The sequence below is a fragment of the Pleurodeles waltl genome, chromosome 2_2 (assembly GCF_031143425.1).
Source record: "Pleurodeles waltl isolate 20211129_DDA chromosome 2_2, aPleWal1.hap1.20221129, whole genome shotgun sequence".
NCBI lineage: Eukaryota > Metazoa > Chordata > Amphibia > Caudata > Salamandridae > Pleurodeles > Pleurodeles waltl.
The window spans coordinates 1,182,926,290-1,183,070,468 of record NC_090439.1 but is presented as its reverse complement, the minus strand read 5'-3'; the positions used below and the strand labels follow the sequence as shown (position 1 = coordinate 1,183,070,468).

The 144,179-nt window shown below is 45.8% G+C and overlaps 1 protein-coding gene across 1 annotated transcript; it reads right to left on the bottom strand.

Moving 5' to 3' along the window:
- Positions 1-27,786: 27,786 nt before the first annotated feature.
- On the bottom strand, positions 27,787-93,212 carry LOC138279142 (vomeronasal type-2 receptor 26-like). Its single transcript, XM_069219375.1, has 5 exons — positions 92,805-93,212; positions 83,854-84,070; positions 69,082-69,095; positions 37,906-38,029; positions 27,787-28,691 (listed from the first exon to the last, which is right to left on the bottom strand). Exons 1-5 carry the CDS (start codon positions 93,210-93,212, stop codon positions 27,787-27,789), a joined length of 1,668 nt encoding a protein of 555 aa, XP_069075476.1.
- Between the last annotated feature and the right edge of the window lie 50,967 nt (positions 93,213-144,179).

Here is a 144,179-nt window from a genome sequence, read left to right as displayed (position 1 = left end):
CTGTTGACAGTGGCAGTAAAAACCTATAGCACCCAGTCTCTAAAACGTTCAGAAAATTTATTTATATTGCTTTCCAATTGTTAATTGTATGATGTATTGCTAACACTGGTGAGTCTCTGTAGCTGTGTATTGTTTTTGTCTGACTTAAGTGCAAGTTGGAGATTATTTGAATGGTTACTTTGTCTGGTCAGCACAACAAAAGATCAAGAACAATTGCCTTTCATACTGACCAGGGCCTTTGCTAGGAAATAGTCAGATAAACATAAAACATTGTCATGGTATACATACAATTGGACTCAATGAAAGTCAATGCAACATGAACACATTATAGAGCTTTGTTATTTAAAAACATATCTAATATGCGGGTTTCAGGATCTTCTCCTCAAGAAAGTGTGGGACAGCCTTGAAAATGAGATGTCATTCATACACTTCAGCATTTCCAAACTGTGTGCTGCGACCTATTAGTGGATAACGAAAGAGTAATAGAGATGCCTTTACATTTTGTATTTATCTTGTGACATTTGTCGTGATTTGAAGACAGAGGCCACATGTCAGGCTACGTTTAAGTCTTTTTTTACTTAATTAGTCTCCAGCACAATTTTTTTTCACAACAAGGGGGCATTACATGGGTGGCACACAGGTGTTCCCATCCAACCACCCATGCTTTTTGGTGCTAAGCCTCGTCTATTAACATTAGCAGACAGAGTTTTGCACCCAACATTAACAACACTGAAAAGCAGGCTTTAAGGGAGAAATGTTTCAATTTCTCCTTTCTTTCCCTACTTTGCATGCGTGCTGCACAGTGTAGAACACGTACAACAGAGGAAAGGTTTTAACTTGTATATATGCATATTGTTTTGTACTGTAGGGTACCCTTCACACACACACATTAGCAATATGACAATAAGGTGTGTGCATGGTGCTTGGCAGCTAAAATCAGCACCGGTGCTGGGGAGGGGAGAGCCATATTTCTGTAAATATGGCTCTCTCCTTCTCACACAGCACAGCACAGTTTTTTTGACTGCTGTGCTGGTTGGGAATCTGGTAAATCTGATCCTTAGTGACAGTCGTACTGGGGTACAGAGAGTGTGAAAGAAAAGACGTTAAGGTTTCATTTTTGGTAACAGAAAAAATCTAGACATCTGTAAATGAACTGTACATATATTTCAGAATCTAAGCAAAAAGGGGGGAAGGAGGAGGAATTGATCGGTCCAGTGTACATCCTCCCAGATCCGTAACTACAAAAATAATGCTCACCGTTCAGATGATACGGACTCCACTGCACCAATTGGGTGGGGAGTCACTAGGTCAATGCATATTCATTTTTTAGGAACAATTGCCCTCACTCACCCATAAGTGACATGCTTTGTCTTTGGGCATAGTTCCTTGTCAGGCCAGCACTGCAATGCCTGATGGGCCTTTACGAGGGGGCTCTTTTTACGGATGCCTGGACTACGGGTAGGTCTGAGAGACCGCTACTGCACAGAGATGAACAAATATGGCTCTGCGAGTAGTAGCATCCATGTGCTTCCAAAATGTCCATGCCTGTATCGAGGAAGGTCTTCACTTTGAGTGGGATAGTTTCCCTATCTACATGAGATAAGTACCATTAGGTTACGTATAAGAGGAACATACATATCGTCATAGTGAGGACTAGGTGTTTTTAGGTCCTGATGAATCGCCGCTTTATCTGTAGGGGCGGTTAGAGTGAGAAATGTTGACCACAGCACATGTAGTGTAGGTAATTAGTCACACACTACATTAGAAATTTCCTCCATCTTTATTTTGCAAGTAGAGGAAACCTTTTTATGGGGAAGTAGGCCATCATACCTGATATTTTCCCTCCTTCTGTTTTTAATCTTGACATAGGTCCCTATACACACAGTGATTAAAGATTTCCTTTTGGTACCTGTTAGACCCGGCGTCCTTGGCATGGTTTTCCCTGTCTTTTTGTCTCTGCTTCCTGTATTTTTCCTGTGTGCTGGACATCATTTTTGCTAGTTTTTGGTACTCTGGGCAGTTTACCACTGCTGACCATTGCTAAACTGCATGTGCTCCCTATGTAAATTGGGATTATGATTGGTAATCCCTGATTGGCGAATTTGATTTACTAGTGCGTCCCTAGAGGTGCCCAGAGCCTGCTACTAGTGGGCCTCAGACCTGACTATGCCCCCACCTGCAAGGCCCAAACCTTCATTTTTACTACATATAAGTCATCCCTATGGTAGGCCCTAGGTAGCCCTATGGGCAGCATGCAGTGTATTTGAAAGGAAGGACATGTACTGGTGTGTGTAACATGCCCTGATAGTGAAATACTTTCAAATGCAGTTTTTACTTTTGCAAGGCCTATCTCTCCCAAAGGTTAACATAGGGACTACTTTTAAATATTGTTTAAGTACAGTTTCCTATTGGGAGCAGATAGCGATTTGGAGTTTGGGGTCTCTGAACTCACAATTTAAAAATATGTATTTTGGTAAAGCTGGTTTTAGATTGTCTGTTTGAAAATGCTACTTTTAGAAAGTGGGCATTTACTTGTTTAAACATTCTGTGCTTCTGCCGGCCTGTGGAATCTACATTGGGCTGTTTCTGAATTCCTTCTAGACAGTGACACAAAGGGAGCTGGGATGTCGTCTGCATATCCTGATGAATCTCCTGGGCGACAGTGGGTAGGAAGGAGCAGACACTTACACCTGGAAGAGCTGTGTCTGTCCTCCCACAGTGCAGTCTCAATCCCCCTGGAGTGTGTCTGGAGCCAGGCCTGGGCAAGGCAGGATCTTGTGAACAAAGGAGACTTTCCTTTGACATTAGCCTACTTCAAAAGCAGAAATGACTATAAGTAGTGGACCCAAAACCCCAGACTTTTAGAACACTTCTTGATCAAGAGGAAGCTCTGCCAAGGAGAAGAGCTGAAGAGCTGAAGGAGCAGTACTGGCTCTTTACTGTGTCTGCTTTGCTGGGTTGGCCTGCAGTTGCAGTTTCAACCTAAGAGAAGACTTTGCTGTGTCCCGCTTATGAAGTTTCTCCAATGACTTGGCCTGAGCTTGCCTCCTGTTAAGAAGTCCCAGAGACATCAAAGAAGTCACCTACCAGCTTCTGGGCTTGTTTGTTGTGGACCCAAACTCTCCAGGCAGTGAATATTCCAGTTTCTGGGCCCTTGGGAGTGAAAGCTGGCCTACGAACAAGAAGAACCAGGTGCACCAACTCCCGACGACTCCAGGACTGACACAGCTGACCGACTTTGCGACCCCACCTGCACCTGAAGTCGTTGTCCCCGCTGGAGTGTGACGACCGTGACTGACACCACACACCCGATGCCATTGCAGACCCACTGACGTCCTGTAACTCAGTGAGTCCCAAATGCCGTGTCACTGATGTCCGTGACACCCGACTCCGCTGCAGCGACTGTAGCCCCGTTGCATGACCACGACACCCTGAATGGTGGACCCGCCGGATTCATCAACCCTGCCCGATCATCAGACACTGCAGCGCCTCCCATCCTCTGCAGTAAGGAACCACGACTCTGTGAACTAGCTTGTTTCCTCATTACCAACGGTACTGTATCTGGGGGTCCATACAACTCCATGATCGGTGCTGCCCTCCTCGCAAGTGGTGTTGGATTGTTGGGAATTACTCCATCAACGATGTTGTGATAGCCCCAATTGGAGCTATTGTGTTTCTAAGCGCTATATTGAAGTTTAAGCTTTGGAAATTTGTATCTTTGTTTGTGTATGTTGGATTTTTGTTGTTCTGGTCTTGCTTTACCCAGATAAATATTGGCTATTATTCTAAACTGGTGTTGAGTGCCTATGTGGTGTTTTCATTGTATTACTCTGTGTGTCTGAGATAAGCCTGACTGCTTGTGCCAAGTTACCAAGGGGGTGAGCATGGGCTATCTGAGCTGTGTATCTCCCTTACCGTGACTAGAGTGAGGGTCCCTGCTTAGACAGAGTGCAAAATAACTGCCAACCAGAGACCCCATTTCTAACAGTACCTATAGTCATATTTAATCTCAGATTATCCAGTCCTCTTTTTCACCTCATCCGGCAAAACTGATCAAAAGATCTCCAGCAAAGAGCCCCCTTGTGGGGCCTGTCAGGCATTGCAGTGCAGGCTTGAGGATGAGCAATGCCCGATGATGAAGCATGTCACCTATGGGTGAGTGTTAGAAATGGGGTCTTTGGTTGACAGTCAGGTTACCCCCTGTTCAAGCAAGAACACCTCACTCTAGTCAGGGTAAAAGAGAATCACCCTCATCTAACCCCTGCTTACCCCCTTGGTAGCTTGGCAGAGCAGTAGGCTTAACTTCTGAGTGCTAGGTGTAAAGTATTTGTACCAACACACACAGTAACTTAATGAAAACACTACAAAATGACACAACACCAGTTTAGACAAATAGGAAATATTTATCTAAACAAAAAAAGACCAAAACGACAAAAATCCAACCTACACAAGTCAAGTTATGAATTTTTAAAGATTAAACTCAAAAATAGCGCTTAGAAACAAAAATGCTTTGATGAGGTGTTAACACGGCGTCGTGACGGAGTCGTTCCCAACAAGCCGACACCAGAGGCGCCGGACACGGAGTCGCGTAGACCCCCAAGTACAGTACCTTTGGTGAAGAGTGAAAACAAGTCGATGCGCAAAGTCGGGGATCGCGGCTTCTGTGCGAAGCGTTGAATCCGCGAACTTCGAGCGGCATCGGTCACGACGTGGTGCGGTGACTTCCACGGAGACGCGGACTTCAGCGGGGCTGCAGCGGCGTCAGGCCTGCGAAGAGTGTCGGGTGCTGGCGGCGTCCCCGGATTCAGCAGCGGCGTCGGTCCGGAGTCGTCCGAAGTCGATTTCCTTTGATTTCCACCAGCTTTCCTTTCAAGGGCCCAGGGACTGGATAGGGCACCACTTGTCAGAGCAGGAGTGTCTCCAGAGACTCCAGGTGCTGGCAGAGGGAAGTCTTTGCTGTCCCTGAGACTTCAAACAACAGGAGGCAAGTTCTAAATCATGCCCTTGGAGATTTCTTCACAAGATGGAAGGCACACAAAGTCCAGTCTTTGCCCTCTTACTCTGGCAGAAGCAGCACTGCAGGAAAGCTCCACAAAACACAGTCACAGGCAGGGCAGCACTTCTTCCTCAGCTATTCAGCTCTTCTCCAGGCAGAGGTTCCTCTTGGTTCCAGAAGTGTTTCTCCAGTCTGTGGTTTTGGGTGCCCTTCTTATACCCAATTTCTCCTTTGAAGTAGGCCTACTTCAAAGTAAAGTCTCTTTTGAATGTGAAATCCTGCCTTGCCCAGGCCAGGCCCCAGACACTCACCAGGGGGTCGGAGACGGCATTGTGTGAGGGCAGGCACAGCCCTTTCAGGTGTAAGTGAGCACTCCTCCCCTCCCTCCTAGCACAGATGGCTCATCAGGAAATGCAGACTACACCCCAGCTCCTTTTGTGTCACTGTCTAGTGTGAGGTGCAACCAGCCCAACTGTCAAACTGACCCAGACAGGGAATCCACAAACAGGCAGAGTCACAGAAATGATATAAGCAAGAAAATGCTCACTTTCTAAAAGTGGCATTTTCAAACGCACAATCTTAAAATCAACTTTACTAAAAGATGTATTTTTAAATTGTGAGCTCAGAGACCCCAAACTCCACATGTCCATCCGCTCCCAAAGGGAATCTACATTTTAATCAGATTTAAAGGTAGCCCCCATGTTAACCTATGAGAGGGACAGGCCTTGCAACAGTGACAAACTAATTTAGCAATATTTCACTGTCAGGACATATAAAACACATTTCTATATGTCCTACCTTAACCTTACACTGCGCCCTGCCCTTGGGGCTACCTAGGGCCTACCTTAGGGGTGCCTTACATGTAAGAAAAGGGAAGGTTTAGGCCTGGCAAGTGGGTACACTTGCCAAGTCGAATTTACAGTGCACATTTACACACACAGACACTGCAGTGGCAGGTCTGAGACATGATTACAGGGTTACTTGTGTGGGTGGCACAACCAGTGCTGCAGGCCCACTAGTAACATTTGATTTACAGGCCCTGGGCACCACTAGTGCACTGTACTAGGGACTTAACAGTAAAATAAATATGCCAATCATGGAGAACCAATTACGTACACATGTTGTAAAGGAGCACTTGCACTTTAGCACTGGTTAGCAGTGGTAAAGTGCCCAGAGTAACAAAAACAGCAAAATCAGAGTCCAGCACACATCAACAACCTGGGGAACAGAGGCAAAAGGGAGACCACGCCAAGGATGAAAAGTCTAACAGTGAGTGAGGGCAATTCTTCTTAAAAAACTAATTTGTGTTGACCTAGTGACTCCCCACCTAACTGGAGTCTGTATCATAGGAAAGGTGAACTTTATTTTTGTAGTTACATATATTTCAGAAGCTGCTATGAAAGCAAAAATGAAGCACATTTCTTTTGCAGTTGTGAAGTGCGATTGATTTTTTTTTCAATGGGATCAAATCAAGACACTTTTAGTTGGTGATGTGCAAATGATAAATATTCTCTGAAATGTGATTTCCATACATTATCATAGTTCTAGCAGTAAAACTGTAAATATCTGAGCAAACATTGCAGCAACTTCTGTGCTGTCTGCAAATGGCAGAGTGCTACTGCCCAATGCTTTAGTAATATGCGAACACCTGGATACCCTCATGGGAGATAGTGCACTTTACAAATACACATAACATAACATAATAGTGTGTTTCAAAATGCACCACCAGCTACAAACTGCACTCTTGCTGAATACATTTGCCACACTTTGTGTGAAGCTCTGATTTTTCACAGTCTCTATGACTTCATTGATGTAACATTGATGCCGGTAGCCCCACTCCGATCACTGTTGCAGAACCACTGGTGCAAAGGTGCTGAACAATTCCAGTTTTAAAACCAGCCCTTGTAAGTGGTCCGTAGTAAGATTCTGGGTCAAATATGCAATAGTTTTGCTGCTGTTTTATACTTCACAAAGCCATTTTTAATGAGGAATGTGCTCACTATATATGACCATACACAATCAAGGGGCATTGCCAAGATTGTGCTGAGGACGATCGCTTCGCTGTGATGCTCCGAGCTATTCTGGGACCATCCATGAATATCCCATCTTCCACTGACCCATCGAGTCCCCAGCTAGCTCCTCCTACAACCAAGATAAACAAACACACTTTTTCAGTAAATGTGAATGATTTTAAGTGCAGCATGCTTCATTGTAATAATGATAAATAATTCACCTTAATTAATGATTAGTTTCCAATAAATTAAAAGTCTTTCACACAAGTTTGATATTTTTGTGATAAAAATACCATGGCCCGTATTTATACTTTTTTAGCGCCGCATTTGCGCCGCTTTTTGATGCAAAAACGGCGCAAACTTACAAAATGCCATTGTATTTTGTAAGTTTGCGCCGATTGTGCGTCAAAAAACGACGCAAATGCGGCGCTAAAAAAGTATAAATATGGGCCCATGTACATTATCTGTGTCAGTTACATTGCAGCTGTCAACTAAGTGATGTCACACACACACACACACTTGTAGAGCTAGTGCCAGAGGTGGCAGGTGCTGCCACACAAACATGTGGAGCCAGTGCCATATGTGGCTCTGCTGTCACCCACATGTAGAGCCAGTGTCAGAGGTGGCAGGTGCTGTCACATTCTGTAGAGCCAGTGTCAGAGGTGGCAGGTGCTGTCACCCACATGTAGAGCTAGTGTCAGAGGTGGCAGGTCCTGTCACACACATGTAGAGCCAGTGTCAGAGGTGGCAGGTGCTGTCACCCACATGTAGATCCAGAGGTCACATGTGCTGTTACACACACATATAGAGCCAGAGGTGTCAGGAGCTGTCTTACACACACACACACACACATGTAAATACAGTGCCAGAGGTGTCAGGTGCTGTCTCACACACACATGTAGAGCCAGTGCCAGATGTATCAGGTGCTATAACACACATGTAGATCCAGTGTCAGAGATGGGTGGTGATGTCACACATGTAGAGAATGCCAGGTGAGGTGTGCTTTGGGTGTGGGAGTGTCCTCCCTGTCTCCCCACCTTTGGCAGCAGGAGTGGATCGCTCTCATTGCTCCAGACAGCCCCTGTGTGTGCACTGCCTTAAGGAGCACCAGGTTGCACCAATAGTCCACACTCACCTGAGCCCAGCCCATTGAATGCTTTAGCTTAGATGGAGATTCTGTTGCAGATGGGACACCTGGGTGCAGGTTACAGTTCTATATATCAGGACGGCCATTAACTGATGTTGTGTTGTCCCAGTGGTTTTGTGGAGCACATAAGGCTCATGTTATGTGTTACATCAAGAGGTCTCCTGGAGTTTGATCTCTGGGTTGAATATTTTTTGGTCTGACTCTAAGTTTCTTGATTCCCCTTGAGACTTGACAATTATTTAACTTCAATCTATAATGCAAATTATGCTTCCTTTTCACTTTTCAACTCAAATACAAAGTGTAACAAAAATGTATGAAGCTGTGCTTTCTCGCTCCTACTTGGTACCAGTTGAACTCATTGGAGTCCTCAGGAGATTCCAGGCTTGAGCGCTCTCTCTGCAACAATAAACACAACATGATGTTTTGTGACATCGGAGCATGACTGATCTGTTGTATCAGTCTCACTTTAATGTCAGATCCCGAATGAGATTTGAGTTTAGCAACTTCAATCCTATCTCCAACATCAGCCTCTCCAGGTTTATAAATATGTAAAAACCAAGCAAAGCAGGCACAGGAGACAAAAGACACGGAGAGCGAGAGGTGGAACCTATAGGGACATATTGAAAACTCAAACAATACTAGGTTAATTCTGTGCACATATATGTGGGAATGACACTGGCAGAGAGAACCTTAAAGGCGTGTGCCTAAATAATATAAAAGAGAGATTTAATGGTGGTCTAATGAACATATAGTAGAAACAGTCTAAACACAACACAACTGTAAAAATACACTGGAGCAGGGAATGTAAGCTTCAAAGACATGTACAAAAGAAGGAAAACAGTGGTGAACAAAGACATATTTCTAATGCTTCTTGTTAGAAATGGGGTCTCTAGTTGGCAGAGGTACACCCTTGTCCAGTTAGGTACCACAATCACACTCAGGTAAGTCACAACACAATCCAAATTATCCATCTGAAATCTTAGCACTGAGCAGTCAGACCTAACTTAGAAGGCGTAAAAAATTTGTGCAATAAATCATACAATGGAAAAACAACAGTGGGGGGGCAGAAAAATGGGATATTCGGAGTATAACTCCTGGTCCCGTGTGTAAAGTTCCCACTAGACAGTCATTCAAATAAAGATTACACACGGTTCCATATAGAAATGTGGGTTTCTTTCAGATTGAGAGCATGGTCAGTAGATAAGAACCGGAGCTATTCGAAGCAAGAGCCCTCACTCACCATCTGGTGACATGCTTCATCATAGGGCCAGCTCCTCATCAGGCCGGCGCTGCAATGCCTGACGGGCCCCACAAGGGGGCTCTTTGCCGGAGATCTTTTATGGATCGAGTGAAGCCGGTCAAAAACAAGTAAGCGAAGGATTGGTAAATAAAGAGATAAAAAATGCCTAGAGGTAACTGCTAATAATTTTAAAACTCGTGCTTATACCTCTGACAAGATTAAAAACCAGAATGAGGGGAGTTAGTGGGATAATGACCACGAACCCCGTAAAAATACACATCGGTATAGTACAAATAATGTCTCTTAGAGAGCAATGGTATATAAGAGACGGAGCACACAGGGTCCCCTGTGTCACTCTATGTAATGGGTCAACATGTTTCTCGCTAATGTCTGGAAAATTAACTTATGCGATTCATCAGGACCTAGTAACGTACCTAATCCTATAGATAGTGGGAATTTCCACAAATATAAATCAAAAACCTAAAAAAATTGAAGGAGAAAGAAAGAAACCATAATCAATATAGCATAGTTCATATACAGAAAAAATTCACACTAAACTACATTGTGCAACCCCAGATTGAAGTGCAAAATCACTCAGGTGCCAAGTGGTATATGAACATATTATCCAAGCAAAAACGAGTGCGAGGCCAATTAGGCAACATCCACATTGCTTACCCTCCAAAAAATAATGGTAGGGCCACATCGGGGGAGTCCAGGCTAAAAAACCAACTCTGATCTGAATATATACACAAAAAGAGGGAACACAAAAGGAACTGTCATTAAGAAGTTTTGATATTCCACTAAACAGGTTAAATAACATATTAAAATAGTGGTAAGGGAGTATAGAAATCATTAATACACTCCTGTAACCCAACGTAAGGTTAGTGTTAATTCATCTAACATAAGCAGGAAGCAGAAGCAGTATGAAAAAAAAAATGTTGTTACTATCTGAAAAGCATGAAAAAGTGTTCCAAGCAAGGAGGCAAATAAATAAAGTCACATGGTGATAACTATGATAAGTATCGGAATATACGCGAGGCGTGTGTAGCTGCAAGTGCATGTACTCATGCTAAAATGCGGCAGTGGAAGTGCCCGAGCTAAAATGAAAGCGCGTGACTTCCAAATGCAGGGCGACGCTATTAAAGCGTATAGTATGCACACTGCAGGAATTTCTATATGGAACCGTTTGTAATCTTTATTTGAATAAATCATACAATAACACAGTGAAAAACCCACAAAATACACCACACAGGTATAGAAAAATCGATGATATTTATCTGAATAGAATAAGGTCAGAATGATGAAATTCCAATGTACACAAGTAAAGGTATGATTTTTTAAAAGATTAAATACCACTAAAGCGCTCAGAAGCTCAATAGCTCCAAAAGGGACTATAACGGCATAGTTGACCGAGTCATTCCCAATAATTCGACGCCCCTGATGCAGGTCACGGAGTCTCACAGACCCCAGGGATAGTACCTTTGAAAACCAAGAAACAAAGATGCCTCACTGAGTCGTGGGTATGATGTGTTTCTGGAACTGGTGCGGCCTGAGTGTCTTATGGTGTCTGGGGAGATGAAATGTCGGTGTTTGCACTGCAAGGTGGGGGGGTGAGGATTTGGGTCAGTCCGATTGCAGGGGGAGATGGTGTGGCATCGGTGGCAAAGCGTTGGTTCCTTGTGAGCCAGCAGGGTCAATGAATCCAGTCAGTCAAGACGTGAAGAGTCGACTTTGCAGTGTCGCAATCACACGGAGTGATGTCAGAGGCATTGCGGCAACATCGGACTTGCATTGCAGGCATGGCCGTTGTGTGCAGCGATGTCCATGGAATGGGAGCAGGCTGCAGCAAAGTCAGTGGCCAGCAGGGCAACAAGCAGGGCAGCAGTCCTTTTCAGCAAAGCAGTCAAGATGAGTCCTTTGGGCCGCTAGGCAGTTCCTCTGACAGAGTGCAGGTGTAAATCCAGAAGTGTCAGAATTAGTGGGGTCAGAGAACCAGTTTATATACTCCAAAATGCCTTTGAAGTAGGGGAAACTTCAAAGAGTGGGTTTGAAGTGCACAAGTTCCCCTTTCGGACCATCCTGTCTGCCAGGAAACCGGTGTGGGGTTGTCAGTCCTTTGAGTGAGGGCAGACCACTGGCCTTTGAAATGTAAGTGTGAGCCCTTCCACCCTTCCTGCCCAGGAAGAACCATTCAGTATACAGATGAATGCAGATGTGACTGAGTGCCCGGTGTTTATGGTTGTCTCTGTGGAATGCACAAGGGGAGCTGCCAACCAGCACAGACCAGACATGGATTGGAGACAGGCTGTAAGGCACAGGTAGTAGTAAGTACAGAGAAATGCCCCCTTTCTAAAAGTGGGATTTCCAAAATAATAATATTAAATCCAACTTTGCCAGTAAGCAGGAATTTCTATAAACATTCTGCAATACCAAACAAGACATGGCTACTCCTCCCAGATTAGAATCTACCACTTAAGAGTATATGGGAGCAGTTCTAATGTCATTCTATGAGAGGAGCAGGCCTCACAGTAGTGTAAAACCTTTTAGGAGTTTTTCACTACTAGGACATGCAAAATACAGAAGTATGGGCCAGATGTAGCAAGCATTTTGCATGGTGCAAACTGTGAAAATTGCAGTTTGCACCATGCAAAATGCCGTTTGCGATGCTCATTCACAATTTGAGAATCGGTACCGACTCGCAAATAGTGAATGCGACTCGCAAATAGGAAGGGGTGTTCCCTTCCTATTTGCGACTCGCATCGCTAAGCTAAATTGCTTTGTGACCACAAATGCGGTCGCAAAGCAATTCGCAGTTACCACCAGTGTCACACTGGTGGTAACCCATTTGCAAAAGGGAAGGGGTCCTCCTTCCCCTTTGTGAATGTTGCCAAAAAGGGTTTTTCAGAGCAGGCAGTGGTCCTATGGACCGCTGCCTACTCTGAAAAACCGAAACCAAAAGGTTTTGTTATTTTTTTTATTTTGCAACTCGTTTTCCTTTAAGGAAAACAGGCTGCAAAATAAATTTTAAAAAACTGCTTTATTTAAAAGGCAGTCACAGACATGGAGGTCTGCTGACTTCAGCAGGCCACCATCCCTGTGAGTGCAGGGAATCGCTATGGGGTCGCAAAATGCAACCCACCTCATTAATATTAATGAAGCGGGTCTTTGCGACCCCATAGCGACTCATAGAAGGTGTCTGGGACACCATTCTGCATATGGTTTTGCGACTCGGAAATTGCGAGTCGCTCCAAGTCGCAATTTCCGAGTCGCAAAACCTAGTTTTGCTACATCTGGCCCTATATGTCCTGCCTTTTACCTACATAGCACCCTCCGTTATGGGTTACCCAAGGCCCACCTTAGGGGTGACTTATATGTGGAAAAAGGCGAGTTTAAGGCTTGGCAAGTAGTTGTTAATGCCAAGTCAAAGTGGAAGTGAAACTTAACCCACAGGCCTTGCAATGGCAGACCTGAGACATGGTTAAGGGGCTACTTATGTGGGTGGCACAATCAGTGCTGCAGGCCCACTAGTAGCATTAATTTAGAGGCCCTGGGCATATGTAGTGCACTTTACTAGGGACTTACAGGTAAATTAAATATGCCAAATGGGTAGGAACTAATGTTACTATGTTTAGGGGAGAGAACATATGCACTTTTAGCAGTGGTAAAGAAAGGGCACAAAGTCCTAAAACCGGCAAGAACAGGGTCACAAAAAGGGAGGGAGGGAGGCAAAAAGTTGGAGGATGACAACCCAAAGGCTATCAGGTCTATTACGTCTTTGCATATAGGATTTACTTGACACAGTGGCGATTTAGAGAGATTGTAATGTATAGTACAGAGATTCTTGGGAGCGGACAGGGGGCATGGGAGATCCTTGAGTGGATAGAGAGATTGTAATACAGAATACAGAGATACAAGGGAGAGCACAGGTAAGAATGGGGGATCCAGGAGTGAACTGTTTGGAGAGATATAGGATAATAGGTAAAGGAAAGAGTGGAGAGAAACAGACTAGAAACACGGAGGAGGGAGTAGTCAGGGGAGAAGAAAAGCAGAGAGGTACAGGGGAGAGTGGACGGTGGACAAAAGGATGAAAGGCAATACTCATAGACGTGAGTGGACAGCAGCATGGATATATATTTGGAAGGATGTTGAGTCAGAAGGAGACAGAAAAGAGAGAAACAAGAAACATGAGAGACAGTGGGTGAAACTTCAAAGCAAAAAGTGACTACATACACAAGACACAGAGATGTAGGGGAGAATGAAGAAGGTAGAAGAGGGACAAAGGAGAATTAATAGAAGGCAAGGGCTAAACACAGTATAGATTGTGAACATCAGTGAAAAGTAGAGGGGCAAAGTGAACGTTTGGGGGTAATGAAAGGTGGTAAATGACGAGATAAAAAGGATGCAAGAGAACGGAAGTGTGGATGTATACAAGGAAAGATGTAGAACTATGGAATGAATGGGGAAGAATGTGGGAAAGTAAATATATGTGGGGCAGAGGAGGGTGAGTGGAAGAGACAAGAGAGTGAAGGTAGGCAGAGACATTGCTGGGAATGGAGACACAAAAGCTCTGCTGCTGTTTTTACTAGAATAATGCTATAGAAAAAAACACATACACACATGCATACATGCATGCATACATACATACATAGATACATGCATATATACATACATAGATACATGCATACATACACAAATACATACATACATACACACATACACACATCCATGCATACATACTTACATACATACATAGATACATGCATACATACATACATACACACATACATACATATGTACATACCAGGAGGATGGAGCAAGGGGAGTCGCGCTGGGAGTGGAAGTAGAGAACTAGACATGGAGTCGATAAGAGTTAAAGGTGGAAGGAAGCGAGATATCGAGGTAAAGCAAGAGCGGAAGGAGTCGAAGAAGTTCGGAGGATTCAGGGATATGGTCCAAGCTATCCTTAGTGCAACACGTGTGGTGACAGTAGGTTGTAATAGGCACATTGCATCCCAGTTATGGCAGTTTTACTACTTAGCTACTTAACCAGGGCAGCAGGGCTCCATTTTTATTACTTGAATTAGGGCCCATGCGTGTTTCTTACACCACTGCACAGCCCACTGAAAACACATGGTAATTCAATTTAAAAGACCTGAAGATGGCACCCACATTCACAAAGTAAAGCAGTGACAGCTCTTGGATGCTCAACAAAGGGATTGTTTACAGGCTTCATCAAAAGACAACGGGAACAAGCCAATGGCTGGTGGATGGTCCATCTCTAATGCTGTGGACACAAGCACAACCCTCTCGTGCCTTAAGGTTTAGATGTTGCTAGCACATCTTATAGGTCCCACAGAAGGTGAGACCTCGAGTAGTCCTTGGGACACTGGCAAGAAACAGTGGAATCTGCTCTTCATTTAGAATGTGTCTTGAGTCTCTTTTTCCAGGATGATTCATCTCTCCTACATTGACACACAAGGATCGATACCCCTTAGTGCATTGATTTTCACTTCACTATGTCCCAGACTGCCCTATTGATCAGCTTCACACATGAAAGTGTGTGCAGAATCACAGACTCAGTCAGGGCATCACACAACACAGAAACATGTTGATGGTTCCTACTGTCCGGTCGCACCCACATGTGCATCTTTACTACGGTTCATACTTACTTCTCGTGTTTGCCACTGTGCCTAAACAGTACATGGCTTATTTGTAAGCCTCTAGCACCACCTTGCACCACATTTGCGGCATTTATTTTGACACAAATGTGGCGTTAGGGTGGCATTTCCCATGCACCATATTTACAAAGTGGTGCAATGCTTGCATTGCACCACTTTCTAAATTCTTGCACCACACTATGAGGGTCATTCTGACCCTGGCGGCCGGTGGCCGCCAGGGCCACCGACCACGGGAGCACCGCCGACAGGCTGGCGGTGCTCCAATGAGCATTCTGACCGCGGCGGTTCAGCCGCGGTCAGAAGCGGAAAGTCAGCGGTCTCCCGCTGACTTTCCGCTGCTCATTGGAATCCTCCATGGCTGCGGAGCGCGCTCCGCAGCCATGAGGATTCTGACCCCCCCTACCGCCATCCAGTTCATGGCGGGAAAGCCGCCATGAACAGGATGGCAGTAGGGGGGGTCGCTGGGCCCCTGGGGGCCCCTGCCGTGCCCATGCCAATGGCATGGGCACGGCAGGGGCCCCCGTAAGAGGGCCCCAAAATGTATTTCACTGTCTGCCTTGCAGACAGTGAAATACGCGACGGGTGCAGTAGCACCCGTCGCACCTTCCCACTCCGCCGGCTCGATTACGAGCCGGCATCCTCGTGGGAAGGTCGTTTTCCCCTGGGCTGGCGGGCGGTTTAACTGGAACCGCCCGCCAGCCCAGGGGAAAACTCGTAATACCCGCCGCGGTCTTTTGACCGCGGCACGGTAATTTGGAGGGCGGGATCCTGGCGGGCGGCCTCCGCCGCCCGCCAGGGTCATAATGAGGCCCTATGTCTGTGCCAGGCATAATGTATGCAAGGGGGTGTTCCCCTGTTAGGGGAGCCTAAATATGGGGCAAGGAAATCCAGGCGATTTCGATGCACCATTTATTTCAGCACTTTTAACACCTGCTCAGAGCAGGCGTTAAAAGGGGACATACTATTATTTATAATGGGCACCTATGTACTCTGCAGAGTACATCAGTAGCATAAAGAAATGACGCTCTTGCCCCCTACCCCGCACCATGCTTTCCTTAGATCTCCCCCTCTTCATTTTTACCAGCCTTACAGTGAAAGTCAAATAACGAGGAGACAGCTGTAGAGCCTTCAGAAGCAAAGAGATCCAACCCAACGACTGCATCACCAAGAACAGATGAATCTGTGAAAAGAAGGCGATCCAGACCTCATCGTTAGAAGTGAACACTGATAGATTAGTGTAGTTCCAGATATCCAGGGTGAAACCCACATTTTGTCTTGTGGAATAAAAATGTAATCTACTTGCAGTATCAACATATATGATTTTACAATCTGTTATAAATGGACAAATAAACTTTCTCACATATTTTCTGTTTGTGCCTCAGAAGGTTGGTTGGAGAGTTTGGAGCAGCGTGTTCCTATTGGTTGTACTGTGTCAATCCTTGGTCCATACACATATGTGTTTTATAAGAAATCATCACAAATACGTTGCATTGATGAAGTGTGCAGGGAATGTAATTCCGGGGCCAGTTAGTATGACATACACATGACACAAGCATTAACAAATTCCTGCACAAAAATAATACAGGGATACCTACCGCCACAAAAACAATCCTAATAGGTTTTTTCCTCTCTCTGTGTGTGCTGTGGAATGCTGCATACATTGAAAGAAGAAAAAACCAAGGAGGAAAAAACATATTTATCCTTCTTACACCTTTCCTGGGGAGGCATATCTTTTTAGCACATTGCCAGATTTACAGGTTCTTGTAAATATAGAAATACATCAAAATCTATGGATGTTACGTGGAAACACCCACACAACAACCATGGAAATGCTTTCTTGGTGCACAGTAATGTAACGCAGTGATTTGCATTTATAATATTTGAGATTTATGAAGCCACGCAGGACCACACAAGGTGGCTTTGTAAGTCTCACTTAAGGTTTGCATTGCTTTTGCACCATGTTGCCAGCCAGGCCATAAATGTGGCCTCCAATTTCTAACAGTAACTGTCTGTGTTGTGTTTGATTTGAGACTAGATAGGATGTTATGTAACAGTTTCTTGATGGACATATTGTAGTGTGGTTGGTTTTACATCTTCTTTGCGCGTTAGCTTTAGGCTTTAGGCCTTTGTGCACTTTGCCCTGGATGTATTTTATTCATTTGCTAGCAGCTTAGAACCTCTGTGCACTTTGCTCTAAATGCTTTTTATTAGGCTTCGTACTGTTATTTTTCAAATAGCCAGTTCTACGGTGTTGTTTTTTATTCATATCACACTGTTTTGCCTACTTCAGCACTGGAGTGCTCCATAACATATTCACTCTGTGCTTCAGTCAAGGATACAGTCTGGTACATTGCTGATAGACGTGGTAGGAGTTTAGACTTGGCATTCCTGCGTAGGGACATTTTGTGATCACGCTGACATGTTAGTTATAAAATAACTTCCTTATCCCTATACACGGAAGAGGGAGATTCCGACCAGGGAACCACAACTAGATGCTGACTGCCTCGTTGCAGATGCTGAACCAAGATCACAGGCCTTTGCTCAGGTATGAGGGTTGATGTCTCCCCAGTGATACAGACAGGCAAGCTAGAAGCTTAACATGCTGTGCTCGAAATAGAACAAGCAGAGGGAGAGTAGAAACTATTATACACAATGATCGCTTTGTTCTTATGTTTTACTCTCCTGGTAACTATTTCAATCCTACTGTGTTGTATGGTTCTGGTTATTGCGGCTCATGCCTTATTATCTAAAATACAGTCGTTTTATTAAATCATTATATAAAACTTATACTGTCTTTGTCATTTGTATATGAGATCATATTGTAAATGAGAGAGTTGGTTTGGATCTGAGTGACCACGACTTCCCTGAGAAGTTCCAAAGATGTCATGCGCTCGGCTGCCCAATCATCTCTTCCCCGTGGGAGAAATGAGGCACTGCTAGTTAGCCGGAGCAAAAAAACGATTTAGGGTGACAGAGTTCCTTACAAGTGGGTCAGACTCAGTCCCCCACACCGTTATCGATCCTGCTGCCTAGAAATCCAGTAGTCTCATTTAGGATAATGAGAGCCCACGCGACAATATAGGGCAGGAGTTGTTTAGTAAAAGCTTTTCCCATGGTTTCATCCTGGATTTGTCGTACAGTAAGTAGCCTTAAATTCTGCTGGGATTCCAGATCAAGTGTAGATTTCTCGAATAGGGGGAAACCTTGGCAGGAACTGAGAGGAGAAGAAAATACTCCTTATTCCATGAAAGGTGTCTCCAAATTTGAGTGAAAGTAAATGTGCCATCCTTTCATGTTTAGACTAGAAAAGCTCGCAGAGGTCATGTATGTGAGTTGATGGATTAACTGATAATCATTAGGAGTGATTCTAAGGCCCTGATTTATACTTCTTAGGGCAAAACTGCACTAATGCAGTTTTGCACCTAAAGGTTTAGCACCGGCTTGCACCATTTCTGTGCACCAGCCGGGCACCATATTTATGGAAAGGGTAGGCTAGTGTCCAAACAAATGATGTTAGTCGGGGGTGCTGGCGGTATGGAAGAAGGGGGCTTTGCACCAAAAAATGACGTTAGGCAGGTTAGAGTAAAAAAATTACTCTAACATGCCTAGAGTAATATTCGGACACAAAACCCTCCATACCACATGACTCCTGTCTTACAAAAGGCAGGAGTCATGCAACCCACCCCATTGACCAGCACAGGGGACCATGGTCACCTGGGCATTGCCATTGCACCCTGTGCCATGTTAGGGGGCCCTGGGACCCCAAAGGCAATTTAAAAAATAAAATAAAATACTTACCTGGGATGGGGTCCCCCATCCTCTGCTGTCCCTCTGGTGTGGGTGTCACTGGTGCCTGGGAGGGTACCTGTGGGATTATTCCATGCTATTCCACCATGGAAATAGGCCCACAGGCCCCCTAACGCCTGCCCTGACCCAGGCATTAAAAAATGGGGCAAAGCAAGCTTTGCACCATTTTTTTACCCCTCCTCCCTCCCGTACAACATTTTTTCACTGGAGTATAAATATGGCGTTGAGGCCATAGAGTCATTTTTTGCATGGGAACGCCTATCTTGCATCTCATTAAGGCAAGGTAGGTTTCCAAAAAATTACTTTAACTCCATAAATTTGGCGCTAGATGGGTCTAGCGCCAAAGTATAAATATGGAGTTAGTTTTGCACAGAATTAGAGTTAAAAAAATAATGCTATTTCGGTGCAAGCAGAGTATAAATATGCTCCTAAGTTCAGTAGCTGTACAGTGGACCATTTGCTGACTGATCTACCCGTGACTTTATTTGAGAGAGTTCTAGTTCTTAGTTGATCTTTAACATTTTTACTAAGTAGAAGATGTTTTTAACCTTGGGCGACAAGCTGGTTACTAGTCTTTGGCTGTTGGACTTATAAACAATTGCTATGGTTTGGTAGCGTTTTCCAGGTGATTGAATGCTTCACTGACCTTGTTTTTTTAATAGTCAGTTTTGGATAAGTGGACAGTGTTTTTGTGGATTTTTCTTTAATTTATAAGCGTTTGAAGATTGTCTTCAAATTTTGGAAGATTGTCTTCAAATTTTCAGAAGTTTGTTTCTGAAATAGTATGTGGTAGCATACTATTTTTGTAATACTGATCAGTAGAGGCCTTTTTGCCTGTGTCTCTAGAGTGAAACCTACCAGCCTACTTATATGAAGCATAGGTCCTTGGGAAGGTCAGTGGAGGTGGAGGAGCCATCCCAGAGAGATTTGTGGAATGCCTGCATTCCCGAGAGCTGGGTGGGACTCACACACTGCAGGTAGGGGGAGCCAGACTCTCTTGTGCTCTTTAAAATAGTCCTGTTCTTTGAATCTGAAAAGGTCACTGTTTAGGGAATCATAAGGAGCAGGACTGGGAGCCGTTATAACTATTTGATGGGCATATATCAGTAAGGCCAACATTCAGGTATGCTCCTCTAGTCACTCCCATGGCCTGTGTTGTGGGGCTGTCATGTTTGGAGTCTATCCTGCAGAGACAGACTGCTTCTTGGACAAAGGACAAGACAGATGAGTGCCATGTTAAAGTGGGTGACCCTCACAACAAAAAATGCAAACAATAAAACACTAAATAACAACTGTGACTAGAAACATATTAGAAAAAGGGGAGCTCGAGCCAATTTCAGAAACTGCTGCTGTACATTAGCATGGAGAAGCTCAGCATAACTCCTGCCTTTTGTGACCAGGACTGGAGACCACAGTCTGCTATTCTCCATGCTGGGTGAGGGGATATCACCAAGAGGATATCTTCCAGCAGAATTAAGTACACTTGCTCCGGAGCACGAGCATCCATCTAGCTGCTGAGACCAAAGGACTTTGTGAGGAGAAGGGGAGTGCCTGGAGGAAGAGAGGTCCAGTGGGGAGGGATACAGTTGAGTGGATATCCCTGAAGCTGTTGTAGGATTATCCTCATGAGGATGTGTCAGCTGATTTCAGGCAAGAGCACCACCGTGTGTGGGGGACTAAGTCTATCCCACACTGCCGGTAGCTGTCGGCCTAACCCTTTCAGCTAGCTAGAAACAACTTACCCAACCCCAAAAGTAAAAGTGATTTGTGTCAACCTGACACATTACATTCAGACTCCCCAGGGAAGTCATGGCAGAACAGATCTTACCCCTTTCTCTCAGTTACACAAGTCTCATGCATGAATCTAAAATTCCTACATGCACTATTAAAAATCTACATGGGAGCATTACCAATATTAGCCCTAGTCTGCCCATACTAGTCTCTGCAAGGGAGACCCATCCCCATACCTGAATAATATGCAGGGATTTTCTGCCTGTGATCTGTTGGCAGCCCTCCCAAGTGGATGGAGAGACAAGGCCAAGTTCAGCAGAGCTGCGATGACATGATATATAAAGAGATGGATGGCTGGAAAATCCTCTCTAACTTGGTTTGTGGCAGTGTGTTGTTTTAGAACATCAAGAAGCTTTTTTCTTTGTGTCCCCGATTGCCTGTAGGTCCTGTTCCATTTGAACTGATTCCGGGTTCAGACCCCCCTGACTCTTGAGCCACATTTTACCTGAAAATATCCTAATCTGGGAATAGTCCCTCCTGTCCTGGTATTCCAAAACTCCCACGACAGCCTTTGTCCCTCATCAAGTGAAAAGAAAAACAGTGGAAAATGGAATATTATATACCAAATGAGTGAGGGAGTCCTGCTTCTTTGGTATTCAATGCTCCCTCCGCCCTATTCCTCATTTGGTATTCAATATCCCATCAGCCCCTGCTCCTTCTCCTTGAGTAAGCCCTGGGAGAGGCCAGAGTGTGCTGGTGCTCTACCTCTCATGCCGGTGCCTCTATTGCACAGAGCCCCTATCTGACAGCCACCTGTAGCCATGATAATCTTGATGTGGAATGATGTAAAATGGTTCTATTTTCCGAGTGCAACTCTGAAAGGATTACTTCACATGTCAAATTCAGGTGACATTCAGTTTGTGGCGAGTACAACTCAATTTTGGTTGCTACTGGTGACCAGTGCTCAATTTAAAGTTGAGACCAGTGCATATAGGGCGAGAATTACTAAGATAGGATTTGCAGAAATTGGTTGCATTTTGTGTGAATTCTATAGTATATTGTGAGCTGGCCTGTGTACTAATAGGCCAGTTTACAAATTACTAAATCACAGTGGGTCTCAATTTGACCTATCTCATGAATATTAATGAGGTAGATAGCAAATTGTTACTTGCTGTGATTTTCTGCCATCACAACGATGGTGGACAGCTGACCACCATGTCTATGATTGATTTTAAAAAATCTATCTTTTGTTAATGCACCTTGATATCTTTAAAGGAAAATGGTATTAGTTTAACAAATGCATATAAAGGTATGTTTTTAAAGGTAGGCAGTGGTCCTATAGCCCACTGCTTACTCCAAAAATGTTTTCCTGATGATTAAAAAAGTGATAAGTATCCTCTGTGGGCCACTTGTTGTTTCTGAGCAGTTTAACAGTACTTTTCAGTAGTCAGTAAAACATTAATCCATACCATAAGGAATTGCTATTTGGAAGGGAGGCCCTAAGCCTTCCAAATAGTGTTTTTCTAAACCCATTTAGCAATTTGGTGAAGTTACTAAATCTCTAAATGGGTTAATTACATTTGAAAAACTAATTTTCTTGTTGCAAACTCCGCTATTTACCAAACAAGAAGTTTTGTGACCAGAAGGTGCATTTGTGCAAATGGCCCATGGCGTGGTAAAACAATATCTATTTGATCTAGAGGGAACATACATTTGCTAGCTCTGTCACCTTCCTCCAAGGCTGCCTCCCTTTATGCCAAAGATGTAGTTATTTTGCTTTTGCAGCAGCTGTTGAACCTCTGGCAGGTGCTGGTGTACGTATTTCATTTCAGCAACTTATTCACACATAAGAGCATGATGAAAACCAAAATGTTATCCTTTTGATGCATACGTACTAATCATGATCATTAGATAATCACAGTTGTTTCCAGCCATCTGGAGTTTATTGTAGTTTTCCATCTGATTTACATTCTGGTAGTGAGATGTATATTTTTTGTTAAAATTGCAATTCAGTGCAATCAACAATTTTTCCTTGCTGACTAGCTTTTATTACAAATACTGTCTGCACTGTTTGCTTGAAATATGAAATAAGGAGAAAAACAGCTATTGCTATGGAACACTTCCCTCTTCAAGTGCTTCTCACACAATGAAGGACTGCTAAGCTGAAACCCCCAGCAGAGAAGAAGGAAGACGACAACTGCTTTGGCCCCAGCCCTACCGGCCTGTCTCCTGCTTCAAAGAACCTGCAAAAGAAAAGGACCAAGAACTCCCGTGGACAGTGCCCCTGTCCAAGAAGAAACCAACAACCAAGTACTCCCATCTCACTCCGAATGCGTCAGTCCTAACCACTCTGCACCCGACGCTCATGGCTGTGGTTGTGGTCCAACAAGCTAGAGAGGATCCCCAGATGATTCCAACCAAGTGCCCACCCTGGGTTGACCTCTCCACCCCTCCACAATGACACCTGCAGAGGGAATCCTGAGTTCCCCCTGACCGCTAAAGCTCTGGACGAAGATATCCGACTCCAAGGACCCACTGCACCCGCAGCCCCCAGGCCTTGGAGAAATCAACACCTGGCGCAGCCACATTCAAGAGGCCGCCCTCCTCCCTGTCCAACTGATGGTGTGCCCGAGACACCCCCCTGGACCTCGCCTACAGCTTCAGAGTGACCCTCGGGGTCCCCTCATAGACCAGCATTGGAAGCCCAACATCCTGTTTGCACCATGCACCTGGCCGCCCCTGTGGCACTGAGTGTGTGTGTTTGGTGCCTACTTGTGGCCTCTCCGGTGCTCCCCTAATCCCCCCCTGGCATGCCCTCTGAGTCGCGGGTACTTACCTGCAGGCAGACCGGATTCCGAGTACCCCCGTCTCCATAGGAGCCAACGTTACAATTGCTCATCTCTGAACCCACCGGCCCGTGTTGCTGGTGGTGGGTGCTTGGGGTTAACTTGAACCCCAACCGGTGGACTTCCTAAAACCCAGAGACTGAAACTGTAAGTGTTGTACTTACCTTCAAATCGAACTAACATTTCTTCCTGCCAGCACTGTTCTGAAAATTGCAGTGTGTCCATTTTTAAAACTGATAATTGCCAATATTCAAAAACTGAATAAACTATTAATTTCAAACAACGTTCTGTTGGTACATGTTTGAAATACGAATCTATTGAAGTACTTACCTGCAACTTGAATCTTGTGGTTCAAAAAATAAATTGAGAAAATATATTTTTGCTATATAGAAACCATTGGTCTGGAGTTAAGTCATTGAGTGTGTGCATCTTTTATTGTCTGCGGGTGTACAACAAATACTTTATACTACCCTCTGATAAGCCTAACTGCTTGACCACACTACCACAAAAGAGAACATTAGTATTATCTACTTTAGCCTCTGTTAAGCCTCTGGGGAACCCCTATATTTCATTTTAATATAGTACATACAGAGCCAGGTTCCTACAAATGATATCAACAAAATGAGTGATTCACAAACTGCACTTTGGAGTAAGTATTGCATACCACGTTAGTATTGCAAAACTCACTACATAGTGCTTTTCACAAACTACACTTTGGAGTAGGTTTTCTGTACTAAATTAGCACTGCAAAACTTATTACACAGTGTTTTTCACAAACTGCAGTTTTATAGTAAGTACAATACTGAGCAAGATACTACTTTTCCTGTTCACAAACTTCACTTTTGTAGTAATTTACACTTTTGTATTAACTTACTAACTTACAAAAATGGTAGATAAAGAATTGACTCCTTCAAACTCTGTTGCTGCATTTGTTTATCTCTTGGACTGCTAGAAGAACAAATCAATCATTACTTGACCAGATGAAGCCAAAACGTTCACTATAATTATTTATGATAAAAATCAAGCTTTATTGTTTTGGCCAAAAAATTAGAAGAGAACACAAAAAAAACATTATGTTGGAAATGATGGAATGAACACGGAAAAGAGAAAGACAAAGATCACAGTGATTAGACGCAGTCAATAATGATGCAAACAAAACTCTCTAAGACCTAAAGAATTCTGTTATCTACCAGAACAGTTGAAAGAAGTGTATCCCGCAAATCACCATTAACTGGTGAAATCTTGTAGATTTCACTGCACCATTTATCTGGGCCTCCCTGCAGGGGAATGCCTCCCTTGTATACATTATAACTGGTGCGGGAATAATGTGGCACAAGGATTCACAAACTTGTGCAATGGTGACATTGTGTCAATTTGTAAATAAGGCACGGAGGGGGGGACTGTTTGCGCCACCTTAGCATAAAAAAATGATAATACAGTTGCTCAAGGAGCTTGTAAATGAGCCCCATTGTCTTTCTCAATTTTCACCATTACAACACCAGACAGGGGGTTCTGTTAGGAACATCATCAGACACAAATACTGTCTCTTAATTGTTGGTCAGAATTTATTATTTTATCACTTTATTATTTTATTATTTATATTATTCAGTCCACATTAACTTTGCAGTAATTTTTCAGTGCTCCAGAAAATGTTATTGGGGAGGAATAAAGTAAGTACCCCTAGTCTGCGGCGGCACGAAAAAACATTTTTGTACTTTCTCTTTAGGAGTGGGGTCCTTCCTGGATCCCCCCTACAGGGGCAGGAAGGTAGGGGATCCCTATCTATCCTCCTATTCCGTAAGTTGCAACTTTGGTGAAGCACTGCAAGGTGTGCTTTCCTACCCATGGGTCCACAGGTGAACTCAATTCAATGCACCACTGATGAATACGAAAGACAGGTTATTGTAATGCCACAAAACACTACTCAGTGTGTTATTAAATTCATATTATTGCTTTGGATGCTAAAAATCCCTATGAAGGGCCTAGGGGCACCATGGTAACAGTAACAAAACCTATTTAGTTGTTCACAATACCACACATATACTCTGCACTACAGAGAATGAAGACTTTTAAGTAAAAAGTATTTCTTACTCCAAGAAGAAATTCTTTCTCAGTCCAACTAAAACACCTACAAAGAATATTGCGAAATAACAAGATTAAAGTAAACATTTCTTACATGGTTAAAATGTCATCTAGAGCCAAACACCCTAGTATTTACTTCTATAAACTACACTTAGGATGCATGGAAGCTTTTTCCGAATTTCCGGATAATTTTGAGGTTTTCATTCAGAAATGCCGAAATACAATTGGGATTAGTACTTGTACCTTGATTTCCATAATTTTTTCTCTTGTTACAGATCCTGCCCCCACACATTTTACAAGGCTTTTTCTGGTGATGGTGTTGGCATTCCTGTAAATCTTCTTCAGAGGGTCTTAATTGGATCCTGTTCTTGTGGCTACACCGCCACAAGAACAATCTTAATAGGACTGTTTAGTAGCTAATGTTTTTAACCTTTTCTTCTATTCTCTAGCCTTCTTCCTAGCCTGCTGCTTACTGCCTGGTCTCTAGTTCCACTTGCTGCCCAGCTGATCTTACAATAGGTTGCAGGATACACCCTAACAGCTGAATATCCAAGGCCCATGTATGTTCTCTCCCACCTGGGCTCATTTCTTCTGTTTGGTCAATAAAAGCTCTAGGAAGGCTCTTGACCAGGCACTCAAGTAATGCACTGCACATCTCCCAGGTGATGGTAGTCTTGGGCGTAGAGACGGACTGATCAAAGTTGCTCACACCCAGCTGAAACAACCTACATCATCAGAGGAAGGAACTTTGCTTTATGCCTGATTGGAAGCTTATGACATTGAGGGATCTTGCATAGGTTTTAAGGCTTTTATCCTTTATGAAGTGTGATATTTTTGTGACCTGCTTCCTTCCTGAGTGATTGAAGGGTAGATTTGTAATGTAAGATTGGGCTTTCGCTACTTGAATGAAACCGACCTTAAGGGGTTTATTTACAAGCCCCTCTGCGCTGTCAGAATGTCACGTTTAGTGACGGTCCAGTAGCACATACTGCAGGGCCACGTTTACAAAGCCATGGAAAGCCACCCTGTGTGGCTTTTCATGGACCTTGTAATTATGTACTGAGGCAATGCAGTGCAAGTCTCTGTGTTGCCTCACCCTGGGACAGGGAGGAATGCCATGGGTGTTACAGTGGGTGTTCCCATGACATTTGACACATTCACATATTTATGAGATTTTCTAAAGCTGGGAGTGAATCAAAAGCCTAAGCCTCCCCAGGGGAGGTGTAAGTGAGGCACAAAGAGGAGAAATACCTTTATTTATCCTCATGTTTCCATGTGTGCTGTATTTTGCAGCACACATAGAAAGAAGAAAATGCCTATTGTGATTGTTTTTGTGCAGGAAGAATCATCGCTGCAATGCAGACACCCTTGGACCATGGAGGGAGGGTCCCTTTGTTGGCGCATGCAGGTTATTGAGCACCAGCACAGGGGAAAAGGACAGGAATACAACGTATCTCATAGATTGGGTGCATTTTCTTTTGATGCGGGGCAGTGCAATAAGCCCCTTAGTCTTTTGATGGATTGAACAAGGACACTGCCTAGAATAGAAGGTATTTCTTCCTCTGTGGAATACAGGTGAGCCTGAAGTCATAGGGAAGCAGATTTGGTTGGAGTGCCAACCTTTAGGGTGCATGACTGGTGGGACCTGTTCTTCTAAGCACTCTTGATTTTACGTCATATCCTTAGAACGCCTTGCTACACCCTTTGATGGTATGAGTGTAGCCAAGATACCACTGTGAGATTCTTCTGTGGACATAGTCTATCAGAGGCTGAGTCTGGGGAGCCACCTGTTTTTGTTGAAATGTTGTCACTGTTACTTTTGTGATGCTTTTCTACTGAGAAGGAATATTTACATACAAATATCTGCCTTCTTGACCTCAATAAAAACTTGGAGCATCTTTAATAAATCTGGCCGATGATGTCAAAGGGAAGCATGTATTTATTTCCCCACTGTCCCTTGACAGGTAAGCAGAGAATCAATGTCTGAACAGATACACCTGGACACAGAGTTTCACCTGTCTTATAATAGAGGAATTCTTTAATAAATAATTTAATGTTCACAAGATTTTTATTTCTTTGGAGCTCTTGCATAGTTCTGATGAGCAAAGCTAAGAAGCGTGTGTATGATCAGATTTATAGGACAAGAGATACTCTGTAGTAAGTAAAATATACATACTTTATGCATATCTGAGAAACGATATCCCTTTTAGTGCGTCATGCAGAGACACTTGACTGTCTCTCCAATGACTACATATTACTTTTCAGAACCAAATGTTGTCTGGTATTAATATCCATCCTAAATAGTATAATATAACATTTGGGGAAGAATATACAGCCCAGAAGTCCAGCGCTAGAAGCCAAGATGGCAAAGATCTCCACTGCCACCATGTTTCTGCCCTTCGTGCTGAGGTAAGCAGGGATGAAGGAGACCCAGACACTGCAGAACACCAGCATGCTGAATGTGATGAGCTTGGCCTCGTTGAATCTGTCAGGTAGGTTCCTGGCGAGAAAAGCCACCATGAAGCTGGAAAAGGCCAACAGGCCCATGTAACCAATCACACTGTAGAAGGCAGTGACAGATCCCTGGTCACACTGCAGGATCATCTTCCCAGTCTCAGACCGTGTGTCAGTGCCAGGGTGAGGTGGAAAGGTGAGGAGCCAAGACAGACAAATTGTCACTTCTCCCAGAGTACACAAGAGGACAATAGAGCCTGACACTCGGAACCCAAGCCAGTTACTCAATCTGCTCCCAGGCCTGGTGGCATTAAAAGCGATAACAACATTGATGGTTTTTGCTAAAACACAAGACACAGCAACAGTAAAAATAATCCCAAATGCAGCTTGCTGGATCAGACAGGTCCATGTCGCAGGATGTCCAATAATTAAGAGGGAGCATAGAAACGCCAACATCAAGGTGATGAGGAGTGCGATGCTGAGATCCCGGTTATTGGCCTTTACTATTGGTGTTTCTTGGTGTCTAATAAATATTCCCAGCACTATGGCAGTGATTATAGAGAAAGATACAGCTATGAAGGCCAATGTCACACCAAGAGTATCATTGTATGAGAGGAAAACTTTGGTTTTAGGTATGCAGCTATTCCTCCCATCATTGGGCCACTTGTCTTCAGGGCACTTCAGGCAGTTATCTGCATCTACGATTCAAAGATAATTAAACATTTGTAGAAAGAGAAACAATACATGTTCCATCAATCCTAAATGCAGCAGTATGTTGAATATGATGATTTGTACTGAGAGTTGAATATTTAAAGATAAATTATGTTAGAGAGGACATTTTTCATGCATATTCAAAATAATAGGTAGTCGCAATGCCCTTTGGCATCTGACTGCAGCACAGAGTCACAGAAACTCATTGGCCCTCTACTTTGCTTATCATTTAAGTAACACTTTCTTCATGAATGGAAAACAAACCCTAAACATTCTAATTCCAATCAAGTTCCAATCAGGCTGAAGTTTCAAGTTTATTTGTATTATGCACAGTTTGTTAAACCATTACATATGCATTTAAAATTCTTTCAAAGACTATCCATGACAATACAGTATGTCCATTAAAATGCCTTAAAAGAAAATAAGTGCATATAATCAAGTAGGGGTGTGCCCCACTGCAAGACAGGTAATATAAAACAAATCAATCATAATATTATTCTCAAAATATTAGAAATCAACCAATAGCCTTCTTCAAAGGGGATCCACTAAATATTTGTCCCCTAAATGATAATCAAGTAAATGGTCTAATTGTACTGTGCATGAATTGCAAGTCCCAGAGTGTAAAGAGTACCTGCTGCTTCCTAAAGGTTACTACTGTTCAGCCCTTGACTGGGAGCACGGGTCAGGGAAGAGGACGGTCAGGAGCTAGAATTTTACCAGCTCCTTGGGGATGAGGTTCACAAATCTCACAGCTTTCCATGCTAAATGCACTGAGTCCCCTCCCTGTAGGTGATTATAGAGGTCAGCATGATCTAATTTGCAAGGCTCTTAAAGATGGCCATTAGAGTCTTTGTCTGTGCATTAACAAAGCCAGACATACTCCCAATAGGTGCATCAGTGTGTCGCTGGTGAATCCGCAAAGTCCGCTCTCCTTGGTGGACCAGGACTGCTTCCAAAATGGCAGAAAGGTCTTTTGATGAGAACACACCAAGGTGTATTAGCATTCGGTCACATTTCTTTTCCTCAGAGAAATGAGAAAATAGATATGGCTTGGAACACCAAATAATATAGGATGGCATGACAACCCACGTATGGCATTTACTCGCTACCATGGCGTTGTCTGTGACAAATGAAAGTATGGCTGCTTTGTTGGTGAGTTGTTTGAAGACCGCATATACCATGGGGGCATGCCATGCTTTTTCTAGTGCAGCAATTGAGTGCTGTAATGCTGGGAGCACAGAATTTGTTTCATGGGACTGCCTTTAAATTTGCAGCTAGGTTTTAACCAAGTCTAAGTTCTGCCATTGGCCCACAAGGAAAATTTGGTCTGCCCTGCACTTGGGCCATGGGGCTGTCACTGTTGTCCGTGTATATGTTGAATAGACAGAATGCAAGGAAGCACCCATGTTTCAAGCCGATGTTGGTGTAAATTTTGTTGGTGGTTTGTGACCGTCCCCAAGCTTGGTTTGACCCCATGTGTTAGAATAGAGGTTGATGAGTGCCTCCAGCAGTATTGCCTGCACCCCCGCCTTTCTATTTTTTACCACAGCTGGGCCCTCTGGACTTTATCGAAAGCAGCTTTTAGGTTGATGATACAAGAGTAGAGCTTACTAGATTTGGTGATTGCTTGGTTAGCCAGAGAGCTCATCCTTGCTCTGAACCCTGTCTGGGTTTTCAGAACTATGATAGAACAATTGGCCCAGTGCTCTAACTCAATGAGAAGGTTTGCGGCATAGATCTTGGCTTCTCAATCTTTTAAGGTGACTAATCTGTAGGTTGAATGGTTTGAGAGCTCACCCATATATATATATATACATATTGGCAGAAAAATACTGTCTCACCAGGATTTGGGGATGGTGCTTGTTGCCACAAAATGGCTAAATAGGAGGTTAAAATGTGAAGTTGATAGGCTGGGATACTGAATAGCTCATTTGGGAAGCGATTGGACCCTGAAGACCCCTGAGACATGAGTCTTTTTAGAGACTGGGCTACCTGCTTGTGACTGATCAGAGGAAGGTCTGCCTCTCGTGCAAACACACTTTGCTACTAATCCCAGCTGGTCACGGCATGTGTTGGTTGTAGCGGGGGTCCTGGGCCACCTACTATAGTTGGTGGCAATATGTGTTGACCAGGCCCTTCAGTGATGCAACATTGTGGTACTGGATCCGGCTGTTGCCCAGTTTGTTTATTTCAGCCCCAAAGTATGCAGAGTTATTTTACTTGCTTTCATGAAGTAACTTAATATAGAGACATTTTTGTAACTTTGCTTCCTTTTACCTATTTTGCAAATTAAATCCTGGCTCGCTTGGCTACCCCGCAGGCAGGTGCATCTGAGCTCTCTGTTGAATTGTTTTTTCATGGTTTGTAGTCGAGGGGTGGACCATTCTGCCTTGCTCAAGCCAATGCCTTTGTTGCTTGGCGTTTTGGTGGGAAATTTTATGATGAAAACCTCCCATGCTTAAATGTGCACTATAATATAATTAGAACCCTGTGTTTCCCATGTGAAGCAGATGGTGATGAAGTCCTTCCATTTAAGGCACATTGAGTTGAACAACTAGGGGTTGAGAACAGGCCTTCTGCTTCGGGGGCTCGAGGAGTATTGAGCTCCAGGTTGAATGTTTGAATGAAGTGGTTTTATAGAGAAGTGGGTAACTTCCGTGGCTACGTAAGGGTTAGCCAATGGGTAGTCTAAAGTGGAGCCAGAGCTGTCTGTCACTCTAGTGAAGGCTGCTGGATTATCTGATGGGCTTTGCCCATTGAGTGAGTAAAAACCACTCATGTTAAAATCACCCGACAGCGATATAAATGCTTGTGATGCATTGAGATCAAGGCTTTAAGTAGACCAATGAAACTGTTGATCTCAGTGGCTCTGTGCTTCTGGGCTGGGTGGATATAAAGATTCACGATTATTCACATGGAATGATGAGCCACTGCAAGCTCAATGCACTGAATTGATAAGAGACCCAAATCCACCTCTTCGTGTGCCCACAAAATATCAGTTGAGATGTAAAGCAACAGACCCCCTTTAGACCTGCCTGTCTTTGCCTCTACTGTTGCTACCTTGAAATATTCCTTGAATCCCATGATTGGTGTTGGAGACTGCTGCCAGGTTTCCTGCAATAGTTGAATCTCATATTCACGTTGAAAGGATAATGAGTCACCTTCTCCCACCTTTGGACCAAGGCTGTTCATGTTCCAGGCACAGATTTTGCAAGGATTTGCCTTTGTTTGGGGGTGTGGTGGGAGCCCTCATACTGTCCTGGTTGGTCTGCTATTTAAGAACCTGACTTGATAGTGGCCATCAGGGTGGACTTGTTGCTGTATTGCCCTGCATGGAGATGATGGCCTCATTATTTGTAGTCCTTCCCTGACTGCTGTAGGGTGCTCTGAACTGATCGCCCCTTCCACAGACCTGTCATTGGTGGAGGTCGGAGCAGGATTCTGGGGTAGCAGGCTGTCATGGGTTTCCTCATTTGGATTCCCCATGATGAATTTTTTTTCATGGGCTGCCAGACTTACGCTGTGATGTTTTCGCCTCACCAGGTAATAGTGGTGATGTTGTACCCTGGTTGTTCGGAGTTGGGTCTGAATTCAACTGCTTCTCTATTTGTAGACCTAATGTGGTACAGACCTTGTAGTGCTTCGAGCAACCTTGGTACTGTGCTCGGGATTAAATGTAATGAAATCCCCTTGATTAACAATGAGGGATCAGCACGATTTTATAGTTTCCTGGTTTAGGCTACCCGCGCCTTGCGCTGTTCGCATGTGATGGGGGTGGTCGAGGATTTCACTGGCAGCCATGCTGGGATTTGGGAGGCTTTGGTTGCAGGGGAGAGTGCGAGTGTGGGCACCCTATCAGTGGGGAGAGACCATTTGCGGTTAGAATGATTGCCACTGCTTAGCTGCCCTTGGAGCCCCAAGGTAAGGCTGGTAGACGTGTTGTGTCGACGGAGGACTCCTGATTGTGTTTGGAGATCAGGTACTATCAAGGAGTGTCCGCTTTCCTCAGTAGACATGGCTAGGTCCCAGGCATCTGAGCGCTCCAGCGGCCCCCGAAATATCGGGTATGGACGGGTGATAGAAACTGTATTTTGGGCCTGCTCTGTGTCCATCTTCTTACCCAAATGGTGATATTGTGATTGGTGTAGGGTGAAATTAGCGATGTTTTTCACCTTTGTTTTTCTTGCTTTTATCAGCCGCTTACTTTCCCTCTTTAAGAGTGAGTGTTAAGTGCAGGTGGCAAGACCTCTCCTGGCTTTTCTTGTGCAGCTAGTTGGGTTGACAGGATGATAACTGATCCGTTAATTTGTGGTGCCTCTGTATGCAGTGCTGAATTTATTTCTGACTCCTCTTACGCAGGGGGTTGGAGCAATGTTCCTGTTACTGGACTCACGTGGCCACCTTGTTAAGCGCTAATCTACTGGTTGCCAGAGAAGCATCTAGTTTGGGACACCTTCTTTTATTCCAGTAGTTCTGAGAGTATTGTGGGGACTGTGGCAAGAGATTCCATGGCTGACTGAAGAACATTGACATGTATCATAAGCTGTGGCTGAATTGTGCTGTACTTTTCCTATCATGATGTTTAACTCCTGCAGATTATAGTTAGTTCCCTGGATATGCACAGCGAGTGTGTTGATAAGATTGACTTGTGTGTCCAGCTTGTAAGCATAATATGTTAGTGCTGATGAGATCACCTCCATGGGGCTTAATAGCTGGGGCCAAATGGCTGGGCCTGACATTTGGTTTATGGAGTCTAGAGCTAACCATTCTGTCTGACCCAGTGGGGTGGTAGCTGTGTCATTCTGGGCCCCTTTTACTTCAAGGAGGGTGCAGGTGGGATAGGGGGTCTTTTAGTCTGCCCCTCAACATGTGACCTGGGGTGGAAGCCTTCTTCCAGGGAGGAGTGAGGCCCTAGGGTTAAGGTATTTGGAGAGAGCCACATATTGTAATTGTGTTTTCGGGCTAAGGACGGAGAGGAGAAGAGCTGGTCAGTGAATGAGATATGCAACTGTTCAAACGGGCTAAAGAGCATCTCCCACCAAACTGAGGAGTTGTCTGGGGTCCCCTCCAGTGCGCTCTTGTTTAACCGGGTGTTTGACTGGTTTGTCCAGAGCAGCTGACATGTGTGCTGGGAGCTGGTCTGGTAAGACCCCAATCCAGCTGGGCTCCATGGGTCTCTCTGTGCAGAAGTGCTGCCAAGTCCATTGGGGTGCTTACTTTGAGGTGCTACTGTTTCATCTCATGTACTAGGACCTCTACCAGAAGATGGGCCCTGGCCTGGGTGACTGGATGTAACGTAGTGTGAAGGTCATTATGAGCTGACAAAGTATCACTGTAACCTTGACCGGTGTGCCTACACACCCTGTCAGATGTGGCTCTGGCTGTGGTTGATGATTGACCTTGCCTCTATGACTGAAGGTGATTCCTATTGTGTCCTTGTCCTTTGTCTGCTTGGTTTGCTTGGGCAAACTAAGCACTTTGCGAGTGGCTGTTAGAAAGTCAATTATCTTGGCTCTTCTTGATGCCGGTGGCTTGGAGCAAGAGGTTGATGGTGTGGACTTGCTGTCCTCCCTAACAGAGTCCATAGAGTCATGGACTGGAACTGAGGCAGGTGGCATCAGGGAGCACACTTCCTTGTAAATATGCCCCTCTATGTCACATTACTGTCCTCACCTTGTGATGGCACAGAATGCGCTGCCTTGCACCAATGTAGGCAATGAAGTTGGGAGAAGATTCCAGAAGGATACTTTGACGTTCCTGGAGTTTCCTGCCTCCCTTGCCCTGATTCCTGGCTGGCTGTACTGACAATACAGGGTCATGAAGCCTACTTTGTGGTATCAGAGCACAGACTATTCAGGTGCCAGTGGGGCTGTGCTTAGCTCCGCCTCCTGCATCAAGCCAGTTAATGGGCCATTCAGGCTCAGCTAATCCCACTATCCCACTATTGATAATCCCAATATTGGGTGACTTGCCTGGAGGGAATTTATAAAATCCGTATTGTCAGTTACAGCCAATCATATGACCTAAGATAGGCTATAGGCACAGAGGGCTAACGACAGGAAAAGGCCAACTATCTAAAAGTGCATTTTCAAACTTAGAATGAGAGATCTGACTTTACCTGGGTTTATTGTTACAAATTCATAGATACCAAACATGATATATGTACCACCTGTGGTTTAGAAATGATAGTTTATGAAATATAATAAGTAATTCACAGAAGTAAAAAAATGAGTTTTTCAATACTAGGACATGTAAAACTAAAACAAACGTGTCCTACCTACTAATTACACAGCACCCTAGCCTATGTGCTACCTCGGGTGACTTATATGTAAAGAAAGGTGATTTTAAGCCTTGGAAAAGGGTTTTAAATGCAAAGCCGACATGGCAGTAGGACACTGCATTCAGGATGCAATGGCAGGTTTGGGACATGTTTCAAAGTGCTACTTAAGTGGGTGCTACAATAAGTATTGGAGGCCCACCGGTAGCATTTAATTTGCAGGCCATGGGTGTATGGTATACCACTTTACTTGAGAAGTACATGTAAAATAAATATGGCAATCAGATATATGCCAATCAAATCATGTCTTAGTAACAGAGCACTTGTGCTTTAGCACTGATTAGCAGTTGTAAAGTGCACAGAGTCCTAAGGCCAACAGGAAAAATCTAGGAAAAAGTAGGAGGAGAAAGGCTAAACATTTGGAAGTTACCCTGTAGAGAAGAACATTTCTAACAGATACATATGAATAAGGCACAGTAATACAGTATATCCCTGTATTAGTTCCTGTGTGGGGCCCCCCTTAGTCTTCATTCATCGATGCTTGATGCCACAGCTATATTGAGTACATCCAATGTTATTTACCATTGGAATTGTACTAACATACATCCTTCTCTGCTCCTGTTTGGCTAAATCAATTTTTATTGGCCTTACTAAACCAATGTTAAAATATGTCTGCATACTCCCTAAAACCTGGTAAAATTGGCTTCGCCTGATTTGCATATTTAATTTTGCCTTTTAAAGTGGTATACCAGCGGAGCTTGCACCATGAGAAAGGTGCCTCCCCAGTAAATTGCACCAACAAGGCTACCCTCTTCTACACTTAGTTTTCCTGTTTTAGGGGCACTGAGCAAACTAGAATGAGTTCACTGTGTTCAAGGCCTCAGGGTACCAAAGGAGAAGAGGTGCAAGAGGAGAAGACCCAATCCTGACTGCTGGCTTGATGCAAAAGGCCCTAGAGAACAGCATGGGGCTGGCAGCAGATACCTGAAATGGGGTATTGCCGCTGTGCAGTGCCCCTGCCCCCAACCTACCAGCTGCCTCTGACAAGTGATGGCGGGAGGTGTTGGTGGTGCAAGCAACATTGGCGTTCAACTGCAGAGTAACGGCCTTAGCTGTCCGACCATGCTAAGCACTTCCAAATTCAGGTGCATATTATCAGATCAGGCAGGCGGCACTATGCCACACGCGGAACTCCGCGGAATTCCAAAGAGTTTTTAACCAACTCAGTGGAATTCCGCAGAGTAGAACTCTGTGCGCTCTGCCAGGGCCTAGTAATTATCATAATGAAACTCTGAAACATATCATCTGTGTCTGCCCAGATTCAAGTGACTTTCAAAGAAAATTTGTATTGTCTTGTTTCAGGAAGCAATCACTGTGCACTGTAAAGGATGCCACCACAGCTTGCACTCAGTTACAAACAAACGCCTTTAGCAGGAAACAAATAGCTATCTGGTTGTAACATATAAAAGACTCAAATCAAATGACAATGTAAATAATGGGCATGCTAAGGCAAAGGACTAAGGCCCATAATTATAGCTTATGGTGCCATTTACGCAGCCTTGCGCCAGTGCAGGCCCCCTTGCACCATGGTTCAAGGGGGCCTTTGATGTAGGCATGCTTGCTTTTGTGCAGGAAGGGTCACTTCACAAGGACAATCCTTAGAGGTATTTTCCTCTTTCCACGTGTGCTGAAGAATGCAGCACACATAGAAAGAGGAAAACATGAGGAGAAACACAAATATTTCTCCTTGTTGATTCTTTCCTGGAGAGGGTACGGTTTTGGCTTTTTTCCATGTTTACAGGTTCTTGTAAATGTGAGAATGCATCCAAATCCATAAATGCTGCATGTGAGCACCCATGGAAATGCCCCATGGTGCACAGTAATTCAACACAATGAGATGTGCTGCATTGCATTACTCACGATTTCTGAAGCCACGCAGGGCCAATCAAGTTGGCCTTGTACGGCTTCATAATTCTCACTTAAGGTTTGCGTAGCTCTCGCACCAGGTTGAATAATGCAAGGCAATTCAAACACGTCAGAATATGCCCCTAAATGTGATGCTTTGAAGGGGGATAAGCTGAATTATTGTTAATATTGTCTGTTTATGTATTCAGCTAACAAGTTCAATTTCTATGTGTTAATTATTTTTTTCTATATTGTAATGGATTGTTAAAACATTTTTACAACAAATACTACAAACATAGCTCTAGATAGTATAGAGGAAGAGGGACATGTCCGTGCACACTAGGCCAAAGGACAGAGAGCTGATCACTTGTCTACACAGGATTAGGAAGTGAAAGTAACAATAAGAAGACAAGCATCAAACAGACAGAAGTGTTTGAACAATGAGGACACATTCTTGATGCTCTGCAGCAACAAGACACATAGGCACAAATGCCAGCAGTGAGACAACTAAATTAGTATTAGTTCAATGGATTCAGTTATTCCTTATATAAATCATCCCATGGAGGATCACCAGCATCAAGTAGAACTCGCAGCCAACAACAAGTTCTGATGGACCGCAAGTGGACCATTGTTGGCAGCAAGTCCTGGTCAACTCGGGTGACCACTTGTTCTCCTTCTCACAATATCTTCCCTTCTCAGCACTGCACCCTCATCGCTCCCACTAATGTCTATGTGTATCACAGAGAACATGTTTTAAGGCTTTGGAATGACAATGCCTTTGGAATCCATTTTTGCAGTATAATTGCTTCTGAGTAGTAACAGGTCTGCATTCATGACACAGACATGTGATGAAATGAGACCCACATACCTCTTGGTTAAATCTGTCCATCCAATGTTTCAGCATCTTTGAAATATTATTTCAAGTGTCAAACAATTCATTTGTATAAAAACACCTACTCATATGTGTACTTTGACACAACTGGACTCTGTTTTGCAAGAACTATAAAGTATCCTCTCACCAGTCCTATTTGAAAACTCTCCTTCGGCACAGTGCACACAGTCAAAGCAGCAGATGGGCCTCCCCTCTATTGAAGCTTTTCGGTACCCAGGGAGGCAGCTCTCACTGCAGACAGAGCGAGGAATCTGTGAGGAAAGAGAGAAGAAAGGAACATCAGATACAAAGACGGAGGGCCCAGGTGGGTAGCTCTAACTGCAAACAAAGTGAGGGATCTGTGCGATATGAGGGAATAAAGGAGTATTAGATGTAAACTCTGATGGCACAGAGGGGCAGCTCTCACTGCATACAGAGCAAGGGATCTGTGAGGAAAGAGGGAATAAATAAGCATTAGATGTAAAGTCTGAAGCCCCAGGGAAGCAGCCCTCACTGCAGACACAGTAAGGGATCTGTGAGGAAAAAGGGAATTAAAGAGCATTAGATGTAAAGTATAAGGGCCAGGGGGGGCGCTCTCATTGCAGGCAGAGTGAGGAATCTGTAAGGAAAGAGGCTCTCAGTTTCCAGTTACACGTAGTGAGTGACCTACGACGATACGGAAGCGATACTCTGCAGCACTTCCGGTTCCGGTTCATGCGGAGCAGAGCGGAGCGGCAGCAGCAGCGGTCCCGCTGAAAACTGGCCGCTCGCCGCTTGCCACTGGTGTGCTCCGCCAGCACGGGCCAGCACGGGCCAGCACGGGCCAGCACGGGCGGCAGGCCCAGGATCCTGCCCGCAGCAGCCCGCAGCAGTCAGTGTCAGTGTGGCAGCGGCCGTCGGTGTGCACAGAAGCGTGCACAGAGGAGCCCCGCAGCAGCGTCCTCTCCCCTTTGCGGACCCCCGCGGAAGCGGCCCGATCGCGGGTGCGGCTTGCGCGGAGCATAGGTGGGGGCTACAATTTATGGTGGCAAAAGAAAAGAAAAGAGGGACACCCTTCAAGGACGGTGTACCGGGTGTCCAGTCCAGGCCAGGCTTCAGGGCATCAGCTACCGGCCCTCTACACCAGGTGCGGCCCATGACGTGACCCCCAGCACCAGCAAGAGGCAAGCGAGCAGGTGAGCAGCAGTGGGCAGGGGGCTAAGGGGAGGCAAGAAGGGCAAGAAGGGCAACAAGGCGGGAAGAAGCTGGTCCAGTCTCTGGTGCGGCCCGGTTCCACTGCCAGGACGTGCAGCACCCCTCGCTCCCACCCATCCTGGTAGTCTCACCTGGTAGTCAGTGGCCCCAACACACCCACCTTACTCCTTACCCCGGCCCCTCCACCACCCTTCCACATTGCTCAGGGACCCCACATGCCTGGGTAGCCCGGGCAGGAGCAGGAGGGATCAACAATGACCGGCACGGTCTGGCACTTCTGGACTCTCTGTGCCCCCCAGGACCCAAGCCCCCAAAAGCTTCAAATTCCCCCTGAGGGTTACCTTCATTGCACCCTCAGAAAACAACGTACGTTAAAGTAAAAATGTCTTCTTGGAGGACGGCATCCTCAACTGCCTCAAAATAATAAAAGGCACAACAAGGCACAACAAGGCCTATCTTTCCCACTCAGCCCGCCCAAAATCACCCCGCTCTAAGACAGCAAAATGTAACTACCATGAGATCAGGCAAAGCTCGAGGCAGTATTATCAACCATCCGGCAAAACAAGGTAAGAGAAAAAGGAAAGGAGACCTGGCTCTGGATGAAGCGACCCCAAAAAGGAGAGCAAGCAGCGAACAGCATCTCCCCCTCCCATGCAGGAGGCATAATCTAACAAACGGCTCACGTGGGGGAGGCGACCAAAACTCCAGGATGGAAGAAATGAACTGGGGAGAGCCCGGCTTTTGGAAATCGATGACCAGGTCGGAGGGGGCTCCAGAGTCCGTAGTCTCTCCCAAGCATCGCAAGATAACCGACTACTTCACTACTGCTGGAATCTGCGCCGTCAGAAAAAGGATCGATTCCCTGGCTCCATCCCAAACAAGTGTTGGAGAAAAACCCCATCCTGCCAAGACCGGCAACAGCAAGGAAGCAACGAAAAGAAACTCAGGATGAATCCACCTCCTCCCCTCCCCCTATCGCCAACAGTTGTGATCAGGAAAAATCACCCTATGAAAGTAGATGCATCAAGCACAGTCCAGGAAGACGCAGTACCAGCTACTCCTACATCTGGATCTCTCTACAATCCTAGGCAAGACTTAACTCCATGCAATAAATCCCTAGACGCCACTAAGTACCAATGGACATCTAGTCCAGCTTAGCTACCCATCCTGGCTCAGAACTGGTGGCAATCGCAGAACATTTAGAACAAGAATCTCAGGAAGGTGGCCAATTCTGCCAAAGTCTGAAACTCCACTCTTTTCCAACGTACGACTGTGAAAAAGAAGAACAGGACATCTGGGTTATAGAACAGGTCTTTATAAGCAATGGCAGAAACAGTGACAGCCGCACAGAAAGCCCCCCATAAAACAACAATAAATAAAGTATTATCAAGTGGTAACCAAGAGCCCGACTTAAATAGACGAGCCCCAGTGGCGGTCAGGTCAGAAGAAATGTGGGCTGCAATCCTAAATTCAATGCAAGCAACAGTCATGGCACTGCAATTTCACTCAAATAAAATGGACATTCAAGTTGACTTGCTAAATACCCTGGCAGTATTTGTCTCTGGGATTGACAGTAAGTTAGAAAAATTAAACACACTTATAACAAGGGCGCAATCAATCATTCTAATGACTTTACAATCTGTTCCTGTAAGGAGGTAGTAGAAAAGACATCTCAACTGCGCAAATCATAGAGAGAATACTTTAAGAAATCTGCTTCACCCAAAAAGAGGAACATACGGGCACTAAACCACTCTCCACCATGCTCAATTCTACACCAAGGGAGCAGGAACAAGAGAAGCAGCAGCCCCTTTCCTCCCTAGCGCCCGTTTCACTGACTATAAGTGAGCAGAGATTGTTGGCTGACAGCCGCCACCTAGCAAGTGCTAGTATGGAACTCATGGAGAATCATCCTCCGCTACAGTCCATCAATAAGCCTGGGAATCCTGAGTTTCCCACAACCCGGACCCTTTCAAAAAGAGAACGTAAGCGGGAAAGGAAGGGAAGGAAGTCCGCACAACTTCGTCAACAAATTGCCATAAAAAGTACTGATACTAGCCTAAAGGAACCACCTAAAGACCAAGCGACGTCAAATGGAGGGTGTAATAGAAACATTACTACCCACATAAATACATGCTCTAACACAATAGTAGATGTGATGACACTCCCCGCCTCAACAGACAATACCAATCCAACAAAGTCCCCTCTGAGGCCACCCGCAGCAATTGGCTTATCAACAAACTTAAGACCAAGCCCCACAAGGGGCCAGCAGAGTACAAAACCAAAACCCATCACGCCTGCGCTGCCCCCCCCAACTAACATGGGTTAATGTGGGCAGCAAGGGACACAAGACTGCCACGGGTCAGTGGGAAGATGGGTATAAGGAGCAAAACCGGTAAACAGAGCAAAATCAGTCACTTATAACAGACACGAATACCCAGGAGTCTATTCTCCAGTTACTCTGGATTCCAGAATTCACCTCTAGGTCCTCCACAGACATTCTTAATCGCTCTTCTATCTTAAGAATCATAAAAGCCTTATCGGATCTCCAGTTTGTAGCCTCGGAGGACCTCGCAGCAATAAAATGTATTCATGCAAGAGGCAACCAACACACGGATCCAACACTCACCATCTTCTTGGCCCCAGATATCCCAAAGCGGATCTTGAAAAGAAAGGACCTATTGAAAGCCTGGGGCATTGAGGTGACCATCTTCAAAGGAGAGCGCTATCCAACTCCGTTACTAGCCTCACAATACCTGGGAAATCCCAAAGGCACATGGTAGGTTTGGAAAGGAGTACATTAGGCCAGCAGACCCATTGAAGAAAAGCCCAATGAGAAAAGTCCACCTAAGCACCCGCTGACAGTCCAAGTATGGAGAGAAGAAGGGAGGGAAAGAGTGGTCTTGGGGCAACAAATATCTTCAGAAAGGGAATGGGCAGCGACACATTTATCCCTAAGACCGATGGGCACCAATTGAATAAGTAAGGATCAACCCGCACACAGCACATTATCCATTTGCTCCTGGAATGTCGGTGGCCTACGGGCAAAACTGGAGGATCCTGCAGTAATACATTTCTTCAGTTCCTTCAACATTTTACTCCTACAGGAAACCTGGGCAATGGAATCAATACCGATAATGGGATTCATGGAATATCTTAGCCCAGCAACGAAAACAAATAGGCCCAGTAGGCCGAAGGGAGGCTTAGCCATCCACGTCAGTACGTGCCTTTTGGTAAAAATCTCTGAGCATAAGGAAGAAGACCAACCCGCTCAATTACTCCGGCTAGACGATTGGGGGAAAAACACACAGGAACCATTGATTCTGGATAACATATACATCAATCCAAAAAAAATAAAAAATGGAAGCAAACAAAGTGTTAACTCAGTTATTAAGGATAGAAAGCACAGTAAGATCAGCCAAACCCTCCCAAAAAAACTCAGGAAAGACAAAATAGGGGAGAATTTTATACGCACTTGTGAATCAGTAGGCCTCTTTGTGCTAAACGGATGGAAGTGCCCCGATATTCCACCGGCTTGGACAAGATTCTCCAGGAAATCGGTCTCCTATTTAGACTACACTTTGGTGTCCCTGGCCATATATAAGTTAGTAAACTCTTTTACCATCATGGACCACACGGAGAGTGATCATAAGTCACAGGTATTTGGAATCTGTGCATCACCACAAAAACCAGAGAAAGTGGTAGCCCTAAACGGGGCATTGGACACCGAAAATCTTAAGCGCCTCAAATGGTCCTCTGACACCATTGAAAGTCAGGCAGAAGAGGCCCTACGAAAGTTAGAATCATTGACCACAAGTGGGGCAAAGTTGACAACAGTCTGGGAGAATTTTGCCCTCGACCTCATAAAAAAATATTCTTTAAGTAACACGAGAAAGGAAGCACAATTGAATCACCTCCAAAGTTCACGTTTACCGCTGCCAGTGCGCAAAAGGAAAGCAGCCGTATGTAAACTGTTAAGATAACTGCGCCCAGAAATGCCAGATAATGGATCGATATTGACCGCTCTGAGAGAGCAAAGGAAATTGTATAAAAGGGATCTATGGAGCGTTAAAAAAAAGCCAACAGGAGGTCCTGTGGGCCAAACTACATTTTGCGACCAAAACATCTGACTCCAAAAGATTTTGGAAAATCATCAATACAATAGAAAAAGGTGCAAAAGCAGGCAATAATGCAAACATTACAGAGGAAGTATGGGTATCCCATTTAAAGTCCCATCTAAAAGAACTGACCAGCGAAGAAGGCCCCTCAAATTCAGGGGCACATGATTGGCTGGGAACACAGCGTCCATGAAGCTTTGAAAATTACGGCACCAGAACTATTAAAACTTATTGGAAAGTCACAAACGGACTGCGCCCCCAGCCCTAATGGCTTACCGCAAGCATTTTCCAAACAAGAAACTGAAAGATAGGCCAATTTCCTGGCTGCAATGTTCAATGATGTGCTCACAACAGGCAGCGTCCCGGCATCCTGGAAAGGCTTAATAATCCACCCCATATATAAGGGTGGGAGCGCGCTCTCCCCAAGCAACTACAGACTAATCGCTCTTTTAGACGTTGACCTCAAGTACTTTTCCTGCTGTGTGCTACAACATCTAGAAGCCTGGATTACAGATAACAATATTCTGCCCTTTAATCAAACTGGCTTCACCAAGCACCAAGGAACATTAACAAATCTTATGGGGCTAGGTCTGATCATGAACAGAGCAAAAGCAAAGGGGACTCCAACCTATTTATGTTTTGTTGACTTTAAAGCTGCTTTTGACTGTGTCTCCTGTGGCAAATTGTGGGCCAAACTATTACTGTGGGGGTTGCCACATCTTATTTTAAATGCCATCAAAATGATATTTTCTGATACTTGGGTGAAGGTTAAATTGGGGGAAGGCTCTCATCTATCCAAGGCAGTTAAAACAACAGTGGGTGTGAAGCAAGGCTGTGTATTGGCCCCAACACTCTTCAACCTGTACATAGCAGATCTCCCCACCATGTTAAATGGTCATTCATCCCACTCTCCCTCATTGGGCGGTCAACAAGTATCCAATCTGCTATATGCAGATGATCTACTATTAATCAGTAACACCAGAATAGGCATGCAGAATTTGTTAAAGGCATTAGAAGAATACTCAGGATCTAATGATTTAGAAATCAATCAGAAAAAATCTAAAATGATTACCTTAAACCATAGGCCAACCAGCCAATGTAAATGGCATATGAATGGGAAAATCCTAGAGGAAGTAACATCATATAGATACCTAGGATTTGTGGTGGACGCTAGAGGTAATTTCACACCACAAAAAGAAGCAATAAAAAACAAGATGCAGGCCCTTACTTAAGCAGCTAGCAAACTAAATCTGTGGTCATGCTCTGAACCCATTAACAGCTGTAATGAGAACGAAACTACTTCCAACTATCACCCATGGGACCGAAATAATGAGGGGGATGGAAGTAGGTCTACTGGATAAGCTTCTGATAAAGACCTATAAGCGCGTTTTTCGGCTCCCTGGGCGTGCTTCGCCAGCCCAGGTCAGACTGAAATTCATGCTGGTCAAACTGTCGTTAGCCCGACCCGTGGCATATATTAAATGCTGCTACAAATTGAGCTGCGCTCCAAAAGGGTCTTTAGCCAATCTAGTCTGGCTGGAAATTATCCTAGAAAGAGGGAACTGCAACTACATAAGGTATCTAGAAAAAAGTAAGAGTCTTTTAAACTTAGATGAGGTATGGGACCGGTCTCTACCGATCCCCGTTTTTAATAAAGCCGTGAGTAAAGCACGTAAATTACAGAGCTGGCTAGAAGATAGGGTCTCATTGACCAAAAGGGAGCATAGTTGGTTGATCCTTAACTCCTACAAAACGTTTAAAGAATCACTACTGATGGCTGGCTCCTACTCACAGAAAATCAAGCAATCCTTTCTCAGACTTAGGCTGGGTGAAGTCCCAACATTAGACTTCATGCCAAAATGGAAGAAGGAGCAGCAAGTAGGCTCCCAGGAGTGCCGTCTTTGTCATCTAGCAGATGAAAACTTGGTGCATGTGGTCTGCATTTGTCCAGCTTTGGTGGTTGAAAGGAGACTCTTACTGAAAAAAAGAATTAAACGATTTAAGAATTAGATCCTACAGACATGCATTAATTGCAGCTTTTAACCCTTAAAATACAATATTGAACATTAGGCTGGTTCCAATTTTTGGAAATTTTCTCGCTCAAAATCACAGCCTCTCGAAATAACCAAGTCATAGGGAGGTCGGAAATGATAACAAAATCTCTATAACCTACTCTGACCATCTTAAAGAAGGAAAGGCTTCTAGGTAGTTCATTTGGGTTGCTTAGCATGTGCTGCAATAAAGTCTGGTACTAACAATGAGACTTAAGTAGGGGTAAATAAAATCGATAGAAGGTCTCTTCCCACCTTGTCTTATGTTTACTAATGCCTCATTAGTCTATTACTGCTCTCTTTTAAAATTTCTATGTGGAAGGAAATTTTATATACCATTTCATTTTAAACACAGGACTTTTTTTCTTTTTTCGCTGTATTTGCCCTATTTTCGATTGTTCTGTTGCCCTATTATTATTAATGCCTTATAGCACTAAGTAAGATCTATTTTTTAATTTTTATGTGGAAGGAAATCTTATATACCATTTCATAATAAACTCAAGATCTGTAATTGCTTTATTAGACTAAAATTGCTCTGTTAAATTTTTATGTGGAAGGAAAAGTTTATGGTTTTAATTAACTAATAAAAACTTGTTTACGTAAGGAAAGAGGGAATAAATGCGCATTAGATGTAAAGTCTGAGGGCCCAGGAGGGGCAGCTCTCACAGCAGACACAGTGAGTGATCTGTGAGGAAAGAGGGAATAGAGGAGCATTAAATATAAAAAATCTGAAGGCCCAGGGGGAAGCTCTCACTGCAGATGTACCGAGAGATGATGAGTGATCTGTGAGGAAAGAGGGAATACATGAACATTAGATGAAAGTCTGAGGGCCCGGGGGCATCTCTCACTGCAGACACAGTGAGTGATTTGTGAGGAAAGAGGGAATAGAGGAGCATTAGATGTAAAGTCTGAGGGCCCGGGGGCATCTCTCACTGAAAACACAGTGAGGGATCTATGAGGAAAGAGGGAATAAAGGAGTTTTAGATGTAAAGCCTGAGGGCCCAGAGTGGCAGCTCTCCCTGCAGACAGAGGGAAGAATCTATGAGGAAAGAGGGAATAGAGGAGTATTAGATGTAAAGTCTGAGGCCCCCGGGAAGCAGCTCTCACTGCAGACACAGCAAGGGATCTGTGAGGAAATAGGGAATAAAGGAGCATTAGATGTAAACTCTGAGGGCCTGGGAAGCAGTTCTTAATTCAGACACAGCGAGGGATCTGTGAGGAAAGAAGGAGTTAAAGGAGCAATAGATGTAAAGTCAAAGAACTCAGGGGGGCAGCTCTCACTGCAGACAGAGTGAGGGATCTGTGAGGAAAGAGGGAATAAAGGAACAATAGATGTAAAGTCTGGGGGTCTGGGGAGGGCAGCTCTCACTGCAGACAGAGCAAGGGATCTGTGAGGAAAGAGGGAATGAATGAGCATTAAATTTAAAGTCTGAGGGCGCAGGGAGGCAGCTCTTACTGCAGACATAGTGAAGGATCTGTGAGAAAAGAGGGAATAGAGGAGCATTAATTGTAAAGTCTAAGGACCCGGAGACAGATCTCACTGCAGAAACAGCAAGAGATCTGTGAGGAAAGAGGGAATAGAGGAGCATTCAATGTGAAGTCTGAGGGTCCGGGGGGGCAGTTCTCACTGTAGACAGAGCGAGGAATCTGTGAGGAAATAGCAAAGAAAGGAGCATTAGATGGAAAGTCTGAGGGCCCAGGAGGGCATCTCTCACTGCAGGCCACAGCGAGTGATCTGTGAGGAAAGAGGGAGTTGAAGGAGCATTAGATGTTAAGTCGGAGGGCCCATGGGGGCAGCTCTCACTGCAGACACAGTGAGAGATCTGTGAGGAAAGAGGGAATAAAGGAGCATTAGATATAAAGTCTGAGGGCCCGGGGGTAGCTGTCACTACAGACTGAGTGAGGGATCTGCGAGGAAAAAGGGAATATAGGAGCATAATATGTCAAATCTGAGGGCCCATGTGGGCAGCTCCCACAGCGGACAGAGTGAGGGATCTGTGCAGTGGCGTAGCGTGGGTTGTCAGCACCCGTAGCAAGGCAAGTAATTTGGGCCCCCTAACCCGTGGATTTTAGCACTCGAGTCCCCCCCCCAGATGTTGCGCCCGGTGCGGCAGGCCCCCCCTGCACCCCCCACGCTACGCCACTGGATCTGTGAGAAAAGCAGAAATAAAGGAGAAAAATATGTAAAGTCTGAGGACCCAGAGAATCAGCTCTCACTGCAGACAGAGCGTTGAAACTGTGAGGAACGAGGGAATAAAGGAGTATTTGATGTAAAGTCTGAGGGCCTGGGGGGCAGCTCTTACTGCAGACACAGTGAGTGATCTGGTAGGAAAGAGGGAATAGAAGAGCATTCGTTGTAGAGTGTGAGGGAAAACTTCAGCACACAGAGAAAACTTCAGTGCACAGAGAAAACTTCAGCGCATCCAGAATGCCTCAGCACGACTCATCCTCAACCTCCCTCGCCACGAACAGATCTCAGCCCACCTCAAAGACCTCCATTGGCTCCCAGTAAAAAAAAGGATCATTTTCAAACTCCTGATCCACACTCACAAGGCTCTCCACGACACTGGACCTGTCTACATCAATGAGCGTCTCAACTCCCACATCCCAACACGCCACCTCCGCTCTGCCAACCTTGCCCTCGCCACCGTCCCCCGCGTCCACTGAACCACAGCGACCTTCTTCTCTCCATACTTGGACTGTCAGCGGGTGCTTAGGTGGACTTTTCCCATTGGGCTTTTCTTCAATGGGTCTGCTGACCTAATGTACTCCTTTCCAAACCTACCATGTGTCTTTGGGATTTCCCAGGTATTGTGAGGCTAGTAACGGAGTTGGATAGCGCTCTCCTTTGAAGATGGTCACCTCAATGCCCCAGGCTTTCAATAGGTCCTTTCTTTTCAAGATCCGCTTTGGGATATCTGGTGCCAAGAAGATGGTGAGATTGGATCCGTGTGTTGGTTGCCTCTTGCATGAATACATTTTTTTGCTGCGAGGTCCTCCGAGGCTACAAACTGGAGATCCGATAAGGCTTTTATGATTCTTAAGATAGAAGAGCGATTAAGAATGTCTGTGGAGGACCTAGAGGTGAATTCTGGAATCCAGAGTAACTGGAGAATAGACTCCTGGGTATTCGTGTCTGTTATAAGTGAATGATTTTGCTCTGTTTACCGGTTTTGCTCCTTATACCCATCTTCCCACTGACCCGTGGCAGTCTTGTGTCCCTTGCTGCCCACATTAACCCATGTTAGTTGGGGGGGCAGCGCAGGCGTGATGGGTTTTGGTTTTGTACTCTGCTGGCCCCTTGTGGGGCTTGGTCGTAAGTTCGGGTGAAGTCCCAACATTGGACTTCATGACAAAATGGAAGAAGGAGCAGCAACTAGGCTCCCAGGAGCGCCGTCTTTGTCATCTAGCAGATGAAACCTTGGTGCATGTGGTCTGCATTTGTCCAGCTTTGGTGGTTGAAAGGATACTCTTACTGAAAAAAAGAATTAAACGATTTAAGAATTAGATCCTACAGACATGCATTAATTGCAGCTTTTAACCCTTAAAATACAATATTGAACATTAGGCTGGTTCCAATTTTTGGAAATTTTCTCGCTCAAAATCACAGCCTCTCGAAATAACCAAGTCATAGGGAGGTCGGAAATGATAACAAAATCTCTATAACCTACTCTGACCATCTTAAAGAAGGAAAGGCTTCTAGGTAGTTCATTTGGGTTGCTTAGCAGGTGCTGCAATAAAATCTGGTACTAACAATGAGACTTAAGTAGGGGTAAATAAAATCGATAGAAGGTCTCTTCCCACCTTGTCTTATGTTTACTAATGCATCATTAGTCTATTACTGCTCTCTTTTAAAATTTCTATGTGGAAGGAAATTTTATATACCATTTCATTTTAAACACAGGACTTTTTTTCTTTTTTCGCTGTATTTGCCTTATCTACAAACAGATTGTTCTGTTGCCCTATTATTATTAATGCCTTATAGCACTAAGTAAGATCTTTTTTTTTATTTTTATGTGGAAGGAAATCTTATATACCATTTCATTCTAAACTCAAGATCTGTAATTGCTTTATTAGACTAAAATTGCTCTGTTAAATTTTTATGTGGAAGGAAAAGTTTATGGTTTTAATTAACTAATAAAAACTTGTTTACGTAAGGAAAGAGGGAATAAAGGCGCATTAGATGTAAAGTCTGAGGGCCCAGGAGGGGCAGCTCTCACAGCAGACACAGTGAGTGATCTGTGAGGAAATAGGGAATAAAGGAGCATTAGATGTAAACTCTGAGGGCCTGGGAAGCAGTTCTTAATTCAGACACAGCGAGGGATCTGTGAGGAAAGAAGGAGTTAAAGGAGCAATAGATGTAAAGTCAAAGAACTCAGGGGGGCAGCTCTCACTGCAGACAGAGTAAGGGATCTGTGAGGAAAGAGGGAATAAAGGAACAAAAGATGTAAAGTCTGGGGGTCTGGGGAGGGCAGCTCTCACTGCAGACAGAGCAAGGGATCTGTGAGGAAAGAGGGAATGAATGAGCATTAAATTTAAAGTCTGAGGGCGCAGGGAGGCAGCTCTTACTGCAGACATAGTGAAGGATCTGTGAGAAAAGAGGGAATAGAGGAGCATTAATTGTAAAGTCTAAGGACCTGGAGACAGATCTCACTGCAGAAACAGCAAGAGATCTGTGAGGAAAGAGGGAATAGAGGAGCATTCAATGTGAAGTCTGAGGGTCCGGCGGGGCAGTTCTCACTGTAGACAGAGCGAGGAATCTGTGAGGAAATAGCAAAGAAAGGAGCATTAGATGGAAAGTCTGAGGGCCCAGGAGGGCATCTCTCACTGCATGCCACAGCGAGTGATCTGTGAGGAAAGAGGGAGTTGAAGGAGCATTAGATGTTAAGTCGGAGGGCCCATGGGGGCAGCTCTCACTGCAGACACAGTGAGAGATCTGTGAGGAAAGAGGGAATAAAGGAGCATTAGATATAAAGTCTGAGGTCCCGGGGGTAGCTGTCACTACAGACTGAGTGAGGGATCTGCGAGGAAAAAGGGAATATAGGAGCATAATATGTCAAATCTGAGGGCCCATGTGGGCAGCTCCCACAGCGGACAGAGTGAGGGATCTGTGCAGTGGCGTAGCGTGGGTTGTCAGCACCTGGGGCAATCAAGTAATTTGGGCCCCCCAACCCATGGATTTTAGCACTCGAGTCCCCCCCCAGTTGTTGCGCCCGGTGCGGCCGGCCCCCCCTGCACCCCCCACGCTACGCCACTGGATCTGTGAGAAAAGCGGAAATAAAGGAGAAAAATATGTAAAGTCTGAGGACCCAGAGAATCAGCTCTCACTGCAGACAGAGCGTTGAAACTGTGAGGAACAAGGGAATAAAGGAGTATTTGATGTAAAGTCTGAGGGCCTGGGGGGCAGCTCTTACTGCAGACACAGTGAGTGATCTGGTAGGAAAGAGGGAATAGAAGAGCATTCGTTGTAGAGTGTGAGGGAAAACTTCAGCACACAGAGAAAACTTCAGTGCACAGAGAAAACTTCAGCGCATCCAGAATGCCTCAGCGCGACTCATCCTCAACCTCCCTCGCCACGAACAGATCTCAGCCCACCTCAAAGACCTCCACTGACCTCCACTGGCTCCCAGTAAAAAAAAGGATCATCTTCAAACTCCTGATCCACACTCACAAGGCTCTCCACGACACTGGACCTGTCTACATCAATGAGCGTCTCAACTCCCACATCCCAACACGCCACCTACGCTCCGCCAACCTTGCCCTCGCCACCGTCCCCCGCGTCCACTGAACCACAGCCAGCAGAAGATACTTCTCCCACCTTGCCGCCAAGACCTGGAACTCCCTCCCCGTCAACCTACGTCTGACCCAGGACCTCTTGATCTTCAGGAAGCACCGCAAGCCCTGGCTCTTCGAGCATTAGTACCCCCCGGCATCTTAGACCCTACCGGGTGAGTAGCACGCTTAACAAATTATTGATTGATTGATTGATTGAGGGCCCGGGGGGTAGCTCGCATTGCAGATGGAGCGAGGGATCTGTGTAGAAAGAGGGAATAAAAAGCATTAGATGTAAAGTTGGAGGGCCCAGGAGGGAATCTTTCACTGTGAACAAATCAAGGGATCTGTGAGGAAAGAGGGAATAAAGGAGCATTAGATGTAAAGTCTGAGGGCCAGGGGGCAGCCCTCTCTGCAGACAGAGCGAGGGATCTGTGAAAAAGACAGAATAAAGGAGCATTAGCTGTAAAGTCTGAGGGCCCAGGGAAGCCGCTCTCACTGCAGACACAGCGAAGGATCTGTGAGGAAAGAGTGAATAGAGGAGCATTAGATGTAAAGTCAGAGGGCCGGGGGCAGCTCTCACTGGAGATAGAGCAAGGGATCTGGAAGGAAATAGGGAATAAAGGAGCAAAAAATATAAAGTCTGAAGACCCAGGGAGGCAGCTTTCTCTGCAGACAGAGTGAGGGATCTGTGAGCAAAGGGAATAAAGGAGCATTATTTGTAAAGTCTGAGGGCCTTGGCGGGTGCAGCTCTCACGGCAGACAGAGCAAGGAATCTGTGAGGAAAGAGGGAATAGAGCAGTATTAGATGTGAAGTCCGACGGTCCATGGGGCACCTCTCAATAAAGACATAGTGAGGAATCTGTGAGGAAAGAGGGTATAAAGGAGCATTAGATGTATAGTCTGAGGGCAGAGGGAAGCAGCTCTCACTGCAGAGAGAGCGTGGGATCTGTGAGGACAGAGGAAATGCAGGATTATTGTAAAGCCTGAGGGCCTTTGAAGCAGCTGTCACTGAAGACACAGCGAAGTATCATGAGGAAAGAGGGAATAAAGGAGCAAACGATGTAAAGTCTGAGGGCCCGGGGGGTCAACTCACACTGCAGACAGAGTGAGGAACCTGTGAGGAAAGAGGGAATAAATGAGCATCAGATGTGAACTCTGAGGGCACGGGCAGTTCTCACTGCTGACAGAGCGAGGGATCTGTGACGAAAGAGGGAATAAAGGAGAATTAGATGTAAAGTCTGAGGGCCAGGGGAAACAACTCTCACTGCAGACAGAGCAAGGGATCTGTTAGGACAGAGGGAATAAAGGAGCAATAGATATAAAATCTGAGGGGCCGGGGGCAGTTCTCCCTGCACACACAGCAAGGAATCTGTGAGGAAAGAGGGAATAAAGGACCATTAAATATAAAGTCTAAGGGCTGGGCCACCTATCACTGCAGACAGAGCAAGGGATCTGTGAGGAAAGAGGGAATAAAGGAGCATTTGATTTAAAGTGTAAGGGCCCGGGGGGGCAACTCTCACTGCAGACACAGTGAGTGATGGTGAGTGATCTGTGAGGAAAGAGGGAGTAGAGGAGAAATAGATATAAAGTCTGAGAGCTCGGGGGCAGCTCTCACTGTAAAGTGACTGATCGATGAGGAAAGAGGGAATCGAGGAACATTAGATTTAAAGTATAAGGGCAAGGGATCTGTGAGGAAAGAGGTCTAAAGGAGCATGAGATGTGAGAGTCTGAGGGCCCAGAGAAGCAGCCCTCACTTGTGACACAGCGAGGGATCTGTGAGGAAAGAGGGAATAAAGGAGCATTAGAAGTAAAGTCTGAGGGCCCGGGAAGCAACTCTCACTACAAATGCAGGGACGGATCTGTGAGGAAAGAGGGAATAGAGGAACATTAGATGTAAAGTCTGAGGGCCTGGGTGGCAGCTTTCAGTGTAGACAGAGTGAGGGATCTGTGAGGAAAGAGGAAATAAAGGAGCATTAGGTGTAAAGGCTGAGGTCTCAGAGAAGCAGCTCTTACTACAGACAGAGCGATGAATCTGTGAGGAAAGATGGAATAGAGGAGCATTAGATGTTAAGTCTGAGGGTCTAGGGGAACCTATCACTGCAGACTCAGTGAGGGATCTGTGAGGAAAGAGGAAGTAGAGGAGCATTAGATGTAAAGTCTGAGGGCTCGGGCACCTCTCACTGCAGACAGAGTGAGTATTATGTGAGCAAAGAGGGAATAAAGGTGCATTAGATGTAAAGTCTGAGAGCCCGGGGTGAAGCTCTCACTGCTGGAAGAGTGAGGGTTCTGTGAGCAAATAGGGAATAAAGGAGCATAAGATATAAAGTCTGAGGACACAGTAGGCAGTTCTCCCTGCAGACACAGTGAAGGATCTGTGGAGAAAGGGAATAAAGGAGCATTAATTGTAAAGTCTGAGGACCCGGGGGCAACTCTCACTGCAGACAGAGCAAGAAATCTGTGAAGAAAGAGGGAAGAAAGGAGCATTAGATGTAAAGTCTGAGTGCTCAGAGAAGCAGCTCTTACTTGTGACACAGCGAGGGATCTGTGAGGAAAGAGGGAATAAAGGAGCATTAGATGTAAAGTCTGAGGACCCAGAGAAGCAGCTCTCACTTGTGACACAGCGAGGGATCTGTGAGGAAAGATGGAATGAAGAAGTATTAGATGTAAAGTCTGAGGGCCCACAGAAGCCGCTCTCACTGCAGACACAGCGAGGGATCTGTGAGGAAAGTGGGAATAAAGGAGCATTAATTGTAAAGTCTGAGAGCCTGGGAAGCAGATCTCACTGCAGACACAGTGAGTGATCTGTAAGGAAAGAGGGAATATTGGAGTATTAGATGTAAAGTCTGAAGACGCAAGGCAAGCTCTCACTGCAGACACAGTGAGTGATCTGTGAGGAAAGAGGAAATAGAGGAGCATTGGATGTAAAATCTGAGGGCCTGGGGGCATCTCTCACTGCAGACACAGTGAGTGATCTGTGAGAAAAGAGAGAATAGAGGAGCATTAGATGTAAAGTCTGAGGACCAATATATATATATATATACTGTATCTGTATATATATATATACAATGTATCCAATATAATTTGGATTCTGTTGGAGTGTGTCTTTTAAAAGCAATATTAACATGAAAAGCTTGCAATATATTCTGTAATGAAGCTGCATAGAAAATGTGTTAACGTAGAAAATAATACACACGTTTGAAATGTGCCCATGGGGAGTGGCTACCAATGTATACGAGGACTAATGAAACTTATTAGTAATGAATTAATTATGTTTTGAATTTATATTAGCATATTATAATTAGAGTCATGTATTAGGGGTTGTTAACTAAATTACTAGGCCTTAGCTTAGCGAGAGTCTGGGCCTAGCTGCCTGGTCTCATATTAAACTGTGTTTTTCCTAACGTCCAATGTGCTGTTTTCCTGAAGGACACGAAACTGTACTTTTCCAGAAGATAGATGTGTGTGTAGCCGTAGTAAATTCTTTCTCATGAGACCCGACTTGCTCAAGGAGACATTCTTGCCAAATGCAACAGTGTAAATTGTAACAGGTGCAAGGTCGCCTAGCCTAGGGGAAAACAACGGAACTACTGACTGGAGCGTAAAGTGTAACTTTTCTTACCTGACATTCAAACCGATGAAGACGTCAATAACATGGGCCAATCAACGATAGGAGAACTGTGGTTTATGGAAAATTCTAGTGAAATGCGTGGAGAATTATTGGACAGGGATAACGATGCACTAAATATTGTCCAATGAGGAATTAGGAGCAAATTAGGCAATATTGATTTAACCGCATGACCCGAGGAGAAATCAGCCATTATTGGACATTCCACTCCAAGCCATACTTTGCCATTTTACTGAGGCATCTAGGCCATTCTTTTGAGACTTTGCCGTTTATTCTTCCTGATACTTTAACCATCTTCTATCCGTTCTTACCTGATACTTACTTCTCCTCCGTATGAGGGAAGATTCCCATTCCTTAGCTAATGCTATGCTGAGACTTTGCCCTGTCCTATCTTTGCTGATGGTAAATCTACTGATGTCCTGAGGACAAAGACTGACGCGGTTTGCTGATTCGTTGGATGGATAACTATCTGATGAAAAATTTTAATTGTCTGTTTGCCTTTCTCTCTAGGTACCAACTGCGCTTTTGATAGAGGCCATAGTTAGATGTTTTACAAATTTGTGTTTGCTAAATTGTTTTGCATGAAGTCCAACATGCTAATGCTAATTCGAGGTTAGTTAGGGTGCTCTCTAATATCTGACGCAAATAGACAAATGACGGAGTTCTTGCTTTGTTGAATCATGTACTACTGAGACTTTGCTAAGCTGCTTCTATTAATGACATGTTAATGCTGAATGAATATTCTCTATGTATTGATTAATTGTGTTCTAATTATAAATCTGAGGAGTTACCAATGAGATGAATTGCTGATGAGATTAACGGAAATGACTGTAGATTGTAATGAATAGGGAAATAAATATCCTAACACTTAGCTAAATTGGTGTGGTTATTCATGACTGAAAGGTCATGGTGTGTTGACTTTATTGATTATTATTAAATGTTATTGATTAACTGTGAATATTGATTGGGTTATTGATCTATTGATTCTGTAATGCCAAAGAGATATCTCGTACTGGGAAGTCCCCGAACGTGGTACAAAGGTTAATTGACCTAGGCTTGTCTCCTTGTGAATTTACTTATCAAAGTTCTGACGTGCTATCAATTCCCATGGGGGACTTCAAGAGCAAATGGGTGTCACCAGTGAACATCAGTGCTGGTACCTTACATGACACACACTTTGAAGCATCATTGTTTATGTTAGACAGTGCATCAATCAACCCATTGATATACAAAGTGAACAAAGTCGGCGCCAGTATGCAGCCCTGCACTCCTTTTGTAACTGTAAAAAGGTTCTGTAAGTTCCCCCGTTCCCCACATCTTACCTGTGCAAAATTCCCCTCATGGAGCCTTTGTAACATTTGGCACAGGTAAGATGAGACTCCCATGACCACTAGAATCTGCCAGAGAGATGCCCTAGAAACCATATCAAATGCAGGGCATACATCAACAAAAATCAAGTACAGACTACCATCCTCGAAGACCACATACTTTCAATACAGGAGCTGCAGCCTGAACACTTGATCTACAGTCGAGGTACATGGACAGAAGCCTGCTTGAAGGGGACTAAGAACTTCTCTATCCTCCATCCAGGACTGTAGAAACTCTAAAATCACTCTGAACTATATTTTTTGCATAACACCTATCAGGCTTATGGGCCTATATTTACTAGACGACAAGGTAGATCCCTTTGTATAGATGGGAATATTCTCCGTCCCTGCCCACCTATATGGAATTGCCATCCCCTCCACAATGGCATTGAACACTGCCCCTAAGTATGGTCCCCACACTTCTAGCACAGAACAAAATAAATGACCTGGGATTCTATCTCTCCCAGGAGCCTCCCCTGGGGCAATCTTAGTGATGGCCCTCACTGTTTCCTCTATAATAAGAGGAAGGTACTCTCTCCCTCCTCCACAACTTAACACCCCTCCTCCGGGTGCTTCTAAGGCAGAATTACTGTCCTCCTGCGTTTCCTGCCCCACACCCTCACTGTAGAGTGTCAAAAGTACTCAATCCACATAACTGCTTATATATTATTTCCAATTCTAGGTCCTGACTCATGGTGTCCAGTCGCTACTATGCTCCAGAATACCTTAAAATCTTTATTCTTGATGGCGGTATGTAGGGTCTCCCACTTAGCTTTCTCCCACTCTTTTGGCCACATTAACAATACGTTTGTATTCAAATCTTGCAGTTTGAATCAAATTGACATCCTCAATGGCTCTACTCAATCTTTCAATGGCGTCTTCTGCCGACCCGTACAATACATTCAAAACACAGGGGTCTACTCCAGCTCCCTCCACTTAATTCTACTCATATTCAATGCCAGAGTAAGTCTAGTGTCTAGAGGATCTGGATTTTGAGGGGAAGCCTTAGTTCTAAATACAGGGCATTATGATCGCTACCTGATCTATGAAGGACCTCCATGTCCACCACATAGGGCCATAACCTTACAGCAATCAGTATATAATCTATCAAAGAAGTCTGCTTCACCAGATTAAAAGTATGCACCCCCTGAATATCTGACTTTGCGCACCCATTGCAATCGTGCATCGAATGGTTTAAAGTGAGAGCATTCATTTGCAATGCCAAAGATGATAATTTATTAATAGAGGGATGACTAGACATTGAATGGTCCAAATCCTGTCTTCATTTCATCACACTCCACGTCTAGTGACTTAAATTGGCAGTTGACATTGCCAGCCACCACCTTGAAGGCATTATCTGGAAGTGAGGATAAGAGCATATCTGACTGCTCCACCACCCTAGACTTAAGAACCCCTATCATAGCTCTGGAGAAGACATTAATCAGGTACAAATCAATAACAGAGGTGACTATGAATAGGAGACAAGGAATATCTTCCAAATGTACTTCCACTATTTTAATACTGCAACCCAAATAAGTTGCCACCCATGTTGCAAGACCCCTCAGCGGCCTGCCCCACCAAACCCCTTCAGCTACATTTCAGTATACAGCATATCCAGGACACTGAAACTCCTGAGGCAACCATGTGTCTTGCACAAGATAAATGTTGAGCTGGTCAACGAAAGAGACCCAATCAGGACGACCTAATTTGCAAACTTCAAACTAGTGACATTCCAGGAAGACATTTCAACCAGATTTTCAAATTTAGGTGCATCCACCACCCCTACCAAGTCTACCATGGCCTGCGATGGACTCTTAACCAAATTGGTTAAGTGCTAAGCCTCAGAGAAAAATGGGCTAAGTGTTATGGAGAACTGATGGGATCTCTTTTTTGCTTTTTGATGTTCAAGCTACTACAATGAAGATTATTTCATTTACAACCAAATGTCATTCTTTTCAAATCTAGCTTTATCACTTCACCTAAAGATAAAGGCACAATATTAATAAAAATCCTGCACTTGTCTCTTCTCCTAATGTCTCAATCAACAGTCATATCAACTCTATGATCAAAGGTGCTCAACACCACCACAAACTGTAATAATTTGATATTTTATCACTAAAACCTGAACTCTCTATCACTCCCTCACTTACTCTGTCACTTCCTAACAGCCCTCTCCCATTCCTATTAGGTCGTCCATTCAAAGTAGGCCTGAGCAGAAATCTCAGAATTTCCCTCCGCAAAATGAAGAGGAAGTATACCTATAGGCCCCAGCTAACCAGAATCCAAACCTTCTGAACCAAATTCCACCTTTTCTTTATTTATGGATCAAATCTGTTTATTAAGTTTTCAATTATAGAACATCGCATATGCATTACATCACAATATTGCCAAAAGGCCCGTTGTTAGCTTACTCCATGCGAAACAATAGAAAGAAAAAAGATTACATTTCTAATACAACTATGTTTCCCCACTGCTGGCCGCCAGTACAGTAATCAAACAATCTCAGGCTCTTTTACCATATAAATCTGATCCTCTATATACATCTCCTCAAAGGTACACTCCCGCTTGCTCAATTCAAATTCAGGACCCTCAAGTAAGTTGGGCATGTCAGCTCTGAAAATTCCCCCGATAGAATACGTAAGAATGGTTGCCAAAGTTCTTTAAAGTCCCCGCTCCGCTGCTGAGAGGTCAGGGTAAGCTTTTCCATAGCGAGGATAAACCAGAGCCTGTGCAGCCATGAGGTTATCGACAGAATCCGCTCGGTCCTCCACACAGATAGCAACAGCTGTACTGCAGCATTTAAGGCTATAGCCATCTGCCGTCCCTTCAATGATCGCAGGGGAAAGGTGAGAGAATTGGGGAGGCCCAACAGAGTATACACAGGAAATCTAGGGATCTGAGTGTCAAAAGCCATGTCCACAGTGTCTATTATGTCCTTCCAATACCGGTGTAATTTGGGACAATGCCACAGTAAATGCACAAGCGTGCCCCCTCCCCCGCACCCCCTCCAGCAAAGACTAGTTTTGCCGTGATCCCAAGCATGGATCCTAGTTGGGGTGTAATACCAGGAGGAGGCTACTTTATAGGCTGTCTCTGTACCTGCTGAGTTGTAAGCTGTGTGGTGCGCCCTATAAAAAACACTCTCCCACTCATCCTCCAATAGCTCCCTCCCCAGCTCCTTCTCCCATCTCAATTGACCCTCAGTCTTGGGTGGGTGGACCTCCCCCGCAAGAGGACATAGAGCTCAGAAACCACGCGCTTATCGCCCTTTTTCATTTGAATCCACTTTTCAAATGGTGTTAACGGTCTATCTATTAACATCCTATTGGCTGGAAGCATGGCCCAGTGTCTTATTTGGTAGTACATCATCCTGTCAGCCTCAGTTAGGCCATATAGGTCCCTCAGCTGATCAAAGGGGATAACTCCTTGCTCATCGAAGAGATATCCCATCCTTTTGCAACCCCCCTCATACCACCGACGCAATGTTTCAGTCTGTAGGCCCGGACCAAAATCGGGGTTCGCTCCCTGGGGAGTCCTTGGGGACAGGAAAGTCGTCAAACCCACCCTGCTGGCTACCCGGTCCCACACTCTCATCGAATTAGGAAGGAATTAAAGAGTCGCACAAGAATGGGATCAAGTTCCACGCAGAAGAATTTATAAAAAAGCACAGAGAAACCATCGGGGCCAGGTGACTTCCCGGTCTGCAGCTGAGCGATCGCTGATATAACCTCCTCTGCCCTTATAGGTTGATCTAACGCAGTAGCCTCTATTTCAGACAAAGGAGAAATTGCTATGCCCTCTAAGAAGGATTCCGAAGTTAAGGCACCGTCTCCTCAGCCTTGTATAGATTGCGATAGAATTCTGCAAAAGTCTGTGCAATTTGGTCGCTCGTGCGTGCTTCTGCTCCAGAAGGGAGTCGCACCATTTTTATCATTGACGCTGCATGCTGCGCTCTCAACCTATGTGCTAGTATCTTTCCGCACTTGTTACTTCCCATGTAATACATTTGTTTAAGGCGGACTACCGCGTACTCTGCCCTGTCCCAGTCCAACCTCCTCAGCTGCTTTCGCACCTTCTCAAGCTCTCGCCATATTCTAGGAGCACCGGTGTGTTTATGTGAACGCTCTAACACCCTCACTCGCTGCTCCAGGTCCCCCCTAAGTCGACTCCTTGCCTTATTGTCCCTAGAAGAGAGTGACATCACCTCTCCCCTCAAGACAGCCTTCAGTGCCTCCCACAGTATTGCAATGCTTATTGACCCATCATCGTTAAAGCTAAGATAATCTGTTATTGCCCTTCGGATAGCCTCCACCGTCGCGCCATTCTGAAGCATCGAATCCCTAAATCTCCATACCGGTGTACTAACCCTCTCCATGTCCACATGGATCTCAACTGTAACCGGGGCATGATCTGACAGGGCCCGAGGCTCAATCGCTGAATCTCTAACCCTGGGGAGGAGCTCCTGGGATGCCAGAAAAAGGTCCAGCCTAGCGTATGTTTTGGTTGCTGATGAGTAAAAAGAGTAGTCCCTCAACGAGGGGTGCGCACTCCTCCACACATCCACCAGACCACATTCACTCAACCACTGCCACCCTGCCTCCGACAAAGATCCCGTTGGCCTGAACGATCTAGGTCCCCACCCATCACCAGATTAAAATCACCCCCCCAGCAATATAGCACCATCAGGAGATTGGAGCAGCAGAGTCAAAGACTATCTCAGGAAAGTTTCTTGTTGGGAATTAGGTGCGTATAAGGAACCAATCGTAAAGGAAAACCCTCCTAGTCTAAGCCTCATGACCAGAAGCCTCCCTGGAACCTCATGCAATCTTGATATCACTTCCCCCGGAAATGAGCGTGATAATAGTATCGCCACCCCTGCATGTTTTGATGGCAGAGAGGACCAGAACTGCCTGGGGAACCATTTAGAGCGCATACGATAGGTATCTTTGAAAACAAGGTGCGTCTTCTGCAAGAGACATATACGACTCCCGGATCTCTCTAACGCTGATAAGATGGCTAGCCGCTTGGTAGGGTTATTGAGCCCCCTAACATTTAAACTTAATCATTTAATGGTCATATCCTATACTGAAGAAAGCAAGCAGAAGAGGCAGGAGCACAACAGGGGACCCCCCCATATTAATACCTAGACCCCCTAGAGAACGCAGGCCTGAGGGTGCCTCTACAAAAAGCCAGCATCGCAGGGAAACCCAACAACAGACAACTAATAAGCACAACAGGTGCATAGAACACAGAAGTCCTCAGTCGTCCATCCTTACAAGGTGCAATCTCCACGGGGTGATATATCCAACCATGTCAGGTAACCAGGTTCATTGCCCCGCCACCCCGGCCCTCTCTGACAGCCAGCACATTGTTAGCAATGCAGCCGATAACAATCCCGAGCGCCCCCGGGAGTCCACACTAGGTTGAGGTTCCTGCGGCCACACTGTTCAAAGCGGCTTCTCTCTCCGATCTCAGCTCTGAGGCCGTCGGGCGCTGAAGCCTCCTTTTCTTCTCTTTTCTCCGCCACCGAAGAGGGCCCCCGACTGGCAGGGCTGCCCCCTTGCTCGCCTCCCGGGCAATATCCTCCAGACCCAGGACACGGCTAGCTTCCAAAACGGATTTCACTTGTCGGAGCTGCTCCTCCCAGCGGAAGACCAGGCGGAATGGATGGCCCCAGGAATAGGACACATTGTGCTCTCTCAAATGAGCCGTGATCGGTCTGAATTCTGTCCGCCTCTGCAGAGTCCGCACAGATAGGTCATGGAATAGCTGGAGTTCATGCCCAAGGAAGCGTACACTCTGGGGGCTGCGGGCCCGCTGCAGAATCTTTTCTTTAAGGACAAAATTGTGGAGGCAGGCCAAAGTGTCTGGGGGACGGTCTCCAGGGCCACCGGCACGCCCAACTCGATGTACCCGGTCCAAGACTACCTCTTGCGGCTCATCCGTGCCAAGCAGGAAGCAAAACAGATCCACCACGTAGCCCCCAATGTCCTCCTTTTCAGCCCCAACCGGGGCCCCTCTAATACGGATATTTTGTCGCCTCAAGCGATTTTCCAAATCCTTCACTGCCATCTGGAGGAGGTCCTGCTGCTCTCGGAGGCGGACTACCTCCTGTTGCAGGCCCGCAACCTCTTCACCACGAGGGATCTCACTGTCCTCTAGCTGCGATACATGTTCACCCAAGGAGGTAACCTCTCCTCGTAGCTCCTTCACTTCCCGTGAGATGTCCCTACGCAGCTCTTGGATATCGCCCCGGAGCGACTCAAACAGGGAGGACAGAAAGCCCTTCGTAACGGGAGAACTCTCCTGTGGATCTGTCTCCACTCGACCCTCCAAGGCCCTCGTCTCAGGTAAGTCTTCCGCCACAGTCCCAGATGTTGAGCGCGCCCCTGCCAGCATGTCCCTCACTGAGCGCTTGCGTTTGGCTTTTGATGTCGCCATGGCGCGCCGGCCTGATCTCACTTCGCCGGTTCAGTCCCACAGAGCCCTCAGAGTTTCCGTCCGAGACCGATCAGAACATGCCACCCTGTCCGGGACCGCGACCAGGCCCAGCCACAGCAGCCACCACCTGCAGATATCCGCTCCTGGCGCCTTTTCCCAATGAGATGCAGGACCACGCTTGTAAAGAATTTAAATGTGGCGTAAAGCAGTTCAAAGTCCTGGCAACTGGAACCCTACCTTCCACTGGGGCCCCGCACTGCACAGGGCCCCACTCCGAGGCGCCAGATCAAGGAGGCCCAGCCTGCAGCCCACGGTCCAAAGGAACATGCAGGAGCGCCCCTCTCAGGGTACCAAAGTCATCAGGCACCGGGTCCTGCGGCACAAACCAGCTGCTCCAGGGCCCAGAATGAGCCCCCAGGCTCCCCAGTCCACGTCAGGAAGTCCAGGAAGGACGCTGGTGAAGGGCCTGTTCCGCAGCCCAGGCCGCCTCGTACGCCTCCCCACGGCCCTGCCCCGACCCCAAGGCCGGAGTCAGCTCCTCCTGCGGGAGCGGCCCGGCCCGGACTCGACCGCTGCCGAGCCGCACTAGACCCCCGGGGGGCCTTACGATACGGGGGGAGCCTCCAGGCTTCCCCCAAACAGGCCGCAAAGCACTTTTCTGGGCCAAGGCGGCGGAGCTCAGACAAACACGTCTTAGCGCTCCCCCATCTTGGACACGCCCCCCCTTTTCTTTATTTAATCTCAATACTTTCTGACTTTCGCTGTGTGTTTATTTCTTTACTTACTTTTCTGAATGTGTTTTTAGTTACGGTTTTGTACTTTGTTTTTCCTACTTTCCTGACATATCCTCTCTGTCCATCCACTGCAGTAGTGTCTAATACCTGCACCCCTATGGGCAACGGTGACAGACAGATGTGCAGCTTTGACCTATTTTTGTCGAGGTGGAAGTGAATGCACTTGTTCTGGGTGCAGCACCACCTCTCTGGCGTGTAGCAGCAGGAGCACCATTATATATATATATATATATATATATATATATATATATAGTGAGTATATAGCTCTAAATATAATATTTTTTCTCTAAAATGAATGTGTTCATTTATTTTAAAATGTAAATTATATGTGTGTATTTAGGTAATTGTGTGGCAGTCACCACTGGGTAGTTATAGTTAGTATTGCTTTTCCATAGACAAGGCATTTTTTGGTTTGGTAATGACTTTGGCACTGTTGGATAATCCCCAACTCCACTGCACTATGGGGCACCATTACCACGCTCTCTCCTAACCTAATGTTCAGCACAGAAACCCGGCTCATTCCCTGCATCCACCCCAGAAATCGCCACCACGATGCCCCTGGATACAAGATGATCCACCGTGACCACCCCAACAGACATGACAGAGGCATCGCCATTATACACAAGGACTCTCTCCACCGCACTGCCTGAAATGGCGACACTACACCGATCATGAAACACCTCAACTTCCAGATGAAACCAGAAGCTAACACCACCATAAATGGAACCCTCACCTACAGACCTGGGGCCCCCACCCCAACTTCTGCAATACCATTCTGGACTTTATTGCCCCCTGGCAGTTAACTCCAACCAATACATCTTCTCAGGGGAGCTAAACTTCCTTCTAGAAGACCCTAACGATGCCAACTTCTCCACACTCCTCAAAAGCAAGAACATCGGCCTCACTCAACAGGTCAGCACTCCTGCCCACAGTGCAGGGCACACACTGGACCCCATCTTGTCCTCCAACGACAGAGTCAAGTTCTCCTACACCACCAAAGTAACATGGACTGACTACAACATTGTACAATTCACCTTTGACCTACTACACAACATCTCGATGGGACACCCCACCCACCTCCACCGTGACTGCGGAAATGTCAGGGAAACCCCCTGGACCACCGCCCTCAATAGCACAAGACCCAGCTCCGCAGACACCCCTTGAACTTTGTGTACAGAATCTCTCCAACTGGCTTACAGCCACTGCCAACACTGTAGCCCCCCTGAAAAACACCACTGACATCACTCTCACCTGGTTCACCACAGAACTCTGGACTCTCAAACAACATTGCAGGAAACTAGAGAGACACTAGCGCGCCCACAAGACCCCTGCCAACCTCAACTCTGTCAAGTCAGAGAAACCAAGAAAGAAGAAATTACCACCTGCATCAAAGCTAGCACCAACCGTGCCAAAAAAACTCTTCAACATCGTAAGACAATTCTCTGCCATGACGAACACAGTCCACCCCTCCCAAGCCCTTTGCAACACGCAATTGGACTACTTTCACCACAAAATCTCTGACATCTGCAACAACTTCGAGACTCAGCCCATCGACCTCGTCCAACTCCACACCCGATCTCACACCACCTTCCCCAGATCTCCAAATGGAAGCAGCTCTCCACAGAGGACACCATCACCATCATGACCTCCATCAACTCCATCCCCCATACCGCTACCTGCACCACCTAAACAACCTAGGAAAAGAATAAATCAGAGAAACCCTCACAGAGATCCTCAAGAACTCCAGCTCCATAGCCACTGTCCAATGCCTGGAAGCATGCCAACCCTAACAAGCTAAAAAATTACTGACTGATCCCGCTCCTCCTGTTTCCCTTCAAAGTACTGAAAAAAGCCATCAATTGCCAACTCAGGGACCACCTCAAGCATAGAAACCTACTTGACCTGTCCCAATCCAGATTCCGGCCTAACCACAGCACCAAGATCGCCCTGATTGCAGCCACTGATGACATACCATGCCTCCTTGACCTTCAGTGAACAACGGCCTTCATCCTCCTTGACCTATGCGCAGCCTTCGGCATCATCTCCCACTATACCCTAATCAGCAGACTCCACATCATTGGCATCCAAGACAAGGCTCAAATGGATCTCCTCCTCTCTTGCCGGTCACACACAAAGGATCCTCCTTCCAACTTTCATCTCTCCCCCCCAAAGACGTCATCTATGGCATCCCCCCAGGGCTCGTCCCTCAGCCCCACCCTCTTTAATGCTTACATGATCCCACTAGCCGACATTGCTCGCTTCCACAGATGCTGATGACACCCAGTTCTTCCTTTCCCTCTCACACAACACCAACTCCACATGAACCAAGTTCCAAAACACCATAGCAGACATCGCTGTCTGGATGAGGTCCAACTGCCTCAAGCTAAAGACAGAGATCTACATCTTCTGAAACAAACCATCCCCCTGGGATGACTGGTGGTGGCCCGTCACCCTCGGTCCTCCACCTGCACCCACTAGCCATGCACGCAATCTCTGGATCATCCCAGACACCTAATTGATAGGGGGAGTCAGGCATGATCATGGTCACTTTGGATGTAGTGGCATTATACACTAGTATTCAACATTAATGTGGTATTCAAGCTATTGAACATATGCTCAACAAAAGATCAGTGAGTCTAATGGAACATACACACATGATAATAGAGATGATTGATCTCATTTTGAATCATAACTATTTCCTTTTCAAGAAAGAATGGTATAAGCAGAAACGAGGGGTAGCAATGGGGTCGAGATTTTCTCCCTCATATGCGAACCTCTTCATGGGATGGTTTGAGGAGAAATGGGTGTGGGGCCCAGAAGCAGTAGAGTCGCAGTCAGATATTCTTTACTGGGGACGGTATATTGACGATTGTTTCATGCTATGGACAGGGGAAGAAGAGAAACTAATAAGATTTTGTGAACATCTCAATAATAATGATGCTAATATTAAATTCACATATAAACACAGTATGACCTGTATAGACTTTTTAGATGTAGAATTGTTTGTGGCAAATAATAAGATTGAGAGTAGACTGTACTGAAAACCAACGTCTTGTTACACTGTATTATTTGCGAAGAGTGCACATCCAAAACACCAAATAGAAGCCATCCCTTTTGGAGAGATGGTGCGAGCTAGGCGCAATTGTAGTAGAAACAGTGACTTTCAAGAATGTATAAAGGATATGGGCCGGAGATTCATTATTAGAGGCTATTCGGAGGATATAGTAATAAGATCTCAACGTAAAGCCTCCAAAATATCTAGATCAAGGACATTGTTGCATCATAGCCTCACGGATGAAGGGAGTAAGGGTACTGACACTCACAAAGTTAGAATAATTTTGGATTACACAGACAATTCACACAAACTATTGAGGATTATGAGAAGACATTGGGCCACACTTACACAAGACCGAACTCTCCAGAAATACATTAGTAACAAGCCAGAGTAGGAGGGGTAGCACGCTCAACAATATTCTGAGTCGGAGCTATTTATCGGATATAACTAATCCTAGTTGGCTCAATTTACACAATTTAGGTTTCTATAAATGTGGATGTTGTGCCATGTGCAAATGGGCGTGGCATGCAAAGAAGATCTTTCGGGGCACTGATGACAAGGAGTATAGTATTAGATCACATATAGATTGTAACACCAAATTTGTAGTATACATGTTGTCCTGTAAGTGTGGAAAGATATATGTGGGTAGTAGTATTCGTCCCCTGAAAGTTAGAATTTCAGAACACTGGAGAGCAATAAAACAGGAAGATGAACGATATCCAATTGCTTTCCATATGAAGACATGTGAAAAACAAGGCACCCATAAGGAATTTAAATATTTTGTTTTTGACTTGTGCGAACAAAATCCCCGAGGTGGGAATAGAGAATTGACTTTACGCAGAAGGGAATCAATCTGGATAATGCGACTAGGGGCATTGGAACAAGGCCTGAATTCAGACTACGAAATGGAGTATTTCCTTGGCGACGGATAGGTAAGACTTTACCTCAATGTAGTCACAAATAGAATTAGACAAGATTTTATATATATAATTTGTGACTAGCATCATGACTGATAAAATACATTATTTTTAAGACTGCACATTATATAATGTGCCCTGACTAAGATTAATACTCTCTTATATTCAAATTGAAATAAAAAAATATGTAGACCGAGGGTATAAAAGAGATATCCCGAATAATATTCCTTCAGAGAAACTGTTTTGATAAATAATACCCTTTGGGTGGCTCACAATTTATTATATTTCAATTTAAAAAGTTTTACTTTAATTTATAATCTCAACTATTTTGAAAGCATGAAAAATAAGAAAATGTGAATGATGAGTCTGTTTTTGTAACCAATAGATTAGGGGTAATCCTTTTATAGTTTCTATGATTTAGCCAAGCACACAACGTCGGAGCAAGATGAAAAAATTAGTCAGTTTTCTATTTTTATGGGTCGGGTAGTCCGTTGTCTATTTCCATGATTTTCGAACACATAAACGCCGAGGGAAACAATGGCGTTTTTCTATAATGTCGGGCGTACTCGCGGCAGTACTTTGTTTCAAATTAAGGTAAGATTCGAAGTAGCGGGATAGCTGATAATATATCATTTTATTTGTGCAGTTTTTCGGACTCATTAACACTGAGTATGCACTAAAAGTTCTGATTTATTGATAGGATTCAATAATGAACTTAAAACCATTGATCAGTATATCAGAAACTCAAGAGGCAGTAGTGTGATTTTGGATATTGAGTACAGGTATGCCTTCAGACGCTGTGGCTTGAGCACAGGTACACTTAGGGATTTGTATTACACCTTAGTGCTAGTGTTACTACAAAATTGGTTAACACTCTTTGCTAACATTATACTTTGGGCATTTTGCCCAGAATATGAGTTGGGACTAAAACTGGTGAGTTGAGTTAACAAATAATGATTATGGGCAGAGATAATGCAAAATGTATAATTTATTATTAATTTTTTATCAATTTGGGCACATTCACTTAGTATGTTTTGATTTAAATTTCACGGCTTCCACATGAAGAGCATGCAATTTGTAATATTCACCAAAGAGATTGTGGGAAGAAAATGCAGTCATTAATAATGAATATTAATGTATATTCAATGGAAATGCCATTATAGGAAGTCCTGAAGAAGTCAATGGGCACTCCCTAGACGAAACACGTGTTGACAGACCAGTGACAGACCAGTAACATGTGGGACAAGTGACAAGTGGTGATGATGAATGATAAGTGATGACATAACGGATTGAATATTGTGGTATGGACCAAACTAATACAAATTTAGAAAAGAACACTTTGATGTAAATTGGAACATTATATAAACATGTGACGGATTTGGGAACAAGTACATGAAGAATTAAATAAGAATTTGCTAACGGAATTGATTGGATGAGGACTCTTTACATAGAATCTCAATTCTTTACCTTGTTCTGTTGTACGTACTGTTATACTTGTGTTAATTAGAGATTTCAGCGTGTGCTGCTATTATTTGAATGCATCCCAGACACCTATCTGACCATGAAAAAACAGATCAATGCTGTATCCTCGGCCTGCTTTGACATCCTTCGCATGCTATGCAAGATCTTCCAATGGTTACCCATAGCCACCAGGAAGACAGCGGCAACGCACTCTATGTCCATCAAATAGCTGCAAAACCACCTGCAGATCATCCAGAACGTTCCACTGACCGACCATAGAACTCTGCTCTTTCACCCTCACCCTGGCTCACATCCGCCACGTCTGCCACAAACACCTTGGAGGATGCTCCTTCTCCCACCTCGCCACCAAGTCCTGGAATAACCTCCTCCTCCACCTTTGCACATCCCCCTCCCTGAAGAACTTTAGAAAACAGCTCAAGACCTGGCTTTTCAACCACCACCTCTGCCAGTATGGCCAGGACCACAGCACCAAACCAGCACCTCAATACCCCCTAGGTGACAAACTTACACTCTGCAAGAATCACCTAATTAATGTATTATTTGATTGAATGATTAATTAATAGATAAGGATGCATGGCAAAGTTATTGAGAGGAAGTCTGTAGGGCATAATTACTGTAATGAAACAAAATGCAAATTATGTATTTTAAAAAATGTGTGATCCTGGGATTCTGGAGTGGGTGATTTTTCAATATACTCTTCTATGGACAGCTGTCATTGTAAGGTGAGGGAGGAGTCTCAATGTAGAGTATAACTGTTTATCAGAGCCAACGAGTCATGCATATGACCTTGGGAAGAGTTCTTACTGGAGAGGTCAGTCTCTCCTATCACCCTACTACACACACCTGTCACCTTGGATAGAGGTACCCGCAGAGAGGCCAATCGACCACACAGACTTGTACGTACATCTGTTGCCCTGGGGAGATGTTTCATCGGCAAGTCTTTCCCAGACCCTACTATGCATGCCTACTGTGCATCCTGGTCACCTAGGGTAGAGGTCTCATAGGAAAGGCCAGTGAGTCCCCACACCCTAGTACACATGCTTTTCACCATGGGGAGCAGTTTTAGCAGATAGGCCACTCCCTCCCCAACTCATTGTATATACATATGTCACTCTGGAGAGATGGGTTAGCAGAGAGACCACTCCTCCCCACAATCTACTATGCACACCTTTCATCTAATAGAGTGGTGTAAGCAGAAAGGCAGACTCTCCTGAAGCACTACTATATATAGTTGCCATTCTCGAGAGAGGTCTCATAAGAGAAGGTAGTCTCTTCCCATACCATATGATGAATGCTTGTCACCCTGGGGAGAGGTGTCAGCGGAGAGGTTTCTTTCATCTGACTCTCTGCTACCTACTACCCACACTCTACTGGAAGTACACCCATCATCAAAGGGAGATGCCTCACTTGAGAGGCCTAGCCCTTACAACACTCTACATCACATACTCATCATCCAAGAGAGAGGTCTCAGAGGGTCAGGTCAGTTCCTCCCTATGCTCTCTTATGCACACCCATCATCCAAGAGCTTGGTCTCACCTGTGAGGCTAGTCCCTTCTTACACCCAGAAAAATGAGTTCCTCTCCACACACTAGGGCATACACTTGTCATACAAGAGAGAGGATTCGGTGGAGAGGTCAGTCCTTCCTTACACCCTACAATGCACACCTGTCATCCCAGAGAGAGGTTTGGGTGGTGAGACTAGGCCCTTTCCCCACCCAAATATATACACCCAGCACCTTGCCAATAGCTTTGAATTGAGAGATCAGCTTCTCTCCATATCCTAGTACTCACACCTGCTGTCCCAGTGAGAGATGTTAGTGGAGATGCCACTTGTTTTCTACACCCTACTGTGCTCACTTGTCATGTAGGAGAAATGTCTCAGCAGAGGTCAGTCTCTCTCCAAACTTTAGTATGCACACCTGTCATCAAAGACAGAGATCTCAGCAGATAGAGCAACTCCTCCCAATACCCTACAATGCACACCCTCATCCCAGACAGAGGTTTGGGTAGAGAGGTCAGTCCCTCTCCATACCCTACTATGCACACCCATCACCCTGACTAATGTTGTGAATGGAACAGATGTATTAGAAGGGATGCCACTTGTTTTTAACACCCTACTATGGCCACCTTTCATCCTAAAAGCAGTGTGAGTGGAGAGGATCATTCCTTCCCACATCCTTTCATGCATACCTGTCATTCAAGAAAGATTAAAAAAGAGGTCTGGGGGTAGAGGCTTGTCCCTTACCAATTAATAAATCCATCAAGTGGATTTATATGGTGTGACTAATCACCAGTGACGGTATCCAGGCTCTTGAGGGTCATGATGGTTCAGAAGACTCAGCCAGAATTCCAGTAGAGAGGTGAAGGTCTGTAGCTGCAGAGGGAGGTCATTCTAGGATTTTGTCTGAGGTAGGAGTAGAAGCAATCTCTGCTCTTGCTTCTGTGGATGAGGGAAGTGTGGGTGAGAGAGTCAGTTTGCTGCCCAAGATTATGCTGAGGTTTCTGGTGTGGCCAGTTGGTTTTGTTGATGGGCCTAATTCCGAAGCCCACCAGGAGCCGTTCGCAGGGGTCATGTTGCTGCCAGAAATCATAACTTCCATTGTGTCCAGGATGAACTTCAGAAAGTTGGCCTTCGTCCACTTGGCGATGCTCGTCATGTATTTGTCGAAGTTGGTTCTTGGGTTGGCAGGATCATCTGAGATCAAGAGTTGAGCTTGGTGTCGGCTGTGTAGGATATGATGTTTAGTCAATAAGATCTGACGATGATGGCCAAAGGGGTCAAGAAGAGGGTGGGACTAAGGGAGGATCCTTGAGGGACACCACTGATAATGTTCTTGGGTTCGGAGGTGAATGGGGTGGGTGGACCTTCAATGTTCTTCCATTGAGAAAGGAGGCAGTCAACTTGAGAGTGTTTCCTTGGATACCAATGTGATGCAGTCTTGTGGTCAGGGTGTGATGTGATAGAGTGTCAAGGCTGCTGACAGGTCAAAAAGTATCAGGGTCACTGTTTCTCCCCAGTCAAGGAGGGATCTGATATCATCAGTGACTGTGATCAAGGCAGTCTCGGTGCTGTGGTTAGCAAGGAATCCAGATTGGAACATGTCTAGGAGAAGGTTCTGCTTTGGATATTTTATGAGCTGTGAATGTATCCAATACTTTGGTGGGGAAAGGAAGAAGGGACATGAGATGGTAGTTTTCGAGCTCTCTCAGGTCAGCAGATGTATTCTTGAGGAATGACTTGACTTCTGCATGCTTCCAATCTTCAAGAAAGGTGGCCGTGGCAATTGAGGAGTCGATGAGAGTGGTGAGCTTACTGCTGATCCTGTGGCTTCAGTGGTTGAAAATGTGGTGTGCGCAGGGGTCTGTAGGGGCTCGTCAGTGAATAAAGTTCATGATGGTGGTGGTGTCTTTTTGGACGGGGGATTGAGCTGGTCCCATGAAGTAAGTCATTGTGTCCTGTTGATTTCAGTGAGTGCAGAAAGATGAAGGAAGTCTGGGGGCTTGGGCTGGGTTTTGAAGTTCTTATAGATAGTGGTGATCTTGTCATGGAAAAGGTCAGCTAGTCTGTTGCATAGTCCTTGGGAGGGGGAAGACTTTTTTCTCTGACTGCAGGGTTGGCAAACTCTCCGACATTGTTGAAGAGCCCTTTGTCGTGGTTAGAACTGGACTTGATGTGGTTGGCGAGGGATGTCCTCTTTGTCTCTCTCAGTAGCTGGTGGTAGGGGTTGAGAGAGGTCCTGAAGGTGGTCCGGTCTGAGGTGTTCTTGCTTGTGCGTCTTTTTCTTTCTGGTTGCTTGCATTAGCATTTTGCTATTCTCATTTCCGTGGAACACCACCTTGCCTGCTTGATGGTCTGCTGGTCATGATTGGAGTGATGATGTCAGCACAGCTGGTGGTCCAGGAATTGAATTTTTTGACAGTTTGGTCCAGGTTTGATGCAAAGCTAGGACATGATGTGTTGATATTGTCAGCCCATTGGCTCTCTGATACTTTGCTCCATCTGTGGTGGGGGGGCATTGGGTGGTTCAGCAGTGGAGGTGTGAGGGGCTGGAGATGTTGAAGTGTATATGGAGTGGTTGGTCCAGGTGAGTTTGTTGACGTGGCTGTACTTGACCCTGTTGCTGAAGGTAAAGATGGGGGTCCAGCATGTGTCCTGCACTGTGGGTGGGGTCGGTGATGAGTAGGGTGAGTTTAATATTATTTATGTTTTTGAGAAGGCTGGTGGTGCTGGTGTCATTGAAGTCATGGAGGTCGAATTTCAGATATCCAAGAAAGATGTAGTCTTTGGAGTCAATGGCGAGAGGGGTGATAAAGTCAGGGATGATGGTGCAGAAGCTGGGGCACGGTCTTGGTGGTCTGTAGGTGAGGGTGTCTCTGATTGAGGCTTTTCCATCTGTTTAGAGTTTGAATTTGAGGTGTTACATGATCTGAATGGTGTATTCTGTCTTGGTGGTCCAGTGGATGTTTTCCTTGAGGATGATGGTGATCCCTCCTCTGGGATTGTGACACACAGCTACCCATTTTGTCATGCCTGTTCTTGTCGTGCTTATTGCACTGGGATCAGCTGTTTGGAGGGAGATAAGATTCTTTTCATAGTTGTATTGCTCAGTTTTCATACAGATTGTATAGAAAAGAAGTATAAGATTGCAAGGCTCTCACAAGAGTTGGACAAATAGAGTGTGTTTTCACAGGATGTCCTGCTGGAATATATATATATATTTAATCAAAGTGACTTCCAAGCACACAGGAACCAAACTTCCAGATTCTCGCTGCATAAATGATGTCGGCACCGTCAATCCAATTCGGAAAAATATCTTCTTTTATTTCATAATGTAATGTACAAAGTGCTAAGTGCTAATTCCAAACAAAAATGGCAACGCGTTTCGGCCTGAGCCTTCGACTGGCCATAGAGTTGTGTGCAAAGTCAGTGCATTTAAATCATATGACCACCCACCATGCACCAATTAAAAACTATTCATTGTATTCCCTCGCTAATGATGTCATCTTCTATCATATCCATGTCATTAAGCCGTTATATAGTTTCAAACATATTACTGAATGTGATGAGGCACTGTTATTTATGTAATCCAAGATTTATAATTTTAAATATTCTTAAATATTTAAAATATTTTTTTAGGTACTTATACAAGCCTCTCCTTCTTTATTATTTATTTATCCATATCCCTATATAAAAGGCCTTGAAAAGTTATGTATATATATATATTTTTTTTGAAGTAGCTTCAACCCCAAAAAAAAAATATGTAGGAGTAGAATGGCTCTGAAAATACATTTGTGTTTGTAGTTTGTCGTATCCAGCTGAACTGGAGGCATTCCTTGATGTTATTAAGAAAGGTCAGTTTTTCAGCATTGAAATACACTCCAGCTCACCCGTAGATACCAGGCATATTAAAACAGATATTGATAGGAGAGAGGCCATGCTATGGTCATGAAGAAAGTCAGGAAGTGTTTTATTAACATGGTTCATAACTTCTCATTCTTAGGATGTGGAAAGAGATCAATCATCAATTGTGAAAAGGTCCTTTGTTTGGGTAGTGCATAGGTCATTGCCTCCACAGTGCACTATCATCAGGTCTGGGTGCTCACAATCCAAAATGCTCTCAACCATTGGTAACTTTTTATCCCACATCATACCTCTGTTTCCAAAACAAGCAATTTCCAATTTTGAATTTCCTAGATCTTTGTCATTGCCACAACTAATGGTATGGTCTCTAGCCCAGTGGATGACGCTGTGCCCCAAAATCCAGAGGTGAATCATGGTACAATATGGGGATATCAGTCATGACAGAAGTGCTCAGCAGAATGAGTATTATTCAAGAAATTGGAGGGAGCAAATGTATACGCGCAGTGCTTCCTGTTGAACCAAAGCTGAATATATCTGTGATATGTTATTGAGTTAGTACATGGCCATTGACTTTTTTCTAGATGCCTCTCAGGAGTAGTTGCTGTTTTTTGGAACCATTCTACTTATTATATATCATTTTGGAGAGCGGACACACATAGCCTGTTCCCAAATATAGAAGGTGTTTGAAGGAGAGAGTTTCTCAGGGAGTCTACCCAGGGATTGTCGCGGTTCTCAACGGTCTTACCCTCGCAGCGGAGAGGCGTAGGGGAACGGTCCTTGTTCCGACGGGTTCTGCTCTGGCCGAGGTAGGGGCGACCCCTTCCGGTAGCCACGGTGCTGTTTGGTATGAGCGAACCACTACAGTCCGTGCCCTCCAGAAGGAGTCCCAGAGGAAAAACCCCAGTAGGGTAAAAAACCTCCACAGGAACTCCCTGAAACGAAAAGGAGGACACCAGGGTATTAGGACCGCAGTTCAGGAAGGCAGGAAAACAAGGCAAATCAGGAACAGACAGGATTCGCAGAAGGATATCAAATAGGAGCGTGACTATCACCAAGGAGTGTTGCAACGCAATGAACAGGCAGTTGGAATCCCCTTAAATACCCCTGGACAGGAAACAGGAAGTAGAACACCGCCATCTTGGATTGGGGAAAAGAAAACAGTAATGAATTAGGTATGTGTGTTAAACAATGCATGCTGGGTAGAGAGGAAGTGGTAAGCATGCTGGGAAGAGAAAAAGGCAAGTATAAAGAACCCCCAGTGTAAGGGTTCGGTTTGTCCTAGGAACATCGGTAAGTGGTGGTGGGCAGGTGAATACATGCAAGAAGAATAAATGTTAAGCGCATAATGCGCTGTGTGCGGCCATGCCTGAAACCCCCTCGGGCTTTCAGGCTCTGCCGCGTCTGCCTTTAAGGCAGAACTTGAAAAAAGAGGAGCTGCGAGCGCCGTGACCCCCAGACCGGCTCCCTGGAGCCTTCATGGCTCTCGCCGGAGCCGCGGCGACCCCCGCGACCTGGGTGTCTGCCTCGGCGTCTACCGTGGCCCGGGCGTCGGCCGCGGCAAAATTAACGTGCCGCGCCGCGGCAACCTGAGCCCGCGGCCGCAGTGAGCACCGCGGTGTAACAGGGATCACCCAGTAGAGAGGTGTCAGCTAAGAGGATATGTTCTCATAAAAGTGAAGTATTCACCCTGTATAAAATACTAAGATAAGGAACTAATGTGTGAACGTTTAGTGCAGTGATTGCATATCTGTCATAATGTTGACAAATATGGCAGAGTGACTTTGTTAGACCCCCTATATGGAGTCTTTACTTTGTAGTGACGTGTTACTGTAAAGGCTGTTTTTACAAACCCCAATAATAACCTTATTACTAAAAAGGGGAGTTTGCAGAGAGATTACTTCCTCACAAGAGGTTATTACATTCCATCCACAAGTCTTTTGACAAGAATGAGGCTGTTCTCAGTGTAATTCAATCATGTACACTGTTCACTCAGGGGAAAGCGTAGATGTCTTCACTAAACTATTTAACACTCAGGTTTTATTCTGTACAGAGGTTTCAGTAAAAAGAGCAAGTTGTCATTAAACTGAAGAGAGCTTGCTGTTTCTAACGGTTGTAAACCGTTGTTGTTACAACAAACTTTACCACACTCAATCTGCATTCTGTTAAATTGTGGTAGCACAGGGCCTAATGTTTCTGTGAAACCTTCTGTACACACCCTTTACTCTGTTCAGAGCTGTCACTAGAGAGCCGTATAAATCATACATTTTGTTTACTCAGAGAAAAGGAATTTGTAGAGGGATAAGTTCCTCACGAAGGGCCTGATTTAGATATTGGCAGAAGGGTTACTTGAGCACAACAGTGACAGATCTATCTACAGAAATCTAAACACCATAGAAAAAATGGTACTTCGATTTCTCCGAGACCTAAATCCTTTTATACCCAACGTTTATCATGTAGATAAGTCTCAGCAGAGACTCCGTAGTCGTAAAAAATGAAGCTTTACCCTGTATAAACTTGAAAGAAAAGAAGCCAGTCTTCCATCAATCTGTACCATGCAGAGTTTGGGCCCTCTTTAAATCTGATAATAGAAGGCCTAGTGCTTCTTTGGACCTTTCTACACGGATTCTTTACCCTTTTCAAATGTGTCAGTGGACAGATTGCTCTTTGAAAACTGGATTGAACACCCGGTTTACCCTGAGAAAAGCTCTGTACAGAGAGATGGTTTCATTGCTAAAACCTTTTACGCCCACTCTTCACACTGTATAGAGGTGTAGGCAGAGTTGGTATGCTGCCATAAAACCGAACTATTCACTTTGTATGCAATTGTATGAAAAAAGTCAGTCTTTCAACATACTCTATGATACACAGTCTGTACTCTGCTAAAATGTGCTAGCACAGGGCCAAGTAATTCACCTAATCCTTCCAGATAGACTGTTTAATCTGTTTCGAGGTGTCACTAGAGAGGGCGGTATAACTGTAGTGAACCAAACATCCTGTTCACTCAGTTCCTCAGTAACGCCTTTCACCCAGCCTTCACTTCGCAGATAATTCTCAGCAGAGAAGGAATTTTTCATAACACTCAAACATTCACCTTGTATAGTGGAATAAGAGAAGGACTTTCACAAAAGTCTGTCATAGAAAATCACAGCCCTGTTATAATTTGATTGGAGATGGCTTAGTGTTTCTGTAAGATGTTCCACAAAATGCATTTACTCTGTGCAGAAGGGTCAGTATAGATGGAGCTCTTACCACACTCAAACATACACCATGTTTGCATAGAGAAATAACATTGCAGAATGGTAAGTTTCTCATTAGAGGCACTGATGCCTACTGTTCACCTTGTAAAGCACTATAACTAGAGAGGTTATGTTGTTGTAAAGCTGAAATATTCACCCTGTCAAGACTTCCAAGAAAAGAAGGTGCTTTTATATCAAATTTGAGCATAGAGATTCTGCACCTTGTTGATATATGATTCCCCAGGGTGTGTGTACTGCTTTAGTATTTTGTTTTATACAAAACCTTTCCTCTGTATACAGGTGTCACAATAGAGTGTAGTCCCAAGAACCATATTCATATACACTATCCTCTTAGATATAACATGTCTGGAGAGGTGTTTCATTAAACCTTACTATACACATTGTGCTCCCTGTTAAAATATTGCAGGCTATGTCCTAGCATTTCTCTTAATCCTTTTACAAACTACTGTTTGTTGAGGAAAACATGTATTCTGTTTACTGTGTGAGAGTTTGTGTGAGTACCTGTTATGGTGTTTGTGATTAAGCAACTCCATCTGTAAGTAGCTATCTGACTGTATGGGAGTGTGAGTGGGTGTTTGAGTGGCTGTGTGGGTGCATCAGTACCTGTGTCAGTAATGTATTTGTGCATTACAACAAATGTAAATGTGTCAGCAGATGTGTAACTAGGTACATGAATGATTGATGGGTGTCAGAGTGTCTGTCTAAGTGTGTGAGTGGGTGTATAAGCTGCTCTATGGGAGTGGAAGTGGTTCTCTGAATGTGTAAGTGGGTATATATGTTTATATATGTGTATATGTTCTTTTAATGGTACCCCGGAATACCCTCATAAAATAAAGTATTATAACGTATTATAACAGCGATTTGTAAACCACATTACTCTAATAAATGGTTCAATTTTTTTATACAACAAATCCGGTGGTGGGAGGACTCTGGGGAGGGGGAGGGGGCGGGGGAGACCCCTATCAGTGCCAGGGAAGGAATTCCCTGGCACTGGTAAGATTGCCACGAAAACCATGGCGGTAGGCGGAGTCATAATCCCGAGGGTGGGATTGTGACGGCCACCTGGTGGGAGATCAAAGTCTCCAGCTCAGCAGCTGTTACCACCCTGGTGGACGGAGTGGTACATTGGCAGTTTGGCTTGAGCCAAACCGCCAATGTCATATTTTGGGGAAAGGTACCGCCAGTCTGTTGGCAGTACCTTTCTTCAAAATTACACCATCCGCCAGGGTCGTAATGAGGGCCTATGTTATTAATGGAATAAATCCTGTTGGAGTGTTCATGCCATTATCGACAACAGCTAAGGCCTTTTCTAAATTTTCTTTGTCTATCTGCCTTAAACGCGTAGCACCTTCTATTTGAGAAAGCTTCCAAATCTCATTGTATCTAGCATAGATTAATCTTTTAAAGCGTGGGTTTCTTGGAACTAACAAGAAGTCCTGCAAGCATATATCTTCAGAAAGATTATTAAGATGTTCCTTAACTGCGGCTAAGGTGTTAGTCTGTAACCAATTGTTGGAACAGTTTACCCACACTGTATGTTGTAAGTATACCCGAGTGTTGACCTGAGAAAAAGCGAGGGTCTGGCCAGCTAATCTTAAAACCCCCTGAGGAATTCACAAAACGTGCGTGATACCAATTTGTGTCTACTGGCCACAATAACCACCTGCCAAGCCTGGAAAGTGAAGAATTGTAGGTACTAGCCTGAACCTTTGCATCTAGTTCTTCCTCAGTGATGTTCAGGAAGGATTGCCAGTTATTACATTTTGCCGGTGTGGGGATAGTGGCAACATTCATTTCCTTTATTTTTGCTAACCCCAGACAGGATGTCTGTTGAATTGTGTCATTCAAAAAGATAATTTATACAGGAATAAGGCACGCTCTAAATGAAGCTTCCCTACCATGAATTTGCTAATCGTGTGTTCCCCATACACTTTTTACATCATTAGTGTTCTCCAGTATTCATAACCTTCAACTGCAAGTTGAAAAACAAAGAAATCTGAATAAATGAATTTTGTGTTTGTTAGCAAAAAGTTCCTAGTTTTAGAAGGTGGTAACTTAAAAAAGTACGACTCTGTATTTTTAATGTCATGCCCAGAAAAATGTGTGAACTTTTGGGCCCCCCACAGGCAGAGATGAACTGTAATTACATCAGTCACTGACATTTTGAAGACATATGGAATTTGAATGACCTCAGTAGGCCGTATATATCAAATGGAATTTTATCCCACACAATCCCTTCAGGAATCAGTGCTGCTGAAATGTTCACAAGGGAAAAGTCTCTTTGAACCTTATGTGAGGAAAAATATGGAGTTAAAAGTTCATCCACAGGCTCAACAGAGGAGCATTCAGGAAGGTAATGACCATTCATAAGCAGGAAGTAAACAGTCACAAAAGCAATCCTTAGAAAAATGCAAGCAATATTAGAAATAACCACAGATAGTTCCATGGATAAATTAAATAGTTATTTTTAAGCCATATGTACAGCTTATTTGTCTTTGAAACAGTTTCAATAGCATGTGCGGATGAAGTTGAAGTAAAGTTATCAATGTCGATGAAATAACCAGAAACAGTCTCTACAAACACAGGGGCTGGTTCATTACTGGTGGATGGATCCACTTCACATGAAGGCTCATAGTAAACAATGTCATCAGTTTGTGTTGTGTTGGAATAGAAGACAGTCACATTTTGGACAGGTGATGTTGTTGAAGTGGTAACAGGAATCATCAAAAGCTAATTTTTCACCCTCCCCGTTGTCGAGAAGGTATTTGTAGCATTGTTGGACATGCTTGTTTAGTCAGAAGTGTTGTTGTTTCTCCTTTGAAGAAGTATGTCCTGTTGGGTAGTGAGACAGGATCGGAAACTACCCAAGGGACCTCTGGGTCTACTGTGCAAGATCGGCCACATTGTGACATTTGACAATGTCAATAGAGACAAATCTGTTTGCTTTGGAAACAGGTAGCGTTGATAGGATGCCAGTTCTGGTACCTTGTATTCCCAGGACTTCGACCGGTGCTTTGTAGGATGGGCTGAATTCCTTCTTCACAGCGATCTTCTCACAAACCAGATCCCCAACTTTAGGAATCCAGCCAGTAAACATTGTTAGCAAATCCCTTAATCCTAATGTGGTAGCACTGGGGGATGATTTATCATCACAAAATTGCTGAAGCTCCTGTAAGACAGTGAGACATTCATTTATGTCAAAAGGTGTATCTGCTGCCACCAAACCAGGGCCATCTAGATCCTGGACATACAGAGGTATCCTAAAAAGAACCTCATAAGGAGTGCGTCCTCCCAAAGACCTTCTTAGCCGAGTATTCAGTGCTCTCTGGACCCCATATAGGTGATGAAGCCAGCTGTGGCCAGAACCTAATACTCTAGCTGTTAACCACTACTTTAGACCTCGATTCCTCCTCTCCACAGCTGAATTTCCCTCGGGATGATAGGTTGAGTAGTAATGGAGTTCAACACCCATCGTTCTCATGGTATGCTTGAATATGTACCAATAAAGATCAGCAAGTCTTTCATAACAGTTTGGGTGTCATCTGACCATTGAGGTCATACCAACAGGAATCTAGAACAAGACTCCACAGCGACTAAGATGTATTTGTATGCACCATCAATTTGCAGAAGACCACAATGGTCAAGGTACACACACTGTAGTGGCCTGTTGGACACTAAGAGGGATGTCTGAGGTGGGTGTTTGATGTTTGAGTCCTTTAACTGCTGGCAGATGTCACAGCAAAGTACATATTGGTTGGTCTGCTTGTAGAGACCTGGCCACCAGAAGCTTTTCTGTAAGAGTGTTTTAGGGAATTAGGGTGTTGGTCTCTAGATGCAGAGGAGACACCCTTATTGGTGCTTTTATCAGATCTAATCTCTGGTCTTGGTTAGGGATCACTCAATCTCCAACCCCAGGAAGTGTTGTGTGGACTGATGTGGCATGAGTATTTTGTAAGGTATGCTTTTGGGAGATGCTTGCATTCAGCCAAAGCTTTCACAGGAGCCACAATTTCATTATCCAATCTCGTCTGAGAATGAGTCACTTCAGCCGTAGAAGTCGTAACTGCTGCAGATTTGGCTGCTTCATCAGCCAAATTATTGCCGATAACGTGCACTCCTATAGGTTGGTGGCCCAATGTGTGTACTACATGCATACAAGGTAGCTTATCCTTAAGATCAGCGACCCTTCCCCACAGAGTTCTGTGTTTTATGGTGTTTCCTTTGGAACCTCCGAACCCGTTCAATCACCAATGATTAAGATGTTCATTGTAGGACTGGACGCAGTAGTATGAGTCACAGACAAACAAAGTCAATAGTCCGGGCTCTGTATGTTCTAGCGCTAAGATAAGGGCTTTGAGTTCAGCCAGCTGATCTGTGCAGTCCACTAGGGCCTGCGTTTGGTAAGGTGCCATTAAACCAGTTCTGATGTTCTTGATAAGTAATCGGGATTTCAAGATACTGGTATGCTTGGTACCATTGAGGTACGTTTGTAATTCTGTCTGTGTGGAATGTAAATGATCTTTGGTCTTCCTCAGGAAAGATGACCCAAGAGTAGAACATTTCTCTTTGTAAAGCTTTACTAGCTTCTACTATAAATGTGATGTCCCCGCCCTCATCTGTTAAGCCACGCACTATTAGATGCAGTATTAATGCTTGTCTGGCATTCTCAGGAATATCTATGGTGTTAGCCATACTGTGCAAATGGGTAAAGAGATGGAACACCAAGTGGGGAGAAAAGTCCTTTTAACAGTTCGAGCTCGAACAACCTACAGCCTAATTAGGTGCTCCCTGTTCAGCCATGAGGATCTTCCCCAAGACCATGGACGTCTCCGTATAATGGTACTTAGGGTACCTGTTGTATATGAGACACAGATAGTCAGGGTATTCATAAGTTAGTGCCTAAACACCCTCATTGGTTGTGCCATGTCGTAGTTTGACTCTTGCTCTAGGCAAGACTGCTGGTTTAAGGATGACAGTACTTTTATTTGTAGGTGACTAGGCCAATCCTACAAGTCGCAACTGTTGTCCCTACCCTCCCGGCTCACAAGCAGTACCTCACCAAAAATCCAAACAGTAAAAAGTGATTTGTGGCAGCCTTTACGCATGGACTCAAGTGTGCAACATCTCAGGGAGGTCGTGGTTAAACGGAGAGTACCCCTTTCTCACATGAATAACATGTCTCAATCAAACAGCAGGGTTTCAATAGGATTTATTAACAAGACTGCACTCTATGATAAATTGCTCAATGCAAGGAACAGAATGGTAAAAACAAGAGTCATGAAAACAAAGACCCCCATCATCTTGCAATAACATGTAATGTAAAGCAGGTGTGGTATAGACCCTAATACCCTACCATGATGAACCTAATCTCTAACCTAAAGAGACCCAGGTGTGCTAAACCTTATCTGCCAGTACCATGTCCATGAGAAGAGCCCCTCAACCCTTGTTACCTTGTAATGGGGTCTCTAGATCAGAATCCGTGGGGACAGGAAGACTGGGTCAGCATCAAGGCGACTTGTAGCATAGACAGCGTCTATGGCGTCTGGTAGGAATCCCTGTGAATATCTTGTCTGTGTGAGATGTATTTATGCAGATCTGGTAGGACTCGTGATGCAGGTATGTTCCCAAACAACAGATAAGAAGACATGCTTGGGGCGGCAATTTTTATACACAATTCCCTGAAAAGGCACATTATGTTACTGGCACACGAAAATGGGAAAGTACATAATGTGAGTACCTACGTATCTCATTTATCTTTGACGCTGATAGTGGCGCCTTTACAGAGTGGCCTGATTCCCATTAAAACTAAATAGGATCCATGACACCTGCTTCCCTCATTGCCTGGAAGTAGGAGGGCTGGACCTGACTCTACATCGCCAGAACCAAACTGACTCTAAGGACTTGCTGGTTTGCTTCCCGCTTTGAAGTCTCAGGGACATCAAAGGCTCACCGCTGCTACATCTTCTCAACTCTGCCATCTCCTGAGTCCGACCCTGCCAAGTTGTGCCAATCCAGTCCTGGGCCTTTGGAAGTAGGTGCTGTAGCTGTGTTCTGCTAAAATGTATGCATCAATGCCACTGCACAAATTGGAACTGTTGCATAAAAAATAATCTGCGATGTGGATGCAATGTGCTGCCGCTGAGGATGAGGACTTTTCTTTAATGACTGCGTGGCTTCCGAATGACGCATCTCCATTGAACTTGGTGTATCACCTTTCACATTGCCAGGGGGATGGCTCAGCAACAACGCATCACCCTCATTGTATAGGATTCAATGCTGCACCTCGAGGACATTGCATCGACGACTGCGTGTTTCGACAACAACACATCTCTGATTGTGGGGACCAGAACCAATGCATCTCCTCCTGGGTTCCTCACATCTGATCCTCAACTACAACAGAACCCTCCACTCAAGGTAGTTTTTCAGTGAGCAAGATTGGTTGCTGTAGCAGGTACGCACACCATCAGATGTACTCAGGACAGACTCTGACCCTACCCTGCTTTAGGAAGAGGAGCCATTGGATGGAATATCACATGCAGATGTACTCAGGGAAAACCTCACACACTACCCTGCTTCAGGTAGAGAGGCCCATGGATGGAGTATCACATGCAGAAGTGCTCAGGAAAGGCTCTCACACTCACCAGCTTCAGGTTGGTCCCCTCAGTGTGCCATATGATGGAGCTTTCGTTGATTGAAAGCTGGTGGCCTGGTGGGGCGGAAAGGTCATAACTTCCAACTTTAATGCCAGATATGGATCCATTAGGAAATTTGACCCAGTTTTGAATGTCATACTTTGCTGGCATGTCCCCTGCTTCATCAAATATGATTCTGTCTCCATTCGGTGTCTGAAAGTTTGTCTTCATAAGAAACTTGGTCAGCTGTTAAAAGAACAAAATACTTTAAGTAGTAGTTGGTATAGGACAGTTTAGCAGCTTGCATGCGTAGGTGTAAGGTGTACATTTGAAGCATGTGTGTAGAATAACTGACTAATCATTTCTAATAAAGAATTTTCATTCTATCTAATATCATGAATCTTTCTTTACAGTTTGAAAATATATGATGATTAAAGGAATAGACTCCCAAAGAAACACGAGTTTCCTAACACCTCCTAGGGATGACATATGACAAAATGTGTTTTCGCACTACAACCTGCTTATCAAAACCCTTTGTGAAGAGGTGGAGCCATTAGATTTGTTTGTTAGCTACTGACGTATTGCTGACAAGAAGTGCCATGCTCCAACCTAATGGAATCTAGTTACCAGAAAAGGGGTTACATTTTGCCCCAAGGTGCACTGGTTTCTTTGAACATTGGATTTGACAACTCAGTAAAAGCAGATCACAGCACTGACTCCAGATGTGATTGAAAGGAATACAAGATCCTTGAGGTACAGGTCCCATTAACTGCTTTGAGAGGAGATGTCAGGCAGCCCGTTCCCTGGTGTAAAAAAATATTTTTTTGTGAAACTTGTGATAGCATAACACCCAAGTAATAAGCCACCTCCACTGCCTGTCAGCCTATACCCTAGTGTAGGAGGTCCTGATCCATCACCCCCTTTATTGTGGGTTACTTTGACTGCACTTCCAATGTCTTGTGCTCAGCTGTAGGAGGAATACGAAATATAAAACATCACTGATGTGTAAAAGATGAAGAGCTTACAAAGAAAAAACACAGGGTCAGGTGTAAGGATGGACAAGGAAGATTTGCACAGTTGACTGCATAGTGCAAGGACTCCAGTCTAGGTTGGAGTTGGATGATTTGGCCTTGTGTTGTGTCTTCCATGGCTGAAATTAGATGCATGTGCCTCCCAAGGTATCTGCCATGACTGGAGTTGGATGTTTGGGCATTCTGAGGTATCTGCCATGGCTGGAGGTGGGTGCATTGGCTTTCTGGGGTATCTGCCATGGCTGAAGTTGGGTGCATGGGCCTCTGAGGTATCCGCCCTGGCTAGAGGTGGGTGCCCGGGCCTCCGGAGGTTTCTGCCATGGCTGGAGGTGAATGCGTGAGACTCTTGAGGTATCTGTCAGGGGTGGAGTTGGATGCATGGGCCTCCTGAGGAATCTGCCATGGCTGCAGGTAGATAAATGGACCCCCAAGGTATCTGTCATGGTTGGAGTTGAATGCATGGGCCTTCTGACTAATCTGTAATGGCTGGAGGTGGATGCATGGACCTTCTGGTGTTTCCCCAATGGCTGGAGTTGGATTCATGGGCCTCCTGGGGCATCTGCCGTTGCATGTGGCTTCTACAGTATCTGCCATGGCCGGAGTTGGATGCATGAGGCTCCTGTGGTATCTGCCTCGGCTGTTGTTGGATGCATGCCCTCAGTGTGTCTGCAGTGGCTGGAGCTGTATGCATTGGCCATATAGAGCGTTTGCTGTAGTCTGTGTTTAGTTAATTGGCCGCCTGGCCTGTCTTTATTGGCTGGAGTTAGATGCATGGGCCTCCTGATATGTCTGCAGTGTCTGGAGACTGACACTGGGAATGCTTTTTGCTGCAGACTCATTACTTTTTCCATAGCAGTGTATTCCCTCAGTACAGTATTAAAGGTTTTGGTTACTGGCATCTCTTTTCATGGTGCAAGTTGATTGAAGTGAAAGTTCAAAGCACTTTTCTCGGTCCCTCTGGGGAAAATGTCTTTCTTAGAGGAGGGGTACACAGGGATCCTGAAGTGACGTCCTTAAGGGTTCAGCAAAGTCATTCTGGGCAGCTAACTGACTTACATTTGGTGTTTCCAAGTAAAAGTACCAAGACATATGTTACAAAAATTTCCATGGCTAGTGGACAGATTTTGCTCTTATTCCTTCAGTTATAATCTAAGCTTGGTTCTAGAAAAGCCAGGTATCACATGGGAGTATGCGGGAAGGTGGTCATCTCTTTTTTTTAAAATTGTTTTATTGTAAGCACTGCAAGATGGTACACAATCCAAGAGGGACCAAGGTCCCAACATTTATAAACAATAATACATAATAAGTCAAAGTATATAAGCAACAAATGGTGCAATAGTACATTGTCACTTGTTCTTCGAAACCGTTGCCATAATGATCACAGTAGTCATAATGATAACAACCATCAGAAAAAGCAGGAGAGAGAACGGAGAGTAGAGGGGGAGAAGAAATATGCGTCGGGGCTGGGAGATAAGCAGTACTTCGTGCTATAAGGCATCCTCGTAAGGGGGGCAGAAGAAGAGGGGTGGGGGATAGACTCTTATATAGAGTGGTGGGAGCTAGGTTATAATGTCATCTAACCCCTCGGGGTGGGGAGTTCGCTCCTCGCTGCGCCGGTATCCAGCTTGTAGACAAGTCACAGCGCCTGCATACAGTATGTTATCAAATTGCGGTCCTCTTTTTTTTTTTTATTGTTTTATTGTAAGCACTGCAAGATGGTACACAATCCAAGAGGGACCAAGGTCCCAACATTTATAAACAATAATACATAATAAGTCAAAGTATATAAGCAACAAATGGTGCAATAGTACATTGTCACTTGTTCTTCGAAACCGTTGCCATAATGATCACAGTAGTCATAATGATAACAACCATCAGAAAAAGCAGGAGAGAGAACGGAGAGTAGAGGGGGAGAGGAAATATGCGTCGGGGCTGGGAGATAAGCAGTACTTCGTGCTATAAGGCATCCTCGTAAGGGGGGCAGAAGAAGAGGGGTGGGGGATAGACTCTTATATAGAGTGGTGGGAGCTAGGTTATAATGTCATCTAACCCCTCGGGGTGGGGAGTTCGCTCCTCGCTGTGCCGGTATCCAGCTTGTAGACAAGTCGCAGCGCCTGCATACAGTATGTTATCAAATTGCGGTCCTCTTTTTTTTTTTTAATTGTTTTATTGTAAGCACTGCAAGATGGTACACAATCCAAGAGGGACCAAGGTCCCAACATTTATAAACAATAATACATAATAAGTCAAAGTATATAAGCAACAAATGGTGCAATAGTACATTGTCACTTGTTCTTCGAAACCGTTGCCATAATGATCACAGTAGTCATAATGATAACAACCATCAGAAAAAGCAGGAGAGAGAACGGAGAGTAGAGGGGGAGAGGAAATATGCGTCGGGGCTGGGAGATAAGCAGTACTTCGTGCTATAAGGCATCCTCGTAAGGGGGGCAGAAGAAGAGGGGTGGGGGATAGACTCTTATATAGAGTGGTGGGTGCTAGGTTATAATGTCATCTAACCCCTCGGGGTGGGGAGTTCGCTCCTCGCTGTGCCGGTATCCAGCTTGTAGACAAGTCGCAGCGCCTGCATACAGTATGTTATCAAATTGCGGTCCTCTTTTTTTTTTTAAATTGTTTTATTGTAAGCACTGCAAGATGGTACACAATCCAAGAGGGACCAAGGTCCCAACATTTATAAATAATAATACATAATAAGTCAAAGTATATAAGCAACAAATGGTGCAATAGTACATTGTCAGTTGTTCTTCGAAACCGTTGCCATAATGATCACAGTAGTCATAATGATAACAACCATCAGAAAAAGCAGGAGAGAGAACGGAGAGTAGAGGCGGAGAGGAAATATGCGTCGGGGCTGGGAGATAAGCAGTACTTCGTGCTATAAGGCATCATCGTAAGGGGGGCAGAAGAAGAGGGGTGGGGGATAGACTCTTATATAGAGTGGTGGGAGCTAGATTATAATGTCATCTAACCCCTCGGGGTGGGGAGTTCACTCCTCGCTGTGCCGGTATCCAGCTTGTAGACAAGTCGCAGCGCCTGCATACAGTATGTTATCAAATTGCGGTCCTCTTTTTTTTTTTAAATTGTTTTATTGTAAGCACTGCAAGATGGTACATAATCCAAGAGGGACCAAGGTCCCAACATTTATAAACAATAATACATAATAAGTCAAAGTATATAAGCAACAAATGGTGCAATAGTACATTGTCAGTTGTTCTTCGAAACCGTTGCCATAATGATCACAGTAGTCATAATGATAACAACCATCAGAAAAAGCAGGAGAGAGAACGGAGAGTAGAGGGGGAGAGGAAATATGCGTCGGGGCTGGGGGATAAGCAGTACTTCGTGCTATAAGGCATCCTCGTAAGGGGGGCAGAAGAAGAGGGGTGGGGGATAGACTCTTATATAGAGTGGTGGGGGCTAGGTTATAATGTCATCTAACCCCTTCGGGGTGGGGAGTTCGCTCCTCGCTGTGCCGGTATCCAGATTGTAGACAAGTCGCAGCGCCTGCATACAGTATGTTATCAAATTGCGGTCGGATATCTTTATGGTGGGTGTAGGAAAGTACCATCTTGCCTGGCATGTTACCCCCATATTTCACTGTATATATGTTGTTTTAGTTGTATGTGTCACTGGGACCCTGCCAGCCAGGGCCCCAGTGCTCATAAGTGTGCCCTGTATGTGTTACCTGTGTTATGACTAACTGTCTCACTTAGGCTCTACTATCCAGAACCTCAGTGGTTATGCTCTCTCATTTCTTTCCAAATTGTCACTAACAGGCTAGTGACCAATGTCACCAATTTACATTGGCATACTGGAACACCCTTATAATTCCCTAGTATATGGTACTGAGGTACCCAGGGTATTGGGGTTCCAGGAGATCCCTATGGGCTGCAGCATTTCTTGTGCCACCCATAGGGAGATCTGACAATTCTTACACAGGCCTGCCACTGCAGCCTGAGTGAAATAACGTCCACGTTATTTCACAGCCATTTACCACTGCACTTAAGTAACTTATAAGTCACCTATATGTCTAACCTTTACCTGGTAAAGGTTGGGTGCTAAGTTACTTAGTGTGTGGGCACCCTGGCACTAGCCCAGGTGCCCCCACATTGTTCAGGGTAAATTCCCCGGACTTTGTGAGTGCGGGGACACCATTACATGCGTGCACTATACATATGTCACGACATATGTATAGCGTCACAATGGTAACTCCGAACATGGCCATGTAACATGTCTAAGATCATGGAATTGTCACCCCAATGCCATTCTGGCATTGGGGAGACAATTCCATGACCCCCGAGTCTCTAGCTCTGACCCGGGTACTGCCAAACTACCTTTCCCGGGGTTTCACTGCAGCTGCTGCTGCTGCCAACCCCTCAGACAGGGTTCTGCCCTCCTGGGGTCCAGCCAGGCTTGGCCCAGGAAGGCAGAACAAAGGACTTCCTCAGAGAGAGGGTGTTACACCCTATCCCTTTGGAAAAAGGTGTCAGGGCTTGGGAGGAGTAGCCTCCCCCAGCCTCTGGAAATGCTTTGATGGGCACAGATGGTGCCCATCTCTGCATGAGCCAGTCTCCACCGGTTCAGGGATCCCTCAGCCCTGCTCTGGCGCAAATCTGGACAAAGGAAAGGGGAGTGACCACTCCCCTGACCTGCACCTCCCCTGGGAGGTGCCCAGAGCTCCTCCAGTGTGCTCCAGACCTCTGCCATCTTGGAAACAGAGGTGCTGCTGGCAAACTGGACTGCTCTGAGTGGCCAGTGCCAGCAGGTGACGTCAGAGACTCCTTCTGATAGGCTCCTTCAGGTGTTGCTAGCCTATCCTCTCTCCTAAGTAGCCAAACCTCCTTTTCTGGCTATTTAGGGTCTCTGCTTTGGGGAATTCCTTAGATAACGAATGCAAGAGCTCATCAGAGTTCCTCTGCATCTCTCTCTTCACCTTCTGCCAAGGAATCGACTGCTGACCGCGCTGGAAGCCTGCAAAACTGCAACAAAGTAGCAAAGATGACTACTGCGACCTTGTAACGCTGATCCTGCCGCCTTCTCGACTGTTTTCCTGGTGGTGCATGCTGTGGGGGTAATCTGCCTCCTCTCTGCACTAGAAGCTCCGAAGAAATCTCCAGTGGGTCGACGGAATCTTCCCCCTGCAACCGCAGGCACCAAAGAACTGCATCACTGGTCCTCTGGGTCTCCTCTCAGCACGACGAGCGAGGTCCCTTGAACTCAGCAACTCTGTCCAAGTAACTCCCACAGTCCAGTGACTCTTCAGTCCAAGTTTGGTGGAGGTAAGTCCTTGCCTCCCCACGGTAGACTGCATTGCTGGGATCCGCGTGTTTTGCAGCTACTCCGGCTCCTGTGCACTCTTCCAGGATTTCCTTTGTGCACAGCCAAGCCTGGGTCCCCGGCACTCTAACCTGCAGTGCACAACCTCCTGAGTTGTCCTCCGGCGTCGTGGGACTCTCATTTGTGACTTCGGGTGAGCTCCGTTTCACTCCACTTCGTAGTGCCTGTTCCGGCACTTCTGCAGGTGCTGCTTGCTTCTGAGTGGGCTCTTTGTCTTGGTGGACGCCCCCTCTGTCTCCTCACGCAATTGGCGACATCCTGGTCCCTCCTGGGCCACAGCAGCATCCAAAAACCCTAACCACGACCTTTGCAGCTAGCAAGGCTTGTTGGTGGTCTTTCTGCACGAAAACACCTCTGCACCTCTCTTCACGACGTGGGACATCCATCCTCCAAAGGGGAAGTTTCTAGCCCTTGTCGTTCTTGCTGAATCCACAGCTTCTACCATCCAGTGGCAGCTTCTTTGCACCCACAGCTGGCATTTCCTGGGCATCTGCCCACTCCCGACTTGATTGTGACTTTTGGACTTGGTCCCCTTGTTCCACAGGTACTCTCGTCTGGAAATCCATTGTTGTTGCATTGCTGGTGTTGGTCTTTCCTGCAGAATTCCCCTATCACGACTTCTGTGCTCTCTGGGGAACTTAGGTGCACTTTGCACCCACTTTTCAGGGTCTTGGGGTGGGCTATTTTTCTAACCCTCACTGTTTTCTTACAGTCCCAGCGACCCTCTACAAGGTCACATAGGTTTGGGGTCCATTCGTGGTTCGCATTCTAGAGTATATGGTTTGTGTAGCCCCTATCCTTATGTGCACCCATTGCATTCTATTGTGACTATACATTGTTTGCACTGTTTTCTATTGCTATTACTGCATATTTTGGTATTGTGTACATATATCTTGTGTATATTTGCTATCCTCATACTGAGGGTACTCACTGAGATACTTTTGGCATATTGTCATAAAAATAAAGTACTTTTATTTTTAGTACATCTGTGTATTGTGTTTTCTTATGATATTGTGCATATGACACTAGTGGTACTGTAGGAGCTTCACTCGTCTCCTAGTTCAGCCTAAGCTGCTCTGCTAAGCTACCTTTTCTATCAGCCTAAGCTGCTAGACACCCCTCTACACTAATAAGGGATACCTGGGCCTGGTGCAAGGTGTAAGTACCCCTTGGTACCCACTACAAGCCAGTCCAGCCTTCTACAGTGGGAAGCGGAGGGTGGGGGATGGGAAAGGAGGGGGGGAGAATGAAAGTGAAAATGGAGAGGGAGGAGGGAGTGGTGGGTGGTTTCAGGCGACCTACGGACATCCCCCAGTGAGGAATGGGGCCCACACCTGGCTGAATATTTGGTCTTGGTCTTGCAGGTTTTAGATGATTATTTCATGCGTGGCGATGCGGGTCATAGCTATGATCCATTCTTCCGGGGTTGGAAGAGCAGCCAATCGCCAGTGGCATAGTATGCAGATTTTTGCAGTGGCTAGCTCTGTGTGAAGCAACCTCTTGTGCAGTCTGGTTAAGTCTGGGAGAGAGGTCGTGTTGTACAGAAGTATGAGGGAAGGGGGGAAGGGGTACCGGGAGTACCATGGATTCAGCCAGGATAGAGCCCACCGTATCCCATAGTGATCGGATCGTTGGGCAATCTATTAAGATATGTTTAAGATCGCAGTATGGCTCTGGGCATTGCCAGCACTTCGCGTGTGGGAGGAGTCCTGTCCTGTGCAGTTTTTCTGGGGACCAGTACCAATCATGTAGGACCTTGAAGAGGCAGAACTTTAAACGTGCCTCACGGGTACCTCTGTCCAAAGCCTCTAGGATGTCTTGTCAGTCTGAGAGGGGTTGGGAGTAGAGCTGTCGGGTAATTAGGTCATAGAGACCTGCCATGACTCCCCTATGTTGCCCCCACTGTTGTAAGTAGGCCTCTATGGGTGAAGACCGGGATGCCCATTGGGTAACCTCGGTCCCCCGACAGATGCAGTGTTTGAGTTGCAGATATCGCCACTCTTGGCCCGGTTAGAGATTGAATTCCTCCCGTAGCCTGGGGAAGGATTTAAGCGTGTTGTTTTCCAGAATCTGGGAAATGGTATGGATACCAGCGCTCCTCCACTGCGGCCAGTCCAGCACTTCACCGCCTATCCAGAGTCCGCTGTTGCACCACATAGGTGCTTGGGCTTTAAGAAGAGGGTGGTCCCGATCAGGCGGTGGACCCTATGCCAGGCCGCTCGTGTCGCCTTCAAGAGGGGGTTCACCGAACCGATAGATGGGAGGTCGTCGCGGTAAGGTCCTCCGAGTCCCTCCTTCGCGGACAGCAGTAGTGTCTCCACAGCTATACACTGGGGCGGGTCCGGCACTCCGGATGGAGTGTACGACAGCTGGGATAGGTGTAGTGCAAGTGAATAATGCTCTACCGACGGTAGTCCCATGCCCCCTTGGGGGCGTCGGATTAGGATTTTAGCAGGTGATAAGCGTGGTCGCATTGAACCCCATACGAATGATCTGATGAGTGTGTCTATGTTTCTCAGCGTATGGAGTGGCACCTGTAGGGGGAGAAGCCCTAGAATATAGGTGAAACGGGGCACCGTGACCATCCTTACAGCACCCCACATGGACAGGCCCAGTTGGCTCCATTTTGCAAAATCAAGCTTCACCCGCGCTATGAGGGGGTCAATATTGTCCGCCACCATGTGCGCTAGGCCCGGATTGACTATCACTCCCAGGTATTTGAGGCGTTTTGGTGTCCAACGGAACGGGAAGCCGAGAAGAGCTGCTCTTGTAGTCATCCGCGAGAGAGGGAGCGCCTCGCTCTTATCCCAGTTAATGCTGTAGCCGGAGAGGATTGCAAATCCATCGATAATCTCCAGCAAGGCTGGTATGGATCTTTCTAGATCCGTGAGAGTTAGTAGGACATCATCGGCATATAGATAGATTTTAGAATTGCCGATCGGTAGTGTGAGACCCGTGATGGAGGGGGAGGAGCGAATAGCCGCAGCAAGGGTCTCCATTGCTAACAGGAACAGGAGTGGTGAGAGGGGGCAGCCCTGTTGTGTGCCTCTTCGGATAGGGAAGGGGTCTCAGAGGAAGCCTCCGCAATTGACTCTTACCGCGGGTTGGTCGTAGAGTAGCGTACCATTGAGATAAAACTGTCTCCCAGACCAAATCTCTCCTGCGTTGTAAACAGATACGACCACTCTATGCGATTGAATGCCTTTTCCGTGTCCAAAGATAGGGCCAGTGCCTCCTCTTGCAGGTCTCTAGAGGCCCAAAGGGTATGGCATAGAGTGCGCAAGTGGTTCCTTGAGGTGTGAACTGGTACGAACCCCACTTGTGTGTGGTGGATCAAAGGCGTAGTCTATTGGCCAGGATACTCGCTAGGATTTTGATGTCACTGTTTAAAAGAGATATGGGTCGATAGCTACCACACAGCAGGGGGTCTCTCCCGGGTTTTGGTATGACGGCTATCATGGCGTTGTGGATATGGCCCCCAGGGTCTGTGTTGAGCAAGCTTCGTTCAGGGCCGCGTGTAGTATGTCAATTGCATCCCTCCCTATCCATTTATAAAACTCCTTCGGGAATCCATCCTCCCCCGGTGATTTGTGGTAAGGGAGGTCGGAGATGACTCTTTTTACTTCCTGCCTACTTATTTCCCCTACTAGGAGGTTGCGTCGGGCAAGGAGGGTAGGTCAATGCCCGCCAGGAAAACTACACTGCGCTGGGCTGGATGTATTCTCCGATGTATAATGATGTTTGTAGAAGGACGCAAATTCGTTAGCGATGGCTTGTGGGTGTGCTAATATTTCTCCAGAGGAGGCGCGGATGGCTGGGATGGCAAGGGTAGCTGTCCTCTGCTGAAGCTGGGCTGCCAGCAGGCGCCCTGCCTTCTCTCCCTGTTCGTAATGTCTTCCTTGTAGTCTCTGTAGACCATACTCTGACTGACAGGTATACAGCTCGTTCAGGGCCATTTGGGCACGTTCTAAGTTTCGGCACCCCGGGAGAGAGGGGTGTGCGGTACATTGTCTAGTGAACTGGCGTATGTCAAGTTCCAGAGCCGCCTGTTTCTCTCTTCTGTCTCTATTTGTGCTGCGTCTCTCATAAGTTGCCCCTGCATCAAGGCCTTGGCTGCTGCCCACATAATTCGTCTAGAATCCACGGAGCCTAGGTTATTTTGAGCGAAGGAGGTTGCGTGGTGCTGTAACTTCAGTTTACCCTGGGGTGAACGGTAGCGGTGGACCGCGAATCTCCAAGGTTTACGGCCCGGAGATACAAGGCCTAGGTGGATGGCTATGCAAATCGGGGAGTTGTCCGAGAGGCCGCCCTCCAATATGCGAGTATCTTGGGTGCGGGCCACAATGTTGTGGGACAGGAGAAAGTAGTCAAGTCGGGATTGGGTGCCATGTACCGGTGAGATGAAAGTGAATTCTCGCTCTGTGGGGTGGGTCAGCCTCCAGTGGTCCACTAGGCCATTGTCCGATAATATATCGTCTGTAGGGCTCAATCTGCATTGTTACTAACATCTATGGGGCCCGTTCTGTCGAGTATTGGGTCTCTGGCTATGTTCCAATCCCCTTCTATTACGTAGCGGGATGCCCCTATCTCAGTCAAGAGTCGGTTGATTTGTAAGAAAAAGAGGCGTTTCGGGCCCGTTAGTGCGTAGATCGAACCCACACACAGTGAGGAGTCACCCATCTTTAATTTGGCAAACATGTAACGGCCCTCGGGGTCGGTCCATGACTTAAGAACGGTATGCGGGAGGGTTTTGCGTAGTAGTAACGCCACGCCGCATTTTCTTGGGGGGGTCTCTGTGCTGGGGGAGTACAACTAAACAGGGCGGTGCCCACCCAGTCGCGTTTCAATTTATCGGATTCCGGACCATCTAGGTGTGTCTCTTGTAAGAGGGCAATGTCAGTCTGTTTGGAATTGAGATAGGATAGAACCTTTTTCCGCTTTATGAAGTAGGTAAGGCCATTTACGTTCCAAGATATGATTCGCAGGGGTGGTGGTGGTCCTCTGCTTGTGTCGGACATCCTCGCGCCTTATTGAGGTCTACCCTGGTGTAGGAGCACTTGGGACAGGGCAGAGAGGAGATGCCAAAGGAGGGTTGGGTAGAGAAGGGGAAGGGACTTGACAGAGACCCTAAAGCTGGGGAGGATGAGTGATGGAGGGGAGGGGGGGAAGAGGGGGGAAACAAGTGGGAGGTGGGAGAGGGAGGAGGAAAGGGATTCACTTCTAAAGGATAAGACAGGTAAACAGAGCTGAAGGAGAGCAGGAGAATTAAGAAAGAATAAGAAAAGGAAGAGAAAACCGGACACAAGTCCCGACGGTCTAAGAATGTAACCTGCGGGTCTAGTACCCAGGCCTATTGAGCTCCGTTGCCAGACTGGCGGGCCCCGGACCGAGGGAGGCGGCGGACGCACGGCGCCTCGGCCCCCATAATCTGGCTATCCTATCTACCCGTAGATCCAGGTGGAGTATGGGGGTGGAGGGGGGGTGGGGGGGGGCAGGAGGTGGGGAGCAGAGGGGAGGGGAGGAGAAGGGCCGTGTGTGGGATGCGTATAGCTTATGCAATGTGTTATGTGGGGTGCGGGGGACAGGGGGGCCAGCGCTGCATGGGTCCGTGGCAGTTTTGGGAGGTAGTGTCTGTACCTTGGTTGCATCCGGAGGAAGGGAGCCGCTGGGAAGCATAAGCCAATTTTGTCGTTTTTTTTTAGTTTTGTCAGAGCCGGGGGGTGGGGGGTGGGGGGGGGTAGAAGTTCGGTTGAGTTGCTGTTGTGGAAAAGAGGGGTGCCACGCTACTGTTGTAAATCACTCAACTCAAACACAATGATGCTTTGTCCATCTTAGTAAACACTTAGCAACCGTTATTGAAGGTAATCTAAATTAAAACAAATTATTAATGGATGAAAACAGCGTAACAGTTCTGAGGAAATGCTCAAAATCTATTTGAACGACAAACAGGGGTTGAAAGAGGACATTTTACCAGGTCTCTAAAAAGAGGGAGAACAAAGGAGGATACGCTAAAGCATGTAGTAATAAGCAAGAGTGTTCAAACACTATCTCGAACAAGCAGAGGATTTAGCCCCTTATGACACTATGTCTATGAGTTCACGAAAAACAGGTACTCATCTCTCCTTTTTGTCTTCTCCGCAGCCAGGGCTCATCGATGCGGTTGTGCCGGCTCATAATTGGCTGTAGGGAGGGTCCTGAGGGGCCTACTGTTCTTTTTGTCCTCGGGGGGTCCATCGTGGGTTTCAGGGGGGAGCGGGATTTGTCTCTTTCTGATAGTTGTGTGTGCATCACCACTGCTTGAAGTACTTGGCCCCTGTCCACGTAGCTTTTTGCAAGTCTCTCAAAGTCTCTTCCCCTGCTTTGGGGGTCTGTGGTAGGGCGCATTTCAGGTTCAGGTGTGGGTATCGGGTGGCTAGTACTCTGGAGTGGGCTCCGCGTGATATGGGGGTGTTGGGCGGTCATTTCCATGGACTGGGTTTGATCTTGCAGTCCTTCTAAGAATGTTTTCAAGTCCTCCGGGTCGTAGAAGTTCAGTGATTCCCCATTTTTGGTGATCCACATCCTGGCCGGCTCGAATAGACCAAATTTCACTTCTAGGCGACGGAGTTGGGTGCGGAAGGACAGGAAGGCTTTCCTCCGATCAGCGGTCTCCTTGGAAAAGTCAGCTGACATCCGGATCTCCAGGTTACCCGATCGGAACGACCCTTGTGTACGAGCCGTCTATAGTAGTTTGCGGGCCTGCAAGTGTCGCAGCATGCAGACTATAATTGGGCGGGGTGGCCATTTCCATCCTGTCTCTTGGGACCCAGCCTGTGTGCCCTCTGGAACTCTAAAGGGGGATCAAATGTTGTATCTGTTAGCTTAGGTAATATATCCCGCAAGTAGGAGAATATGTCTGCACCCTCCACGCCTTCAGGGAATCCAAGGAGGCGCACATTGTTCCTACAACTCCTGTCCTTCAAGTCCGTCAGCTTGCTACGAAGGTGTGAGAGTTCTAGGTCTCTGTCGGTCCAGGAGGCTACTTGAGTTTCCACCATTGTCACTCGTTTATCGAGCCCGGACATCTGCGATTGAAAACCGGCTATGTCCAGCCGCATAGATCTCGCCTCCGCTGTCAGCGCCACAATGGCATTGTCCATGCCCTCCAGCTTGCAGCTCACCGCCGATATCTCCTGCAATATACGTTCCATTGTCGCACCTTGTGTGTCATCCGCCATGTTGGCGCGAGGAAGAGGTGTAGAGTCCTCTACTGAGGGATGTTTCTGCTGTCGAAGGGCTTAAGAGAATAGTAGTTGGCTGGCTGGTTTTCCCATTAATTTGTTCGTCGTCTTGCCCCTGGGCATTGCGGGTTTCCTCGTTCAGGTAGGGGGCCAAAAAGTGTCGGACCGTGACGCGGTTGGTGATTGGGACAAAGTCTCAAGAGTTGAACCTCTGGGCGTCCGGGCAGCGTGCAGATCCAGGCACAGGTACAGACCCTGGTGTTCCCCCACTTGTCCGAGGCATGGAGGGAGGGGGTCGATGCAGCAGCAGGTCTGGGTGGGCGTTGGTTGGAAGTGTGGGGGTCATAGGAATTCTCCGCGTAGGCACCGGTGGTCTCCCCGCTCACCCGGAGGTCCCGGAGCGTACGTGGTCACCGGGGGGGGGGGGGGCGGAAACCCGTGGTCCTGTGTTCCCGGCTGGGAGAGGGAGAGAGGGGGGTCCCCGGTGCTGTCCCTGTTCCCCCTATGCCGTCCAGATGCCAGCTCTGTGGTCGTCGAGAGAGGGGTCCACTATGACGCGCCAGGCGAGGGGGCACGTGAGACCATAAAGAAAATTATGAGGCGTCTGCGGTCCTGGATACCTGAGGCCACGGCTGGCCCTCTCGTCTCTGGTCCCAATGGCAGTTGGGGGTGTAGCCGAGTGAACAAGTGTCCCAGTAGGATGGCTCCTGTGGTGCTCCGTGCCGTTGTGGGGCCCGTGCAGTGCTCTCCACCCCTCACTGTTCGCCCATCCGGGGTGGTTGCGCTACCTGCCCCCTGTCAGTCAGGGGGTCCGGCGGGCATTTGACGTAGTTAAGTAAGGGGAAGAAAAGAAAGAGTTCTCTTCTCTGTTCACTTTTTGTTGCAGGGCCAGATTTGTTTTGTTACTAGTGCTCCATCTTCTTTTTATTTTTTATTGTTCCTTTTCCCCTCTTTCCTCTTCTGTCCTTCCACCCTACTTATTTCCGGTCTTCTGATCCGCCCCACCCCCGTTGGGGCCACTGTCTTTGCGCAGTTGGTGTGGGGGGGGAACAAGCATGGTGCCACTTGCGATGCCCCCCACTCTCCCAAAAGCAGCGGCAGCCCTGGAGTTGCAGTCGTTGATGGAGGAGAGAAAGGGAGTCCCCGGGTCCCGGGTTCTGCAGTTGGGGGGAGGGAGGGTTGCGCAATGTTGCTGTCATTCTCTCTCTCCACGGGCCACCCTGGTCTCCGGCGCGCCCGCGGGGGCCCTCATCCTCAGGAGGGGGGAGGGGCAAGAGGAGCGAGGCGAGCTGTGGAAGCCTCCAGGCTCCCACCTCCTCCGGTGAGCAGGGGGGGCGCGGTCCCCGGCCCGAGTCAGCTATCTACCTGAGGCCGTGGCTCTGCACTTTGCCGTAGGCCTCAGCGCCATCTTCCTTGCTCCTTGTGCGCAGGGAGGGGGAGAGCGCGCCCCCTCCTCAGTCGGCGCGTCGTCCACCCGTCCCCCAGCGCCGGTCCTCGGCACCCGATATTATTGATGGTTTGGGGGGCTCTCGGCGCATCCACGGTACTGCGCCCCCGGCCCGCAGCCCGCTGCCTAGAAGAGCTCAACTCCTAGGCAGCCATCTCCGTTCGTGGCCAGACCACGCCCCCAGGTTTCCAAACCCTGCCAGGACCTGACAATCACCGCTGAGGAGCTACTGGACAACTGGACTGACCTCAAAAACCCCAGAGGACCTCCAGGATTTCCCAATAGCCCAAGAACTCCCATCAGAGTGGAGGTACCAGTCTGCTCAAAGAAGAAGCCAGCAACCCAGTGAGGGCCACTTCACTGATTGACTGCTAACTTGTGAACCAGAAATGAAAGTTGGCCCTGATGACATACCAATAACCATTAGGACAAACCCTTCAAGTGTGCCACATTTTGTGGTACTGCACCCTCCAGTGGTCGAACCCTGGGTACTGGTCAGCTGAAATCGGACAACAGGAATCCCAGCCCACCCAGGGATGAAAAAAGACCAGTAGGAAGTCCCTCTCAAGTGATATCAGGAACACCCTGGACCTACCACCAGAGTGCCCCCGTTGTTCCGCAAATGACCCTTGAAGTGACTTTCCTCCATATCTAAAGGGCACCCTTGTGCACAGCTCCTGGTTTACCAATTTGCTCTGCACCAGGCCATCTTGTGCCCTGCAATGAAGAACATGCTGTGCCCTAACAGTCCCTCACACCTTGAAACCTTGAAACTCCCAGGGGGTCCCAAGGAACCACTTCTAAACTTACCTGTACAGATCATTTCCAAGTGGTACCCTGCAGAGGCCCTCCATCAGCTTCAGAGACTTTTCACTGCTGCTTCACCCGGAACTAGGAGCTGCCCGTACTACTCCAGATCGCAGAGTGTGCCCACCGATGACCTCAACCAACCTGCAACAGAAGAACTTGGTAAAGCAAATGTCTGATTTTATATGTATTTTGAAAGATGACTTTCCCATTTATTCCTATGGTGCGTAATTACGCACAAAAAGACTTTGGTTTAAACTTCATAAATCCATATCTCAAAAAGTGCTTAACCAATTTTGATAATCTTGGTCTTAAACATTACATACAAATCTGAACTATTTTAATAAATTGGTCACCAGTTATTCCTTTGAATGTGTGAGTTGCATGATTGACACTATGAGTACAGCAAAGGCTTTGCACTTCTCTAAGATTGGCCTAACTGCTTGACCAAGCTACCTTATAGATTAGAGCATTAGATGATCTAATTTTTACCTCTGTAAACCAATGTGTGGTTGCCTGGACCCCCTGCACAGTGTGCCTGTCTTTGCACACTACATAGAGGGCCAGCATCCTACAATATGTTATTATAGTCTTGTGCAGAAGATATCTACATATTCTGTTTATAAAGTACCATGTTGGGACACTTCTGCAAGCTCAGAACTGATGTGCTTTTTGATGAGGATGTGAGATAATTGTATGGAATTATTTTTAGTGTTTAATAGATATTTTGTAAGATAGCAACACTTTTTCCTGACAATTTTATGTTTTTAATATGAGGTTTTCAAATTATGTCCTTTACTGGTTGGTGTTTGTCTGCCTCCTGTTTTCTGTTACTGAAATTACACATTTCAAGGTTGAAGCTACAATATTGAATATAAAATGTTAAGCATGACTTGGTGTCGTATACCAAGTGTACTCACAGACTAAAAGGAAATATGCATAAGAAATATTTAAAATCCTCAAAACATGCAGAATATTACAAACAAAGTAATACCAAAGGAATGAAAACACGTCAGAAACCTGGTAAAGTAAACTCATCACTATTAAAGGAAAACTGCAGAAGATAAGGCATGAGAGAGCCATCAACATCGATAATCTGTGTTCATGGGAGAAGGTTAATGCTGCCTTGAACAGTGCATGCAATAATCCCTCACCTTCCAGGGCTTGAAGTCCTGCTTGAGACTCACAGCTGCAGATCTTGACCTGGACTCTGACACAAACATGTCATGTAAGGCGTGTGCCAATGCATAGACAGCTGTGTACACACTGTAGGTGAATCGAAAACTGAAGGAGTTGTTGGTGGGCGGGTCATAGAGTCTGAGGGTCTCATTTCCTGTACACAAAGGCAAATATGGTCTATAAGAATGGACCATATCATATTCAGAGAGAATATTACACCTAAAAATATTAATCCAGAGATCCCATAGGGCACTGCCATATGGAAACTTCAATGGATTCACATCATAGAGGAAATCTTGAAATCCGATAATCTGTCCTTCCTTAATAGAGAAAGTCAGGGTTCCATTAAATACAGTCATGTCATCCCTCTGGGTTCTCACTCGAGGAAAAGATATACCCACAGATCCAATCCAAATTTTATGGGGTACCTTTTTCCAAGAATCATACAAGAATTGCTGTGTCAGTGCTGCATTGGTGCTGTAGACAATGATAACCTGAGCAGTGCAGTTCTGTAATGCATCAATAGTTTCATAAATTTTGTCAATTCTGCGAGAATCTGTGTCTATTGGAAATGGATAGGAAAACTCGACACAGCCTCCACTCTCACTGATCATTGTTGTCAGGTCCCTCATAGCTCTCTCTCCGCTGTCATCGTCCGAGGCCAGGATTCCCACCCAGGTCCATCCAAAGTGTTGTAGCAGCTGAATGATTCCTGTATATACGGAGAACTCATTCGGGACAGTACGGAAGAAGGATGGAAATCTCAATTTGTCACTGAGGAGAGGATCAAGGGAACCATAGCTGATCTACAGACAAGAATAAAAGATTATAGGAAGAAAGTAAAAAATAGCACTTGAAAATAAGCTGCAGCTAGTAAGTGATCAGATCACATGATAGGCACTGAGAGTGTCTAATGCCCCATCAGGGTTAAAAAGATACATTTACAACATGTGGAGATATATGCAAGTAAAGTGAGGAATAGTGTATTTGATTCAATATGCCCAGACTCAAATGCTATCACTAACCTGAGAGAATCACTGTGTTTGTGTTTGCAAATAAAGATATTCACCATGGACAGAAAATAGGAGTCCCCTTCAGAAGGGTTATACCAAAAAATGCATTTGAACCATTAGCAAATGTCAGACATACTCAGAGGGCCTGATTTAGAGCTTGGCGGAGGTGTTACTCTATCACAACGGTGACAAATATCAAGTCTGCCAAAATATGAATCCCATAGCATATAATGGGATTTATTTTTCCAATATCTGGAATATTTTCTGTATGAGAAGTGGGATGCACAGCGGTTCATCAGAGTGAACAACACTGGCAGAGACAGATGTGTGCTTCTGAGATCGCATTGTAGATTGAACAAAAAGTAATTACAGACACTGTCTCCTTTTTCTTGAGGCATGTTTGTATACTCTTGTTCTGCTACAAAGGCTATGTAGAGACTTATTTGCTGCAAAACGTTAAGCTTGCTGGAGGATTTGGATGGAGCAAAGTCCTACCCATGTCAGCCCGCTTACCTTCAACTGTCTATGGAGCTTTCTGTCTATCACCAAGACGGGAGCATGTTCTTACATCACAACACTGTTTCCATTAATGTGTTATAGGCTAGAGTCTAAAAAACTGTAGTTTTCTGTATGCATTATATAAAAGCTCAATAATTCAATCAGTCACCCCTTCTTCCAGAAATCTTTTAATAAGCCCAATAAACAATGGTAATGTTTAGATCACTCCGATGAATTCTTCCTTGTCCCATCAATTATTACAGTGAGCTGAAGGTGCTTCCATATCTCCCTGCTCACTAATACCAAATCGCTTTTCTTTAACTACTTCTTCCTAACAGAAATATACATATAAAATACCCAACCTTCTCTATTTACTCTTTTCTTTTGAGCCAAACAAAAGAACTCTAACACTAAAACAGGGAGGGAAGGGTGATACAGTAAATAACGACAAGAAAAGATAAACTGGAGCAATGAGAATTACTGGTAAGTAATCTCCAACATACCTTCATATACCCTTTCTCATCCCATTTTTTATTTTGGTGATGATATGCTCAACCATTATCCCTTCTTCATCATTTAAGCAAATGACAGACAGCTCTATTAATATGGTGCTCAACACATTTCTTACAACCACCAAGTTAATGATATAGAAACAGAAAAATATAGTGCTTAAAACCTAAACAGAGTATTTGTGTTTGACTCCAAATCAACACTAAAAGTGATCTCACTGTATAAAACAATATTAAATCTACAGTGAAAGATAAAGGTTGTATTAAACCTATAGTGAGAGATAACGTTTGTATTAAATCTATATGGAGAGATAAAGGTTGAATTAAATCTATAGTGAGAGATACAGGTTGAAGAGGAAGCCCATGAGGCTGCTCTGTAAATGCCCAAAGAGGAGACACCAGCCCACTCCGCTCAAGATGCAGACACTCTCCTAGATGAACATGTCTGAACAGTTCTGGGAAAGTATTTGCTTGATAACTGTAGTGAAATCTGGGTGCAGTGTATCCGAAAATGTCCTAAATCTCAAACATTACCTCAAAAAAGGGGTGAATTCAGGACAGTGTTCAGTCTGAATATATTCAGCATGTTAAAAATACAGTTAAGTAAGAAAGGACTGACTCAATAGATCTCTTCTAAGGTAAAATTAGAAAATGTATAAAGAGTTATTAGAAACATTTAAAAAGTACATTACAGAAATTATAAAGTGCAAATGTAGTAGATCTCACTTAAATGTATAAAGTAATTGCCATGAAGGCACTCAGTAACAGGACAATGCAGAAGAGTAGGTGCAAAATCAAAAATAGTTTACGCCCCAAATGAGCAGCAAAATCAGTAGAAAATGAGAAAAAAACCCTAGTAGTTCACTCCCAAATTCAAGGGTTAATAACTTTACCTTTGTGAATACTGAAAAGTAGTAAAGTTAGACTTTTGGTCTACCTTATACTTTTTGTCTAACTTTACCTTTGTGAGTAGTGAAAAGTAGTAAAGGTAGACTTTTAGCCTACATTTACCTTTGTGAATTGGGTCCTGTGTTGAATGTCAGTGTGATGGTGGTGGCAGGATACCAGTGGATTACAGTACTGGACAGTGAGTGTGCTGTGACTACCCCGGTACATAAAATGGAGTACATTAGTTTCCTTTGTGGGTAAAGTCCTGGGTCAGAGTTAATAGTGCAGCAAAGCTGCAATCTGGATGGGACATACACTGGAGTATGGGTGAGCCAGCCCGTATCTAAGTGTCACTAAGTATATGTTGGGAAGAGAGAGATTGGGCTGGATTGGGAACCTAAAAGGGTGGGGCAAAGGGCCCAGAAACAACCTTTTAGTGCACATATGACTGTGGCTGACATTCAGGTGTGTACCCTGGTAACTCATATGAATATGGATGTGGGAGCAATCATCTCTGGTGTACTACCTTGCTGTGCTAACCTTTTGCCTATTGTTCACCTGGCTGGGTGATAAGAACTCCACATGTAACCATTGAACCCAGAGTGACTCCAAGGGAAATCTGCCTGGACATCTAATATGAAGTCATGGGTTAATAGAAGCATTGAAGACTTCCAGCCATCATGTTTCCGCCCCTGGGCTCTGCCATCTGTGAGTCTGGCCTGCCACGAGGTGCCAAGTTACACTTCTTTTGTAGCTCTGGTACACACCTCTGTTGCACCATTCGGAAATGACAGATCACATTGTGTGGGTTAGAACTGACACATCTCCCCTGTTGTAAGGGTCAGAACTGGCACATCACTACAGTACAGTTGCATTGCTCAAAACTGGCATTGTCACTATTGCATGGTCCTTGTCATAGATGCATAAGTGCAACTGTGCAATACATCACGCAATGTTCATTTGCATTGCAATGCATCATAAAAATCTATGTGGAAAACATGCTGGTTACACCCAGGAAATGATGCACTGGTTGTGGCAGTCTACATACTAGTATGAAAGTGACTTCCACTTTTTTTAGTGTCTGTTGGGTAGAGCTGGTTATTTTTACATAGAGAGAGTTTTGTGGAGATTTTGGATGTTTGTGCTGAAGTCAAAAGTCTAGTCTGTCCTTGTTAACTTTATAATGTGTACTTTTTGTGTCTTAGTGTTGTATTTTGTAATTGTATTTGTCTTTGTAATGTTGGGTGTTTGCCCTTTTTGGGGCATTTGTAGATTTGGCAGAGTCTGGGGTTTAAAGGTGTGGCAGAACACAGAGAGTCAGACTCCCACCATTCCTGTCAGAACCTATGGAGGTCAGCTGCGGAATACCCCAGGGCTCCTCCCTGAGCCCCACACTCTTCAACATCTACATGGCCCCACTTGCATCCATTGTCAGAAGCCTAAGACTGAACATCTTCTCCTATGCCTACGATACCCAGCTGATCATCTCATTGACCGAAAACCCTACAAATGCCAAGAAGAACTTCCACAGCGGGATGGAAGCCATTGCTGCCTAGATAAAGGAGAGCTGCCTCAAGCTCAACTCAGACAAGACCAGGATCCTCCTCCTAGGACCCTCCACATCAGCCTGGGATGCACTCAGCATCCCCCCAACCCAACGGACCACGCACACATTCTTGGATTCATTGCTCGCCATGACCCAACAGGTCAACTCAGTAGCATCCTCCTGCTGCCACACACTCTAACTTCTCCTGAAGATTTTCAAATGGATCCCAACCAACTGCAGCAGGACCATAAGTCACGCCCTGGTCAACAGCAGTCTTGACTATGGCAAAACACTCTACATCGGGACCACCCGGAAAAATCTGAAGAAATTACAGCACATTCAAAACACCTCCCCCAGACTTATCCTTGACATTCCCTGCCGCAAGCACATCACTAGACACCTAAGAGACCTCCACTGGCTCCCCATCGGGAAGAGGATCTCCACGACCTAGGACACACCTATCTCAACCACCGCACCGCCTTCTAATCCCTTGTCAGACCCCTCCACTCCATTCAACGGGACCTTGCCACCGTACCCCCGTCAAATGGAAGACCTCATCTGGAGAAAGATCCTTCTACCTCACGGTAACACCTCAGGCAGTCACCTTCCCTACCTCAATTCAGGAAGGATTTTAAGACCTGGTTCTTCGACTGAAGAACAGGGGACCGACCCCTACAGTTCTTTGAGACCCTTACAGGTGAGTAGTGGTTCTACAAATTTGGATTTTATTTTATTTATTATTAGTTTGTTTAGGGTTTGTAGGAGGGATAGGGTCGTACCTGGGAACAGTAGAGGCAAAAATGATTTAGAGGGAGAGAGGGACATGCACTACCTGTCACTGATGGTGGTTTCCGGGGGTATTGTAAGCCAAGGCTACCCCAAAAGAATTGTAAGGACCAATGGGAGAGGTTGCAGTGGCACATGGCCCAGGTGTTTGAAGAAGATCAGACTTTTTCAACTGAAACACCGTTAGGGGAATGTGTTAGCCCAATAGGCAGATGCGGTGGACCTGCGGGGCTTGGAGGTTGGTAACCTCGTAGATATGTATTTATATACCAACAGCACATAGTAATGTCGCTGTATTAGACATGCAAAAATGTAACCACAACATGTAGCTGCAATGTGTGAATGTCTTGTGACACACAATGCAAGAGAGAGTGACATGAAGTGGCAGAAGCATCAAAATGTGATAAAAAGGATGACACCTAGCATAAAATTTGAGTTGCGTTATATTGGGAAAGCACTCATGGGGCCAAGTAATACCAATCAGCCCTTTCCCAAATTGAGACTCACTATTTACCAATAAACTGCAATGATGAATGTTTTGGCATGCCAATGTAATGGTGTACATGATGTATTGCTTTTTGGCTTGCTCAGCTGACATTGACACTGCATTCTATGTTAGACAAAGTGCCTCCATGGTTAGATTCACATTACTTATCACTATTCACACTGCCAATGGTATAGTGTATGATGTATGACTGTGTGGCAAAGTTAATATGCATGTACCAAGTGTTACATTCATTATCTTTATGCACAGCACAGCAAGTCACCTTACTGTGCTGCACAAAAGTAAACGGGCATCAATGCATCTTCTTTAACCTTTATTGTGCATTCCTGTTTTTTCCTATTACACAAACACTTTTGTCTGCCTAGTGCCAATGGTTGTACCCTGTTGTCATGGTTCAGGGGGCCTATTATGAGTCTGGTAGCAGTATGTGAAACATCAGCAGCCTTAAGCACTGCAAGGTGACTAGCTGAATTCCATATTCTGATAATGCATATATATGTGTTTAAGGGTGTTGAAATGTTCCATTACACTGGGATGTCCTAGTGCTTAGTTCTGAATTTTAACTGTGTGTAGTTGCACTAGTTACAATGCGATGTCTAAAACAATGTCTTGCAGGTAGAATGCACCTTTCACCCAAGGAGAATTGGCAGCTTCCAGGATCCTGGTGTAACAAGCTTGATGAGTGCATAGTTGTAGCTCTGTGATGTCTGTGAGTGCTACATGATAGCTGTAACAGTGTGCTGTGTAGAGGTAGGTATTCATCATCTGGGAAAGAAATGACATTCAGGGGGTCATTATGACCCCGACGGTTGGTGATAATGTGACGGTAGTACCGCCAACAGGCTGGTGGTACACACTGCCACATTATGATATTGGCGGGTTTGGCTGCAGCCAACCCGCCAATTTACCATACCGACCGCAATGGTGGTAGCAGCCGCTGGGCCGGAGATAAGAATCTCCAGCTTGGCGGCCGCTATTGTACCACCAGCAGCATCATGACTCTGCCAACCTCCATGGTTTTCGTGCAGTTCGCAACGCCACGAAAACCATGGCGGTAGGCCCTACCATTGACAGGGAATTCCTTCCCTGCCAGTGGTAGGAGGCTCACCCACCCCTCACACACTCCCCACAGGCCCCTACCCCTCTCCATCCATGCCCCCTTCCAGTCTCCCAACCCTCATTCATGCACACTCGCAGACACGCATCACGCATGCACACACTCACTCACACAGGCATATACGCATTCATTCATGCATGCATCCATTCAAATTTTCAAATTCAAATCAATCTTTATTCGGATTTTACTCCATAAAAGATAAACGATCTCTTTAAAAATGATAATTATATACAATAAAATACTTCAAGAAAACATTACTAATAAATAAATAAATAAAACCTTTGCTGCAATAAATTGGGCGATTATTCATTCTCATACTGGAGGTTTTCTAAATCCGACAGATTTTTTCTTTGTTCTATGGCATATAGGGTAAATTTTATGACTGCATCACATTTTTCATTAGTATCCAATTTACATAAATAATTAAAAGCTTCTCTACAATAAAATAATTTGGTAATAACAAATAAAGGTTTCAAAAAATGTTTCCTAATGTCATGATAAAATTTACAAGATATAATAAAGTGCATTGTAGATTGTGCAAATCGTCCCACACAGGGGCACTTCGGTAGGCTTTTACTCCAAATCCTCACCTTTGGGAAAGCTACCAAAAAGTGCAACATTCTAAAGCGCATTCGAGTCAGATAAAATCTATCCTGAATGTTTGCATCTGTCAGTAAGTAATTTGGCATTGCCTCGTTAGTTTCAGTCATATAAACTGCTACTGTTGATTTCCTACATTCTCTATTTTCTCTATCACTATCCCTCCATGCATCCATTCATTCTCACACACATCCGTACACACATTCACACTGACAAGCAGACACACATTCACATTTCCATTCATACACACATTCTCACACATGCAAACAACACTACACACATTTGCATTCATGCACAAACTCACACATTCATGCACACATCCCCACACACACACACACACAACACCCCCCTACCCTGTCAGAAAGCCAACTTACCAGAATCCAGGGGTTCTTCCGGCAAGGGATGGGAGAAGCGCGTTGCTACCACTAGAGCGCCCACCAGCAGAACACTGCCAGGCCGTATTATTTTTCATAATACGGCTGGCGGCAGTCTACTGGTGTGGCGCTGCTGATGGTAGCAGCGCCAACTAAGCACTATCCGCCAGTATGGCCACAGCCAGTTTCTGCCCTTCTTGTGGCAGAAATTCAGCTGTGGTCATAATTTGGCAGACAGATGTTAATAGCGGCGACGGTCTTTTGGCGGCCGTTGCAGCGGTGGTAGGCAGCATTTACCTCCAATGGCCCTCATTACAACATTGGCGGTAAAAGCCGCTTACCGCCGTGCAGAAGACCGCCAACACACCGCCGCGGCCGACGAATTCCGCCACAGCTATTATGACCCACATCTCGGAATCAGCCAAAATTCAGACACCCACACAAGTCCGCCACACCAAAGGTCAGTGATAAACTGGCGAAAACAAAACCTCCACTGTCACGCCAACAGAAATACGCTGACACTATCACGACACACGAATCCACGTGGCAGTCTTTCAACGGCGGTATTCCATTGGCGGTACACACCGCCGCGCTCAAAATACACACACATCTCCAGAACACCACCACATTGGACAATTCGAAATACACACACCTGATACACATACATACACCACTCCCACACACCCAATACAATATAAAACATACACCCACATCACCCACAAACCCCTACGACAAATTTACCGAGAGAAGGCCATAGAGAAACACCACCAGCAAGAACAACAGCATCCACAGGCACACAACACCATCACCCACACAACTTCCACGAACCTCACACAACACACTACTACATATCACCACACAATCCACCCCACACATCACCTACACCACCCCATGGCACAGCAAAGACACCCCAGGTTCTCGGAGGAGGAGCTCAGGGTCATGGTGGAGGAAATCGTCCGGGTAGAGCGACAGCTATTCTTGTCACAGGTGCAAGGAAGATGGAGCTATGGCAAAGAATAGTGGACAGGGTCAACGCAATGGGACAGCACCCAAGAAATCGGGAAGACATCAGGAAGAGGTGGAATGACCTACGGGGGAAGGTGCGTTCCGTGGTCTCAAGACACCACCAGGCGGTTCCGCGGACTGGCGGCGGACCACCACCTCCTCCCCCACAACTAACAACATGAGAGGAACAGGTCTTGCCGATTCTGCATCCTGAGGGCCTCGCAGGTGTAGCTGGAGGAATGGACTCTGGTAAGACAAAGCTTTACTATTACATCCCCCACCCTACCTGCATGCCAGCACATACCCCCACCCTCACCCTCACCCCCAGCACCCCTACTCCTCACAAATGTCTCAACATCACAAACCACACATCCCAACACCAAGCCCTGCATGCAACAACAAAGCATGACACACATCACCAAAGCATGCCCACTGCACATACCCATACACTCCCCCAAACCATCATCACACAAGCTTCCACACAAGAATGCAAGCACTGGGGTACACGATCACCCACCCATTGCACACCATTACACACACAGATTTAATAAACATCCTTTTATATCCCTGCAGGACCCCTACCCAACGTCACCGGACAGGCCCACAGTGATGACAGCACCTTTGTCCAACTGGATCTAGATGACCAGCCCGGACCATCGGGGACCTCTGGACAGTCGGTTCCCCTCACATAGGCACAGGCCACCACAGACCTTCCCCCCTCTGGAAACACCAGCACAGCACCCACCCAGCGGACCCATAGCTCTGTCCCCACAACACTTCAATCGGCTGTGTGTCCACCACTACAGGGAACCCAGGATAACTCACCACCCCAACAACAACAGGGACCTGGGGGCAGTGGTAGTGGGCACACGGTCCAGCGGACGGAGGCACTGGAACACAGGGGAACTGGGAGGGCTGCCGTGCGACAGGGGGCGGACAGGTCAAGGGAACCCACTCTCCACGAGGGCCTCTCCTCCATCATGGGAGCCTACCACCACTCCTAGGAGACGATGGCAACGGTACTGGCCAAGTTTCAGGAGACCCAGCGCCTGCAGGAGAAACAGTATATGGGCTTAAGGGAGGAACTCAGAACCATCAGCTCCACACTGGGTACCATCGTAGGGGTGCTGAAGGAAGTACTCAACACCAGGAGGGACACTGTGGCACTACAAGGGGCCCCTGACACTAGCATGGACGATGAACTGCCCACCACCTCCGCCGGCGCTAGTGGACAGGACGCCCGCCACAGGACCACCACACCAGCACCCCACCCCCTGGGAGAACCACCCCGCAAACGGTCCCTAAGATCCAGGACAAAGACAGAGCATGATGCCAAGACCCCCGCCAAGAAATGAGACCACCCTGATTGTCATCCTACTGTCCCACCTTGTCACCCTGTCCATAATTAAACTGCCCCAGCTCCACTTCCTATACCCATATGTGCAATGCACCTGTCAGACTAATAGACTGGACTCTGCCATGGACACTCCTCCGCCATCACCCCTTACCATTTCACTACCCCCTCCAATTTTGAGCATTTAAATAAACACACCTAAAGCACTTCTAGTTCGCCCATGGGCCTCATTGTAGCATTCCTCTGCACTTGTCCTGGGATTCCTCACTGGGGTCAGTAGCCATGACAGCTTGGGGGTAACCAAAGTCACCTGCAAATGGCGAGGGGCAACTGTTAGACACACACTAACCTGGAGGGATAACCCCAGACCCAGACACCCATTCCCACTGACTTGCTTCCAGGTGCTTACCTAGTAGCCCCACACGGTGCCTCTGGAGTTGACCCATCACATAAGGGATGCTGCTATTCCGCAGGATGTAGGCATCATGCACTGAGCCAGGGAACATGGCAACCACATGGGAGATGTACTGGTCTGCCAAACATACCATCTGTACATTCATAAAATGATAACTCTTCCGGTTTCTGTACACCTGTTCACTCCTGTGGGGGGGGGACCAAAGCCAAATGGGTCCCATCAATGGCACCTATGATGTTGGGGATATTTCCCTGGGCATAGAAATCACCTTTCACTGTAGGCAAATCCTCCACCTGAGGGAAAACAATGTAGCTCTGCATGTGTTTCAGTAGGGCAGACAACACTCTGGACAATACGTTGCTGGGACATTCCTGATGCCATGGCCACAGTTGTTTGAAAAGAGCCACTTGCAAGGAAATGGAGCACTGACAGCACCTGCACTTGAGGGGGGATTCCTGTGGGATGGCGGATTGCTGACATCAGGTCTGGCTCCAACTGGGTACACAGTTCCTGGATTGTGGCACGGTCAAGCCTGTAGGTGATTATCAAATGTCGCTCCTCCATTGTCGACAGGTCGACCAACGGTCGGTACACAGGAGGATGCGGCCATCTCCTCACATGTCCCAGCGACGGTGCCTATGAAGGACAACAGCAAGCAAAGAGTCAAACAACTCAGAGGTACGTCCCCGCAGTTTACCCAGAACACCAATCATACACAAAAGGTGGCCTGTATGTGTGTTGAGTCTAGGCCTAGGTATGTGTGACGCAGTTGAAAATGAAGCCATGTGGGCCCCTGAAATGGCGGCTGCCTGACCTCTGAAGTGGGACAATGGGATGGGAGATAACTGCGCTGGAGTTGTACACTGTCGCAGTAGGTGGTCGAAGATCGCGGCGCAAAGCTGCATTGGTTAACATTGGACCTTATGGGTCCCAGGAGCCAATGACGATGTACGCCAGCGGTGACGGTACGCACCGCCGCAGACGTGACTGCCATTTTCTATCACTTCAATCACTCGATATCTGACCTTCGATAGGAGAGGACCCACACTGCAAGTGCTGCTGTGACCTCAGTCTGGAAGAGACAATGGCTCGTGCGTCTGGGGAAAGGTCCCCTGCCTTCACATCGGAGGAGTTGGAGAAGCTCATTGATGGGGTCCTCCCCCAGTACACGCTACTCTACGGTCCTCCAGACAAACAGGTAAGTACACAGGGAGCATGTTGTATGGGCTATGCCTGTGTGGAGAGGGCTGGATGTAAGAAGGAAGGGGGCAGAGTGCTGCGTGCATGAAAGACGGTGAGTGCATGTGCCACATGGCAAGGGTAGAGATGGGGGCCACTCACTTTGACGGTGCAGTTGGTAATGACTTCTCTTCTTCCCCTGTAAATTTCATGTAGGTCAGCGCCCACCAGAAGAAAGATATTTGGCGTGCCATCGCCAAGGACATCCAGACCCTGGGGGTCTACCACAGACGGAGCACCCACTGCCGGAAAAGATGGAGGACATTCGCCGCTGGAGCAAGAAGACGGTGGAGGCTCAGCTGGGGATGGCCTCCCAACGTGGGAGGGGTGCCCGTCAAACCATGACCCCCCTGATGTTCAGGATCCTGGTGGTGGCCTACCCGGAGTTGGATGGGTGCTTGAGGGCATCACAGCAGACACAAGGGGGTGAGTACACTCTCATTCAGCTGACTTTGCGTGCAGTGGAGTTGTCTGGGTGGGGGAGGAGGGCTGTGGGTTTCCCTAGGCCAGGGCGAGTTCCGTAGGCTAGGCCCCTCCGTAAGGCATGGCCGTGTGGCACCCCACCCCACCTCGGTAGAGTGCCAAGTTCAGCTATTCATGCCCCTGTGTCATCTATGTGTGCAGATGTCGTCCATAGCCTTGTAGGCTATTTCCCAGGAATTGAACTGTGGAGACCAAGAGCACGGCGTAGTGCAGGGGGCCTCTTGTCCGCCAACGGTAGCAGTAATCCATGCACTCAACATGTCTTTATTCTGTCTCCCCCCCTTTTCGTGGTCTTCATGTTCTTGTGTGCATTAGCATCATCAGGCAGAGGAGCAGTGGCACCGGAGCATGAGGGAGCTGCATCCCACATGGCCCTGGAGGGCGAGACTACGGACTCGGAATTCACCAGTGGGACGGAGGGCGAGGGGAGCTCCACGGCAGGGACAGGAGCTGAGACCAGCGACACGGACTCATCCTCTGATGGGAGCTCCCTTGTGGTGGCGGCAACATCTGTGCCCCCCGCATCTACAGGTACAGCCGCCACCCCCCTACCAGCACCGCCCTCCCAGCAGCCCCTCAGCCTTCGCCCCGTGCCCGCTCACCCAGGAGGGTGGGCATCACGTTCGCCCCAGGCACCTCAGGCCCTGCCCCAGTCACACCTGCTGCCCTCAGTGAGAAGGCCATTGACCTCCTCAGGTCACTCACTGTTGGGCAGTCTACTATTTTGAATGCCATCCAGGGTGTAGAAAGGCAGTTGCAACAAACAAATACATTCCTGGAGGGCATTCATTCTGGTCAGGCGGCCCTTCACCAAGCTTTTCAAACTCTGGCCTCAGCACTGATGGCAGCCATTGTCCCCGACTCTAGCCTCCCCACACCAACTTCCTCCACCCAGACCCAATCCCCTGTACCTCTGCCTATCCCAAGCACACCATCAGACCAGCCTGCACACACCTCGCCACACAAGGGAAGCTCAGGCAAACATAAGCACCACACATCCCACAGGCACTCATGCAAGCAACACACACATGCAGACACACCACCATCCACTGCCTCCACTGTGTCCTCCCTCCCAGTCTCGTCTACACTCACACCTGCATGCACTACCTCTACAGCCACTATGTCATTCACCAGCACACCCACCAGTACACCCCGCTCACGTGCAGTCACCACCCCACTACCATTCACACGTCCCCTCTGTCCTCTCCCAGTGTGTCTGTGACGCCCCGTCCGAAGATACACAAACGCATGCACACACCCACCCAACAGCTATCCACCTCACGACAGCCTCCAGCGCATGCACCTGCACCCAAAGTCACCAAACGTACACCTCTTACTACCACCACCTCTTCCTCCACTCCCAAACCCCCTCCAGCTACCCGTCCCAGTGTGTCCAAAATAATTTTCCTGTCCAGCCTTGACCTTTTTCCGACACCTCCCCCACCCCGTCCATCTCATAGGTCCCGAAGTAGCACCTCAGCCACAACATCTCTGGGACCAGTGGTGCCTATAGTCACAGGTATGTGGAGTGCACCGGCCACCAGGACAGCCAGTGTGGCACGGAGCCACAGCACAGTCAGTCCCCCCCCTGTGAAGCATCAGAAGTTGGCCAGTGCCTGGCGGGAGAGGGGGAAGACTCCAGCCACCAAAGCCGCTCCCAGGGGTCCCAGTGGGAGTGTGGAGTCAGCTGTTTCACCTCCCAAGGTGGGGAAGGGCCACAGCAAGAAACCCAGCAAGTCTGGGAAGAGCTGCACGGCGGAGTAGACCGCCATCATCCCCGCTGCCCAGGACGCCACCGCCAGCCCCAGCCCAACTGCCCAGGAGGGTGCCACCAGCCCCAGCCCAGCTGCCCAGGAGGGCCCCGCCAGCCCCAGCCCAGCTGCCCAGGAAGGCCCCACCAGTCCCAGCCCAGCTGCCCAGGAGGCCACCGCCAGCACAAGCATGATTGGGCCATGAAGGACCGCCAGCACAAGCCCCGCTGGGCCGGGCACCGCCAACTCAAGCACCGCTGGGCCATGAAGGACCGCCAGCACAAGACCCGCTGGGCCATGAAGGACCAACAGCACAAGCCCCGCTGGGCCATGAAAGACCGCCAGCACAAGCCCCGCTGGGCCATGAAGGACCGCCAGCACAAGCCCCGCTGGGCCATGAAGGACCACCAGCACAAGCACCGCTGGGCCATGAAGGACCGCCAGCACAAGCAACGCTGAACAGGGCCCCGCCAACTCAAGCACCACTGAACAGGGCCCCGCCAACTCAAGCACCGCTAAACAGGGCACCGCCAACTCAAGCACCACTGAACAGGGCACCGCCAACTCAAGCACCACTAGCCCATGAGCGGCAGGGGCACTGACGCATCTGGGTCCGTCACTGGGTGAGTGATGCACTCTGGGCACCAGTCCCCCTCTAGAACCAGTGGAGACATCCATCCACTACCTTTGTCCTTCACAGGATGAAGCACTCTGGGCACCATTCCCCCTCCAGAACCAGTGGAGAGATCCATCCACTACCTCTGTCCTTCACAGGATGAAGCACTCTGGGCACCCGTCCCTCTCCAGAACCAGTGGAGACTGTTATCCACTTGAGAGACTGTGGCTTTGCACTCCCCAGGATATAGCAGTGGGCAAACCACCCACTGTAGAGACTTGAGAGACTGTGGCTTTGCACTCCCCAGGATATAGCAGTGCGCAAACCACCCACTGTAGAGACTTGAGAGACTGTTACTTTGCACTCCCCAGGATATAGCAGTGGGCAAACCACCCCCTTGTGAGACTTGAGAGACTGTGGCTTTGCACTCCCCAGGATATAGCAGAGGGCAACCCACCCACTGTAGAGACTTGAGAGACTGTGGCTTTGCACTCCCCAGGATTGAACAGTGGGCATTGAGCCCTCTTGTGGATCTGGCGTCGTGCACTCATCCGGCTGAGGTGCCCCCCCTTCCCTTCCCCCTGAGGTGCCTGTTGTATTTCTATCTGATGCCCCTGCAGTGTTCTCTCTGTTTTGATCGGGTATCGAGTGTGGGCCTCGCCCATGCATTTTGGGCCCAGTGGTCCACGGACTATAAATGGTGCAATACCTGGACTTGTATTATTGGTGTATATATTTGTTTATAGTGTATATATATTTTGGAGTACTGGATTTTAATATATTACAATCGTTACAATCATTTCCTTTTGTCTTTGCATTCTTCTGGGGGGCTTGGGGGTGTAACTGTAATGTATCAACATGTATTAGTGTGTGTATTGTAGTGGGTGAGGCTGGGGGTTGGGGTCCCTGTTTTTTGCCTCCCCTCCCCTGTGTCGTAGGTGCAGTACTCACCGTGGTCTTCGCCGCCGGCGTTCATACTCCTGGTAGAGGAGCGGGAAGACGATCGCAGGTAGAATTTGGAGTTCCGGTTCCATGATGTCCTCGTTCCTCGTGGGGTGTGTAGAGGTGAGCGTTTTCCCTTCGAAATTCCTCTTTCCGCTGTGTTTTTATCCACGGTGAATCCGCCCCGGAAAAGGTGGCGGATTGACCTGTCATGATAGTGTGGGCGGTACTTTGTCCTCCGCCTGTCTTTTGGCAGTGACCGCCACGCTGTTTGTTTGTACCGCCGTGGCGGTCTGAGTGTTAAAGTGGCTGTCTTTGTTGGCGGTTTCCGCCACGGTTGTAATTGCAATTTTTTTACCGCCGGCCTGTTGGCGGTCTTACCGCCGCTTTAACACCGTCCGCCAGGGTTGTAATGACCACCAATGTCTTAATTAGGGCCTCAGTGTGCCAGACTAACTGCATTTGTGCACAGGTACATTTTGAACTGAAGAGGTGGCAAGTTAATGGGAATATGGTGTCAATATAGATATGGGAAAGTGTTCCAGTAGATTCACACTAGAAATAGGGGGCTCTCATTCCTGTTCATGTACCTGTGTATCAAACCTAAAACCAATTTATGGCAGTTACATTCTAAAGTTTTTCGGGATCATGAAATCAACCCATGAAAAGGTACAATTGACACCACACAATGTGTTTTTGCAGGGATGTGAGCAATTTGTATGATGTCTGGACATTTCATCAGTATGAACACGTACCTGAGGTATGGTGGTTGTCATCTTACCTTAGGGGTGACTTAGCCTTCCTCAGAGGTGTCCATGCCATACCTATGTGATATGGACCAATTACAATGATGCCCTGGAGGCTGCAAGGATGTTGGACTGCTTCTCTATTGATCCATGATGTTGCATTAATCATTACCTCTTAGCCTACCTGATGCACATTGTGAGGGTAGTTGTCCACATTGCAGGGTTCTTTTTCTGTGGCTGAGCAGCTGAAAAGTGGATGTCAGTCTGAATATCTCTGTCAAATGTGTACCTGTAGTGCACAGTGTGCCAATTTCATTGGTGCATATACAAACTCTTGTGAGGCCTTTAACATTTTCTTTGTGTGCTGATGAATGCAGCACAGTGAGAATGAGTGTAAGGAAAAGTCAAAATATAAAGTTTCTCTTGGTTTTTAGTACATTTTCAGGTTTATAAATGATGCTAAACAAGGGAAGTCTTCAGAATTAAAGTGTTACAGCAGTGAGACACCCACCCTCCATCTTTGGACTGGCTCCCTGCTGCAGAGCAAGACAAGTCAGCAATCTGTGCTGCCTTGCATGACTCCAGATTACTTATCAATCAATCAATCAGGGAACTTGTAAGTGCACTACTCACCCGAGAGGGTCTGAAGGCAGAGTTACCCAAGCTGGACTACCTTACCTTAACACACCCTCCATAGATTTTGCCAATCCTTGCCCTCCTTGTATGATGCAAGACCAACACCAAAAGTAAACATATCTGGGCCTTGTCTCTAGTTTTCCTATTGGCACATCTGAATGTGTACGAATCACTGGTATGAGTGAAATGCATTTTATCATCTGTGACTAAATAGATATATCATACACTGACCTCACTTAGGTTGGTTCAACATATTGTATTAGAAGATGCCATTGTATTGAAAGTATATTGTACGTATATCTAGCCCAATATTTGGTATAGGTGTGGACTGAAACTTATGATTGAATGACAATGGCAGTAAAAATTTGGTAAATGTTCTGTACAATTGCAACTTAAGCTAATAAGCAGTTACATTGACTCCCTAGCGAACATTACAGCAGACATGGCCAAGACCTATGAGCTACGACAGGGTAGGATTGCCCATGGCTATAGGAAAATAGGCCATGTCTACTAGAAGGTGAGTGTTAGAGGCATTTGGTAATGAGGAACCAGGTCCAAATTACAGAAGACCCCTGCGGCAACAGATTCTCGGAGTGGCAAGCAGCAGCATGGTAGGTAGGTCACACAGTCCACTTCTGAACCCTCAAGTGGACCTAGACAGGCAGACAGGCAGGCACAGGGAAAAAGAGGACAGGCCATTTGCACCATCTACTGTCAACTTATTGCTGGTATAACAGATGCAGCAAAACAACAGGGGGATGGTTCACATTGACAACGAGAAGGCCAGCATCAGGGAAATGTTATTGAGATGCCAGGAGGTCTGAGAGCAGATTGCCACCCAGATCTGACTCTCTCCCTTAGAATGTTTCAGAATGTTTGCTTTTATTTGATCATTTATTGTTGTTAGTAGGCATACTGAGAGTTAAGGTTTAGTGTAGGTTTTGTTTAGATACTAGATACGTTTTTTATAGTTATTTTTTAGTGAGTTCCTATTATGGTGGGCTTGTAAGTGGGGTGGGGGTAGTTCTTAGTGTGTAGGACAAAAAACTAAAACTAAAACAATTAGCAAACACATATATATTTGTTTAAGCTTCTGTGTGTCATTTGTATACGTTTAGGATGCAGTTGATGTTTGTGCTGTGCTGAGCTATGTGTATTGGGGGGGGGTGGAAGCATATTATTTAACCTGTCATGTGTCAATATTGGTTAAGATAGGTTTAGGCTTAAGATAAGTTGTTCTCTATTTGGATATTATTTGTTTGGCATGAGTCTGTGCTTTTCTATTAGGTAAGTACATAATGTACACATTGTCCTGAGTTCATTTTAAGTCTTCCCAACATTTAAGTTATGTATGGAACATTTCCATATTTTAGACACTGTAAATGGGGCCCAGTATTTGTCATTACATATAGCACAACACAGGTAGCCTCCAACTGTAGCACCCTGTGGGAAAGGGAATGGGTAGGTAAATGGTTAATTTAACTTTCATTTAATTTTTATTTCAGAATGCTGCTTCTTGCTTGCTTTGTGACCTAAACTGCTGCATAGCACTGACACCCTTGCTCCAGTGTGCAAGGGGTTCTGCATTGCTGTGTGGATAGTAATCGTGCAGGAAGTAACACCTGCTTGGACAATATCCATCATAATTTGAATTTACTTTGTGCTTGGTGTGCCATATAATGCAGCTCACTTAGAAAAAGCTAACAACAATACTTTTTTACCATATGACTGCCATTTACCCCTCACCTGTAGAGGTGAGGCTTTATTGCAGGTTCACGGGTCTTCCATTGATGCAAATGATTTGATATGTGGACACACTCACATCTAGCGCGTGAGGCAGAGTAGGATTAGTCATTAATTTTGGCTTGTGTTTAATTAGGCAACCCTTATTACTATGCACGGTGTGAACTTTCACCTGCATGTCTCGGCAACTGTCATTTACAGTATTGGGTTGCCCTTGTGCATCCTTCTGAGGCATGAGTACAATGCTGATCCATGATGACTATGGGCATGGCTCTCTGGCTAGTATTGGTACGTCCAGTGTTTTCTATTGTTGAGTATCTTCTTTGTGAGCAGTGACGCTTTAATATTTGGAAATGATGTTGTAATCTGTGCATTGCAGCATTGATGTTGACATTTGTTACAGTGTTTTGACCTCACATGAATTACACATCCCATTTAGAGGTGGTAAGTTTATATGTACTTTGTCAGAATCCTCTCACCGTGTGTCTATCAAGAGAATTCACATTATTAATACACTAAGTCATGGCACTGATAAGGTACATATTGCTCATCATACCATTGTAATAGATGTGAGTGGTGCACATTCAAAGGCTGCATGTGTAATCAAGTTATGTTCTCTTTTCTTTTGCCTGACAAAGGTGACCTTAGGTGTTTTAGTTACAATATACTTGTTGGCCTTTGAGGAACAGCATGACATTCTCAATATGCTTTCAAAAATGTAAAAATTGATTTTCTTGCAGAGATTCCTATCCTCATATTACAACATGTGAGTATGTTTACTTCAAGAAAGTTTTACAAACACATATGTCAAATCAAATAGGTATTGTGGGTAGAAATACATTAATTACAACACATTTACATGTCTGTAGTGAGATCAGTAAGGATGACAACATTGCCATTATTAGTTCTTTCATAGGATTTCATGGCACAGGGGGACAAAATAAAGATGGGAGTAGTGCCCTGTGTGACAGGATGTCCTTCACAGGACAGATAGAAAAACCTGGCCAGGAGGCATTCACAAATGTTTATTGGGATATGCTCCATTGGAAACTGGGGAACTGTACAACTTCCTCTTCTGATATATTTTCTGTCTTCCTTGGAAGTTGAGATCTTTAAATGGGAGAGAGCTGAGAGATGTTACTAGACTCAAGCAAACACACATTAGAAGCCGAAGGTGGACTTCCATGTTCCTACCAACATTTGTGAGTGCCAATGAGGCAACATGGTGGTCCCTGGCAATGGTTTGCTAGTTACCCAATAAAGCAAAGACATTGCTATTTAGAGCACTTGTTGTTGCTATAAAGGAGTCTAGCTTGGCCTCCAGGAACTGGATGGATGTATCAATGCGCCTCAGCTGCCTGACAACTTCACTGGTGTCAGATGTAGTGTAGTGGGACAGAGGTAGGTCCCTTATTTTAGCTTTGTTTTATATTTTACATTTTATCCATTTCAGTTGCATAGTTTTTGCAGTGATATTTTACAATCTGTGACTGCATGATATTATTCTAAGAATATATTATGCATGTTTCTTGCTTTAGTTAGCCTTCTCTAAACATATAATCAGTATATATTGTTCAAGGTGATGAACACAGTACACAATATTCTAGTGCTTGTGTTGCCTGTCGGTGACAGCGTCTAACACCTAGACATTTCATTGCATCAGAGCTGTACCTCTAACACAGTGCTGCTTTTGTTATATAAATTATGTACTTATCCAGGATGGGCAAGGCGCACTCCAGAACGACCTTCCTAAGATGAATGCTGGGCTTGACATTCATCTCTGCTGGCACTAATCTACCAGCTTCCTGAAATGATTACCATTTATACTACAGACTAAGTCCTGAAACTGTTCTCCAGGTGTGAGGGCTAAATCTAAATTCTTAGTTTAGGCAAAGACAAAGGGAACACCCAACATTCTCTCAATATTGGCTTGGGGTTATGAAAGAATATCTAGAAATCATTTACTATGGTTGAAATATTCATTTTTCTTGTCGCAGCTCATTCCCTCTATGCCGGACTATGACTGTTTAAAAGTACTGAAAACATATCTCATATCTCTTTTATGTTTTCATCTGACATGCATGAGTAATACAACAAAAGGGTAAGATTAGCTTTCATGACTTCCTTGGGAGTCAGAGTGTCACGTTAAGGTTGCCAGAATCACCTTCCACCTCAGTAAAGTTTATTGCTGTAGGTGAAATCGGACAGACATTTTTTGAGCTTATGTTGATGTGAATGGGCTCACATTCTGAAGTTCAGTCTTCCTAAAATGCAGTCTGATTAGCTCAGTAGGAACAGTATTACAGTAGAAGGCTGTTGCTTTTCTTCCTTCTGTAGCATGACACTTGACACTAGCATTGTCAGCTAGGGACCCATCAGTCCCTTGGAGCCTAGAGTAGGTGTCTGCAATAGCATTTGACAACCCCTTGACAGGGCTTAGACACCTATGGACACCTTCAAGAGTGGCCACTATGGTCTCCATCTCCGACCGGTCTCATCAGCCATCCACTGCTAGACTACTACTACTTGCCATTGCAATGCCGTTTCAGGGTCCTCAGAGTTCTCAGATGTGTTCTCATTGGTTTATAGTTCGTGTCTATTGTGTGTCGGTTCATCTGGAGACCAAACAATATTGTCCTTTCTAGCTCCGGAGGACAATTGTGAAAAGTGCCCAGGAGCTGTTGTACGTTGTCTTCATCCATGAGGGCAAGATAATGTACTCAACAGGTTGAGGCAGGTTGGGAATCAATTACAGGCTGATTTCCAGGAGGTGTTGTTTATCCTTCTGGACAAAAATAGAAAATATTTTAAGAGGAGTTTATGATTGATGTGATTTCTTTAACTTCACTTTCAAGTATACAACAGGTGTTTCTGCAAGTGTGTATGTAAAGTTTCAGCTTTTCACTTGGTAATACATGTAGGATGTTCACATAATCTCAGCATTCACTAGAGGGTCTACTTGTGTAAATATCAGACAACACAACAAAGCCTGACAACTTGAAGCCCTACCCGAAAGAGTGAGTGTAAGAATGGGCCACATTTGACAGTTGCTGCTATCTGCCTGCACTGTTGCAAATGTGGGTTTTAAGCACCACTACAGAGAGCATTGAACCACGTGGCCAGGGTGCATGTATTTTCTCTAGTTATCTGTTTGCAGCCCAGCACTGGCTAACACATGTCAACTATTGTTATACCTCACACTATCCTTCACTTTCACACAACACTGCACACCACGCTGCCTTCTTATAATCTCTTGCATGCATTTTGTGTATTATTGGACCCTAGAGTTCATATTTCACAACCATCCACACAACACTACACAACATTACATGGCAAACCACCTTGTTGCACTGCATGTAAGGAGAACCCTGGAGGTTTCGAACACACAGTCAACTCTATACTCCACAATTCTAGGAAGCATCTTTAAAGTGGATAGCCTCCTTCCTAATTGGTAGCACGCAAGAGCTCATGCTTACCCCATTCCCTCAGAGCCTAAAGTGATCCTCTCCAGATTCCTGAAAATTGCTCTCCTCTGCCTCACTTTCTTGGACATATACATGACTCTGACACTGATGACACCCAGATCATACACAAGCTCTCAGGAGAAAACAACACCACCAACTATAGTTATATTATGCCATTGACCAACATGACTACCTGTATGTGACATTAGTTGCAATTACGGCAGGATGATTACAAGACAGTAGACACTGGAGGCACTATATTAATTGGGTCTGTCTGATATAATAACTGGAACGCAGAGGTTTAGTGCCATAGTCATAGCATGAAATGTGCCTTATTCGTGGAGTCCTGTAACCCCGCACCTAGTATTTGTTACTGAGACCTGTGCTGATCCCTCAGCCAGCCCAGTCTTAGTCAATGCCTTTCAGGAGGGTTACACTATTGATAGAGTAGACAGACCCACTAAGAGAGGGGGAGGGCTAGCAGTCATATATAGGAGTGATATCCCTCCTATTTTTGAAACAGTATAGTCAGTAATGTGCATAGCAATGATTTTTTCAATGGCATTATCCAACAAGCAAACTTTTAAGGGCTTACTAGTGTACCACCTCCCTGGCCCTAAACGGATGTTTACCCAGAATATAAGCAATCTATTAGAGACTAACATCCTTTATAGCGACTGCCCAGTTCTGGGAGACATTAATTTCCATCTAGAGTCAGAAACAGATACTGACACCATTACACTGAATTAAACTTTGATTAATCTAGGCTGCTCTCATAAAGTGTGTGAACCTACCCTCCCCCAGGACATATCCTGGATGGGAATTTTACAAATAGTAAGGCCCTAACCAACATAAGTGTCTTGCTGCTAACATGATCTGGCCATAAGGTCATCCGGTTTGACATTACTGGTGAACACCTGGCTATGAGCCTAAAGGGTCAAGTAGCATACTCCCCACTCAAGCATGACACAAAATCCAATGTGAAGATCTCAAACGTGCCTTGGAAATATCACCACCTCTTGGGTTTGGCTGATATTGACAAATCTATACTGAGGTACTCAAAGTGGTTGAATCAGGTTATCAATTCAATGGCATCTTTAAGAGTAGTTAAATGTAATAGAGGTAAATCTATGGCCCCCTGGTATTCAGAAGAGCTCAGGAAGCTGAAACAAAGTAGCAGAAGGCAGGGGAAAATCTGGAGAAATGGCTCCAATGACTTATAAAAAACAAACTATTAGACATTTCTGACTGACTACAAATCGATGATCCTAAAAACTAAAATCCCATTTTTTAACGCAAAAGATTAAATCCCCCCAAAACTTCACTTGAGAATTATATCAAACTGTAATCAATCTGTCTACAATCCAGGCTAATATAGGCTCAGGAAAATCTCAAGATTTCCATAACACTCCACCTGATGTCTTTCAGAGCAAGATGGAAGAAGTGTATAATAAGTTTGCCAAAGCAATCATTTCCCCATATATAAGTGATGTAGGTTTCGATAATGAGTCAAGTGAGGACTGCTTTGTAGAGTTTACCTTACTACCTAGAGAGGAAGTATTGGAATCAATGAATCCACAAAGTCAGGATCCCCCTTCAAACTCCGCCACTCCAGAATGGTAAATTTGGCTCTGGAAATTATTGCAGCAAAACCTACAGAACGAATCTCTCTTATATTCAAGAAGGGCTTCCCATCTATTTGGAAGCAAGCTTCCCTGCTTCCTCAAATAGAAAATCCAACGTTAATGCTTTGAATACCAGCAGTTACAGGCCAACATTTCCTGCTAAAATAATGGCAAAATTCATGAATAAACAGTTAGCTGACTAGACTGAAAATAATCAAATTTTAATTCCTACACAATTTTGTTTCAGATGTGGACACAGCACCCAGACAGCGCTTATAAAAGCCACAGAAAAAGCAAGGGGGTAGAACAGCACTCATATTACTTGACCTACTGGAAGCATTCTATAAGGGCAATCATAAGTTACTGCAGCATTGATACGCCCAGTTTAGAATCAAAGGTTCAGCTTGGGACCTTCTTAGCTCCTTCATTATGGGCCAAGAATAATCAGTGGCCCTAGAGAAATTTACCTCACCTTTGGTTTTTATCTTATGTCCTACACCAATGATACTCAAATTGTAGTCTCTCAAATTGCAGACCCAGGTTTGCATGTCAGCAGTTAGTGATTGGATGAATAAAAATTGGGAAGTTCTCCTATTTGGCAATCAAGCCTCTTTCTTGTCCGCAGCTTGGTGGCCACAAAAACTGGGCCCATCTCCCAGCCCCGGTTAGTAAAATGCAGAACCTAGGGATCCCAGCTGATGATATGCTAACATATACGGACCATATAAACTCACTGGTTTCCTCTGCTTTTTACATTCTAAGAACAATAAAGACAATTCTTCCTTTCATTCCAATCGACCAGTAGAAATTAGTAGGCAGTTCTCTGGTCTTGACTGTAAAGCTTTGAGTGGTATGAATCTTGGCAGTTCAAGATGCTCAACCACACCTATAAGGCACTACTCTGTCAGGGACCCACCTTGATCACAACACACAATCTACACTTCCATAAGCCAATCGTGAACCTCTGCTCTGCATCGCTTGCACTCACCCACACCCCCAATATCCATATGATGATGCTAAGAGTTTGGTTGTGCTCATACATGGCAGCCTATACCTGGGATAACCTTCCCTAGCACATCAGGTCAGCTGTGTCAACTATGGATTTATACTACAAACTGTACACCTGGCTTTTTGAGTGATACTACTTGCTGGGTATGTGCCTCCTTAGCACCTCAGGTGACACATTGAACCTCTAGAAAGACACAGTGATTAATTTTTCATTACCGTACACTTTGGGCTACCTGTCTCTAACTCAACCATAATTGTAAGATGGTGCAAGGGGGGCCGCATTAGCACTGCCAAGTTTCTCACGTCCATGCATAATGTGCTGCTCCAGACCAGGTACTTGTTTACTTTGTATTCTGGAACTTGTAGTCCTGTTTTGTGAAGGGATAAACAGCACTACAAGTCCCACTATTGAGAGGTAATACGTTAACATCTGTTACGGACCTGGGAAACTTGGCAGGGCTTAACTAGGCAGGTGAAATTGGTACTGCCCAAGGAAAGAACAGTTATGTGAAGGATGATTTGACACGTGGGACGATCCTAACTTTTCATGTAGCACAGTGCAACATAGCACAGCAAAGTGTGTTTCTATGCTACCATTCATGACAGTTTGCTAATATATGATCCCTTGTTTTACTGAGCCTGTAGTTCTTCGTAGTCCTCCACTTTAGCACTGTCCCTCCCTTCCACTCCAGCTACTAACTCGGTGGCAATGAGGGATGCCACCTGCTCGTCCAGTGGATTCAATTCCTCCAGGACATCACGTCCTCCTCCAGTCCTCATGGCTGCCTTTAAGTTCATGGCCAGTTTTTCTTTGGTCATGCACTTATAATCATGGCACATCTTCCTGCACTCCAGGAAGGTCCTCTTTGTGCATGCTACACACCTGATTTTTTCCATTATGGATTGCCAAATAGCATCCTTCCTTGCTAATGGCAATTTTTAGGTGACAAATAGGAGATGTTCAGTTGTGGTTACCTCACTTATTAAAATCTGGTTCTGCTTCTCATTTGAAGTTGGACTTCATCTTTCACTTCCCCTGGGTTCATGGCAAGACTTCTGTTTTTAGGTTTCTACTCTTCTGGTTCCCTGAGACCCCTTCCATGCTTCTTAGTATTGGAGTATTAATGTGTTGGTTGCATCATTTTTTCAAACACTCCCATGACGCAATACTTATTTGCAGCACATAGAGGTGCTTTACAACACACAAATCAGATTTGTGTGATGTAGGGACTACTTGTGTGTCAGCACCATGCACAATTTTTGACATTGGTGAGTCAGAATTCATGACACATCTTTGGTCCTTGCAGCATGGTGTATCAACCCATAAATATGGTGCATTGATGAGGTAAGGAAATGTTGCAAATACTTTTGCAATGCAATGTTGCGTCAGAAGTCATAAATATGCCCTTTCAAGTATTTATCTTGTTTGAGGAATAATAAACATAATACTGACCTGGTCTGTCAAGGCTCGTGTTTTTTTTTTTCAAGCGGTTTCAGTTGTTTCTTTTTGGGGTTGACAAAAGAATTTTCTTTGAGCAATTTATTTGTCTTCTATATCTCATTTAGTGTTAAGACTGTATTTGGGCAGTCAGAGACCACCTAGATTAAGTATGCTAACAATATAAAGGCAGATGTTTGTCTTAGTTGTTTGTGTTCATGCAGTTATTGGTCAGTATGGGAAGCATTAGATGATGTCTCACCAGTGGCAAGTGTGGTGTTTAAATCACCTTTAGCCTACATGGTTGGTGTAGTCTGCTGCACAGAGCGTGTGTGTTATGCATGTACTGAGTGTGTGTGTGCTTGTGACTTATGCAATACAGGGATGGGGCACGGTTCAGATACACCAACAATCTTCATTTCAGGTTAGAGATTTGACATTGTGAGCTCATCTTAGAAATATAAGTTGAAATCCTCTAGTGGGGCAAGGTTGCAGAATGTATCCATGACTATCATATTCTCGGTGAGGGCCCACTGAAGTGGATTAGCTCCAAGAGGTAGAAAGCTATTTATTCAGCCCTGCTTAGAAGCACCTTGGGTGGAATGTCAGTGGTGCTGGTCTTAGTTTTCCAGAAGACCAGGAGTTCAAAAATTAAATACCAACTTTTCAGAGGTATTAAGAGATGTTCAGTTAGACATTCAGGGTCTAGTTGCTACTGGTCAGGTGGGCACTTTAGGGAAAGCTCTTCCAGCTTGCGGTGTCCCTGTAGCTACAGAAGTCATAATCATAATCCGACTGACCATTGAAGTCCACAGCTTTGTCCTGAGTAAAAGTTTAAACAAATCCAGCTCTTTAGATTTACACACAGGTCTCAAACAGTAGTTGTAGAGCTTTTCCTGTTCTTCCACAGAAAGTGTTCAGAGGATGGTGCCAGAAGGTGCCAGCTAGTGTGTGCCATGACCTATGATTACCCACTGACCAATGGGTTAAAAGTTCCCAGGGGCAACCCTACCCTTTCTTGCAGCTGTTTCTATTTTCCCAACTTCAGGCAATCCCACAGTGTTCCTTAGTTCTTATGCAGAGCTTGTTTGCCTACCCAGTGGTGTGACTAGGAAAATGAGCAGCCCTCTCCTCCGTGGTTATTCAAAACTGGCTTTGGGGGTAGGTCCCCTCCCACTGGTTTTTGTGGCAATCTGATGGGAAAACACATGTTTGGGATTTCCAGATTTCACTCTGCATTTACTTGTACAAATGACGTTTTTTTTTACATGTTAATTAAGCTCATGGGCTCACCTTTGCTTGTCTTCCTGTCAATGAAAGCAAAATCCTCCCCAAGCCTTGGGCTTACTCTCTGTTCTGGGAGCGGTTTTCACACCTGACTCAGATCAAATATTGGCTGGGCATCTGCTAGAATCCATTTGTTTTGACATATTTGCTTCTTTTTCTCAACTACTTTCAGGTGATTCCACAGGATCAATTTCCTTTTCTACATTTCCTTATTTTATTTCTCCATTATTCTTATCCTCTTTTCATCTCACCACCATAATTTCTTCCTGTTTTCATTCCATGACATCTCCATGTATTCGCTACCTTTCATCCCACAGTACAACCTGCTCTCTCCCTCACTGTCCCATTTATTTCTAGCCTCCCTTGCCCTTTTCATCTTTTTCTTTCCATTTTTAGTCTTTTCTCTCTACTTTGTCCTTTTCTCTCAGCGTCAAAATAAACACACATGCATTCTCCCGTCACAACAACAGAAACACATATAATTTCCAGTAAACATGAAGAATGCTAGAACCAAAATTAATATATCCATCACAAATGTACAACACTAATGTATGCATTCAAAACAATCACTAAAATATACAGCATGTGCTTGTCACTGTCACAAATGAGACGAAGTTCATGGCACACACATGAGCAAAAATAACATAATCAGCAAATACTTAGTAACAATCCTAAAATAAGGCCAGGACGAAGGTATTCTCAAATAAAACAGTTTTATAGAAATAAGATAATTCCCTCCGAAATTAATGAAATAATGAAGTAAAGGAACAAACAAAGGTACCAGACCAGTTCTCCATAGCGTGGGTGCATGCCCACAACTTGCCTCCTAATGTCACTGCCAGAATAAACATCCTCTGGAAGGGGCATCCAACACCTCAAAGATGTTATTGGAGGGGGTGAATCCTTGGGTTTGGGAGGGGTGGGTTTAGATTGGGAAGGGGTGGTTTGGGATTTGGAAGGGGTGAGTTTAGATGTGGAAGGGGTGGTTTGGGATTTGGAATAGGTCAGGGCCAGGGAAAAGAGCACGCTCTCCTTATACAAATGGGTATGATGTTCGAGGGGAGATGGGTTTGGGAGGTAGAGGGAGTGGCCGTATCTGTTGTGCATGTGTCTGTTGAAGGTGGGGTGCATGAGGGTTTGGTATTTGTGCTGCATCTGCAAGTTAGCTTTTTAATGTTGGTCTGTTGGGAGGGTGAGCATTTGTGTTGAGTATGTGTGTGCATGGATGTGTCTGTTGTAGATGTCAGGTGTGTTGCTGTGATATCTGTGGGTGTGCTGGTGCATGCATGTGTGGTGGTAAGGGTGATTATTAGTGCTCTGTCTGGTGTGTGAGTGTGTTGGAGACGTGGTGAGTGCAATGACTAGGGATGTGCTGGTAGTATCTGTGGGTGTTCACATAGTAGTGGGAGTTGTGTCTGGGGGTTAGTCTGTGTGCGTGTGGGTGTGGTTTTGCAGTGGTGGGGGTAGTGATTAGGGGCATGAGTGTGGTAGTGGGTGGGTGTTGTGGCTCCTTGTGTCTCTCTGTGCTTATGTTTCTTGTGTTTGTGTTGGGATGGACTTCATGTGGCTGTTGTTGTGGATGTGTGCATATGTTTTCATTCACTCTAGACATGGCTGGGTTGAGAGGTTTGGTAGGTGGAAGGGGTGGGAGTCTGGGCATGGGGCTTGGGTGGGTAGGAGGCTGCAGCCAATGAGGAGACCAGGCCCTTGAGTGACTGCTGTAGGCCAGACAGGGCACCATGATTACCATCCAGGTAAGACAGCATGTGGGTGTTCTGGCCAGCCAGCCCCTGGATGTCATTCAATAGTGCAGTCTTGCCTACAGCGATCGTTCACAATAGATCCACAGCCTCCTCAATGCGCGCTGCCTAGGACATCTGGACAGGGGCAAAGGTGTCGGCAGCAAAGATGACACTGCCTCTTTAGGGAGGATGGCTAAGGCCAAGTAGGGGGAACAAGAGGGAGGGTGGAGCTGGGAATGAGGGGTGCGGATGAATGTACACATGTAACAGTTTCTCCAGGATCTGACCACATGAAGGACACGTGTTCCTCATTGGAGGCCTCTGAGGAAGATGTTGAGTCACTCATGGCCTCCTGCCAGTCCCCTCACCCTCCGTGCCACTGGGTCCCTCAGTGTCCATAGACTCAGCATCCGATCCCCAGTGGCCAGCTTCATCCATGTTAATGTGGCTGCTGTAAACTTTCCTTGCCCAGTTGGTGCTGAAAAAAGATTCAACAGTTATACTGTGTCTGTGAGAACACAATTGAACATCAATGTTCGTCACACAACATTTGCAACAAGTACAGTCATCCCACATCCCATCATCTTTGTCACCTATACGCTTGTAGTTCACTCTATAACAAAGGATTCCAAGAGCATGATTAAACACATAAGACTGGCTACATCTCTGAACCTCTGTATTACAGAGCTAGTATAGGTTCTCTTCTCCCAAAGATTATGGGAATCATTAGGAGTTTGGCGGCCGGAAACATTTGTCTGCCAAACTCCTAACGAGTAGACCCCCAGGGTGCTAGTGGCCTACCCACCGGCCCCATTACAACTTTCTCACTGTGCTGATAGGCAGGAAGCAATGTTCTCACCTGCCAGCTTAGTGAGAAAGGTGTGAGAGCATTGCAGCTTACTCACAACAGAGCCAGTGGCAATGCTGCTGCACGCAGGAGGCACCAGCACACTTGAAATGTGCACTGTCAGCAGACCCTGAACTGTCATGGGCAGTTCAGGCCCCCCGTGGTCCTGTGCACTGGTTCTCTGCCAGCCTTTTCATGGTGGTGGAACCACCATGAAGAGGCTGGTGGACAACAAGGTTGTAATCAGCAGGGCAGCGATGACTTCAGCACCGCCTGGCTGATTACAACCAGGACAGCCATTAACCCATTGGGATCTGAGATCCTGGTGGGGACTGTGGTAGGTTGGCGGGACTGCCGCCAACCTCATAATGCGGCATTCGGACTAACTCAGCTACGGTGGTCTGACCACCATCGTGAGTCTGGCTGTCTTGTGACCGCAAGACTTGTAATTGGCCCCTAAGATTTTGGATGAAAATTGCCTGGCCAAAATGGGACACCATAACATCTATGTGATGTAGCCTTCCACATACAAATGTCCTTTTAAAGATCACATTGCTCACCATCACCAAATTCCCCTCTGGCCATGACTAAGGGCAATACAAAATTGTGTGTGGGATGCACAGCTCTCTCTCACCAATGTGGACACATTCCTATCTGTTGCTTATAAGACAGTTTTAAAAAGAAATACATGTTGCCAGTTACCGACTAGCTACATGCACAGTTGTGATGAGCTATAAACTCAGGTCCACCAGCTTCTGTCAACATAAAGGGGGTCATTATGACCCTGGTGGTCCTGCCCCGCCACGCTGGTGGTGACTGCCAGACTGCCGAGAGCAGGACCACCAATTTATGACAACAGAAGTGAACTGGCTGCATTGCAGCCAGTTCACCACCTGTACTGCCAGGGGGGGTAGGACCGCCTTGCCGAAGGTTGACCACCTTGGTATTTTGACCATCCTTACCACCATGGATTCCCTGGCGGTAATGATACTGGCAACAGGAGTACTCACTCCTGTCATCACTGCAGGACTCCCCAACCCCTCACCCATGTAGGACCCTCCCCTTACCCCCCAACCCCATCAGAAGTCCCCACCCCCAAAGCAGTGACACCCCTCTCCCCGATCCCCATTCCGAACCCACCCTCCCCGAACCCCACTCTGAACATCCCCTCCCCCAATCCCCATTCTTTACCCCCCCCACTCCGTACATACACACAGGCACACATCACATATACATACATACATGCACACGTACATGCAAACTCATTCACACACACATGTACATACGGCCACAACACTACCCCACCCCCTGCATACACTCATTCACACAAGCACACATACACTTGCATACACATACCCACAAACATACAGAACACCCCCCACCCCACTCCATTAACACGAACACACACCCCATTCACGCACACAACACTCAACACCGCCCCCTCATCAGTCATTCATCTTACCTGGTGGTCGCGGTGGTCGTCTGGGAGGGAACGGGCTCCATGGCATTTGCTCTGCCGCCCGTGCCCCGTCACCACAACACCGCCACGCTTATTACAGTGATGTAATACAGCAGGCTGTGTTGTGGTGACGTGGCAGTGGCGGTGGAACAACCTCCACTAGACTGCAGACCACCAGTATGGCTGCTGGCTGCTTCCCTGCCTAATAGTGGCGAAGAGCAGCCAGCAGCCATAATATGGCAGTCTGAAGACCGCCAACACTGGTGGTCATTTGGCGAGTGTGACATTGGCGGTCTGTGTAAAAGACTGCCAATATCAAAATGACCACCAAAGTATCAGAATTTTTCTAGGGAAACTGCTTTCAAACATTTGAGAGAGAAGGAAGGATCCCACTGTACACGGAACAACAAAACTGTCACGCAGAGGCACATTCTCACATATTCATAGCACCAACCTAGCAATGTCAAGTCAGTAATATCAGCTGCTTCACAATTGTGCAGTTCGCCGCAGTCACCAATGAGGAAGCCAACATCCACTACACACATGTGTGATGACTCATCACATCTAACCCAATCGTGAGCTGGGGACGTTTATTTAAACTGTCACTCATGTCTGTGTGTAAATGCTGGCATTCTCTTGTGTGTAAGCAGCCATGTGTCTGTCCACAATAGTAATTGCCTTGGAAGGATGAGTCTAGTTGGATGATATCTCACAAACCACAACAACACACACAGCATCAGACACGGTCTGACCAACTTACATCTCCAAAAACCATCATGGGGTTTGGATGTGCTCCTTCCTCACAGTAGTTAGCATAAACTGGGAAGTAAAGATGTAGTATCCCAAAACAACTACTTGCCCCTTTGCTGCCTCCTTTCTGCTGTTGGGCCCTCAGCTGCCCATCCAGCTTCGGTTAAGCCATTGCAAAGAAGCAGGTCATTAGGGGGTTCAGGGTGCGGCACACCCACGTGGATCACTGGGGGGACTGGCTAACTTAGCTTTCGGCAGCTTTTCTAGTCATCCAGCGAGGTACTCAGACAGTGCAGTCTATGCCACTTGCGCAAACCCAGTGTCCGCACATTCTTCATGATGGCCTTTGATATATCCCGCTTTTGATGGGCGTTAATCTCTTTAGATGTCATAAAAGAACACGAAAATTCAATTCAGTGTCACTGTCGGGCAACACTGTTGTAACATCATATATCCACAATTAACATGTACATTTATAAAACAGTTGCAATTTCTTTTGTCAACAGACGAGTCATAGTTAGAGTGGAAATGATGACTTGCAGTGATCTCATGTCCACAATCAATACATGTTAGATCCTCATGTAACCTGCTCAGGCCTACAACATCATCTTGGCCAGAACTATGCAACCAGTTCTGTTGTGAGAGTCACCCATGGTATTCAGAATCATTGTGAACCACTGTAGGCCAAACCACTTGTACAATCCTTGCTCATATTCATACTCACATCCTACCTAAACTCCCAAGAGTCAGAACACATTGCCTACCTTACATACACTGACCGATAGCAACAGAGGAGAGTTGCTAAGTATCAATGAGAGCTGAGATTTGTGGGATGGTTGGACATGTGCGGATTCTGATGGGACAGGCTGGTATGGATGTTGCTGAACCGCTGTCATCTGAACTTGCTGCACCTAAAATATTTCCACTTATATACCTTCATGACAGGTTGAAATCATACAAAGCTAAATGATCTACAATAAGTGCTGAACTCTCACGTGATAGTACAGCTTCAGATAACTCCAGATCTCCACACTTACCTAAGCTAATCACTCTTGTTTCAACTTTAGCTGTATGGTATTAATCATGCAACCGGTACACTGTCTACTGGCTATTGTCAGCCAGTGGCCTGCAGTCTGTGTGAGGGAATAGGATTTGTGTAATACATAGCCACACATTGCAGCTTCTACTGTCAGGTGGCTTAACATTGTCATGCAGAGAACATTCATACATTGGTCACAAAAATCTGTCCCAGATACATCATTCTGTCAACTCAAAGCACAACAACCATATTACCAAAGGGAAACCAAATATCCTGCGAACCATAAAGGAAGATGTTAGTCCGTCAGACATTCCCCAAGCAGACATATGCTTGTTCCTCTGGGGTCCCATAGAGTTGGCTGTACAGGGACAGAACCTCCCTGGTAAGCAGCTCAAGCTCCTCAGACGGAGAAGGCAGAGGCCTTGTCACCTGTGTTGCCTGACATCCTGTCTCCCAGAGGTAGGTAACAGCAGCAAACATCAAGTAGGTCTTGATGGCTGCAGTGCTAGGAGGCAAGTGTTTTTTTTTTTTACACAAAATGGCACACAAGTACACAGCGGACACGATCCGTGACAGAGACAGACACAGCCATTGGCTTTCATGTGCATCCGTTACACATGTTAGCTTATGAGAGGGACCGTCATGGGAGTTAATGCCTGCTGATAGCCGTCAGCTATGCAATGCTGTGATGGCAAGATCAGGCAGCCGCCATGTTAGGGTGCTAAGCTGTACATTTTATAATTGTATACGTATTACCCTCACTACCATGACGGTGTTTGTCAATGACAGTGCCAAGGGTGTAGTACTACCCCTGTTGATGGCATTTTTTTAAAAAAAAGTCTTTAAAAAAAAAATATGTGTGCAAATAATACACGTCAAATGTATTATTTGCACATAATTGAAAATTATAAATTTGTATGATTTACATATTAGTTGCCCGTATATTTGATGTCAGTGTGCGTACATATATCACCTAATGATTTTTTTTTTTACTGTTACCCAGTAGTCAGATGTGACAGCTCCAGGTGTTCCAGCCCCTTTCTAGATCTTGCCACCCTGGAGGAAAGAGACATAATTAAGCTAAATTTTGCAAATAGGCAAAAGATCCTGGCTTTGTGTCAGTAGCTGGAGCCTGATATCCTGCCTCACAAAATGAATCCAATAGACAATGGTAAAACACATGTCAGCACTGCATTGTATGGCCACTGGCACCTTTCAATTCACGGTGGCAGTATCTGGGGGCATGTTTCAGCCAACCTTCAGTGCTGTGCCACAAGAACTCCCTGCCTCCCTGCTACATCCAATTTCCACACCCACAGGATTTAGCAACCATAAAGGTAGAATTGTATGCTTTAGGTGGAATACCACATGCAATTGGAGCAAAAGACATCACTCATATCGCCTTGCTGCCACCACACAACAGAGAAAAGGTCTACTGCAATAGGAAGAGGTTCCATTCCATCAATGTGCAAGTTGTCTGCTTACCAGACTTACACATCTCCAGTGTGTGTGCCCTCTTTCCTGGGTCAACACATGATTCTTTCACACTACAGAACAGGAATATACCCCTACAGATGTCACAACTAGCACCAGAGAGGGCCTGACTTGTTGGTAAGTACAACATGGCATGTAGATATTTTGCCTGAATCCTAGTTTAGGATTAGACAATTGTTTGATATGATAACAATCTGTTTATATGTTGCTTTTGTGTAGGAGATGCAGCATATCCTAACCAACGGTGGTTATTGGCACCGCTGAGGTATCTAACAAAGCCAGGAGAGGTCTGCTTCAATGAGGCCCACGGAAGAATATGAAGGCCAGTGGAGTGCGCTTTCGGGCTCCTGAAAGCTAGGTTTAGTCACCGGGACAAGACCGGTAGAGCCTTCCTCTACACACCTGAGAAGGTGTGCCAAATTACGGTTGCCCGCTGCATTCTCCATTACATCACCCTGCAGAGAGATATGCCTATAGCTACAAAGGAGGGTGATCATGATGAGCCCCTGGATGTGTATATTAAAATGCCCTATGATAATGGCAGTAGTGAAGAAGGAGTTGATTTGCATCAAGGTGTGATGGCCCACTTCTTCTCCTGAGTGTAAGAGTACTTTTACAAGGTATGCTCCATTGTCAGTACAACTTGGTCCATAGGGGTACATATATGTCTGCCATGGTACTTTATTAGGACTGGTCAGTGCAGGAAGGCTCAAGACAAAGATGCTAATGAATCATTGTTTCCCCACATTGTGTTATGTGGTCATTGAAATAGTTGAAAAGAGCTTATTCTAAGTATGTGTGTCCTCATGACTTGACAATTGACTTACATATTCTGTGCTAAAACTGATTTCCCCTTGTTATTCTGTCTCAGTGTCCTTCACCATGTCATCTTCATGTGGACATTTCAATGTTGTGACATTTGTTGTGATATGTTGCTGTTTGGAAGTACAAAGTGAACATGTGTTGATCCTGGGAGAGACACTCACTTGTGATGGACAAACCTTTTCAAAAGACAACTTGCACTCTGATGGTATGGAAGTTCTGAAGATTATATCTGACCTGTTTTCTGTGTGATACTGCCATCAAGACAACATATGCCACTTAAGTTGCTCTAACCACATGTGTATGTGAAGCCCTAGCATACTCTTCTCCTTTCACATTGGCTACAACTTCAATTTGTAGATAGTGGAGGTAACTGTTGATGTGTTTTATCATTGGTGATAGGACTTTTCGCTAGCACACCACTGAAAGGTGAATGTGCATTGTACAAGATACTTACTTCCACAGTATCCTCTACTGATCATGTGTCCTCACATGTTGTCACTGCCATGATGTGGACTTTGATTTTATTGATCTAGGATTCCTGTTGTAAGAGCAGGATGTATTGCTTCAATTAAGGTCATACATAAGTGATAGTATACTTATTTAATATGTTCCCATTGAGTACTTCCTTTCCTCCATGGTATCAAGGTATTGGAGCTAGCCCATCACGTCTTGGAACTGTTGGTCTGATCCCAAGACATGGTTAAGGGTGGTCTGGCTCACCAAAACCCCAGTAGCCTCCCTTGCCTGGCCCACAGCTTCCCTCCCATGACCCCTACCCTCACTGGCCTGTGCCCTTCTGGTGTGCCCAAACCACTGGTTCTTGGCAGACCTGTTGGTAGGGTTCTTAGTGGCTCAACAAGAGCCAGGACTGGGAGAGGTGTAGGATGCGTGTGCTGACTCTTGGTGCACAGGTAGTGGAGGTGTCCTCCTGCTGAGGTGGTCTTGTAGCAGCAATAGAAGGTGTTGCTGCGGACTGGGTCTGACTCACTGGAGTGAACAGACCAGATGGGACAGCTTGGTCTTCAACATCTAGACTTGCAGCTTTGGGGTCCTCACTGAAGGCTTGCTCCTGGGCCGGAGTCGAAATCTCCTGGTTGCCCGATGGTGCAGGAACAAGTCTGGACAGTTGGACCTGTGAATGATACAGAGGATAGTGAATTAGATATTGACTGTGCATTTCATGTGTCTTTATTTACATGAGGGCCAACCTAGAATGGAAGAGATTGACTGATTAGGCATTTGTGTGATTTTCATCATTTAACCCATGCAGCCTGATTTACACAGATGGAAATTCCAGTCCTGACCTTGTAGAAATGTCCTGAAATGAAAAAGTGCAAGGTCAGATTTCTGGGTTCTATGTGAATGACATTGGAGTTAAAACAGTTGTGGGTACATTGGAGTCCTGCACCCTTGAAAGGCCTAGCAGGCTACAAAACATTGGATACACAGTGGTTCATAATGCACAGGATACTGCAACTGAACATCATATGAACAGTGAAAGTTAATTAGTGTGTGGCTACTAATTCTGTTCTGAATGCCACAACAAATCTTCTTATGTCATGGATTCAGAATGCAATGACTTCTGTATTCATTTTCAACAATTCAATGTAGCTTTGAACAGGTGTCTACATGATTGAGATGCACAAGAGCTGCTATTTTATTACTAAACATGACATGGTGACTGACAAATGCATCAGTTTGTCAGATGTATGTGCATATGGTACACACATAATTGACAGTATTACAACATTATACTCCACTTTTGGAACAGAGCATCATGGTAGTTGTAGTCATATGTTGACACCATGGACAGTACTTGTTTGTAAAATAGCTTCCACATATCAATTTCAATGACTGCATTTGATATGAAAACACATTAGAAACTGATAAATACATATGGATATGATGTGACTGGGAGACAATGCAACTTAGGGACACCGTACTCTCCTGTCAAAATGGATGTAGTTTTGGACTTGTTTTTGGTATGACAACAACATACATTGATGAACAGTACTGTGCAAACCCCATGCAAGGGGTGATCCATGGGGAACTACACACAATCTGGCTCACTCAATAGCATTATGTTAGGAGGAGAACTACATCCATGCTGCTGGCGATTTGTATTACAAAACATGTTATCTTTAGTCACAAATAGCTTTATCTGTGTTGTTAAGTGTAGGAAAGTACCCTCTTTTTGGCATGCTACCCCCAATTTCTGTCTGATGTCTGTGTTTGACTGTGTCACTGGGATCCTGCTGATCAGGATCCCAGTGCTTATGCTCTCTCTCCTCTCAGTTTTGTCACTGCATACTGGTAATCCAGTATTTCATCCAAAATTGGCAAACTGGTCACCCCTTATAAGCCCCTAGTGTATGGTACTTAGGTACGAAGGGCATTGGGGTTCGAGGGGATCCCTATGGGCTGCAGCATTACTTTTGCCACCCATAGGGAGTCCATGCAAAGGCTTCTGCAGGACTCCCATTGCAGTCTGCATGAATGGTGCATGCAACCTTTCACTGCCATTTTCACTGCACCATGTCACTTATAAGTCACATATGTGTCAGGCATTCCAACCCTGAAGGCTAGGTGCAAAGTGTATGTGAGGTCACCCCCTGAACTAGCAGAGGTGCTCACACGTCGTCCAGGACCATTTTCCCAGATGTGATTGCGGGGACGCCATTTTACGTGTGCACTGGACATGGGTCAATACCTATATCCAGCTGCACAATGGTAACTCTGAATATGGCCATTTAAGGTGTCTAGCATCTTGGAATTGTACCACAATACTGATTCTAGTATTGATTGTACAATTCCATGCACTCTGGGGGCTCCACAGTCGACTCCCAGTACTGCCATACCAGCCTTCTGAGGTTTTCCAGGCAGCCCTAGCTGCTGCCACCTCACAAACAGGTTTCTGCTCTCCTGTTGATCAAGCAGCTCGAGCCCAGGAAGGCAGAACAAAGGATTTCCTTTGGTAGAGGAGTGTTACATCCTCTCCCTTTGGAAATAGGTGTTACAGGCATGGGAGGGGTAGCCTCCCACAGCCTCTGGAAATGCTTTGAAGGGCACAGATGGTGCCCTCCTTGTATAATCCAGTCTACATCGGTTGAGGGACCCCCAGTTTCTGCTTTGGTGCAAAACAAAGGAAAGGGGAGTGACCAGTCCTCTTTCCATCACTGCCACAGGGGTGGTGCCCAGAGCTCCTCCAGAGTGTCCCTGGGTTTTGCCATATTGGATTCCAAGGTGGTGGGGCACTCTGGGAGCATCTGAGTGGCCAGTGCCAGCAGGTGGCATTAGAGCCCTCCCCTGATAGGTGCTCACCGGTATAGTTGAAAAATACCCCTTTCAGGGCTATTTAGGGTTTCTCCTCTGGGTGTATCCTCAGATTTGGATTGCAAGATTCCAACAGGAATCCTCCACATCCTTTACTCCACCTTCTACCAAAGAAACTGCATCTGGACAATCCAAGAACTCTACAAACAGCAACAAAGAAGCCAAGACCACATTTGCAACATTGTATCTTCTGCTCCTGCCAGCAACCGCAACTGTTTCTAGGTTGTACATCCTCAAAAGGCAGCCAGTCTTCAGCCTGTACCAGAAGAACAAAAGAATCTCGCTTGAAGTGAAGGAGTCACTTCCCTGCTTCAGCAGGCACCCCTCTGCAGCAACAACTGGTGGCATGGGTCCCCTTTCCTGATGAAGTGTGTGGCATCCAGCAACAAGGGTGGTGGACGAAAGTGGTCCCGATAGTCCTAAGGTCCTGCTGTCCAACTTTGGTGGAGGTAAGAGCTTGCCTCCTCATGCAAGACAATACCCCCGTGCCCTGTATGTTTTGCAGTTGCCAAGGCTTGTATGCAACCTTTCACGAAGTTCTTCCTGCGATGCACAGCTCCGGCCCTCAGCACTCCTTCCTGCGATGCACAGCTTCCTGAGTAGTTCTTGGCGGGTGGGACCCCTTTGTGTAGTGCTTCGTGGGCCTTCATTTGCATCTTCTTTGTTGCCATGCTATTGGACTCCTGTGTGCGCTACCTGGTCTTCTAAGCGCTCTCTGAGTTTCTGAGAGTCCCCTTTGTCTCACCCTCCTGGGTTTAGGCCACCAGGTCCCTTCTGGTCCCGGGCAATGCCATTTTCCACTAACCGCGTGCTTTGCAGTGTGTGCCAAGGTTTTTGCTGGATCCAGCAACACAAACCAGACTGCAATCATCCATTTGGCGTGCAAAATCATCTGCACTGACCAGGAACCTGCATCCATCTTCTTGGGTGCAGTACTGACTGTTCATCGGTGGTTCTTCTTTTGCACCTTCATCTGGGTTAGAAGGAGCTCCTGTTCTCCCTGGACCCTTCAGTGCTTCTTGGACTTGGTCCCCTTCTTCCACAGGTCTTCAGGTCCAGGTATCCATTGTTGGTGTCTTACAGTGTCTTATGGTCCTTGCATAATCTTCTATCATGTGTTCTTGTGTGTTTTAGGAAACTTACTGTGATGTGCTCCTGCTTTCCTGGGCTCTGGCGGGGGTTCCTTTTTCTTACCTTTGGTGTTTTCTTACACTCCCAACGCCCCTCTACACACTACATTTGCCTAAGTGGGAATCCAACTTTTGCATTCCACTATTTTAGTATATGGTTTGTGTTCCCCCTAGGCCTATTGCTATCTATTGTGATTTTCACTATTTGGACTGTTTCCTAACAGTTTTTACAGCTATTACTGCATTCTGGGGTATATACTATGTATAATACTTACCTCCTAAGGGAGTATAGTCTCTAAGGTCTTTTTGGCATTTGTTTCACCAAAATAAAGTACACTGAGTATTTTCTTTCATGTGTGTGAGTACTGTGTGACTACAGTGGCATTGCAAGAGCTTTGCTTGTCTCCTAGATAAGCCTTGGCTGCTCATCCAAACTACCCCTAGAGAGCCTGGCTTCTAGACACTGCCTACATTTCACTAATAAGGGATAACTGGACCTAGTATAAGGTGTAAGTACCTTTGGTACTGTGAGAAAACAGGGCTGATTGCAGAGGCCCCATAACTTTTTGCCCCCATTTTCCACTTTTTGCTGGTGTTTTCCTGACTTTGATGGTGCCCTGGGTACTGCTAACCAGTCCCAGGGCCTGTGCTCTGTGTAAAATGGATATGCAAATTAGGCTAATTATAATTGGCTAAGTTAACCTACCTATAAGTCCCTAGTATATGGTAGGGCATGTAGGTTTAGGGACCACAGCATAGGTGGTGCACACCTAGGTGCACTGCTGAGGTGCCCAGTGTCATTTTAAAAGCAAGCCTGCCTTGCTGGCTGCTTTTAAATTAAAGTTATATGCAAATTCGACTTTGGAATTAAAGGTACTTCCAAAGTCTTAAACTACCTTATTTTTACATATAAGTCACCCCTAAGGTGTGCCCTATGTGCCCCTAGGGCTGGGTGCCATGTAACTATAAGCAGGGACTTTATAAAAATAGATTTATAAGCCCTGGTGAGGTAAAAACAGCCAAATTCGTTTTTCCCTCATTGAAGTAAATGGCCTTCATAGGCTAGAATGGGCAGACTTTATTTTAAATTTTAAAGTCTCCTTAAATGTTACATACCAAGAATTTGGTATCAAATTGATTGTTGTAATAAATCCCACAACTTCCAGTTGTTGGATTTAATATAACTTGTCCAGGTAAAAAGTTTAGACTTTACCTAAAAAGTTGCCAATTTCAGCTCTGCATTGTTTTTGCTGCTGTGCTCTGATTGGCCAGCCTGCAGCAGCTTCTGCCAGGCGGCCTTGATGAGGTGTGAAGTGGCCAGGCTTCACACAAAGGAATGTGCTTGGGGGAGAGAATCTCCCCTCAGCAGATGGTGAGGCAGGAAGGGGGAGGGCTGCCAAACTGGTCTTCAAAGGCAGAGAAGGACATTTGCAGCACCCAGCAACACCCCCACATCCTGCAACCCCAGACAATTAGGTGCCCCCTTGATTAGATTAGGAGAGGGCAGGAGAGGGGTGTGTTTATGATTTTTAGCCACACCAGTGGGTGGGCTCAGCCAGATGTAACCTCCAAAAATCAGATTCATCCATGTTGGATTTTTAGAGACTGTTGCCTTCTGGGATGGATTTTTGCCACACTTCCCAGGAAGTGGTCATCACAGGGGGACGACCCTGTCCCTGATTGGAGAACCAGGGCCCCCCTGCTTTTCACCCAGGAGCAAGGATAAAACTGGCAGACCTGCACCCACACCTCAGATCCCCACCAAATTTCAAGAAGAAAGAACTTAAGGAGAAGAAGGACTGCCCTGCTGGACCCCTGGCCTGCACCTGGAACCTGCACTCAGAAGGACTGCACCAGCTGCACACTTGGGCTTCACCACAAGAAGGACTTTGCCTGGCTTCAACTGGTTCAAGGAGGGACTCCCTGTTTGCTACAGGTGAAAAATTGCTAACCAGAGTCCCCTGCACCAACTCCTGAAGAAAGCGACCAGCTGACCACTGTCCAGTGGCCAAAAAGGAGTTTGCGCCAGGTGCATTCTGGGAGTTGAAGTCCGCACCCCCCAAGGACCATCACAGAACTTCTGGACCCTTGGGGTGAGCTGTGGACCCCAAAAGAACCTTAAAAGAACATCTGGGTGAAGCCCCAGAAGTTTGGAAAAGATTTGAGAATTTTTGGAAAAAAGCTCCAGAGAGGGACCGACCCGCCGCGGAAATTTTAGCCGGCTTGCCTCAACCGCGACCCGGCCTGACTTCGTGGTTCGTCCCGGTAAAGAAAAACATCCAAAAAAGAGACTAAGTCCGAACGTAAAAAGTTGACCGGGACCTCCCAGCCATCGTATCCGAGAAGGGCTCCATGGACGTCGGATCAAGATCCAGGTTTACCCCGGTCGAAGGATTTTCATCTAAAAAAAACAACTAAGTCCGAAGGTAAAAGTCTCCACCGAGGAAACCCACATCGCGTATCCGGACAAGGGCTCCAGGAGGTCGGATTCAACTGGCAGGTTCGTCCCGGTGAAGAAAAACTTCAAAATAAAGACTAAGTCAGAAGGTAACTTTTTAACCGAGGCCTCCAGCGACCTGTAGCCGAGCAGGGCTCCATCGCGGTCGGCCTGAAAGTTTGACTTTGCCCCGGTCGAGGTGCAACCAGATGACCCGATTGATGCTTTTTGTTTCTAAGCGCTAGAAAAGTAACAATTCTTTAAAAATTCATATCTCCGGTTCCCCTGAACCGATTTTAATCGTTTTTGTGTCATTTTAAAGATAAAAATATAAACTATTTTTATAAATTGGTTTTGGATTTTTAAACTGTTTCCTGTGTTTTATTTAATTACTGTTTTGTGATATTTGAATGCTTTACACTTTGGGGGTCATTCTGACCTTGGCGGACGGCGGAGGCCGTCCGCCAAGGTACCGCCGTCAGAACACCGCACCGCGGTCGAAAGACCGCAGCGGTGATTCTGACATTTGCCCTGGGCTGGCGGGCGGCCGCCAAAGACCGCCCGCCAGCCCAGGGCAAATCAACCTTCCCACTAGGATGCCGGCTCAGAATTGAGCCGGCGGAGTGGGAAGGTGCGACGGGTGCAGTTGCACCTGTCGCGTATTTCAGT

Coding starts and splice junctions, on each gene's coding strand:
- LOC138279142 (XM_069219375.1), bottom strand. CDS start 93,212: ATGGAGACCCTTGCTGCGGCTATTCGCTCCTCCCCCTCCATCACGGGT. Junction 84,071..92,804: donor GCCTGTCCATGTGGGGTGCT/GTAAGGATGGTC, acceptor TTCTTTTAACAG/CTGACCAAGTTTCTTATGAA. Junction 28,692..37,905: donor AGAGTTTTCAAATAGGACTG/GTGAGAGGATAC, acceptor TTTGAATCGTAG/ATGCAGATAACTGCCTGAAG.